Below are 117,190 nucleotides of genomic sequence, written 5' to 3' on the forward strand. Positions count from 1 at the left end.
GCAGAGCAGCAGTATCTTTCAGCATCAATAGCTGGGATTCTTTGGTGTGGTAAAGTATTGTTTTTTGTGTTGAACTGCAAGATAATTGTATTTCATTCAGAAATGCATTTTTAAAGGAGCACCCCATTGGCGACATTATTAACGGAGCCATATTCTCTATGGCGGTTTAGAGTCTGTGTTAGTAAAAAGTATACCACATTGGTGTTCATATAGTCCACAACAACGAGACTTTTAGCAGGAATCTGTGACATTAGTGGTGTGGTAACGTACTTTTCAAATGTTTTTAGCCAATTGGTTCCATTCAAAAATGCATTTTTGAACAATATTGGAGCATATTATCTGTGGCAGTCTAGACCTGAGACTTTCACTTCATTCAGCTTTAGGTTTTCGCTTCTCTACATGAAGACTATTACGCGTAGTCGCCAGTATTCTGACAGAGACACAGGCTAGTGTAGCCACAACCAAACTAACAAACAAAGGTATACTCTGTCAAAAGTTGCTTTTTTTTATACATAGTCTATGAATATCATGAGCTGCAACAGGTCTAAGCTGTGAACAAAGAAAAAGAAAAAAAACGTCATGGTCTCCCATTTTCCTGTCTACATGCGAGAGCCACAAACAGTCCGTACGTCTGATGCATGGAAGCCAGAATCCAAGCAATTTCATGCATTAGTCGAAAGAACGACTGCCCTTAAATACTGTTCCTATGTGGGTTGTTGTGTGGTCTGAGAGTGAGCACGGCTGCATCCTGAACAGTGCTTTCGGGCCCGAGTGATCCAATCCATCCCACTTCAGTGGGTGAATCAAATGGCTCTAGGCAGGAAACAAGTCTGGGTGCCAAAAAAGCAAATGTAATTATTGCCCGGTTGGTATTCTGGGTGAAAACTCTACTGTTTTCTGTATTTTTGTATAAATGTAAAGAAACATATATGAGATATGAATAAAGTACACGTATTCAACTGTTACTTATTGGTTGTGGGTTTTTTTTTTTGTGGCGAGGGGGAAGGGGATGGAGGGGGGGCACTAAACCTTTAGACATTTGCTTTGGGCTAAATAGCTAAGCTGCTGACATGATTAGTGACCGTAATTGCTTTGCAAATACCTGTGACAGGTGGCCGTGAAAATTCCCAAGTTTCAAAATGCAGGCTTGCAGCAATTTACAAAGACAACCCCAGTCCAACCAGCTTAACCTCTAACCTTTAACAGGTGGTGTGGTAGGTCTGGCGGGCGATCATCTTCTCAAATATGTTCATGAATGTATTCTGTCACATGCCATTGGAAATAAACCTTAAAAAAAAACACAGCAATGGAGCCAATTGTACGTCCATGTGGACCACCAATCAGTTCAATTCAATTCAGTTTACTTTATATAGCCCTAAATCAACAAATACAAATTTTACCCCAATGACAGGGGGGAAAAAGGGGAAGAAGTAGAGGCAGTAATGTGCATGGAAGACACAATAATTTATCCAGAAAGAAGAGGAGAGAGGAGCTCAGTGTATCCTAAGATGTCCTCCAGCAGTCTCGACCACTTGAGCCTCCTCTAACTACAGGCGCTATCAAAGAGGAGAGTCTTGAGTCTACTCTCAAATATGTTGACCGTGCCTTCCCCTCCGGACTGAAAACGGGACGATAAGCTTGATAACTGAAGGCTCTAACCCCCAACCTACTTCTTAAGACTCTGGAAACCAAAATGAAGCACTATAAGCTCCTTAAGATATGATGGTACATGACCAGTTAAGGCTATGGGGGTAAGGAGAAGGATTTTAAATGGGATCCTTTATCTTACAAGAAGCCAGCGGAGAGCGGCTCATACAGGGGGAATGTGATCTCTCGTCCGTGTCTTCGTTAGTACACGAGCTGCAGCATTCTGGATCAACTGGAGAGAACAAAAGGCCGTACCGGAGCAGCCGCATAATGAGGAGTTACAGCAATCCAGTCTTGAAGTAACGTTTCTGCATCGCTTTGAGACAAGAATGTGCAGGATTTTTTAAAATGTTACGTAGGTGAAAAAAGGCAGTCCTTGAGATTTGTTTTCAGTCGAGGAAGATTGCTTATGATTTCAAAATCAATCTAAACTATCCATCTGTTTCTGAGTAAATTATGCTTGAGGCTTCTTACTGTAGTTACCACGCTACCATGCTGCTTAATGGCCTCCTCATGTTAAAATATCCTTGGGCAAAGACCTTTTTGCCAGAAACTGTGCATGAGTGGGTCGTCACCTTGTATGGCGGCCTTTCCCTATCAATGTATGGATGTGTGTGTGAACATAAAGAGAAACAGGAAAAAAAAGAGGCACTTCATAAATGCAATTTCAATGCAAGTTGTTGTACCAGTCTGCAAATAGCTAATGGGCGTAATGATGGACCGAGAAAACCCCAGAGTAGTGCTGGTACACACATATTACCCTGAAGCGGCCCTTGAAGAGTTGGTGAACTTAAAGAACATTTAAATGTGTTGGCATCTCAAGAAAACGTGTGTTTCTCTTCTACATTATTGAAAAAGTGGTGTCCCACAAGGCACAAAACATGAACCCTTCTGTTTGAACACTGACAAGTCCACATTTTATTAGAGGCACGGAGGTGCTTTGGTCACAAATGTTCATTTTCATGTCCTTAAAAGCATGTGTCATAATATTTACACATGCAGTGCTGCAGGTTTTTGTGCAGAAATTACCATAGTAAGAAAAACATGAGAAAAAAGATACACGCAATTTATCAGTGGTTTGAAGAAACTGGCGACTGGGCTGAATATTCAGACTCCTGTGTTTGTTTTACTTGGCGGGCGCTTTTTGAATTTCCATAGATTTAGTGGTTTATCAGCTGTTTTTGTGGACGCCGAGGACATACATCAGACTCGCATATTGTCAGGATTGCGTCTCAGGAAACAACAGGAAAAGGCCATTGTTCACGGACGTGTCACCATGAATGTGCAATTGTGGCGCACCGCGGAGAATGAAACTTTAAACACTTTTAAAGTGCCGACGTGACACAAGCAGGCTGGCTGACCCCGAGCCGGTGGCGCGCACACACACACACACACACACACACACACACACACACACATACTCGGGGCATGTGGCTGAAATGTTTCCCAGGGTTCACACAGGTCGCCTCCATCACGCCGTTCCAGTTTAGAGAATCTCACAGAACAAATGATTGGTTCAAAGGGCACTCCCATGACCGTGAGTGATTCGATTGCTCTTTAATAATTATGTCCTGGCAGCGACCGCGGCTCCATGACTTTGTTTTTTTTTTCTCTTCTTCTCCTTCTTCTTCTTCCTTTTCTCCCCTCTTCCTCCTCGCTGCTTACGAGAGGAAGACGAGTACAGGATCCGAGGGGAGACGGGAAGGTCAAGATGGCCACCGAGCAGAAGAGGAGGGAAAAAAAAACGGAAAAGGACGAACGAGAAGAACTTCGGCCTTGAGCGATAAAATATTTTAGATTATGTCACCGGATTGATTCGAGAGAAAAATGGTTTTTTTTTGGCGAAATAAGGGAGTATCCAAGGCAACAGGTGTATGAACAAAAACCCCGAGCGTCGCTTCGTCCTGATGAAAATGCAAAAACACCGTCTCTCAAAAATTTCGGAGTTTGTGGGCTTTTTTTTTTTTCAAGCAAACCGGACCGGACCGATGTGGGAATCTACTCAGACAACTCCCAGCTGCTGAAATTGAAGAAGGAACATCATTTAGCAACCAGGCCTCTTTTCTTTTTTGTGTGTGTGTGTGTGTGTGTGTGTGTGTTTTCGTGACTGCAAGCCAGCTGACCTTGGACCGCAGTGTGTTGTCTCTTTGATGGATCTGTCCCTCATGTAACCGTGAATGCGACTTTTGATGCGAGTTCAAGAAAGGGGTTTTGTTTCTTTACTTTTTTTTGGGGGGGAGGGGGAATAAAAATATGTTTGTGGTTTGTTTCAGTCGAAGAGAAATGTGCCTCGTGTTTCTCCACCAGTTCAAGATAAAATAAGATAATCCTTTATTAGTCCCGGAGTGGGGAAATTGCAGGATTATGGCAGCAATAAGAATATATTCAGTAGAACAGTAATAAAAGAAACCACAACAGCATGTATTATACGTACAGACAGAATAAACAAGTATTTCAAATGTTGTATTCATGTTCTGGTTTAGATAAGAAGTTCTGAAAATAATTAAGAGCGAACGTCTCTATCTGACGGCAGTCCAAGTGGAGTCACCAGAACGGGATTGAACCGTCGGTCGCCTCCAGAAAAAAAAACAAAAAAAACAAGGAGCGGTGCAGAGAGGAAGCTGTAACCACATTAAGGTCGACACAATAAGACCTTGTGTCGACGTGGTCTTGTTTACGCTTCGGGGAGCAATTCTGGGTTAAGTGTCTTGCTCAAGGACACGTCGATGAGGGCGAGCAGAGCCGGGGCTCGAATACGAGTACCTGAGAATACCTCATTGATGGTTGCCCGGATGATTTATGTGATGGGTTTGACGTGAAGGTAGATTATAGAGGTAGGGGGAGAAGAAAAGATCATTTCCATCCCGGCCACCATTCTTCACAGAGATGTCAGACGGATCATCGTTTTAATACCAGTTGAAGAACAAGAACAAAATCGAAAAAACTGAAGGTCAACTTGCCTGAAGAGATGATGATGTGACCTCCTTGGGTTTAAAAAACCAGGAGGTCAAGTGGGAGTTGTTAAGTCAAAGTACAGAGCAACACACACAAGGACCACTGACCGTTGCACTCCAGGCCTGAAGGGGCAACAGCGAACACAATCTCCACCTGTGCTTCCACAGATTGGATTCACCTGTGCTTTCTCTAAACAGGGCTTAAAATGTTTGACAATCAGGTCAGTCACCCTTTTCACTTGAATAAAGACGCAGCTCCTGTGAACCCTGAGACGCAACTGGTAGGAACATGAGCGGGGGAAGAGGGGTTTATGCTGATTGTTGTACTGTGATGTAATGTTTAGATGGTTTAATTGTGTTTACATAGATGTTTGAGTTAAACCAAAGTAAATTAAAAAATGGAATAGTAATGCAAATGCAAATGCTTAAGTTAATTTGAAGGAAATTATTGGAAATGTTAATGGCCAAAGAAATGTTTGAGTTTAAATATTCTTATTCATAGTCGTCATAAATGTTTAAGTTGGTTGAAAGGATTTAAGTTTATTATTTTGAATAGGCCCGATAAGTGGAAATTTACTTTGTAAGGATAACTTTAAGGAAGCAGATTTGTTTGAAATATTAATGTGTTCTGTTTCTCTGTTTATGTTAAGGTTATATAAGCTTATAAGGTTATAAGCTATTCCATTCCCAAGCTATTCCATTCCCAAGCTATTCCATTCCCAAGCTATTCCATTCCCAAGCTATTCCATTCCCAAGCTATTCCATTCAAAACTATAATCTGCTTTTCAATTCAACGAGAGCAAAACAAATCCATCAATAAATCATAAAAGAAATCGAGTTGTCCCTTTTGTGTCCTTGGAGGTTGAACGGGTCCCTTTCAAGTTTGGGAAGCTGTGCACGAAAGAACACCTGCAGAACTTGACATTAGCCATGTTTTGATCCTTGATTTATGTTAGACAACATTGGCTGAGGCTGTTAAGCTCTTGAGAACTATACTTAAAGGAGGCTTTAAATGTTTTCTTGTGAGAGTCTCTCTGGTGAAACTGATATTTGCCACTTTGGGTTCATTATGTCGTACCGACGCTGTTGGCCTCCCGAAGCCTCTGCAGGCTCAGACGTGTCGTTGTGAATGAACTCACCTTTCAAGTTCACCGCTAAAACATTTTCACCTCTGGGAACACATTTTGGATTATTTCTGTCTCGTAAACTCCAACAATACAATTTCAACACGTAAGCTGGGTTTTTATTGCACATTAGAAGAGCTGCAAAGCTGAAACGCCTTAAAGCTGCATTCTCTCTCCTGACCACCAGGGGGAGACTCCTCTGGTTGTATAGAAGTCTATGCTTCATGTGTTAAAGCTGCATTCTCTCTCCTGACCACCAGGGGGCGACTCCTCTGGTTGTATAGAAGTCAATATCAGTGACTCTACTTCTCTCGATGTATTCCCTCAGTAAACATTGTAAACATGAGTTTGTCTCAATCTCTAGTTTCAAGTCTTCTTCTATACAGCATGATGTTCTTTTGGTAAATTATGCTCATTTAGAGTCAAACAGACCATAAAGCAGGGGACATTTAGGGGCGGGGCTACCAGGTTATTGACAGGCCGTTGACGATACAATACAGCATCTCTAAGTTTTTTTCCATTCACTGGCTGGACAGCCAAATTACCAAACACAAGGCCACTTTGTAGATAAAAACTAATCGCATTTCTCTTTTTTTTTTGCCAACATTTAAAAAAATTACTTAAAATTGGCTCGACAATTGATTGGAAACACCGTGATAGTTTTACAAATGAGTCCTCATTAACAGGGTTATTCAGCACAAGCTTCAGATACTACTAGTGAGGCATCAAGTCGTTGGACCCGTTCAACTGTTGTCGTGTAATTGTAACGCTTTGTTGTCATCAGCCTCCCACCGATGTGTGTGTGCCTTATTTGAATATTACGCCGCTTTGTTCGTGCTCATTTGTTTTTTTCTCACCTCGTAAATCACGCAGAGGTGTCATTATTATTTTTTTGTCCATCCAGGTATTCACGCTCACGAGCCAGTGGGCGTGTGTCCATGTGTATGTGTGTGTGTGTGTGTGGGCGTGTGTTATGTGCGAGTGTGGGCGTGTGCGTGGGACGGGCCGGCAACTCCAGAGTCCTCACAGGTGAATGCGGTGAAAGGGCGTCATTACGCTTTGCTCCCTGCTCTACTGTGTTGGCGCATACGTTGAACAACAACAACACACACACACACACGAACATACACAAGAACTATCCACTCTTGAATCAAGGCCCTCCATCGTCATGAACTGTATTTTTGTGTGCGTGTCCCCGCCCACTCTGGCCCGTGAGTGTGTGTGTGGGAATCAGCACAGGACCCTAGTCACAGGTCAGGGGAGCTAAGGTTACTAATAGCCCACACCAATAGACTTGTGATCCACGTCTTGCCCTTTATGGCGCTCTTCCCTGCGGCCAGGAGGAGAATGCCTTCCCCCCCAGGTGGGGAGCGCGGCCATTGCCAGCCCCGTCCCGGGAGGACGTAACAGGAGGCTTATCGGAGCGCCGGGCTGGGCTGTAATACTCCTGTGAAAGGTCTTTCGGGCCGCCTCCCAATATTGATTTTTCTGGGCAGGAGGGAAATCGAGAAGGCCTCCCTCAGAAGCAGCGGAGCTGGGGAGGAGGAGGAGAAGGAGGAGACATGTAGAGATAGAAGTTCAGGAGACTCGCTCAGGTGCCTACGAGGTGAAGGTCTGTTTAGCGTAAACAAAGCACTCGCGGACAGTTTCTAGCTAACGGACAACCCGCGGGTTGCAAAAATAGTGGAATCACTCTTTATCATTCGCAACAGATTTTTTATTAAATTATTTTTTTTTTTTTAAAAGCTGCGGGTGTGGTCTGAATTCCTCACTTAAGATGTTTTTCCTCCCCACTGGGCTTTGAACTTTTGCTTCACTGCTCGCTCCGAGCCTTTGGCACCATGAGCTTGAGTCTCTTTGTTACCATGAAAAAAAAGCAAGACGGCAGAGTATGTCTTGGTCAACTTTAGGAGACGTGCTCACTCAGCCGGTTGGTTCTTACGAGGTGAAGGTTTGAAGCTCTGTTTAGCGTAAACAAAGCACTTGCGTGACCCCCGCAGACTATTTCTAGCTAACGGACAACGCACAGGTTGCAAAAATAGTGTAATCACTCTTATCATTCGCAACAGGTTTTTATTTTTAAAAATAAGCTGCGGGTGTGGTTTGAATTTCTCACATAAGATGTTTTTCCTCCCCACTGGGCTTCGAACTTTTGCTTCACTGCTTTTGGCATCTTGAGCTTGAGTCTCTTTGTTGCCGTGAAAAAAAAAGCAAGACGGCAGAGTACGTCTTGACCACACCGGTCAACTTCGTTACCGTAAAAAAAAAGCAAGACGGCAGAGTACGTCTTGACCACACCGGTCAACTTCGTTACCGTAAAAAAAAAAGCAAGACGGCAGAGTACGTCTTGACCGCACCGGTCAACTTCGTTACCGTAAAAAAAAAAAGCAAGACGGCAGAGTACGTCTTGACCATACCATTCAACTTTGTTACTGTAAAAAAAAAGCAAGACGGCAGAGTACGTCTTGACCACACCGGTCAACTTTAGGAGACTTGCTCACTTAGTTGTTGATTCTTACGAGGTGAAGAGAAGATTTGAAGGTCTGTTTGCGTAAACAAAGCACTTTCGTGACCCCGGACACCCCCGCGGACTATTTCTAGCTAACGAACAACACGCAGTTTGCAAAAATAGAGTAATCACACTCATCATTCGCAACAGATTATTAATAGAAAATAGCTGCTGGTGTGGTCTGAATTCCTCACTTAAGATGTTTCCCTTCTCATTGGGCTTTTCTTATTAACCACGAGGGTTATTTTAATACTTTTGGTGTTACAATGAAAGATGTTCAGATATGTAAGTATCAGTCTATATGTTACTGGTTGAGAGTAAATGACACAGGGGCACATTAGGGAACTTTGTGGCATTGGAATTATCATGTACCAAACCATATATTTCACTTGTATATTACTTATGGTGTTCAATACATCCACATACAGCAGTTTTGGTTTTGTTGTTTAATATATTTGCTTATGATTTACAGTTTTACATAACAATCTTTAGGTCTTCAGCAGGATTACGGCTCAATTTAGTTGTCTTCATTAAGCGTCCTGAGCGTGGCTGAGTGGGTTCACAAGCAGGAAACCGCAAACATGCCGACTATTGAGGTGAGATGCACTTATGGATTTATTTTTAATAGTTTGTAAAAATGTACCTGTAACCTGCCAAAACATCTCGTAACAGCAGCACTGATAGAGAAACCACTGAAGTGTCTGCAAAGTGGCCTCAGGTGGTTTCAGGCCAAGTGAGGCCACAAGGACAAACCCTCCTTTCGCTTTTAGAGCTTTTTCTTTCAGTCTGCAACTAATGAACGGGACAACTCTGTGCTCGCGGGACCGCATTTGTTTTTGCTTTTTATACATACGCAGGTTTCGAGACTTTATTTCAAGTCTCAAGCTTTATTTTATGAAATGCACAGCTTTTGCAAATAAGCCAGAAGTTGGAATTGAGAATTGTTTAGTTTCTATTAAAGATAAAGGTCGCTGCTGTGGACTTGATTTCGACAAGAATATATTAGAGGTCATGGGTATCTGGAGCAGGAATCAAAGGCTGTTGGCAAACAGCAGCAGCACTTTCTCAAACTGACAGTTTGAGTTGTCTCACTACGTGTACTGCGACTTCTGCCTTTTAAATCCACCTGGTGATTAAAGTACAGCAGCATGATGTTGACTTTATTAAAGAAATTGTACTTGTAATTGTAACTTGAGCTCTCGTGACTTATTAATAACTATATACTCGTTAAATAATCTGTGTTCCAAGTCCACAAACTGGCTTTTCAGACCTTTTGCTTCTGAACCTCACAGCCCAAGACATAAAATAGTACAAGTTTTAAAATAGCGGGGTAAGATACAAATATAAAAATTAATATAATATGAAATACAGTTATATATATATATATATATATATATATATATATATATATATATATATATATATATATATATATATATATATATATATATATATATATATATATATACTGTGTTTATAATAGTATTTCAAATGGTTAAACCAAATGTAAATGGCAGTAAAAGAAAACAAATATATATATATGATATATGTAATAACCACATTGTTTTATATAGTCTTGTGTAAAAAGGTGCTGAGCGTTTTCTTTTTGGATTAAGAACTTCAGTGCAAAATTTTATTTAATAATTTTGGGTCATTGTGTACCACTATATCTCCACGTATGATTTCATCACTATGTAATCCCACTGAGAAAACCATGAATTATGATATTGAATTATCGCCCAGACCCTAACGTACTATTTTAAAGAAATACATTTCTGCTTTTTCCACATGTGGTTTACTTGGTTGGGTTTTGACAAAGAAAAGTATAGCACTTGGTTGGAAAAGTTTGTGGTTTGGGTTCAAATAAGTGTTTTTACTACACAAAATAAAAAACAGTTTTGTTTAAGAAGTGGGCGGTAAACGATCACGAAGTGTGGTTAAACACTTTGATTAAAAGCTAGATGTAGATGTTTAGTGGAGATTATTCTGTCAAGAAGGAACTTCTGTGCTCAAGGCAAAGAGTTTTCATCATGGTCGACTTTGAGTCTTATTGTGATAAGATTTTATCATAAAGGACCTTTTTATCTTTTCAGCTCACAGAAATAAGATTTTTTTTTAAATAATGAATTCCAAAACAGTGGGAAAGAGTTTGCAAGATTGAACAAACAACAAGAACTTTCTTTTTAATTTTGTTATAGTAATTTGAGACAGGAAGCATAAGCAATAATTTAATAAGGTGATTCAATTAAATCATGTCATATCATATCTTAAGATATCAATATACACAACTGCAACAACTGAATTATTAGAACAACTACATACAAACTCAAATTTCTCAGAATTATCAGATTTTTTGTATATTGTATTGAAACTAAATGAGAAAAGTATCAAATTTATTGAATTACCAGAAAACATGCTATATTGTGAAATATATCGTTATTGACAAAAACATATTTTGGCCATATCTTATCACCCAAACCATTTACACCACCAAATACATATAAAGTATAAAATATGAAATACTTTCGGCGCCACTAAATGCAAACAATTAACGAGAAACAGTTCAACGAAATCCCACAAAAGTGAATGAAATAGTTCGGTGAGAAAGTGGGAAGACTGAACAAAAGTATAAAATAAGTCTTTAATTCACAAAACCACGTATTTATTTCATAAACAGACCTAATGTATTGAATTACCAGAAAACATGCTATATCGTGATTATATCACAATATATATATATATATCGCGATATATACCGTGATATTATTGTCATCAACTAAAAATATTTGAAATATATCACCTGAGCCTTGATTAGCCCATAGTCCCTCACAAATAAATACATTTAAAAGTGTAAAATACAACACTAAATGCGAACAATTTACCAGAAACAGTTTGGCAGAGTAAGCGGGGAGAACAAAATACTGTGTGGAGTCGGACAGACAGTGACAGAGGAAGATGGATCACCTGTGTGGGAGGAGGCGACAGAGGGGAGGAGGGTTCGGGCGGCTGAATCGGCCAGACAAGAGGGGCCTTGAGAGCTCTTGTTCGGTGTCACCTCGGTGCAGAGTGAGAGTGCGCGACTATTCCATCCCCCGTCATCTGATCTAAGGTCGCCCCCTCCACGGTGTGACTCAGTGGCTCCTGAATGCCGCTTTCAGGCCTCGCTCGGCTCCGCTCGAGGATGAATCACTTAACTCCGGCCCTTTTATTTCTGGAGAGGATCCCGTTTCTATGCAGCCGCGTCTGCGCTCCGCAAGGGAACATTGGTCATCGCCTCGCCCCCACACGAGGCCTCGAACCGTATAGGTTTTGATCGGACCATCTGGCGAGCTGTTATTTCAGTAAGCGAGGGGCGTAATGAACCGCACAGAAGCTTCCACGCCGTTGCACAATATGCTTCCTTTTGGCTTTAATCTAGTGTTATTCCCCCCCTTTTTTTTAATGGAATTGCAGAGGCGTACGCTCACACTTAATATAAGTTTAACAAGTTAACCGAAAGTCACGGCCAGATCTCTTGAACAATGTTGAACAACCCCAAAACGCAAGATCGTCTTTTTGTACACTTTCCAAACTATGAAGTTGCTCTGCCAAACGCAAACGTCTCCCCCGACACAGTTCATCAGCAAATGCGTCAACAAAAGGAGTTGGATGGGTGTTGCCGTATTATCTAGACTTGAATAACGCGCCGCTTCCCTATTCAGTCTCGCTTTTGACTGATTTCAAAGGGGTAACGTGATAATACTGAAAGCTAACTGACAACAAAAAAAACGCAAACAAAAGCTATCTCCCTCTTTTAGTATTGTGACATGAAAGACACCTGTTCTTTCTCAGATGTGGCACACAAAATATGTAATGAACACCGCCGTAGATAAGCACATCATCTGGCAGATTGACTCCGAGATGCTAACGTCTGGCAAGTGTTAGACAGTATGTCCAGGCCGTGGACACAAAACAGGAGGAGAAGGGACGTTCCCATTCAAATCAATGTGGCTGGGTGGTCGGAACGGCGGCCATTTTCATGTGGAACGCTGCCTTTGTGACCGTTGTAAACGCCTAACTTCGATTGAAACTAAACAGATTCACGGTAAATTGCGAACTTACTGAAGTCAGGTTTTGCCTTGGAGACCTAAGCTAACAGTTGAGTAGTAAATAGCCAGAGAAAATTAGTAACAATTTACAAGTTAAGGCTTTAAACATTATTTGCTATCCCTTGCTATCCATTGCCAGATAATAAACAACTTTGTTCGGCTCAATTTACTTCTCAAATGTAATGTTAGCAAGCTTGCTAGCAAGCGAGTTAGTCGACACGGCTTGCTAGTTGGCTAGCATGCTAGCATCTATCTATAAAGTATTTATTCAATTACACAATACATGTAGATACGTACATGTATACAGCAAAGATGGCTTTGTGGGCGTCTATACAGTGTAAGTCCTTTATTCATCAGCAGGAGAAGAGGAAGCACATGCTACTATGGACATCTGTTGCTTGAACTATGCGTCTCACAATGCAGTCCTTCATAGTTTCCTCAATGGCAACGTATAAAACAGTTTTAACAGGTTTTAAATTATAACCTTCTGGGTGTGCATAAGGACTCCATCTGCTTTAGGATCTGTTAAAGCACGAAACTACAGCTTTCTGCTCAGTGATCCACTCCACTTCGACATAATACAATCTGTTGAATACATTTTATTTGACAAGCCTAGGTACAATAAATCCTTAAGGTAGAAGTTAACTACAATTTCCACATTTCAGCTAGAAGCATTTACCTGACTTGAAACGATGTTACTGTACATGCTCGGCTTCAAGCTAAAGACTAAGCAACCTTCACTGACTTTGGGGTACTTTTTTACGTCCCCAAGTATTTTGTTCACTATTTCACAAACAAAAGCATTTAGAATTTAAAACCACTTCCTCTCACTGGCTTCTTCTGCACGGCAACACAGGCAGAGGCTCATGGGTAATGTCTCTACACCAGTCTGCCCACCATTAAGTTGTTACGGTAGGATCGAAATTTAGTTTCCTCTGCAGACATTAGATGATCCTGTAAAAAAATCCTGGACTCTGTTCTGAGAAAAACCTTTTCACTCGGACATGGTCGTGGTTCGGGACAGCTCGCGGTTAAAGTAGCTCGGGTTTGGCAACTGGATTAAAACCCTGGATTAAAAACATCCAACATTCATGCAATACGCTGGTTTGTTTTATGTCTGTCATTTGTTTTATTTTTAATGATTTCATGATGTTTTGAACTGTTGCTGTTTTGCCATCAACAACATTGGAGCATAGCTATAGTTACGTGTCCCTGATTCTATCAGAGCCTTTGCTTTTCATGTCATAAGAGCAGAAGGCTATTCGCTCCTTGATCAAAATGCCCAAAATGATCAAAATGCCTCTCGGTCTCATGGGGCCTGGAAGCACATGATGGTCCTCTGGAGCGATTGGCACAATGTTCTATGGAGAGGGATAAATTACAAGCAGAAACTGGAGAAAATCCATCAGCGCGTTGGACAGAATAAACAAGCTGCTGGTCGGATCCCAGAGACAATGGTCGAAGTGAACTGATGTTCTGCTGCATCGCGGCGTCAGTGTCACTGGTTCAATGCCGAGCCGCTGAGCTGGCGCTGAAAGGGCTCCGGGCCACAAGACTCAAAGCTCCTTTCATTGTTAATCTGCTCGGTTTCGCTGCAATATATCTTTTTGGTATTGGCAGTTGCAGCACGTCGGTGACACTTTAACACAACAACATGCTGTGGAACAAATTGGGGAATTCACAAAATAATATGTGCCTTTTTGGTGAGCTTTGTAGCCGTTTTAGCCCTAAACCTAACAATAAACCCTAAACCTAGCCGTAAACCTAGCCCTAAACCCTAGCCTTAAACCTAGCCCTAAACCCTAGTCTTAAACCTTGAACCTAGCCCTAAACCCTAGTCTTAAACCTTAAACCTACCCTAAACCCTAGCCATAAACCTAGCCCTAAACCCTAGTCTTAAACCTTAAACCTAGCCCTAAACCCTAGTCTTAAACCTTGAACCTAGCCCTAAACCTTAGCCTTGAACCTTTCCCTAAACCCTAGGCTTAATCCTTAAACCTAGCCCTAAACCCTAGTCTTAAACCTTAAATCTAGCCCTAAACCCTAGCCTTTAACCTAGCCCTAAACCCTAGGCTTAAACTTTGCCCTAAACCCTAGCCTTGAACCTAGCCCTAAACCCTAGCCTTGAACCTAGCCCTAAACCCTAGCCTTGAACCTTGAACCTAGCCCTAAACCCTAGCCTTAAACCTTGAACCTAGCCCTAAACCTAGCCCTAATCCTAACCTCTAATCATATGTATTGTTTAAGTTGTGTTTAGAGGTTGGATACATATTGTAGCCCATATTTTAATGTTACATTTGATACCTAACAGGTTTTTATTTAAATTTATACCATATTTATTTCTTGATTTGTACCTTGTGACCTGATATAAAAGTCCCCAAAAGTCCCCATTTTAAAACTCCAGGTTAAACTCCTACTGGTGACTCTGGTGGATTTAGATTTAAAATCTGTTTGTGTTGTTGTTGTTGTTGTTGCCCTCAGCCTTCACCGGTGGTTAAAGAAAACACTGAAGCAAAAAAAAAAAAACGGTAAATCACTGAGTGGCAAACGAGGGAAGGTCAGATAACGAGATTAAAAGCCACTTATGTATTTTACAATCTGCTCACCAATTAGGAGATTGATGACTTCATCTCCCACCTATTAACTGTGCAAATGTGGAAAATAATGAAATATTATTAACATCAAGCGTCAAAAGTTCTGCTTCTTCACACTGGATTAAGATCATTGATAGATGAAAAAAGGCACTTTTTTCTTTTTGTTTTTTCAGACTCGCCCCTCTAACGAGTTCCCTCCTAAACGAATTCCTCTAACTTTTCTCAACATGTATTTTTAGACGCGCAGGACAAGACTCTCGCCGTTAGCATGGGAAGCTCGCTCGCATACTTTCAAGCCTGACAGACGGAGCGGACATGACAAACGAGAATGCTTTTTATCAAACAAAGTAGAAACAACCGACGCGGGGCAGATAGCGAGGATCTAAAATAATCCACAGCAGAGACTCCTCGGGGCAAAAGCGGCATTTTTCATGCACAGACAGATTTAGAGATTTTTTTGAGGGACATTTCTTCTGTCAGACTAATGAGGAAAAAACATTCAAACTACAAACCGTGTCCACTTGTGTTTAAAAGTGAACGTTGTATAATGCCTCATCTGCAAGTATCAGAGAACTTGTAATGATATTTCATAATGTATTCAGCTGTAATGTAATGCAAATGTATGTCCTTTTTCAATAAATATCTTTAAAGACCCGTTTTTTCTCAGACTCTGAGATGAAGCATCTCCACTTCAAGTTCGTCCACGAATCATTCACAGCCAGATTAACATTTTAATACATAACATATGGAGACAACGCATGTGTTTATGGCCGCTTTATGGAGTGATACAAAGTCCCTCCGTTAAAAACTTTGACTCTAACGTGTCAACATAACAAGCCAGGAATTTTTAACCCGGTTTTGTACCATGTCGAAATTCTGTTTTGCAAACGTTTGCAAGTTATTCCAGCTTTCGTAAGATAATGCCTCAGTTGCACGTTAAAACATACAAAATTCGAAAACTGGAAACACAAATTGAACTCAGACTGTGCATGTGTCTGCGGCCGCACAAAGCGCCTCTTTACAAGGCGCTCCGCCTTTTTTTGTGCCTTCAAGCTGAAAGTCTCCTCGTATGCTGCCAAGCGGCCCGCCGCTGGTGCTCATGGGAAAAAAATCAATGTCAAACGATTAGACGGTAGCCGAAATAGAAGAAAAATAGTATGTTGTCAAGATGTTTTACAGTAGTTCAATATACTTCACTGATAAACCATAACTACTACTAATTACACAGAGTCCATGTAAGTGACCCAATCTGTGCTCTTGCTTTAGAAACTTTGACAGTTAATGTTGTTTTTGTTGCATGTTTTTGTCTGCCTTGAGATAAATGTATCTTGTCGATGCTTTTATTTTGAAGGTGGCTCGTCGAGTTAAAAAGGAAGTCGCGTCGTGAGCAGATTTAATGCAAAAAGTACGGAAAATATGTTTGATTTTAATACAGATTAAAGATAGTAAAGGTATTGAGACTCTACCGAAGAAGCACTGGGTTAGTTGAAGTTGTAACAACTGTAATGCATGTGTATGTTTTAAGGAAGTTAGCAAATGTTTGTATGCTAAATTATTGCTAACAAGGATTAAGCTAATTTAGATTAGCTAAAGAGATTTAACGTCAAATGTATTGAAAATATGGTCGATTTAAATACAGATTGGAGATAGTAAAGGTATTGAGACTCTACCGAAGAGGCACTGGGTTAGTTTAAGTTGTAATAACTGTAATAAATGTGTATGTTTTATGAAAATTAGCGTATGTTTGTATGCTAAATTATTGCTAACTTACATTAGCTAAGCAGATTTAATGTCAAAGGTCTGGAAAATATGGTCGATTTAAATACATAAGAGAGATAGTAAAGGTATTAGCACTCTACCGAAGAGGCACTGGATTAGTTCAAGTTGTAATAACTGTAATAAATGTGTATGTTTTAAGGATATTAGTATATGTTTGTATACTAAATTAAGTAAGCTAACACACAGTTGTTGTTTTGTGCCTTTGTACACTGCTCTTACGTCGCTTTTTGGACTTCGTCAACACATTTAAATCACCAGTCAAGTGCAGCAACATGTTTCAGAGGGATAAGCTACAGAAGTAATAATCAAATAACCTCACAAAACACCCTTTTGGGCACAACTCAAGAATGCATGTTACTCATGACAGCTCCACACAAATGTCTCATCAGATGGAATCAAAAGCGATGACATGTTGGGACGTGGATGTAAACTGCAACATGACGGCTCTGTTTATTTTGTATTAGATCATCTGAGCGGTTAGGATTAATAGTACTGAGTTCTCAGGATTAATAGTACAACATGTACCTTTTGAATGTTCGCTGATCTTTTATCTTCTCCGGTTTCATTCGGCAGCTGTTAAACATTCAGCTTCGAGTGAAGGAACCGCAGTTTCACGTCAGCCCCCTGAGGCTACGAACATTGTTTTTATTAATTCTTTTAAGGCAGGTGTTTTTTAAGTGAGTCACTGGGTGAGTCAGAAGTAGCTGGCAATTACAATATAATACGTATGACACACACACTCACGATGTACAAGGACAGATGAGTAACCACAATAAATCCATCATCAGAAGATCAGAGCAGTTTAATCTGCAGAGGATTGCAGCGCAGGAGGTCAAATAAGCAATATGGCTCCTTGAGAAAGTGTTGTTGGAGACTACTCATGTGGCAAAAAAAACACACAAAGACACAAATCACTGACACGTACATGCACTCATCAAACTGTCAGTCTTCGATTAAAAGACGGGCATGCTAACCGTTGAGCCACAGTCTCCTCCTCCGGTTAATGATGCTAGATCCAAGTTTTAATGATTTAAATGAAAAACTCATGCCATATATTTTACACATTGCACCTTTAAGGTCTTAGCAAACAGGCTTCCTTATTTTAAAACGAATCCCCATGCAACCTTTCTTTGGAACAACCTCTTTTGCACACCTCCATGTTTTCCTCTACACTGCTGCTTTCCCTCCTGCAGGTCCACTCCACAGCTGGACCTCCTGCACCAACGTACACAAACTGACGTCATCTCTTCAACGAGCTCCCAGCTGCCTCGTTCAATTACAAGTAAGATGAAACAGTGTGAATGGCTGTCACAGGACCACATACCGGCCGCGTTTCATGATTCATGAGGTTTATAAAGCGTTTGTTATTTTATCATCTTCATCTGTGGGTCGTACAAAGCTCATTGAAAGCATGTCTCCATACGGCTCTCAACATGGCGGCGGCTGAGCGGGCGGCTCTCGGCTAATGTTGCTAACAGCAGCTGACGACGGCTGCAGGTTAGAGCTAAAACAGCAGAGATATTACCCCACTATGTCTTTTTTTATAGTAATTATGGTACAGATTGTTTTGCTGCTGTATTAATGCTTTGGATGTGTGCTGAAGAACATTTTCAATCGCTCTCTACACTCATCAGGTGACACTAAAGTCAATGACGCAAGTAAATATCGTAAAGAGTATCCACACAAAGTGGCTTGCCTGGTAATTTGGTAATTGTTTGATGAACTCTGCTGAAACACGGCTGCATTTTGTCAGTTTTTTTTAAACCTATGGATTGGAGGGAAATACCACTGTCATCTTCAAAGCGAGCGAGCTAGCTGATGTAAAATGAATGCGCTATAACCTCGCTGTTCTTTGAAGAATTAAACGTTCAAAGGAGCGGTCAATTAACAGTGCAAAGTGCTTCCCCCCCGTGGAGCAAATGAGTCTTTCCGATAACAGACCGACTTTTACAGCAACGACTAGTTGCCTGAGGCCTCGACGGATGGAGGAGATAAGTGAGGGGGTTCCCTCAGAGCCCAGCGATTGGGTTTGATCTGAGAGGGCCAGAGAGATTATAGTATGTGTGCCTCTGCCTCGGGCTCAAATCAACCAAAAGCTCCACATATGAGCTCCTTTCGCCCACGAGAGAAACACGGAGACGAGCTAAACAAGCCGCTACTACCTTTGGTGGGTGTCCCCGCTAGCTCCCCGCTGTTGCCGGCTAGCGCTTCCGCTAGCTCTCCTCTAGCTCCTCGGCAGTTTCCTGCTAGGAACAACCACCGAAGGTAAGCGAGACCAGCTCCGTCTCGGGTAGCGTGGATAATGGCAGTAGCAGCAGCTGCAGCTAGCGGGGAGCTAGCAGCAGCGTTAGCTTGCTGCAGCGTGGACACGGGAGCGGCTTGTGACCCGACTTTTACGGTAATTAGAGCCCAAGCACTGACGTCGTCAGAGCGGAGGACCAATTGTTATTCTAAACGTTTCTTATCGTACTTGTAGCGCGGCTTTGCACAGGGAAAAGAGGTCCTTGGGCTAAACCTTCATTTTTCAATCATCAATCTGAAGCCTTGAAAATTATCTGATTTGGGTGGCGGCAAGTTGTAAAAGCTATTTTGGCCACCTAAGACCGATTGACTCGTAGTTTGGCACACATGTTCGGTTGTGTCTGCTCTCCAAAAAAGTCAAGCAGACCATTAAGCTCGGCTACTTGGATTTTCCGCCATTTTGAATTTTGTGAAAAACTCATTTTTGTCAACTCCTCTTAAACACTGAGTCCATTTCTTACAAAATTTTCTGTGGATCATTATCGGTTCAATGTGATCAAACGATTGCGTTTAGAAGATATGAACCATTAAGTTTTTAGAGGCGTGGCATAATACGTCAATACACATAACTTCTAAATCACTTGTTATACTCATTATCTGATTTAGTTATCTATTAGATATTTTTTTTAAATTGTTAAGACAATTTATTTTGATTATTTTTTTTTAAAAATATTGGTTAAATATACGCGTGTAATCATTTGACTGATTAAAAAATAAATGATACTTTAAAACTAGTACCCAGGTCTGGTGGCGTTGGTGGGATTCCCCTGGTTTTAAGAAGTTGACAGTGAGCAGTTGAGTAAAACAAACACTCTGTGCAACATGCGCGGGACTTGACGCCTCCAGCGAACAAAACAGGAACATCGGCGTTGTGGTGCAACAAAGCCGCCTTCAGGCGAATGCCATTGCCGACTGTGAGCCGTCTTCACTTTGCTTCGTGAGGATGAGTGACTCGTCCACCTGATCGCCTCAGGAGGGAATGCGGGTGGCCGGCACTGTTTGACTTCCGTATTCCTCCAGTTTCTTTTTTAAGCACATGTCCTCGAGGCGCAACGCCTCAAACATGTTGGTGATTGACTCTTTGACATGGAGGAGAGTAAAGTACAGTACCTCCTTTTGAAAACAGGCCAGCCTGGTTACATTCCTAAATATTTTAGTTTTTTCGGGAAGGTCAAACCAGGAGCGACGTCAGTAACAGACTCCTGTTAAAGATCACTTCCAGAGCCGGGCGTCGTTATGTAACAGGGATTCAAGTATCTTTTGATGTTGTGCACAGGGCTTTGGGTAATAAGAGACTGATATAATTGTATTATTTGTTAAGGAACATCAGGGTTAAAAATGAAATATTTGCACAGCAAAAAACAGGATTATTTAATGGAAACCTTTCAAAAAACTATTTTATTTGTATAGATAGCTGCATTGCCATTGATACCCCTTCCAGCTTTTTGAGTTATATATCCGAGTTTAGGCGTCGCTTTATGTTTTGTTTTTTTAGAAATTAGCTTATTTTCAGCAGCCTGGTTTCTTTAAAAGAAGATACTGAAGCTTTTTTGTTTCAACCGTCACTGAACTTGTGACTCCTGTCATGCGAAGCGTTCAGCGGGCGAGGCAGACAGACGCCGCCGTGCTGCTTTTTATTTATTCATTTAGATCACAATCAAATGGAACTTGTCAACTGTATTTTACATCCTGACCGCACTGCACGTGCTACACGTGCTGCATGTGCTACACGTGCTGCATGTGCTACACGTGCTGCATGTGCTACACGTGCTGCATGTGCGCTGTTACCGGCTCTTTACTGGAGCACATGAACTTCTCCTGCAAAGCCTTCTCTGCTGGCCTGAACAGAATCATAAAGGTATAGCTTTGTGAAAGTTATAGCTATTTTATAATGTCATTGTTTTTCAGAAATACACTACATGTATTATAATACATTTTCCCTATTAGCTTATTTTTTCATTGCACAGCTTCCTTTGTTGCTCTGCCTTCAGCCTGCCGCTTCCAACCTGCCGCTTCCAACCTGCCGCTTGGCCGTTGGATCCGGTTAAGACCGCTCATTGAATCACATTTCACCGTTTCCCTGGTAGATTATCGTCTTAAACTACGCGGAGAGGCCTTGCGGCAGTAGGTGGCGGTAATGCATCTTTTGTTGGATGCCTGTCGCATTAAAAAAAAGAAGAAGAAGCTAGAAGCTCAAGCTAGATCGAAGCTAGATGAAACAGACTTAAGGAGGGTTGCGGTGGTGCGTGAATGCGCAGGTAGAAAATCCACAGCCCGCCACTGTCGATACCTTTTGCGTATCGTCCCGAAGAGAAGAGAAAGGTCTCAAAGACAGGATGGCTGAGATTTGTTTTGAGAAATGTGCAATTGATCAGGCCGAATCCATCCCAACAGAAACATCTGATGAGTCTCAGGAACGGATCGGGACTTGAAAGACACACATTTCCATTGAGAAAATTGGCTCTTTTCAACACATTTCGGATGGTACGTCCTCCCATTCATCACCGGAGGATGAAACAAGTTGCATCATTAGTTCCAGATCTATTAATACCAAACATGTGCTCCATTTTTTAAATGATCTTGCTTTTGTTATGTGTTCTGAGTAACTCAGAAACAAAAAATAATTGGGATGGAAAGAGAGATTTGAATCTTCTTTTTTTTTTACTGTTTCACAATATCCTATAGATTCAAGGCATGAACTCGTATGATCATTATGGCTGTACTAAAAGCAGGACCCAAGATGTTGCTGCAAAGAGAGTTTAAGAAAAAAATGTAGTATTCGGTTTTGAATAATGGGTTGATTCATAAAGTTGTCAGACTTGTGATCAAAAGGGTTTTATTTCTGTCCCCCTCGTGGGGCTCAGGGGATTTTAAAGTCACAGCAACAACAACAACAACAACAAAGGATTGAAAAAGCTTTGACTTCAAAACACCAGAGCCATTATACACTATTCACCGCCGTCAGCAGTCTATTTCAATTCAGCTCAGTTTATTTTGTGAACCCCAAAATTTCACAAATTTGCCTCACACCAGATCAGGAACGAGGAAGCAACAGAGGCTGCCGGGAAGAAGTAGCTAGTAATGTGCATTGAAGAGGCATTCATTCACCCAGAAGGAGACAGAGAAGAGGATAGAGGATCTCAGTGTATCCCAAGATGTCCTCCAGCAGTCGACCGTAGGATTTTGTAGGGCTCAAAGAGAGAAAAAGGAAAAATGTCTGGCCGTGTTTGTCAATGTTGAGTATGGATTAGAGTGCTGTGTTCGACTCCCACAGGGCCGGACGGGTGCAGGGATCCTGCAGGTTTTAGTGAATCGTTATAATGTTACGCAGTTTACGTGAACAATTAAACTTAAGATTATTTACACGTGTCCTCAGCTCACAAGAGTTGCTGTATTTTACGAATTTAAATTCATTTAATCGAGGTTTTCGGTTTGCGGAGATCCGCAAGGCTCCGCTTTGGAAACCCTTTTTTTTTTCTCGTAAAAAGAGGCGAAAAAGGGGCTTTAATGTTGAATTGTCAACATCTTTCTACCCTGTTGTGTTTACTGCATATTGCTATTTGACAGATGCACAAATCGCATGAAAGTAGAGTAATACAATTTTAAAGACGCCATAATGTTTTATTTGTATTTTATTATAATAACCGCGCCGATGAAGAGACTTTATGTATTTACACTACGTCTGCACTTCTCTTCCATGTTGTTGTTCGGCTTCCAGCTCTTCTGGGCCACAAACGCAGACTTGTTTAGATCAGCAGGTGGTGATTTTATGCCGGCTCCAATGTTCATATTTATGTGTGGGCCTGACCTCCAATTTATATGAAAGCCATAAAAAAACAACGAACAAAGGAGCCCAGAAGTTCTGCTCGCGTTGGACCGATCAGCACCTCGAGCCGAGCTGACGCTCAGCTTCATGAGCGAGGACCTGTTTTATTGCATTTGGCAAACTTCACTCCAGAAAGAACTTGAACTGTAAACAAGTTATTTTACTCCGGGTGAAAACTTGCAAACACACTTTCAGAGAGACAGACACACACAGACACTGCAGGAACTATACCTGCAAATTTTTTAATAAACTTATGGCAACATATGGAGGAAGAAGTACTCAGATCTCTACTTCATTAAAAGAAGTTATGCTACAGTGTAAAATACACTAAACGTCCTGCATGCTAATTATTGTGTATGTGTACAACACATAGTATAAGGCGAGCTACGCACAAGATAATACAATATCATATCATGTATTAGTTTATAATAGTTTGAAATATTATTGTGAATCTGCAAAGTAAAGTTATTATATAAATATAGTGGAGTAAAAAGTACAATATTTTCTTTGAGATGTCGTGGAGTAGAAGTCATAGTATGTACAAGTATAGTATGTATGTATAAGTACTAATAGGCTACTTAAAAGTTGTAGCGTACTTAATTGAAGTTCTTGAGTAAAAGTTATGTTGACATGAATACATTTAAGAGCTTTTAAAAGATTTGTTTCTTTAAAAAAAAAATTAGAAAAAAATTAATGAATAATAATTTAAGAAAAAAAAGGAATAAATAAAAAATTTAAGAAATGAATAAATTATTTTATTTTATTTTTTTTAAATATTTGTTTTAGCGAGAGGCGTCGCCGGTCCGAGTTCTAGGGGGCGGCAAAGAGACATTTTTGGGTACTTTTTTTTTATACGCCTGTGTCAGATGGATATTTTCAGCGTTTCAAATCTGGTGATTTTTGGAGAACGACAAGTCCCCCACAAAGCAGTCCAACGTTCTGAAATAAAAATCCCAAATAAGAAACAAAACAGTTTCGATCGTAGTAGTAAATAAGCACGAGCAGTGGTTATAAAAGCCAATAATATTTATAACATCTTAAATGATATTATATTACTTGTAATAAACTTTTTTTCAATTGGAATAAAGTAAAGTGCTTAAAAAAACACAGAAATTAAGCTTTTATTTCTCAAAAAGGACCCTTTCAATCTACTTAACCCTCTGCCGCACCGCAACCGTAATTTACTTACACGCAACCCTTCCCTCGCCTCGGCCGGGCCTCGGTGCCAGATCCGTGGTTCTCAAACTTTTTATGTCAAGACCCAACAAAAAAATGGTAAAAATAATAGTCCATGATGAATTTTAATTGCAATAACAACATTTCGTGACTCCTCCATCTGTGCTTTCATAAATAATAGAATAAAGAAGGCCGCAAACCCACTTTCAAGTAAACAAAATGGCTCCATGAGACACAAACAAATGCAACCACAATGAAGTTCTATCTGTACACAAAGAAACTAATATTATTTAGACAAAAAAAAGAGCTTTTTGGAGTTTTTTTGCTAAACAATTTGAATCATTCACCCGGCTGTTGACAGACTTTGTGTATTTACAGGCTTTGTGTATTCACACACTGTGTATTTACATATTTAGTGTATTTACACATCCCTGCTTGCAGCTCTTCTGGGGCTCAAACGCAGGTCTTAAATCAGCAGGTGGCGGTTGGATGCCGGCTCCAGAGCTCACATCCGTGTGCGGTCTTTGGGAACCGAATCAAGAAAACAACAAAAAAAAATAGATGTTTATTAATGTCAGCTGCTGTAAATGTCATAAGTGTTTATTTATTTTCCTCATTGAAATTCCGCGGGTGTATAATTGTGTGTGTGAATGTTGCTTTCTTCTCTCCAACATCAATAGAAATCTCCACAACGTTGAAAATCCTGACTGTTTGTTTGAATCCTTCTCGCTTATTTCGTCCGGAGGTTTTTTTGTGATCAATTTTTTTTAACTGTCCATCAGAAATAATGAATGTTTGAATACAGTTTTTCACTTAAAATCAACCAGACAAGTGCGCCTGGCATCGGTTCCCCTGCACAGCCGCCGCCGTGCCAGCGTCCTTCAATGCGGCCGCTTGATTCCCGTCATGTGAAACGTCTTCAATGGATATTTTATCAAAGCTTTAATGCAGTTAGGTCATGTGTCTCTGCAAATTATAATTATACCATTAAAGGTTTTTTTTTTTTTTCCGATTGATGGCTTCACTGGGCGGCATACCTTCCTAATCAGAGAAATCAAATGCTGGTCTGCTGATGAGCAGCCGGAGCACGCACACGGCGGGAATCGGTTGCCCGAGGCCTTTGGGCCTCATCTCCGACCTGAGCTCGAGACGCCTGTCCTGCAGTCGCCCCCTGGTGGTCAGGAGAGAGAATGCAGCTTTAACACATGAAGCGTAGACTTCTATACAACCAGAAGAGTCGCCCCCTGGTGGTCAGGAGAGAGAATGCAGCTTTAACACATGAAGCATAGACTTCTATACAACCGGAGGAGTCGCCCCCTGGTGGTCAGGAGAGAGAATGCAGCTTTAACACGTAAAGCATAGACTTCTATACAACCAGAGGAGTCGCCCCCTGGTGGTCAGGAGAGAGAATGCAGCTTTAACATGTAAAGCATAGACTTCTATACAACCGGAGGAGTCGCCCCCTGGTGGTCAGGAGAGAGAATGCAGCTTTAACACGTAAATCATAGACTTCTATACAACCAGAGGAGCCGCCCCCTGGTGGTCAGGAGAGAGAATGCAGCTTTAACACATGAAGCATGGACTTCTATACAACCCGAGGAATCACCCTCTAGTGGTCAGGAGAGAAAATGCAGCTTCAACACATGAAGCATAGACTTCTATACAACCAGAGGAGTCGCCCCCTGGTGGTCAGGAGAGAGAATGCAGGTCTAACACGTGAAGCCTGGACTTCTATACAACCAGAGGAGACGCCCCCTGGTGGTCAGGAGAGAGTATGAAGCTTTAACACAAGAAGCATAGACTTCTATACAACCAGAGGATTCACCCCCTGGTGGTCAGGAGAGAGAGTGCAGGTCTAACACATGAAGCATAGACTTCTATACAACCAGAGGAATCACCCTCTAGTGGTCAGGAGAGAAAATGCAGCTTCAAGACATGAAGCATAGACTTCTATACAACCATCATCTTGATTTGCTTTAGCTTCGTTTTGGCCTCCACCAACAGCTGATGGGTGGCAGCTGCACCACGTTAATCGGCTATTTGCTGGACGCGCGGTGGGAAATAATTTACTTTGGGTTTTAGATTTTTGTTGTCGGGGATAAAAAGCTCCCCGCTGCTCGGGAACACGTGGAAAATAAAACGGTGTAATTGTGATCCGTAAAAAACGAGAAACGAAACACTTTCAGCGCAGAGAAAAGAGAGAGCCGAGGAGATGAATCCTTCCACATTGTATGCAATCTGTCATGTGATTAATCAAAACAGCTCAAAGTACAAGCTCTATTAATCAAAAGCTTCCCAGTGGCCCACCGGAGATAACGAGCGCTTCAAAATAGTTTAATTTTAAATTGAGTGCGCATGGCTCACCTCGGCCTCCGGCGCAGCGCCGCTCTACGTCTGCAACAGATTACTGCATCTTGACAGCTGGTGTGCAAACAGTTTCACTCCACATAGCCGTGGAGTTACACGCAAAAAAAAGTACACCTGAAATACGAGGGCGCGGCTCCGTCTGCGTCAGCGCAACCCTCTCCATTCGGGATTGTTTAACCACCGATAAGGTAAAGCTTTTTTTTTATTCGATGTTCAACCATCTGATATGAATGACGAATTCCCCGAGAGGCCTCCTTCGCTCCCACATGTGCAATAAATCCGAACGGTCAACGTGTAAACTATTTGCACCCATTAAAATCAGAGCCCATCTGTTGTTCATTCATTTACTCAAATGATTCGGAACCGACGCTGCTTTCACATCCTGCAGCGACATTTAAATCCATCACATGGAAGAGTAAGAGGGGGCCGGATAGGCCGACGTTGCAACTTCCTGTTCAGATGACCCCTCCCCCCCTCCCACCACCACCACCACGACCACCACCACCAGCACCACCAGCAGCCTTGTGTCCTGTGAGAAAAGCTATATTTAGCCGGGCGCTCACTGGTCTCGTCAGATTCTTCTTTTAATAATCTCTGCGGGTCCAGAACAATGGTGGGAATGTTGTAAATACTGGAGCAGAGTTAGAGAGTTGTTGTTATGAAGTCTGCAAGGTCACGCGTGTAAATATGTTCTGGCTTCACAGTCATATGTTTATTACAAAAGCGAATCAGTTGAGTTCAGACCCGGTCCGGAGCGCAGAGGAGCGTGCATTAACATTCCCAGCTTCTCGCTTCCCGAAATGTCAGGATTTATGTGCATTTTTTTTTGGTTTCTTTCTCTCCCCATCCTGCAATATTTCACATTTAGATTCATCAACAATTCATCATCCGAATAAAACAAGATTAGGAATGAGCTGCCTGCATTCAGGGTCAACTGGCTGAATAACAAAGTGAACTCCTCGATATATTTGTTCTCAAGGAGACAGCGATTGAATGAGGTGTTGAAGCTCTCGGCTCCTCCGTGACCTCTCCAGTGTTCTCCTCCACTCCCTTTCTGCATCCATCATCTCCTCTCCTCCTTCCTCCTCCCTCACTCAGCTCCTTTCCCACACACATGCATCCCATACCGAACGCTCAACCCTTCAGACGCGTGTATTTATACAGCGTGAAATCACACCAGAAGTTACTTTGAGACACTTTTTCGTAGCGAGCACGTCCCAACTTCATACTCCAACTTCTTTTTTTTGGAGAGCCAACGTTCCCCAACATGAACGAGCGCTGGAACGACCCCCTTTTAACAGGCAGGACACCTCGGGGAGAACCGGCCTCCAGGTGGGCGTCCGTCTGTCATGACCTTCTGAAATAATAATAGAAATAGCACTGATAATAGCCGTGGTTGTCAGTAGGCCACGGCTAACCACGGCTAACCACGGCCCAGGTACACTAACGTTCAAAGGTTTGCAGTCAAATATGGACAGATTTTCAGGTTCTTCGCGAGTTCTGGCGTGGAACATCCTTCATTTCTAAAAGAACAAGAAGAGACTGGAGAGTTTCACATGAAAGTTGTCTCTTTCTGGCCATTTTGAGAGTTTAATGAACCCACAAATGTGAAGCTCCAGATCCTCAACCAGCTCAAAGGAGGGCCAGTTTTATAGCTTCTCTCTCCAGCAGAGCTGTTTTCAGCTGTGTGACATCACTGCTCAAGAGTTTCCGACGGTTTTCTACCCATCCATTAGTCTTCCAAGACGATTATCAAACACAATGTACCACCAGAACACTGGAGTGATGCTGCTGGAAATGGGCCTCTATACACTCTGTAGATATTTCATTAAGAACCAGATGTTTCCATCTAGAATAGTCATTTACCACATTAACAATGTAGAGAGTGTATTTCTGATTTATTTCATGTTATCTTCATTCAGAAAAAACAGTGCTTTTCTGTGAAAAATAAGGACATTTCTAAGTGACCCCAAACTTTTGAACGGAAGTGTACGCATGTGTACACTTAATGAATTTGGCCTGCGAGACGCACAAAGACTCCGGGGAAGAAGCCAAGTCGGGAACAAGCATTAGTGGGACATGAACACATACAGATGGGGATGTAGGGGGAGGAGAGAGTGTGTCACAGGAAAAGACCCAACGCACAGCTGTCACATGACATGATGTTTGAATACTCATTCATTTTCTTTGCGTTGACCACGACACCGTGTCCTAACTTGGCTTCCCTGGAAGCGGCGGAGCGCTTGTTTTGACAAACCCGGTTCTATTTAAACTCGTCGCTGGCTTTGAAAGGGCTTCGCTCTCGATACGATTGAGCTGTCAAGCGGCCGCAAACAACGGGGTGTGTAGGCGAGGGGGAAAAAGTGCCAGCAGACAATTCGTTTTGCCGTCTGTCGCACAAAATGCAGCTGGAGATCTGATAGCAGCACATTTTCCACACTTTGACGACGCTGACACGCAAAACTGATTCGAATCGCATTTCAAACCACCTTCAAATGTGGTTCGGATCAGATTTTCACAACTCACATTTCATGTGTTTTTTTTCTTTTTTTCTTTCCAGAAGCAATCTGGATGCAATCTAGATATGCTAAAGTATTGTATTGGAGCTGGCAGTCTGAGCACAGCCAAGGAACCAAAAGTAATCCTGCATTCTGGGAGCTCAGTGTTTTCGTAGAGTAATGGGGTGATTTCTATGGTATGATGGCGCCTGACTCGTCAGGGCTTTGGCAGTAAGGAGGAGGATTTTAAGTTTAGTTTCACAGGAGACGATTACAGAAAAGCGACTGAAGGAGGTATATCATCTCTTCTGCTGGTTCTTTTCGATATGCAGAATAAGTAACATGGACGCTTTTTGAGACGGGATGTGCCTGATTTTTACAATGTTAGGGAGAAGTTAAGTTTAATTCGTTCGATGGATATGATAGGGTATCGTCTGCATAGCGATGACGTTTCTGCAGTGTTTTATAACCACATGGCCTCATGGAAGCACCCACAAGGTGAATAGATTTGGTTTAAACAGGTTTAAGTAAGATTCCTCTCCTACAAATGATCGGTTGCAGTCCCAGTGAATGGGACTTGATGCTCGATGGTGTCGAATGCAGCACTGGGGATCTAACAAGATGAGTGCGAAGACAAGTCTTTTGTCTGATGCAATTAGGTCATTTAGCCTTGCACTTTTCCTCAGGGGCTGCCATCCATCTCTTTCCCCTCACTGAATCATATGACTGCTTCACTTCCTTAACGGAGCAGAGCGGCACATTGACTTTGCATTAGCGCTGGAATGGAAATCAGTCAAACGGCTGGCTGTGGTAAAAAGGATTCCTCCTATCTCGCTGAAGACAGCTCCCAACTGGGCTGCTCTGTGTTAAATTAGCTATGACCGAGAAAAATCTTTTATACTTGCAAGTCTTGAAGAGGCGCATTGAAAGACAGACGGCCTTGTTTGTTCCTTCCAAAAGACTCCTGTTAGTGAAACTGAACTGAACTGACCCTGTCAGTGAAACGACATAATGTACGTTAACGTTCAAGTCGACAACGGCAGATCCTGCAGCCAAAGGGACGAGCCTGGATTTAAACTTCGACCTGAACTGTTAGCGCCGTTGTCACGTTAGCTAACAACCGTCAGTGAAGAGGCCTAATGTATGCTACATTCAAGTCGACAATGGCGGGTCCTGCAGTCCGACGGGACGAGCCCGGCTATAAACTTCTACTTGAATTGTTAGCACCGTTGTCACCGTTAGCTAAGAACCGTCAGTGAAAAGTCGTACGTTAACGTTCAAGTCGACAACGGCGGATCTTGCGGTCCAACGGGACGAGCCTGGCTTTAAACTTCGACCTGAACTGTTAGCGCCGTTGTCACCGTTAGCTAAGAACCGTCAGTTGAAAGTCATAATGTACGTTAACGTTCGAGTCGACAACGGCGGATCCTGCAGTCCAACGGGACGAGCCTGGATTTAAACTTCTACTTGAACTGTTAGCGCCGTGGTCACCGTTAGCTAACAACCGTCAGTGAAGAGGCCTAATGTATGTTACGTTCGAGTCAACAATGGCGGATCCTGTGGTTCAACGGGACGAGCCTGGTTTAAACTTCAACCTGAACTCTTAGCGCCGTTGTCACGTTAGCTAAGAACCGTCAGTGAAAAGTCGTACGTTAACGTTCAAGTCGACAACGGCGGATCCTGCGGTCCAACGGGACGAGCCCGGCTTTAAACTTCTACTTGAACTGTTAGCGCCGTTGTCACCGTTAGCTAAGAACCGACCGGTTTGCATGCTGAGCGCCATCGGGAAGCAACGGAAATCCTCCCAATCTCGGATCACGAGGGCAACTCACCCGGTGGTCAGAGAGATTACAACATTCATTGTTGTTGTGAACAAAAAAAACTAAATAAGAAGAAGTTGCCTCAAAGACAGCATGTGAACTCTTGTCTATCCAACTCTTTGTGCAGCACAGAACGATACTCTTGTGATCCACAGAGTGAATGGAATAAAAAAGTCATATAGTTAGACCGCTCAAAAATAAGTGTTTACGCATGGTGCATTGAGTGGAATTTCCACAAGGGAACACTGGGAGAACTATTTAAGTGTGGCTTCAGCCGCATGGGGTCATAGACCCCATGCTGCAAGCACACTTCATGTTCTCCTGCGGGCTTATTAGTTGGAATGCTTCGAGCATTCCAACTATTGTTCTTCGAATCTTTAAAAAACTTATTATTATTATTATTCTTCTATTTCTTCCGTACGTATTTTGGACTTCTTCAACTCCTTCATATTTTCAGCTACAGAAAAAAGTTCAATTATTCAAATATTCAGCTTCTTAAGCACACGTGTGCAACTTCCTTTTCAAATTTCAGACTTTTCAAATTTTTAAATTATTAAACTTTTTATGATTTTTTTTAAAATGGGACCCAATGGGGAAATCTTCAAATCATCTTCAACTTCAAACGTTTACAGGTTCTTCATACGTTCAGCTAGAGACACAATTTCAAATTTCAAATGTTGACAAAACGTTCAGCTATTATTCTACGCTTTTACATTTTTCATATTTTTTCAAATATTTAAATTATTAAACTTTTTATGAAAATAAAAATGAATGGTTTCCAATGGAAAAACGTTTTAAAATCCGCTTAAACTTCTTCAACTCCAAAAGCCTAAGGCTCTGCCATGCTTTCAGCTAGAGACACCATTCCAAGTTTAAAATGTTGCCAAAACTTTCAGCTATTACCGTATATCTCCACTTATTGATATATTTTATACTGTCATAATTGTCAGCGTTTTAGTTTTATGTTTTTTTGCCGCCTTTTCTCTCTTTTGCATGAGTGTGTGTTGCGGAGCTCAGAGCACGTGATGTCATGTTAGAGGGCAGACCCACGTCAGATCTTGAAGATTTTTTTTTTTTAAATTTGCCGTAAACTCCGTACCGTGTACTCTTTGGGCATAATTTATAGCTCAAAACGTTGGAAATCTTGTCTTCTGTCATAAACTGCGGTCGATAGGAATCCAACACATTCAGACGTCTCGTAATCGGACTGAATGTGAGAGCAAGTCCACCTCGCTCTGCCATCCGCTTCAATGTTAAATCTCCCTCCAAAGCCACGTCTCCCCTGAAGCTCGTACCTGATTTGTAAATCGCCCGTACAGACACATGTTTTATCGTACAGACTCGCCAGTCACAGTATCTGTTCATCAAGTCTTCCTAACGCTTCATATGCGATATCTAAGCAATTGGGGCTTTTTAAGTATGTTTTTTTGGTGATTTTTGGATAGGTGTTTTCCAGCATTGACTCCATATAATCATCGGCAGTTAGTAATTGTAACTGCCGATGTTTGAATTCATCACCATGGCAACCTCTGACATGAGGGCAGTTCAACAGACACACAGACACTTACACACGCACACACACACAGGACTTCTCTCTCTGTCTCCCTCCCTCCCTTTCTCTATCTGTTCATATATATATTCCACTATTTTCATATATATTCAGCTGTTTTGTTATTTTCAAATATATTCAGCTTTTTTAAGCTTTATTCAACAATATTTCACTATGTTCAGTATTTAGATGATGCAGTTTTCCTTTCAACTTTTCCAATTATACATTTAAACAACAAGGATTTTCAACAGTTCAGTTTAATGCTTTTGGGCTTCAACACTTTTCATCAGGTAGTTTTCTTTACATGTTCATATATATTCCACTATTTTCATATATATTCAGTTGTTTTGTTATTTTCAAATATATTCAGCTTTTTTAAAGCTTTTTTAAGCTTTATTCAACAAAATTTCACTATGTTCAGTAATTAGACGATGCAGTTTTCCTTTCAACTTTTCCAATTATACATTTAAACAAGAAGGATTTTCAACAGTTCAGTTTAATGCTTTTGGGCTTCAACACTTTTCATCAGGTAGTTTTCTTTACATGTTCATATATATTCCTCTATTTTCATATAGATTCACCTGTTTTAATTGTAACTGCCGATGTTTGAATTCATCACCATGGCAACCCTTGGAATGAGGGCAGTTTAACAGACACTTAAGCTTTATTCAACTATATTTCACTATTTTCAGCTACATTCAGCAATTTCTTTCAAATATTTCAGCTTTATGCTTCAGCTTTTTGCATTCCAACGCATTTTCCACAGGAAATGCAATTTCTAGTTATTATTATTATTATTATTCTTCTTATAGTCAAACCACTACTCCTCCCAGAGCGTTGCCAGCACATGCGTAAAAAATACGTCGAAACGTGCGGTTTGCGCGGGAATCGTGAGGTATGACTTTTCTAAGAGATTCGCCCGTACGTTTTCCCGAAAAATGCAAAAAACATAAAAAAAATTTCACGAAACGTTCGTAGAGGGTGGCGCACCAATTAACAGAGTGAGAAGAAGCGACAGAAACTGTTAAAAAAATAAAACGTATTTTGTCATTACTCCCACAATGTTCACTCTTCATACACCATTGTTGGATAGAAACGTTGGAAATCTTGTCTTCTGTCATAAACTGTGGTCGATAGGAATCCAACGGACTCAGACGTCTTGAAATCGGACTGAATGTGAGAGCAAGTCCACCTCGCTCTGCCATCCGCCGCCATGTTAAATCTCCCTTCAAAACCACGTCTCCCCTGAAGCTCGTACCTGATTTGTAAATCGCCCGTACAGACACATGTTTTATCGTACAGACTCACCAGTCACAGTATCTGTTCATCAAGTCTTCCTAACGCTTCATATGCGATATCTAAGCAATCGGGGCTTTTTAAGTATGTTTTTTGGGTGATTTTTGGATAGGTGTTTCCCAGCATTGACTCTATGTAATCATCGGCAGTTAGTAATTGTAACTGCCGATATTTGAATTCATCACCATGGCAACCTCTGACATGAGGGCAGTTCAACAGACACACAGACACTTACACACGCACACACACACAGGACTTCTCTCTCTGTCTCCCTCCCTCCCTTTCTCTATCTGTTCATATATATATTCCACTATTTCCATATATATTCAGCTGTTTTGTTGTTTTCAAATATATTCAGCTTTTTTAAGCTTTATTCAACAATATTTCACTATGTTCGAAGCAATAGTGGCTTTTAAAGTACCATTTTTTTAAATAGTTTGAAAGGAGTTCCACAGTATTTAGGTCTGTTAAGCTCAGCGTAAGGAAGTCCCTTTGAAGTCATCACCATGGCAACCTTTGATCTAACGACCCACAGGTGTTCTCGTTAGGGCAGTTTAACAGACACGCAGACACTTACACACGCACACACAACACAGATGACTTCTGTCTCTCTGTCTGTTTGTCTCACAGACACACACACAGACACACACACAAACAAACAAACACATACACAAACACACACACACACACACAAACAGACACACACACACAAACAGACACACAAACACACACACACAAACAGACACATACACACACACACACACACAAAGACGTTTACGTGTGTTTTATATTGTGTAGTTGTCAACACTGTGATCATTAATAAGGTCATATGATATTTCATATACGTTTGTGTGTCTTCAGGACGTTCAGTAGTTTATTTCCTTAAGTCCACAGTCCAGTCTGCCTCTAATCAGTCTGCTGGCGCTCACTTGGTCACCATGACGACGGCAGCACACAGGTGCTTCATATCAGCCAATCAGTTTAACACACAAACCAACTCAAGTGCTTTGGAGGAGAGACGGGCGTCAGAAACAAAAGCTATATATTGCGACGTCTTACGGCAGTAGTAGCCACACTTTCAAAATTTCTTGCGAAATTTTCTATTTTCTGAATATGATTTCTTATAAAGGGTGTCTGTATGTGCAGGAACAACAAGTGGAGTTTGCATTGAAACAAAAGGGTTTCTTTCTGTGTTGGCAGGGAGTGAAGTGAGGACATGTTTGTTGTCAGCGGCCTCATTCCTGTCCCGGCTTAGTTGTTTTTCTAACCACGTGAAAAAAAAGGAGTTTTTCTAGGGCCGTCCATTTCAATGAAAAGTCGTCTTTGGCCTTTTTTTTCTCATATTTGCAATAAGCTTAGCAGCTTAGCAGCCCAGCTTTAAAGAGAGTCACATAGTTTTGAAGTAAACAACAGACCACTGGTTCCCTGACTCGCCCATCTTAACTCTGCAGGTTCAAACAAAACACAACACTAAATCAACCGAGTGCGAGGTCACTCGTGACAGCCTGTAACGGTAAAAAAAATTATTTAAAAAAAAAATCACATGTGGCTCAAATGTGACTTCTTCTTTTTTTTCTCGCACATATGTCACGGATCAGTTTTTTTTTGTCATGACAGAACAACACTAATCTGATTTTTTATTTTTTTGTGTTATTCTGATGTGGGCCACATTCATATGTGGTCCTGAATCAGATCCAGGTGGGATTCCAAGCTTTTTTTTTCTTCATTTTTTTTTGTGTGCAACAGTCTGAAACAGTTGTAGTGGAACTCGTGCGACGTTTACAACGCTCCAGTCGGACATTCATCACAGCGCTGCGCTGACGGGTGTCACTCTGTGAATGAGTGCCGCTGCACGTCTTCTGAGTGCAACGCCGTAAACGCTGACCTCACTCTGTGTTTACTTCCTTCGAGACGGCGGCACACTGTTTCTTTACTGCACATGCGAGTCGGCTCAAAACCAGTTCCCAGTTCGCACTGGGGTTGAGCTCTTGGCTCGATCTTCGGAACGACCGGACAAGAAAGTTAAATCAAAGCAATACATTCATTGTGGCGTGAACGTAACTCCGCGTGGAGCTTCTTGTAAACCGGCGGGATATCGCCACATTTCTGCTTTTTTATCCCTCCAGACTCCAAACTCCTCGCTGTTTTTACTTCATTTAGTTGCATAATCAGTCCAAAAACATGAATCCTACATTTGAGAATGAGGCAAAGACCTTTTGGCGGTTTGATGTGAGCTGCAGTGCAGAAGTATTTCCTTTTGTGCAGAGCTCCACGCCTGATGGCACTTCAACCAAGCATGTCTCGCCAGGCACAGTCACCGCAGTTTTGAACTAGTTATTTTTTTTTAATAGTTTGACATCCAAGCAGCAACAGATGCCGCGATGGCCGCCGATAAATGACAAGTGATGTCACCGTTCAGGGGAGAGAGACGTCTTGTCCCCGCACAATCTGTTCTTTCATCATCCGTCGTCCGCCCGCCACGTGACCCGAGCTTGACAATGCTTCAAGGAAATGATGCATCCATCCACTGTTCTGCAGAACTGTGGCTGGCTCTGAGGGCATAGAGGCTTAATTTATAGTTTTACAGGGAAATTCCTTGAAAATCACATGAATCTATGTGCGGAGCCCACACATTAGGCACGGGTGCCTGTTGCCACATAACAAATGATTTATAAACCGAAACAATCGTGAGTTCACACATATGAGTGAATGGTATGCTTCACATGGAAGGAGAGAAGGGGGGGGGATAGCTCTTTTTTTATGAGCTTTTCAAACCGGATCGGTTTGACAATTAATTGGAAGAAACCACATAAATTCAACCAAAAAGTGAGACTGATGTCCCTACAGAGAGCTGTTGTTCAGACGCGCTGGCAGAGGATCGTCTTTTCCTCCACGTGAAGTCGAACCAATCGTTCTATCTGCGTCTCCGCAGAAATACCTCGGAGGGAAAACCGAAACGACGCAACACACTCTGGCGGCGTTGCGTCGCATCACTTAGCCCTCATCGCGCTCTCTGTTTTCCTTCACTTATTACTTAGTAACGTTCCAAAACGTTGAAAAATTTCAGCCGGTGGCCGGACGCAGTTCGACACCGGTGAGTGGGTCGTTTTATGAATATAATCGGCAGCGAACGCACGGAGGTTTAACAATGCATCCCCGAACCTCTGACGGCCAACTGGCCAGCATTTCCACCGCTGGACGGGATCCACCTCAAAGAAAGTGCGAGAACACCCAGGAATAAACAGCCAGCGGTACACCAAACCACACAGTCCCTATAAAACAGATACATGTGTTTCGCTCACTGGAGAGTGACCGGACCACACTTTAAACGTTAACATTATACAACTGAATCCAATGTCTCTAAAAGACCCGTACAGTTGCTTTATCAGCACGTCTAAATAACGTAAAATCCCCTTTTGAGGGGAAATAACGCCATTCTTCATAAAAAGTCTGACTGCATGAATAATATTTAACACATTTGAGGCTCAATTTGTATTTCTTATGCATGATAATTCAATTGAATGGGTGTCCGCTACTGTCCAGCAGATGAATCTGCTCTATTAAGTGTCTCCTTTTTTCTTTAAGAAGGTGATACTTGCTGAAATATTCATAACCATCAGGCTCATCATGTCAGCGATGGCTCATGGTCCTCCATGCAGACCACGCTCACATTATTCGTGAGCTCCCTTCAGACTTTCGAGGCCCTGTTATCCGAAGAGACGACCGTCGAGTCCACGCGGCTTCAGGAAGGTCTTAAAATTCGATTTATTTCCCTTCCGTCATTCTGGCTCATCTCCTGGAGGCCGAGCCGCAGGAGGAGGTTTTACTGGGTGCAGGTGTAACTCTCCAACGTAACACACGGCTCCTTTTACAGTAGGAACTGATGTTTGTTTTGTGTGCTTTGTTTCTTTCGTCTCCAAGAAGCTCCCTGCAGCTCCCCCTCCTGCACCCCCGTTCCCTTTAAGAGAAGGCCAACACACAGGCATTCCTACAAATCAGACCAAGCCGGCGCAAACTTTTGATCCAATTCTGTGCAGGAAAAACTTGTAACCCTTTCCATCGACACTGTGCATCACCCTATTGATTCTTTTCTCTCGTACATATTCCCTGTAATTTAGTTGACGATGGAGCGATTAGGTGTTGCACGAGGTTGCGCCCTCAAAAACTGTCTAACGGTAATTTTGATGGCAATTCTTCTTTGCCCGTTGAAAACTGTGGAACCATCCAATACTTGTGTTTATTTTTATGTATTTGTTCAGCAAAGTCTTGGGAAAAAAATGTATATCTGCAAAAAAATCACTTTTAAAAGATATTTTGATTGTAACTATGAACATCCAGCATGATCTGAACAAGATTCCCTCAAAAACGTCTCCTGGAGCGTCAATAAGACACCTTTATGGAAAGATTAGGACCTAAAGAATCAGAATCTGGAACAAAAATCACAATAAAACAAAGTCTTGGTCTGTTAGGAAGGAGTTTCAGTTAAAAAACTGTGTCGATTGGTTCAAAAATGCGAATTACGTATTTTATGCCAAAAGATTGTCTGAATGGGGCATGCTGGGACTTAAAATGGGCGCTTGGAGGATTTTCGCGCACAGTTTCCAAAAGGTTCAAGACTATTCTGGATGGATGTATTGTCTCCCTAAGCCTGGATATGTTTAGGTATGTTTTATGTTTAAAGGAGACAAATGTATGAACTCATAAGTTCATTATTATTATTATTTTTACCATTTCAAGGCCTTTTACTTTACCGAACTCCTAAAATCGGAGTTAGAAGGTGATCGGTACGATCCGATCACCTTTGTGATGAAAACACGGTTTAAATGCTGAGATTTTATAGAACGGCGGTTCAGATTTTGCACATTTCCACATTAAAATCGGCATCAAATCCAAACCTGAAGACGTCGACGTGCCAGTTTCGATGTGTCTGAGGCTCAGGCGGATGGGAGTGCGGATCTTTTAATCGGGGTATTAAACTGTATGAGTGTGACAGTTACAATTAGGGTTGCGTTTAATTACCAATGGAATGTGTTTTCACCACGTCCTTAAAAACCTCAACCAAAAGATGGCTGCAAACGATGATGTGCGTCTCACAAGTGAACAGAAGTAATCGGCCTGTCGTGCTTCGTGTGGACATGAAATTGAGACCCAGATGTCTGACAGACTATTTTCAAAAAATCTGGCATTTTCTCAAAGATAATCTCACATTCTTCCGAAACATGTGGCCTCTGTTCTTTTTTTTATTTTTTCATATTGTTTTCATCCTCATCCAGTTCCAGTGTGATCAAGTCAACATGCACTGCGTCTGAGTCCGTCTCAGACCTGTGAAAGGAAAATCTAATTTTTATTTTAATTTAATCACCGGGAAAACCAAATTCAGACGCAGACCAAAACAAATTATTGTCTTGAAGTGAATGCAGCTGTTATGGGATAGGTTGTGATCTTCATTAGCAGTCATTTGTCAGGGGACGATTACGCAACATTAAACACAAAACAGCTGTTTCCCTCGGTTAGCTCGAGATTCATAGTGTTTTTGGGCATTTATTTATCCTCGCATCCAAAATGAGTAAAGTGGGACCAAAATCAAAAGCAGCAGGCCACGATAAAGTGTTGTGTTTTCTCTTAACTTGAAATAATCCCAAACAGACGTTTTTATTTATTTTTCCTTACATAAAAAGAAATCGAGGAAGCACTACTTGGACAAACGACACAAAGCAGTGCACTTCTTTCACAAGAGAGGGATTGTCTGCAGACGACACACACATATATCTTGTTTTTTTAATCATATAAGCAAGAATGTTATACTTGTCACTGGTTTAAATTATGTAATGGTAATTTTGCGGGAATTTGATGTTCTGACTGATAGAAATGATTTCTACTCAACCAAGAAGTTTTTTTTCTTCTGCAAACGATGGATCTATTTATTGTGTTTGTCAGAGCAAGCGACGTGAAATGTTCAGCAGCCATTATTGAAAGTTATAGAGTTTAATAACCAACAGGACTTTAAACCAAAGAGGCCGCTGTTTGTGTCCCACATTTACATTATTCCTTTCTAGGTTGTTTTAAGCTAGGTTGTTTTAAGCTAGGTTGTTTTAAGCTAGGTTGTTTTACGCTAGGTTGTTTTACGCTAGGTTGCTTTACGCTAGGTTGCTTTACGCTAGGTTGTTTTAAGCTAGGTTGTTTTACACTAGGTTGTTTTAAGCTAGGTTGTTTTACGCTAGATTGTTTTAAGCAGGTTGTTTTAAGCTAGGTTGCTTTACGCTAGGTTGTTTTAAGCTAGGTTGTTTTACGCTAGATTGTTTTAAGCTAGGTTGCTTTACGCTAGGTTGTTTTAAGCTAGGTTGTTTTACGCTAGATTGTTTTAAGCAGGTTGTTTTAAGCTAGGTTGTTTTAAGCTTGGTTGTTTTAAGCTTGGTTGTTTTAAGCTTGGTTGTTTGAAGCTAGGTTGTTTTACGCTAGGTTGTTTTAAGCAAGGTTGTTTTACACTAGATTGTTTTAAGCTAGGTTGTTTTACGCTAGGTTGTTTTAAGCTAGGTTGTTTTAAGCTAGGTTGTTTTACGCTAGGTTGTTTTACGCTAGATTGTTTTAAGCAGGTTGTTTTAAGCAGGTTGTTTTACGCTAGGTTGTTTTAAGCTAGGTTGTTTTAAGCTAGGTCGTTTTAAGCAGGTTGTTTTGCGCTACGTTGTTTTGCGCTACGTTGTTTTGCGCTACGTTGTTTTGCGCTACGTTGTTTTACGCTACGTTGTTTTACGCTACGTTGTTTTACGCTACGTTGTTTTAAGCTAGGTTGCTTTACACTAAGTTGTTTTGCACTGTGTTGTTTTACGCATCATTGTTTTACAGTACGTTGTTTTACAAGTTAGGACTGGTCCGCCGAGGTTATCGGGAGGATCAGAAGCATTCCTGATCTTATATTGTTTTGAGCTGATTACTGTCAGCTTCTTTAAATCAGACAAAGAAATCAGACAATTAAACTTTTGATCCAATTCTGTCAAATGAAAAAATCTTTCTACCGGCACAACACTATTGAATATCTTGTCTTCTAAATAAACCCCGTAGTTTAGTTGATGAACTAAGCATAAGGTGTTGCATGAGGTTCCTGCCTTCAAAAACACCTTTTGACAATTCGTGGTGGATGTCTTGCAACCCTAAATCAGTATGTTTTATGTTTAGAGGAGACTCATTTGTGACCTCATCGCATCGTGAAGCATGCAGCTCGAGGCTAGGAGGTTGAACCTGCTCCCTCCTGAGTATGAGTGATTCAGCTGTCATGTGCCTAAAATGTAGGTGCTGCAGAAAGACCGTACAGAAGTGGACGGGTGACATCAGCCATTGGTTTGTGGACTGCCGTCATGAACCGTGAGTTCTGTGATTTCGCTGCCGCCATCTTGAATACGTTGTTTTACGCAACATTTTCTCGCAACGCCGGCATTTTCTAACCAGAACGTAGTTTTGTTGCCTCGACCTCACCAATTGTTTCACGTCAGCCACGAGTCATTGTGAGTTTCTGCAGGCGTAATATGATCGCTGGTATGAAGCGTATTTATTGAAAAAAACATGTTTTCGGTTATGAAACATTGTCATTCTATGAATCACGGGGGTTTGCCGAAACGACGATTGAAAACATATTTTCTGGCGAATCGGTTGGTTTTGCAAATGGTCTCACGTCAAAATTGGGGACAGATCCTGCGATCAGGAGGATCAGAAGCATTCCTGATCTGACAATGTTTTGGTCCGATTACTGTCGGCTACAACAACAATATTGAGCAGATGGCGCTGTGTCAAATGCCGAAGTGTCTATTCAACCTAACAAAAAACAAAATAAACACAATTTCTCATTGTGCGTGTTGGTTTTTACCTACGCAGACGCTTCTGGTTTGGCTAGGTGAGCTTTTCAGATACCCAAGTCGGAGGTTTTTACCCGCAACCTCAAAACAGTGGAGGAGAATTTTGTTTTTGATTGCTTTAATTAAGAAATACAGATATTTAATGACTGTAAATGACGGTAAAAACAGTGTAATCTTCAGGCCTGACTGTGAGCCGTTTTCATTGGAAGGAACCACTTCTGAGAAAAACGTTCGCATATTTCGAAAAACCAAATAAGATGTTAAGACTCAAGATGGATTGGTCCAATATTGTTGTGGCGACTCATAACTACGCGATGACTTATCCTGTATTAAAAATGGCCATTGATCTTCGTCAAGGACTTCGCAGTCATTTCAAAGGTTCAGCATGTTGTTTTGGTTGACTTTCAATTGGTTGTCAGTGTGCGTTTGTCGGTGCGGAGCTGTGTCTCATTGTCAAACGCAGGGCCTTCAGTTGTTTATTTTCAACGGCAACATGGACTTCCCCCAATGTTCTTCCGACACCCACGGGGCTCACTGTGTGACTCTCCGGCTGGAAGTGAGTCTCATCCTGCTGCCGGGCTCGCTAAATAAAACCTGCCGGAGCTGCGAGAACGCTTCCTCTGAGGAAGAGAGCTGCCTTGTTGGAGCTCAATTAAAGTGGCTAAGAGGTCGGGGTTGATGTCAGAACCCTAAACAGGTCGTAAAGAAATAATAAAGGAAGAAACCCAAGAGTTAATCTCAACGTACTTGATCTACGCGACGTCTATGAGCTCCATGTGAACGTAATGGAAAAGAGGCGCCTGCTAGACAACTGACTAATTTGAGGACATTGTGTCCCTCGTACAGATGCGGTTGCCTTGATCTCCTGCCGAGATTTGCTCTAAAATCTGTTTGAACGTCTTTTTTTTGGTGTGTTTTTTAAAAAATGTGCCACAATCTGACAGAAGTTGACGTGTTTGAAATCGACCCTCGAGCAAAATTCTTTCTGTCATTCTCTAAAAGAACTCACTGTCACCCAAGACATCTTCTCAAAACGCGTTTCCACATGCAACGGTGGTTTGTTCATTGGTGCAAATCTGTTACAAAAAATGAGACGAAATGAAGCTTAAACCACCAATTACGTGTTATTAGAGTGTTGGAAAAGCACATATGAGCTCACAGAGGAGGGCACACTGTATTTATTGGTTTGCGGGTTCACGCCTCTCTACGGCTTCTCGTTGTTTTCATTCGCTGTCTCTGCTCGTTAAAGATATGTTTAGTTTATATGTTAACCGGCATTTTGCACACTCATAAAACATTACACTGACAAAGTCACGGCTGCCACATGAGTTGAATCAATCAGTGAGCAGTTTGTCGCGAGGATTTGCATTAAACTTCATCTGTTTTGGCCTTGAACAACAAGCCGGGACCGTGAAAATGTGTTTACTGCGAGGAACCAACGACTGTGACTGTTCAAGCTACTTTTCACTGTTATTTAAATGTTTAAAAAAGGCTTCGAAGGTTTGACTGGTTGTCCCTGGACGCCTGAGAGGACCTTTTTTCTTTCATGCTTTTCGCTTGTAAAAAGAAAGTCCTCTTACACAAATGGATGTTATTTAGCATGAAGGGTTCGCACACAGACGTAATGTGTTGCACGTGGAGAACACGACGCGGCACGACGACTCAGCCAGAGTGAAGATTGAAAAGGAGGAAAACAGGACGAAGCTCCTGCTGAGACACAGTCGGAAAAGAATAGAAGACATCACCAATCGTCAGACTTAAAGTGGTACCAGATTCCTGTTTCAGCGTTGAGAGCACAACTTTATAAACTGGATTATTAACAGGTGTGTTGCTCAAGCAAAGCTAATCTTCAAACATCGAGAGCTAGCTGGCTACAGCGGGCAGCTAGCAGAGACGCTCACCGACGGTAGTAGCGGCTTGTTTAATTCTAGTTGTTTGCTTATTTATCGTAAAAGTCGGGTTACAACTGCTACTACCTTCGATGGGTGTCCCTGCTGTAGCTAGCTAACGCTGTTGCTAGCTCCCCGCTAGTTCTCCACTAGCTCCCCGCTGCTGCTGCTGCTACTGCCTGTGTCCTCACGGGGAGCGAGCAGGTAGCTAGCGTAGGGCTAGTGGGGTACTAGCGGAGAGCTAGGTGGCTACAGCGGGCAGCTAGCAGAGACGCTCACCGAAGGTAGTAGCGCCGTGTTTAATTCTAGTTGTTTGCTTATTTATCGTAAAAATCGGGTTACAACTGCTAATACCTTTCAGTGAGTGTCCCTGCTGTAGCTAGCTAACGCTGTTGCTAGCTTCCCGCTGTTGCTGCTACTGCCCGCGTCCCGTAAAGCTAGTGGAGAACTAGCGGAGAGCTAGCTGGCAGCTAGCAGAGACACCCACCGAAGGTAGTAGCGGCTTGTAACCCGAATTTTACGGTAGGTTAGGTTGTTTTTTTTGTATTAGGGCGACTTTGAGTACTTTGAAAAGCGCTATATAAATAAAATGTATTATTAATATTATTAGGGCCGTTTTTTTCTTTTTTGATAGTTTTAATTTGAATTATTTGTAGTTGTTTACGTAGTCTCTAGATCGGTTATTGGTTTGTTAATTGCAATATCAGTAAAGAAAAAAGAGCGGACTCTCATTCTTTTCGCGGCGTACTTTACATCCCGACGGTGCAACGGTGGCTTTTTGATTTATTTTCTTTGATTTATGTTTATGGAGCGATGGAGTGACTCGCGCTGTCACCTCACAGGGGCCCGGGTTCGATTCCCGGCCTGAGCGCTCCTTCTGTGGAGAGTTTGCACCTTCTCCCCGTGGCAGCGTTGGGTTCCCCTCCAGGGTTTTTCTCCCACAGTCCAAAGTCAGCTCAAGTTAATTGGCGGCTCTAAATCTCCCTGAAGAGGTCAATGTGAGCGTGAACGGTCGATTGCCGCCGTAAATCCTCAAACGAAGACGGCGATGAATCTCGAGGCCCGACTGGTGAAGAAATGCCGGCTGTGGCTTTCTGATTTACTGGCGGTTTATTAACGTGTGCCGGGTCGTCTGTACGCCGAAGCTCGTCATCGCCTGAAGAGAATCCGCAGTCGGACGCTTACGCCATTTAGTTTTTTCTCAGTATGGTTTGGTTTCTGAGCCGGATTTTTTTATTTTTTTCTGCACATAATTGATTAAGCATGCATATTTTGCGATACTGAATACACACATATACACACACGCACATACACATATACACAGTGCAATATATTAATAGAAGCATACTTTATTAATCCCCGAGGGCAAATTTGTTGCATTGAAACATTTGCATTCATTTGTAGTAGTTTATGTACAATAAGCATATCATTTTGTTATAGTTTGCCACTGACCATCTTTCGATTGCATAATATAGCAAATGGCACAATATTTATATGTATGACGAGTAATTATTAAATTAATCAAGTGATGTAGAGATGCCCCACCCCCCAAAAAAAGAAAAGTGGTTCCAAATAGGAAATTTAAATTAATAAAAAAAAAACGAGTATTGCTGAGGTCTTGAGGCTGGAGTCACACACACACACACACACACACACACACACACACACACACCGGCTCAGCACAGCGTGGGACCGGCGTCATGGGGCCGGGAGATGAAAAAAAGATGAAAAAAAGGCGAGGGCCACGTTTCCAAGTCCAGCAGACGCTCAGAGCTGTCAACGCCATAAAGTCCTCACGAGTAGAGGAGGAAGCGGCGGCAGTTCATCAAAAAACTCTCACTGAACAAGCGGAACATAAATCACTTGAGGTTTTTTGGCGAGCAGCCGTGCGTCCTCCAGAAAAGATGATTTGTACACAAGATCGACAAGGAGCCGATGAGCAGCATCAGTGTCACGCTAACGAAACCCATCCCTCTTAATAATATGATTTTTTGTTGGTTCTCTGCTGAGCGCACGGCTGGAGGGGCCACCTCGACCTCCAGGGGCCCCGCGGTGCAGCGTCGTGCCCCATGGAAGAGTTATCACCCTGCGAGGGGCAAAAGGAAGCAGCAGACGCGCTCCAGCGTCACGGAGTTACAGCTGCATGCGATCCAGAGAGCGTTCGCCCTCTGTGACGGAGAGCGACGCTCTGCTGCGACCCTTTGAAAAGTACTTTGTGTTCACCTGCAGCTTCCCATGCAAAATACATTTTTCAAAAATAAAATAAAATACAAATAAAATTTAAAAAATAATAATATATATATTTTTTAATTTTCACTATATATATATATATATTGTTAATTTAAATATTGTTAATTTATATATTGTTAATTTAAATATATCAATAAAGACTAACACAAAACAGAAATTTAATACATTCAGTTTTTTTTACTATTTTTCTGTTTGTATCTATAATAAAAAATAATAATAAAAAAAAAAAATTTTTATATATATATATATATGTATATATATATATATATATAGAGAGAGAGAGAGAGAGAGAGAGAGAGAGAGTGAAAAACACAAACAGGAATGTAATACTTTAACACTTATTTGACTATTGTTCTGTTTGTATTTACTCTAAAAAAACTTTTAAAAATAAAAATAAATGTAATAATACAAAAGAAATACAAAAATACATAGTGAAAAACACAAACAGAAATGAAATACATTAACAATTGTTTGACTGTTTTTCTTTTTATTATGTGTTATAAAAAAGGAAATCCTTCCCTGGCGTCACACGCAGGATTTGTTAAACCATAATTCTGCCGTCGGTGTGCGTCCCGCTGCCTCGCAACGGCATGCTGGGAGATCTATTGCGTTGCGGTGCGAAGTCTCCCACCTCGGGTCCAAGGCGGAGCCGAAGCACCCGAGGTGGGAGACTCCTGCTTTTTTTTTTTTTCCCAGAGGGGTCGAGGTGAGAAGTCACGTTAGCTCAAAGGGACTTGAAAGCGCTCTCGGGCCTCGCCGACTTCACGGACTCACGAGCGATCAATCGACCCTAAAAATATACTCGCCGGCCCTTGTTTGCCGTGCGCCTCGTCAGTCGAGCTACAAAATCTAGCGGTTACGGGCGGGTCAAAGGTGACGGAGCCGAGTAAATAACCAGGGGCGGCCCGTCGCCACACAAACACAACCACTGTTTGATGGTTGCTGGGAAACTGATGCGGACCCTCTGACCCGCCGTGACCTCGAGATTCAATACAGCAATATTTGTACAAACTGAGAAAGCTTGTATTCTTTTTAGTCTGCGCATATTATCTTGATTAATCAAAATATAGGAGGGGCAACGGAAAAAATGTCCGTATATTTTTTTTTTCCCCAGTCTGCGGCCGGCGACTGCATTCTCCCGAAGTTAGTGTCGATGAAATAAATGATTTCGCTGATTGAAGTGCATCAAGGACCTGAACAACGGGCTCAATGTCTGCCGTTCACTCGCCTGCAGGCACTCCGCTGGTGGAGGGAAGAGGCTCTGGTTTGTCTCAGCCGGCAGCTGCTGCCTTTACAAGAATCCGTATGAGAAACGCTGACATATTTGGCACGAAAAAAGGAATTAGCGGACACCATACGTACGCGCACGGCTTTTTTTGTTTGAATCGACTCGCCGCTGTCGGACGAGAGACAGAGCGGATTGAAATGAGGCGTCTATTCGGGGTCAAAGTTGCTTTTCCACCTGGTTCTTCTCAGTGTCGCCGCTCGCTAACTGGCCGCCGATTTTTTTTGACCTCAAGAGTCAAGAGAGTTAAGCGCAAGATTGGCTTTGTTTCTCCACCCGGGCGCCTCCTCGAAAAAAAGGCCTCCGAAGGGGAAGAAACACTTGGAAAAGACGGCGCCGGCGGTCAGAGGTTCGAGGAAACCACAGAACTGGAACATCCGCTTTGCTCAGAAGCCGCCGGTGAGGCGACGCTTTCTCGTTAGCCGCGAAGTAAAAAAAAACAAACGTCTTTTAGGAGTCGCGGCGGGAGACTTAGGGGGTCGATCGCTTCGTGGGATCCGGACGCTACGAGTCCAGGTGAACCATCCGAGTTGTTCACGGCCGTCACCGATATCACGTCGGGGTCACCACCTGGATTTTTGTCATTACTGCCGCGCGGGGACGAGAGCAACCAAGCCGAGCTTCTCGCGGTCCTGGTATCTTTTTTTTAAATTTTACAACCCCCGGCGTGATGTTCTGTGCTGCTGTGGTGGAAAGATGTGGAAAACTTTCTTTTTCCTCCCAAGATATTCTTTATTGCCGAGATCCAGGTTGCTCAGCAATGCAGTAACAGCCTCTTAAAATAATAACTTTACTTTATCAATTTATTTTTTGGGGCAGGCTTTATTTTACTAAAATGTATTAATTAAATTAAATTATAAAATGTAAAATTATATTATAAAATTGTAAAATACAAATATATAAATTTAATTAATTAAATGTATTAATTAATTAAATTTATTTTTTGGGGCAAGCAAACACAAGCAGGTATAGCTCATTGTCATGCTTATATATTATACATATATAAATATTTCAATACAATTTAATTAATACTGTAAGTTTAGTTTGGTCGACAGATTGACTGACGGGTGAAATAAGTTTCTGTCTGAGTCCCTCCCACCAGTCTCAACTCCTCTTTGATATTTATTTACATTTATCGACTTTATTCATATATCCCACTGCTTTTGTGAACCAATTTCCAAGCACCAAAACAGTTCGTCCACATGAGTAAATTCCAGCTTTAATTTTTCATCTTTAGGGCCATTTTATCACTTTACACTTGGGGTAATAGTGCCTCATAACACATGAGTATGTATCATACGCAAGTGCCTTTAAAAAGGTGAATTTAAGAAGTTAAAATCAAGAACCTGACCTTGAATCCCAGAGGGTTAAAGAACATGTCAAATGATTTTCTCTGCGGCAGTGACCCAGGTAGAAGCTGCTCTTTCCACGTCTGCTTGCCAATGCTCCAGATGTGCCGGAGTAGTCAATGAAGAGTCTGAAGGAGTGTTTGTTTGCACCTTTTGACTCTCCGGCAAAGAGGAAGCCTTAATGGCCGAGGCCATTAAACACCGACCATTCCTGAATGCCGGCTGAAAGCCAAAGTTATCGCTGCGGCCTACTTTGTTTTCTCGCTCGGCAGCCAATGGGACGCGCTCGCGGGGGATTCATCACGCAGAGTTTGCGGAAGGCCACTTCCTGTGTCAACATGACAACGCCCTCCAGCACAAAGCCAGGGGTCCTTCAAGGAAGCGCTCTCACAGTTTTGGCGTCCCAACACCTTCTGGGATGAAGCGCAAAGACTTCAGCGCCCCGAAAACATCAGGGGTTCATCTCCCTGACGGAGGCGGAATGGGAGCAAATCTCCGCATCCAGGTTCAGAAATGCCGCTGCCAAGAATTCAACAAAGGGGAGAAGAAAAAAATGTGCACAAAGTCTCTTTTGGCCGGCTCCATCAAAAGCGCAGCATTGAGATTTTACAGCCAGGGGGAAGCCAATTGGAAACGGGCTGCGATGGCATTTATGTAACTCTCGCTCTGTCATCGGTTGTGGTGAATAGTTAGTCTGCGTTGTCGTATGTGATCAGATGTGTGCTGCTGGCACAAGTAAACAGAGACTGACATCAGTCAATTCCGGGAAAGATGAAAGCAAAAGGTCTTCCAAGTCAGAAGATTCTACTTTTTTTTAAACCATTCTGATTTGATAAAGACGTTGCTCAGCGTCATTGATTTATTCTGAAGCGCCGCTTGAGTTCTGCACATGTTTGTTTTCCTGCAGGAGAAGACAAACATGTGCCACGGTGATGATGATGCATGTGTTGTTGCTCACTCTCAAAGTGTTCCGCATCTTTTCATTAGCCGCCGGTTCCAAACCTGGTCGATTTTTAGCCAAAACTTAAATTAATTAGCCATTTATTTTGCACAACAAACGGGCCAAAACACGAAGCCGGTTGGAAATGTGAAAAAGGTTGATGCTGTTCCAGACATGTTTTGTTCTGAGGAAGTCTGAGGCTAAAATATGGCAGCTGGTTTAGCGTGCGCTATACGTGCAGCTGGTTTAGCGTGCGCTATGCGTGCAGCTAGTTTAGCGTGTGCTATACATGCAGCTGGTTTAGCGTACGCTATACATGCAGCTGGTTTAGCGTACGCTATACATGCAGCTGGTTTAGCGTACGCTATACATGCAGCTGGTTTAGCGTACGCTATACATGCAGCTGGTTTAGCATGCGCTATGCATGCAGCTGGTTTGGCGTGCGCTATACGTGCAGCTGGTTTAGCGTGTGCTATACATGCAGCTGGTTTAGCGTACGCTACGCATGCAGCTGGTTTAGCATGCGCTATGCATGCAGCTGGTTTAGCGTGCGCTATACGTGCAGCTGGTTTAGCGTACGCTATACAGGCAGCTGGTTTAGCGTGTGCTATACATGCAGCTGGTTTAGCATGCGCTATGCATGCAGCTGGTTTAGCGTGCGCTATACGTGCAGCTGGTTTAGCGTGTGCTATACATGCAGCTGGTTTAGCGTACGCTACGCATGCAGCTGGTTTAGCATGCGCTATGCATGCAGCTGGTTTAGCGTGCGCTATACGTGCAGCTGGTTTAGCGTACGCTATACAGGCAGCTGGTTTAGCGTGTGCTATACAGGCAGCTGGTTTAGCGTACGCTATGCATGCAGCTGGTTTAGCGTGCGCTATACATGCAGCTGGTTTAGCGTACGCTATATATGCAGCTGGTTTAGCGTACGCTATACATGCAGCTGGTTTAGCGTGTGCTATACATGCAGCAGGTTTAGCGTGTGCTATACATGCAGCTGGTTTAGCGTGTGCTATACATGCAGCTGGTTTAGCGTGTGCTATACATACAGCTGGTTTAGCGTGCGTTTTACAGGCAGTGCTAATGGGCTAATGTCTGGACCTTTACTTTGCAGGACTTAAGTGCTTTTGTGGCGCGGCCCTCCAACATTTGTTTGAAGCAATAATGTGTCAGGGTTCATCCCACACACACACACACACACAGACACACACACACACCTCTCGTTGTCTATTTTGAGACAAAGCAGAGACAGTGACTTTGAAAAGACGCCAGCAATTGTCTGTTCGTCGAGTAGCTCGAGGCTCAACGTTTGACGGGCGCATACTTAGAAGCATTCACCCATCTGTCAGTTTCACGGGGCGTTGGTTGAACGTTGCTTCGGGGTCGGACCCGTGCAGAAATGTCTCACAACGGAGCGTCCGCAGTTTTTCTTTTTGCTGGTCCCTGTTGGTCCTCAAATGTTGTGAAGCTTTAGTTGCTGTTCATAGTGACAGAGTTGTGTAGTGACAAATAGAAAAGGTTGTAGATCATAATTGCAATGAGCGAAGCAACACTTTGCTCACTGACGCTCTGTGAACCAGATGTTCACTTTTGTTTCCTGAAATTAATTGCAGTTCATTGTTTTTTTTTTATTGGTTTATTTTTTTTCTGATCTTGTTTTGTTTGTTTTTGTGTGATTTATTTAGTCAATCATACAACACAATGCGATATTATTCTATATAATATACAAAAAAAAGACTAAAAAGCTATACGTAGAAGCAAAATGCTTATATATTCCTATCCTATAATTTAAAATATATTATTAATTTTTTTTATTTAGTAAAAAATAATTTGCACATTTTTATTTTTTTGCACTTTATTTTTTATTTCGAAATATATATACATATATATTTTTGTTTATTTATTTTTTTATTAGAAAAAATATTTTTGATTAATTAAATGTAATAAAAAAAATCTTTCACATGAAGTGTATGTTTTATAAATAATTTATTTTGAAAACCAAAAATAAGTTGACCCTTCATACATTCATATTCACTCCTACAATAGAAATGCATCTTCTTTTAATGCCTTTTTAATTTTTTTTTAGCTTTTTGTACAGTAAACATACAAACATCAAACCATATTTACACTCAGAATCCACAACCGCCTTGTGGGCGGACATCTTTGGGTCTGGTCCTCAAGGAGGGGGGGGGGGGGGCTTTACCTATAACAATAATGACCGACATTTGATGCCTTTCAGCGTCTGCCGTCTGGATTAATGTCTGCAGACAAACTGACTTGAGACCAGCCACCGAGTCGTCTCCTCAAGCGCTTCGGACTGTAAACTCAAAACCGAGTTAAACCCATGAAACACATTGATCTCGTTACCGATTAATGTCCCTGCGTCTCGACAGACCTCGAGACTCTTTGTGGGGGATCAGAAATCTGCTCTCCAGGTTTTCTGTCCCAGCGAAGGTCTAGAAGACGTACAACATGTATAGATTAGGAGTAAACAGACCCAGATTACAGCTGTCTTCTCCGCTGAATGTTTGTCATTAATGAGAACTGGAACGTAAACGCTGTGAATGTCGTAATGGGGATGATTGGGATGTCAAAGAAAAACATAATCGTGTTGAGTTCACAGAAACAGAGAGGAATGTTCGAATATTTTAAATTGAATGTCACAGAATTCAAGGCCAGACTGTCAGACACGTGCCGACATGGAAAAGGAAACGCCCAATCCAGTGTCGTGGAGAAGAGGGAGGAGGAACATGTCGGAAAAGAAGGAGGAAATGATGCACGTTGTGTCACAACCAATTGTTCATTGCACACATCACAGAGGGGATACTTACGATCCCTCCAGGATCTGAAGGACTGTAATGTAATTTGTATCTTCCGTGCAGAGCCTTTGGACCCATGCGGGTCCTGCAGGATCACCTCCAGGTCACTTCCAGCAGACTCCATCAAACCCGGAGGTGGTTGTGTCGTTTGGCGGCTCCGCCGGAGACGAGCCGAATGAAAAACACCCCGATGGTGTTCCTGTTGTGCAGCTGTGAGACGAGGGAGCGATGAATTGTCCTGCTGTCGCTCTGCTCTTTGTTGGCTGTTACTTTTGTGTTATATTGTGTTGTTTTATAATAGAGGTGTGAATCTGCACTGGATTTCAACATCAGAGTTCTTCATGAGCAGTCAGAGACATGATGGATGGATGGATGGATGGATGGATGGGTGAATGGATGGATGGGTGGGTGAATGGGTGGATGGGTGAATGGGTGGATGGATGGATGGGTGATCATTGCACTTGATGCAACATCCTCCCTGGCGCGATGCCACACCTCCACAAGCCCCACCCAGAACATCTTGGCCCTTGCACTAGATGCCTCCTCCTCCTCCTCCTCCTCTTCCTCCTCCTCTTCCTCCATAAGAAAGCCTCAGATGATGAGCACGCAGCAGGTGTGTGTGGGCTGCGTTGTGACAGAAAGCTCGACAGCTTCTCTCTTCCTCCAGCCGGCTGACGGATCGGCATCCTGCCGGCTCGGCTCTCTCTCGCTTTCCTTCATCCCCACACTGCCTCCAAAAGCTAATCACCAGAGTCCATCGCTCAGCGCCGGCCACGCCCCGTCTTTCGTCTCCAACCCCCCTCCCCTCCGAACGCTCGCCAACGACTCGGTAGTGCCGAGCAAATCCATCGTAATAGACGAAAAGAACGGGGAGGTGTCGTTCAACTGGCAGATTTATGTTTGTCATCTGTTTCCTCATGAAAGACACCTGCTCACTGGGGCCTGATGGTTTTCTCTCATGAAGGCTTCATCCTTTGAACACACAGCAGTTTTGGGGTGTTTTCTGTTCAGTGACTGGTGGTCTCAAGGAATGGGGAGTTTTAGGCTTTTCGCAGAATCTGGTTTAAATAAAAAGTTTTTAGTGGACGAGATTTCAAAAGAGACGAGAAATAAAATGTTTCTTAACGATATATCTACATTTTTAAGCTTCGTTTTGGACCAAATGACCATCTGCTTTGAGGTTCAGAGAGTCATTTGGCCCACTTGACAAACCCTCTGATAGTTAGCCATGCAGGCAGCTTCATGTGTCCAGGTTTTAAAAACCCATCTCTGAGATTAAATTCATCCTAACCCAAAGAATGACATTTAATCTGTGGTAATCGCAGCATCATAGCTGCCGACTGTATACAGAAAAAGCTCAGGGTCTGTTGGGATCATCCAAAGGGCCGGAGATACGGATTCATCAAAGTCTGTGAAGTAGTTTCACGTGTTTTCAGTGCTTCATTGTGTCGCTGTTCCTGCTGGAAGGTGGTGAGACTGTTTGTTTGTCTGAATACTTTCAGATGAACGGACCCTTTTCTTGGATTTCCTCCCCTGAGAGCGACGCTTCCCTCAGTCTGCACCTTCCAGCTCGCCCTCGGGTTGCACACAGAGAACCCGTTGTTGGAAAAAACAAAACCTCTTCCTCGCCGTAACGTCTCCTCAAAAGACGCCGCGACGGAGCAGGAAGTCGGATGCAGCCGCGGGCCAGAGAAGCCGCGTCAGATGTCGTGCGTTTGTAAATTGCATTAAGAGAGACTAAACAACAAGCTTTTCGGGACATTGGATTTCAATTTGCAACTCAATTTGGGATCTCAAATTGAGTTGGCACAGGGATCCACATTCTGCAGGGTGCATGTGGCATCGAGTCCACGATGCCGAGAGATGCACCGACGCTGATACGGCCCGAAATAGCTGGACGGGGTATCGAATACCATCGTTTGACTGGATAACGGTTCAGCTAATGGTTTGATTTCTTACATTTTGTTCTACAAAGTTAGGAAAGGATTTTTTTTTAAGTGACGCATGATGTCGCTTTACACGTCAGAGAACGACCCCGGTCACTTCCACACCGTGAGCCATCGGACGATACCTGAAGTCCAGGAGCTGACGATAGCTCAAGTCTTAAGTCCAGGACTTCAGGTATCAGCCCATAGCTCTATTCTTAAGTCTAGGACTTCAGCTCGTGGCCGACAGCTCGTCTTAAGTCCAGGACTTCAGGTATCGGCTGATAGCTGAAGTCTTAAGTCCAGGACCTCGGGGTCTGATCGGGTCCCTAATGAAGCAAGTCAGCGTGACTCAGACACGGGAACAAAAGCAATGAGTTGTCATCTCACTTTATTTAATAACCTACACCCACCACCACCACCACCACCACCACCACCACCACGGGCTATTGCATTAAAAAAAAATATACAAAAATCAGCCACTCAGCAAAATGAGGAAAAGTTTCCTCATTCAAAGATACACCTTCTTTCTTTTTTAAGGACAGACAGTTCATTGATAACGCCACATGTTTAACACTGACATGGCTCTGTTGGTTAGAAGTGGAGGAAAAAAAGCCTCCGACGTGGCAGACAAGTGACAGTACACATAGCTGATAATTAGTGGAGGCAAAGTAACGCACCGTGAAGTCAAAGCATACTGCGAGTGGTAAACGACAGCTCCGGCGTCCGCAGTGCATGTAGAGATAATAAATAACACTGCATACGAGTCGGCTGTAAATATATATATGTACATAGAATTGCAGGGCTGGACGAGGCCGATGCGTAGCGAGGCTCCTCAGTACCGCCACGGTGCCGCTAGCTTACAGTAATCAAGTCTTCTCTCGTGTCCTTCCACTCGGTTGCTCTGAACGTAATTGTATTGCACTGTTAGGTAAAAAAAAACGAACTAAAAAAAGAAGCAGAACCCTCATGACGTTACCCAGCAGGAAGACTCGTCTGGACCGCATTGGCTTTGCGGCTACGATCACAAAGCTTTTCAGCAGTAAAGTAGTTAGAAAAGAGATTATGTCGCTTTTTTTGAGGGCGGATAGTCGGCTGAATCAGAGCGAAAAGTTTGAATCTGGATTTTAGGGTTTCTGTGCAGAGTAGCTATCTCCACCACACGCAAAAAACCTAACGTTTTTTCCATAATTCTGCCTTTTTTTGTATTATTATTATTGCTTTGTGGCGTAAATGGGCCTCCGTAGGTTTCGGCGCGATCACAAGTGTAAAAATGCCCCCGTTATAAACACGCGAAGACAAAAAGGCTCCTGTGAACACGTCGGGCATCAGAGAGCCGGCATGAATGCAGAGATCTGTTTTCTGCAGACGCGCTGTGAGAAGTTGAAAGCAACATGAAAAAAAAAGGAGGAACACGTGATGAAGCCTGACGCTGGAAGAAAAAAAGATGAACGTGCGTCATTGTGTGGAGACCCTTTGCCAGGTCGGCGTGATGTGTACGGGGGGGTTAACAAAACAAAAATACATGTTATAACGCGCCTGAGGGGATGGGAGGCGGCCGAGAGGATGCCAGCGCTGAAGGGAGGAGGTGGAAGGGCGTAATGGGACAAAAGGCGAGTGAGGTAATAGCCTTTAGATGAAGGGGGGGGGGCATCTATCTGGAGCACAGAGGCCGATGATGTAGTGGCAGGAAACGCTGCGCGGGATCAATAGCGATTAGCAGACCCGACGGGAACAGACGCCTGCAGAGTTATTTTAGAGCGGCGAGAACTATGCAGATATGATCCCGCCTCGAGGGAAATGTGGAGCATGTCATTTCCTTTAATTGTCCCCGATACAATCAATCTGTTTTTAAAGACAATAACACACACAGGAGTGAATAGCAAAAAAAGAATCCAGTGATAAACAATGAGTACATATAGAAAAACAACATATTTCTACGATTATGGGACGAGCTGTGAATAGGTAATCCCAAATTGGCCTTGTGCTTATTGTTAAGTGGTTTATTTTTGCATGAGCAGATCAAAACAAAATTTCCCTTTTGGCTTACATGATTAGTGTTGAATCGATGTGCGTGTGCGTGAAGGGTGTGTGTGTGTGTGTGGGAGGTGGGCGTGCCGAGCAGCCTGCGAAAAACAAGTGAATCAATCAAAAGTCATGAAAATGAATGAAAATTGATTTTAGAGTAGGCATTTTCTCAAAAAAAAAAAAAAAAAAAAAAAGGCGGAGGATTGTAGTCTTAACCCCGTCGGAGCTTAAAAGAAGCTCTAGAAAAGAAGTCCAGTTAGAAATTGACCACAGTGTCAATCACCACTCAATATGCGCTCGATCTCCTCGAGTCTCTTCAGGGCGGCGGCCCTCTTCTTCTCTATATCTGTGATCTCCTCGGTGGACTTACCCGTAGTCCGCTCGTCGGACTGGCTCCCGTCCAGAGGCTCCGATTGGTCCGCGGCCACGCCCCCGGGGCTCTCCGCGGAGGATTTCCTTTCATTCTTCTCGGCCCCGGTCGGCTTCCCGACGGCGTCGGCGCCCCTCCCTTCCCCCCCGACCTCGACCTCCTCCCCGACTACTCCCCCCGGCTCCCCCTCTCTCTCCTCCTCCGCCGCCGTCGGCGCGACCGGCTGCCCCGCCGCGCTCATGGCGGCCATCTTGCTCCGCACGATGCTCAGGTGACGCCGCACGTACTCCTCGTCGGGCGCCATGGCCAGCGTCTCCTCCAGGCAGCGCGCGGCGCGCGGCAGGTCGCGCTCCTCGAAGTAGACCACGCACAGGTTGTGCTTGCCCTGCACGTTGCCCGGGTCCATGCTCAGGATGCGCTCGAAGCAGGCCTTGGCGCCGCGCGTGTCCTTCTTGTGGTTCATGAGGATGTCGCCCTTCAGGATCAGGCCCTTGATGTGCTCCGGGTGGTGGCGCAGCAGCTCGTCCAGCGCCGGCAGGGCGTCCGCCTCGCGCCTGGACTGCGAGTAGAGCAGCGCCAGGTTGAACAGGGCGCTGCGGAAGCCCGCCTGCAGGCCGATGGCCTTGCGCATCCAGCGCTCGGCCGCCGCGTTCTCCTCGGCGTCCATGGCCAGCATGCCCAGGTTGAAGTAGCCGTTGGCGTCCTCGGGCTCCTCCTCCACGTAGGTCAGGAAGCGCCGGTTGGCCTCGGGCCAGAACTTTGGCTCGCCTGCCGCCGAAAAGAAAAGACACAGTGTAACAGCAGGGTTCATGCACATTGTGGCCAATGGATTTCCATGGCTATTTCCATGACTTTAAACTCAATTTCCATGACTTTAAACTCAATTCTCATGACTTTAAACTCAATTTCCATGACTTTAAACTCAATTTCCATGACTTTAAACTCAATTTCCATGACTCTAAACCAAATTTCCATGACTTTAAACTCAATTTCCATGACTTTAAACCAAATTTCCATGACTTTAAACCAAATTTCCATGACTTTAAACCAAATTTCCATGACTTTTCTATGACTTTTCCATGGCTTTACTAAATTTCCATGACTTTTCTAAGACTTTAAACCAAATTTCCAAGAGCAAACATGTAGTGAAATCTTCCTTTCAAAGCATATTAATTATTTCAAACTCAAACATGAACATCATGAACACATGAATATAACACATTTACATGACTCTGACTACACTTTGGGATTTTTATTTTTTTCAATGACTTTTCCAGGCCTGGAAATAACTATTTTCCAGGTTTTCCATGACCATAGGAACTGTCATTATTTTTTATATTCCACCTCTAACTGTCAATTGTTAGAAATTAAGGTTTCAAGGTTTGGGCTGTGAGAGGGTCTGACGAAGCGTCACCAACACATCAAATAAATATAATACTGTAGTCTCTCTCTCTCTCTCACACACACACACACACACACACACACACACACACACACACACACACACACACACACACACACACACACACACACACACACACACACACACACACACACACGCAAAGCGAGAGTTGGAGTTTAGCTATTTTCCTCCATCGCAGGTCAACAACTCCTCGATGCGACTCAGAAAAGTGAACACACATGAAGAATGTGAGGAATGAGTTTTGGTGCTCTGCCTTCCTTTTAAAAAAAAAAAACCACCCGCGTTCACCTGCTGGGAATCAAAAGTCACATGACCAACGAGAAGCGTCCAGAACGTCTGCAACGCATTTTGAGGGAGAGGTCGCTTGTGGTCGAGTGGCCCTTTGCTGAACTTTGTAATCTGAGCTCTTAACAATGGAAAACGCAAATAGAGCGACGAGGGAATGCTGCACACAACACGCATCATATCGCATGTGTACGTGATGTTTAGGTTATGTCCCCCATATAGGAATAATCTGTCATCTCAGGATTAAAAACTGCAAATTTAGGGGAACACTTCAGAGATTGGGATGCATCCATTTAGAAGAAGAGGAAGTCTGCAGAGTGGAGCTTGGCAGACACGCAGCTGGTTGCGCAACACTATTTGGCCATTTTGAAAGAAGAATAATGTTTATGAATCATTAAGAGTACAAAATGTCATAAACCGCCTTGATTGATGGCGCCGCAATGACGGATTGAAGGTTGACGGGGAAAAGGAAAACAAGCTCAACGTGAAGGATTTCCATCTGCGTGACTCACCCCTTTGTGAGATCTCAGCTTCAAGCACCCGGCGAGTGGTTCGAGATCAAATTACACTTCCTGATTATGTAAACGCTGCCGGTTTCACACTGGATTTAACCTGCAGCAGGAATGCGCTCGCACTGAAGATGCGCTCGCAGTGAAACGTGTGCGTGAACAAGAAAAAACGCCAGTCAAACTCGCCGAAAACAAAACGGCTCCTGCAAATTTCGCTGTAATTGTTGCAGAGTCCGTGAAGCGCGACGTGACAGAAACTTGGCCGCGGAGTCGCAGAGTTCATTGCAACATAAGAGAACCGGACTCCACCCTAGAAAGGTAACGACATCCCCTACGTTCATGCCAAAGGGCAAGAGTTGTGCTTTCTATTAGCAAGAGGAGGCCAACTTTCCCTCCAGCTAGAGATCGGCTTCGATTTATATCAGGGTTCATACACATGTTGCCCAATGGGTTTCCATGACTTTAAACCAAATGTCCAGGTCTTTTTCAGGACTAAACTACATTTTCAGGACTTTTCTATGACTTTAAACTAAATGTTCATGAGCAAACATTGTGTGAAATGTGTGTGAGAACAGTAAAAAGTGATAAAATGTAGTATTTAAACTAACAATATGGATTCAAAGCATACAGTAAACCTTAAATGACTCAAATGAATGAGAGACAATAGTTTGATTAACATAATAAACATTTATATAGATGCCTGTATGTATGCTGCTGATATGTTGAGCCTCTTTCTTTTAAAAGCAGATTCATTATTTATAACTAAATGAACGTCATTAAAACATGAATATAACACATTTACACCACTTTTACAAACTCGCCGCAAAGACGACGGCTCATTGTAAAAATGTTTTTATTGTTGCAGAGTCCGTGAAGCGCGACGTGACAGAAACTTGGCGGCGGAGTCGCAGAGTTTGTTGTTACATAAGAGTTCCTTCTTAAGAACTGAACTCCACCCTAAAAGATTCGGGTTATTTCATTTGTTCATACCAGTTTTTGTGGAAGGAAAGCCACAGAAAATAGTGCCAGAGTTACGCTTTCTCTCAGCGAGCGGAGTCCAACTTTCGATTTCATTTCAAAAGGCGCTCACTCACCAGACTCCTGCATGAGGAGCGCCGAGTTGAAGAGCGCCAGCTTGTGGCGCGGGTTGAGCTCCAGGGCGCGGTTGAAGTTCTTCAGGGCCTCCGCCGGGTCCTTCATCTCGATGTTGACGATGGCCAGGTTGTACCACAGGTCGGCGTTGGTGCGGTCCAGCTCCAGCGCTCGCAGGTAGGCGTCGCGGGCGTCCGTGAGCTTGTTCATCTTCAGAAGCAGCTCCCCTCTGACGCGGGGAAACGGGTCGAGAGCGTCGAGTTAATGCGCGGTAATTACATCTCTCACTAGATTGCTTGTTTGACTGTTAAATGTTAATCTCATGCACGTTGCGCCAGAACAAATTCCTTTTATGTATAAACATACTTTGCAATAAACGTTTTTCTCTGATTGATTACAATTACACTTTAAAACCTTCAAGCTGTATGATACCATAATTATAATGAATGCAATTACACCTCAATCATACATAATTAGTCCTATTTATGTCTTCTCAATCCTTCAGTCCCAGAAAGGCTCGTTGACAAGCGATAACTTGCAACGAGACTCCAGACGCACTGCGTTGCATTTCTTACAAGATTTCAGAGAAGAGGAAGATCAAAGATGGGATCTGAAGAGAGGACGTTGCATTTAAACAAGAATTTGTGCGCCATTTTCAAAGTTTTGAACTAATCAGTTGGTGTTTTGGAACCAACCTCCAAAACTGTAAATATGAGACTTAAAGGGATCGTATGGATGAAGCAGACCGAGCTGCGGCTTTTAAAAAATTTTTTTGGGGCTATTGTTTAGAATTTAGAGTTTATTCCAAAGACTTTGCAGAGAAAACTGTAAACAAGCCAAAATGAGAGATATGTACCGTGAAAGTGGGGTTACACGCCGCTACTACCGTCGGTGGGTATCCCCGCTGTAGCAAGCTAGTGCTGCTGCTAGCTCCCAGCTACTGCTGCTAGCTCCCAGCTGCTGCTGCTAGCTCCCAGCTGCTGCTGCTAGCTCCCAGCTGCTGCTGCTAGCTCCCAGCTGCTGCTGCTAGCTCCCAGTTGTTGCTAGCTTCTAGCTGCTGCTAGCTCTCCAATACTGCTAGCTCCTCGCTGCTGCTGCTACTACTGCTACCACCCGCGTCGGTTGTCAGGGAACTAGTGGTGAGCTAGCAGAGGAATAGCAGCAACGCTAGCTGGCAACAGCGGGGAGCTAGCGAGGACACCCACTGAAGGTAGTAGCGGCGTGTAACCTGACTTTTACGGTACTTATATATATATTTTTCCTTCTTTTTAATAAAATGTGTTTTGAAAACTGAACCATAACTGACTCAGTAATGCAGCATTTGTACAGGAGTCACACCTTCAATCCTGGAGTTCATCAAACAAAGATTACCACTGAAGTGGAACTTGATCAGATAAAGACAACAGCACTTTAAAGCTGCCCTGACTTAGAGAACAAATACTACAAACAAGGACGTGCGTGAGGTCGAATCCAGCGGACAAACAAAGGGCGAGTCCGAGCGGCAGTGCACACTCACGCTGATTGGAAAATGACATCCAGTGGGATGAAGATGAAAGACAACACAGATATAAACATGTCCCCGTCCATAGAATTACTCACGGCCTCATGTGTCATCTACAGGTGTTTCACACGCTCAGAGATTGACATCTTTCTGGGTGCTAGAGGCTAAACAAAGAGAAAGCTTGCCTGCTGATGTAGGCCTGTTTGAAGTCCGGCCGCATGCTGATGGCTTGTCGGTAGAGCTGGTCGGCTTCCTCCAGCCGCGACTCGTTGGCCCGGATCAGGTTGGCCAGGTTTATGTACACGTTCAGGTGGTTGGGAGCCACACGCGTCGCGTACTTCTTCCCCGGAATAACCTGCCGGGCGATCAGCAGAGGCGTCGTCGATTTAACGGAGGGTTCATACACATTGTGACCAATGGATTTCCATGACTTTCCACCAAATTTCAATGACCTTTAATCAAATTTTCAGGACTTTAAACCAAACTTCTATGACTTTTAATCCATTTTCCTTGACTTTTCACCAAATTTCTATGAATTTAAACCCAAATTTCATTACTTTTAACCAATTTTCCATGACTTTAAACCAAATGTTCATGATCAAACATTGTGTTAAATGTGTGTGTAAACAGTAAAAAGTGATAAAATGTCGTATTTAAACTAACAATGAGGATTCAAAGCATACAGTAAACCTTAAATGACACAAATGAATGAGAGACAATAGTTTGATTTTTTTTTCAAGGATTTTTCCAGGCATGTAAATAACCATCCTATGACTTTTCCAGGTTTCCCATGACTGGTAGAACCCTGTAATGGTAACTGGATCAAATCTAAAACACATTTGTAACGGAGTAAAAACAATTCAACCAAGACTGTGAACTGTTTTTACGGGTGCTGACGCCATCTTTGGCTCATTGTCTCGCTGTCGAGGCGGTTTTGTTGCTAATTTGGTAGATGGACTGACCTGTTGACTCTCAACTAAACTCATCCAGCTGGGGGACACGAACAAGGAAGGAACCGCTCGTTAGAGACACGGCAGCTTATTATCATGAAGTCTCGTTGCACAAAACGACGCGATGACGCACCTGTGGCATCAGCGACTTGGCAACCAAGTAGGCGTCTTCTGCCTCTCGGGACTTGTTCAGGTTCTTGTAGGTTCTGCCGACGTTCATGTGAGCGCCGATGTCGTCTGTGGGAACGTTGGGTGGAGGATAGGGGAAGGGAGAAAAGACGAATATTTTCATATTTCTGCCACTTTGCTTTAACGTTCTACAAATAGGCTAAACTACTGGTGAGTAAACATGAAGGGAAATGAAACATTGATGCTGTATTTTAAAGAAAAAACATGTAACTTTGTGTTTTAACCCGTTTAACTCGCCTTTAGGGGCTCTGGACCTCGTTTGAGTCGTCGTAGGAACCCCAAATTAATTCCAATACTTGTGTTTATTGCATGTATTTGTTCAGCAAAGTATTAAGGGAAAAATATATATCTTCAAAAAAAAAAAACACTTTTATACCATATTTTGATCATATCTCCAAAAATGCCTCCTCGAGCAACCTTAAAGTTTTGCAAACTGTGTGTTTTAGCACCTTAACAGCCCACATACTAATAATGCACCTTTTTTTGGAGAGGTTAGGACCTAAAGACTCATAATCTGCAACAACAATCCCACTAAAACAAAGCTTTGGGGTGTTACGAAGGATATTCAGTCAAAAAACTGTTTTTTTTTTTAAAGCAATGAAAAATGTGAGAATGTGCCACTTATAACCTGGACCTGTCAATCACAGTAAGCCCGCCCTGAAGCGCCGCTTCATGGCGTATTTGGACTAATGCACACAGAGCAAACAGCTCGTCCGGCTCGTCTCATGCTGGATGTTCAGAGTTATGATCATAAATATGGTATAAGAGATCCGTGTCTTACCCGGCTGGACGCGGGTGGCCTGGAGGAAATACTGCAGTGCCTTCACGTAGTCGTGCTGGTTCTCCAGGGCGTGGCCCACATTATTCCACAACTTGGCGTTGTTCTTGTTGACCTGAAACGTGACAATCAGCTGGTTTTGGTTTTGTAGAAAAACTGATCCACGAGGGGATTTCAAAGACATGTTCCAACGCTGTAACGTGAGCCAAGATCCACTGGCAGCTTGTGTCTCCAGCTCACCTTCAGGGCGGAGGTGAACAGAGTGTATTCAGACTCCCAGTCCCAATTCCTTTTGAACGTCTTCACGGCATGCGTCGTTAAAAGCACCCCAATTATCAACCAGGAGATCTTCTTCAAGTGTCTGCAGAGAGGGAGAGGGAAAAGTGAATAATTTGTTCCTTTTTTCACCCGTGTTTAAGTCGTCGTATGAACTCCAAATGAGTTCTAATACTTGTGTTATTTTATCGCATATTTTATAACATCCAGCATGATTCTGAGCGACATTTGCCAAAAATCCGTCCTCGAGCAACCCCTGCGTTGTTCGTCTAATAACACACCTTTCTGGAAAGGTTTGGACCTGATGAATCCAAATCCATAACGAGACGTGCTGCAAAACAAAGCTTTGACATTTTCGGAAGGTGTTGTAGTAAAAAAAACGTGTTCGGTTCAAAAATAGAAAAGTTACATTGTTGGATTTTTTTTTTTGCGCTCTACGGCTTTAAATCTTCAGGAGCTTCTGCTGGTGCTCTACGACCCGGAAGCAGAAACACCCGCCCTTAAGGGAAGCCTTTTGTGACTTTACAGGTAGAAACAGGAGGTTCACAAGGAGATGGATTACTTTGTTAGAGTCACACAAACCTGACGGTTACATGGATGTGTTTGTTAGTGAAATCCAACTTTGTTCAGGGAAACTTATCACAAGTTTAGTGAAACTTTACGGTCGCTGCAGCAAGTTAGGTACTTAAACATATGTATATTCTCACACGTGTTACAGTGTTGTAGCACTTTAAATGAAGGTAATACACATTGTGGTTGCGGAGATAATTAAGTTTACGTTTAGAAAAAAGAGCCTTCTAGACCGAGGCCTTCAGCGAGTGCCGTATAGTCCACATCGCTGGCGGTGCCGGTCGGACTCGTCAGCTCCGAGGCCGTGCAGCACTCACCCTTTGTGCGAGACGATCTTGAATCCGTGCGCGACGAGAACGCAGAAGCCCATGCTGGGCACGTAGAGGACCCGCTCCGCCACCACGAAGCCCACCGGGAAGAAGAGGTTGGACGCGGGAATGAAGGGCAGGACGATCAAAGACAGCGCCTGCAGGAGGAAAAGAAAGACACGACGACTTTTACTCCCGTCTTCAGCTGTAGCGCACTCGTAACAACGTCGTTAAGGAAAGTCAAAAAGTCAAAGAGACGGAGACGATGAAACGATGATTCATTTCACGGATCGGTTGTGGAATTCATCTGCAACTATTTTGTATATTTTCGGACCGAATGCACTCTCAAATGAGACGATCGCAGCTGTTTCCGTTGGACTTTTATGGACTTTAGACTGTTAAAAAATGATTCCTCGGGGCTCCAGAAAATCAAACGCATGAAGACAAAAGAGCTTCGTTATGACATTCCGCCATAATGAAGATAATCTTTTAGTCCTCTAAAAAATAAAAAAAAGATGACTCAGCGGTTAAATGAGATACGACAGTCGATATCCGTCCGTCTCAGCGTGTGCTGTGAAACGAGCCGATGCCGGGAACAGATAGAGGTCGTTGGTTCTCCGGGCTGGAGGTCGGCCGCTTGGTTTATATCTATAAGCCTCGGCGTAATCAAAAATAAAAATTGCAGTCTATATTTCATGTAGAGAGAGATATCTGGATATTAAATGTGTGTCTCCTGGGAGTTACATGGTCTGATGTATGGGGATGCCGGCAGGGGGAAAGTGGTGAGAACTGGAAAGTAATGACCTGTGTTTATAAAACTTAGAATATATGTGATCTGATAATGTATATCTGGGGCCAGTCGGCCTGAGAGATGCCGGAGGAATCAACTCAAATAAAACCTTTATAATAAGTACACACTGTTTAGCATTAGTAAAGCACGAATAAACACTGAATTCATCATTTATGAAGCATTATTTCATTAGTATGCAATTCAGTTATAAATGTTTTATTCTTGATTAATAAGCTTTGGTTTTTCATACTATATGAAAAAGATGGATCCCACATTTGTAAATGAAGTGTCACTAATAAGTGTTCATGTTGGATTAAAGCTTTAAAAATGATGAATTTGGTGTTTATTCATGCTTTACTAATGATGAATAGTGCTAGCAAACCAGCGAGGGTTTAGCTTCTTTACTCTTTGCCCTTGAAACTAATAAAATATCAATAACCTTGAAGCCAATAAAATATGTACTAAACCAAGATGATGATTTTTAAGAGTTTTCAGCTGTTTGTAGAGTAAAGCGGAAGTTTTGAAAATACGTTTTTCTGTAACTTTTAAGTCTCTGGGTCCAGATTTACAAATAGATTGAGCTGCTGGTTTTCTTAGTGACCAATACGATGTAAATGTGGAAAAGAGGGTTCAGACTAACATAAGAAACAAGCAGTACACAGACATTAAGCGAGTAGATAAGATCTGATATTGTTACGCAACACATTTCAAATGCTCTCGGCAAACCAGAACCAACAGTGCAAAAGGTTGTTGTATTTTGTGTTGATTTGTGCCCCTCCACACCCTCCTCCACCTCCTCTTTTCTCCACTCAAGCTCAGAGCAACACTGTGAGGAAGTTCACTGATCTTAAACTGAGGGAGCCAGGGGCCCTGTTGCACAACGGCCACTAATTTGTTTCCCACAATGCACAAGTGGGAGCTTGTTTTTTGTTTAAAATCGCTTCATTTGTGCTGACGGATGCTGCCGATGTTTGTCGTTACTTTCCTGGAGTTGGCTCAAGAAGACAAAAGCAAACCATTTATACATACATACATATGTATTTACGCTCGTGACGTGGACTATGTGGTACTCACTGAAGGCCTAGGTGTAAAACCACGGCTCGCCACTGGGATATATTTGTATATATATATCATTATTATATATAAATGTGTGAGTTTGGGCTCTGCAAAATAAACTGAATTGAACTGACAGCTGCCTTTTTAAAACACTCCGGTTCATAAACTACCATCTGAACGTTAATAAAACTTCAGATGGCATTGTAATCTATTGTTTGGAAACCCTGACGGATCCCAGAATCGTTAAGGGAAAATAGCGCAACGTTCTTCTTCCCACGACAGTAAATATTCACAAACCCAGCCTTTTTATTTGTGAACTATTCACATCCCATGACGCTATTTAACCAAGATCTTAGTTCAAAGTGAATGTGCCGACGTTATGAATGTAATGAAGGAGGGAGGAGAGGAACCTGACATGAGAAAAAAAAAACACAATAAAACAAAGAGGTTGAACGTGTGCTAAGCCCTATTTTGATTAAAATGGACGGGGCGTAGTTTTTACGGAAACAGTTTGTTCTTCAACCGTTGTTAGTCGATCGTTAAACCGTCGGGTTTAGTGCTTTGCATGCTGTGGAGGAAGTTTTTTTAACAAGCCGGTCCAGCTGCAAGCGACAACTGAGGCACAAACGAGATGAAGGATGGCGCTACGCCCCTATGTTTGTGTTTACCGAGCCCACATATTAAGAAAAGGGTTACGCTGGGTGACTCTGGTTGGAGGTTTTCGAGGATCTCTCACCATGATGACGGTCCTGGCGGAGCTGGTTCTGTGGCGCAGGCTGTGGACGGCCAGCAGGCCCAGGAGGGAGTAGAACACCAGCGTGGCCAGGTTGCGCAGGTCCAGGGGCGACTCCACCAGGGGGATGGTGCCCATGGTCCAGTCGCAGCAGAGCTCGGAGGGGTTCAGCAGCAGCCACGCGTTCACCGGCAGCAGGTAGTTGAAGGTCAGCTGTCTCGTGGGCGTCGGGCTGACCGCCGCCGGGTTATCGAACCTACGAGAGAGGGGAGAGGACGCGGAGGACAAAAGGGTCAAGAAAGCAAAAGGATGGGGTATAAAGATGTTTTACAGGCATGGTGTTTATGAGGGGAGGATAACCGACACTACAGAATAAAACTGACGCAAATCATTTATTTGACGATGAAGTAAATCTGAAGATTGATTTGGTTCGAGAGGCCCTTTATCTTCATGTACATATACTGTACATCTGTAGCCATCTTTCCTTTACATCGAATAAATCAGGAAGGCAACGAAGAGAAGAAAAGCAGGAAAGAACCCCGCCTGTGATTTACAGTTTATATCATCTAATATTGTTCACGTCCGGAGCAAAAAGATTGATGCATTTCATGATTTTTATGTTGGAGTTTTTGGGTCTTTAGGATTCCTTTGTAATCTCCGTCATCCTGGCCAAGACCCAAATCCCCCTCACTGCCAGCATAAATCCAACAACAGTGGTCGGAAGATGAGATCTCACTGCTTTCCCTTTTTTAAATAAGCCTGCAGCCGGGATCAGCGGCTGAAACAGTCCAGGTTTTCTCTTTAGCAACGCCAGAGGAAAAAGACAATAAGACCATCGAGACCTTTGCTCAATTGAGAATGCACTTTGCCAATATCGTTGACCTTTTTTCCTGTTGAGCAATGGACCGTGAGTGGAAAGTTAGATCGTCATTTGATCCCGAGGCGAAAACAAACAAACGGCTATGAAACGCAATTTTAATAATACAAAGTGTATTGATTGGAATATGTTGCCCATCTGGTGAAGGAAGTGAGTGAGAACGCGTTTGAGGAGAGACAGGCACTTTTAACACGGGTCTGCCATGTCCTCTGGCAGCCACACCCGACATGTTTTGTGGATAAAACTTGCCAGAACATTTCCCCTAAATCCTTAACTCGTGGATCTGCCCCCCGCCCCCTCATCCGCCCCCACAACCTCCTGTCTGCGTTTGCGTCTGAAAGCAGGTGGTCCCAACTGCGGGTGCTGACAACCTAAATATGCATTGTTATGTCTTGAACGGCAAATTTTCTTCCAGACAATCCGGAGACGTCTTCAGGGAGGATTAGCGCATCTCGGCTAATTGTCTGGAATCTTATCTTTTTTTGCGATCAAATGCCGAGTCTGAGAGGAATCCTGTACAGACCATTTGAAAAAAAAGACTTAATCCAATGAACCCGTTGGCATTTGCCCGCTGGCGTAGCGTTCTGGTCGCGTCATTAATTAGGAGTAAAATACACCGATTTATTTTATCCACAGCAGGAAAACTCTGATGGACACAGCGGAGTATAGAAAGATGCAGAAATGAATAATAGGAGGCACATAAACGAGAGTAAGAAAAGAATAAAGGACAAAGTAGGGCTGGGCGGTATGGAAGAAAAATTCACATAATATTTTGTAAGATTCTAGCGGTTTTACGGCATATCACAGTATTTCTTTTCATACGAGTAAACACATTAATTAATTGTGTTATGAAGCTAAACATGGAGGGACTTAGGACCCAGGGGAATCTAGTTGAAAAAAAGCAGGAAGTGATTAAACGGACTGGTCCGTCTGTTCCTGCGACGGAGTTTCTGTGATAGTGGGTGAGCTGTACCCAGCATGCAGTTCGGCTTTAGGAAGCTAAACATAGAGGGACTTAGGACCCAGGTGGAATCTAGGTGAAAAAAAAAACAGGAAGAGATTGAACGGACAGGTCCGTCTGTTCCTGCAACGGAGTGTCTGTGACAGTGGGCAAGCTGTACCCAGCATGCAGTTCGGCTGTGAAATTTTATAAATGTACAATTGTTAGTGTTACAATTTGTTTATGTGTCACAAACTGTTGTGTCCTGATGTTTTACCTCGTTACAGAGCGTTAGTTGTGGGTTATTAATTGTTATGAAGTTTTAACTTTATAAGTCAGAACATGACTAAAGTTAGAACCGTGACACAAGTTATAAGCGTGACGAGTAGCTTCGACCGCGGCGGTGAAAAATAAATGTTGCTGCTTTCCGCAGAGCGACAGTCCTTACATCAAAGCGTCAATGTGACGTATATGTAAAATTCATACAGTGTGGAAATTTGAAACACAGCCCTAGGACACGGTACAGCAACAGTGGTGGTATTGATGTAAACAGTGGTTATGTGATATGATTACATAACGGTACTCAGTGTTGCCTGTATTAATATAATAGACTAATGCAAGAGTAAATGTAACATTAACTTAATGAGTTAATAATGAGGGTCTGGTACATCGTGATGTCTTGGAAGGTAGAATTCACAGATTTTCAGCCTCGGATAGCGTGTGAAAAACACCTGCAGCTGATGTTCTCTGTCTGCCATCAAGTCGTGAGGAGAGAGAAACAACCACAGGCCTGTGCATAACATCCATCAGCCGAAGGAAGTCAGAGGGGAAGATGTTCTACTTTAATCAAATAAACTGTAAACTGTTACATAACCTGAAATAAAGAACCAAGTAGTTCTTGTATAATGTGTTTACGTAATCCTGAAATCCATTTACATTCAAATCACGACTCCTGACTGTGTTTCACGGCCTCTTTAAGTATCTACAAATGTCTTTTCCTTTTAGTGCAGATGAGACGCAGCAGCTGCAGAGAGAACTGGCCAAAAGCTTGAAGATTTAAGTACAAAGCACTAAAAGAAATGATGGTTATGCCGTAAAAATATTCACTTATTGCTCTATGATGTAGACTTTAAGTGTATTTGATATTTGTGAAATCACGATAAAACAGCCAATGCAGTCGACAGCTTCGAAGGCTGCAATATTAATTTAAGCGTTTTGCCGGCGCTGCTGAAGAGATGGTGATGTCACGGGCGACCGCGGTCAGCACACCTGTCTTTCAATCAGAGGATCGGTGGTTCAAGACCAGGCTCCGCTAGTCCATGTCGATGTGTCCTTGAGCATGACACCTTAAGTGTCTACGGCGTATAGAAAAAAAGTCAATAAATTGAATGTGACGTGATGTCGCGCACCTGGTGAAGACCGGGAGCTGGGACTGGATGACCTGCACCCTGACGATGACGAGCAGCAGGGTGCTGATGACGAGGACGATGAGCTTCAGCAGAGTTTGCAGGACGGCGTACGGGAACCCGTCTTTACCCTGCAGGACCTGACGCAGGGTGTTCAGCAGCATGGGGAGGGTGAACTGAGGGGAGACACAGGGAGGACGGGTCAACACACACACACACACACACACACACACACACACACACACACACACACACACACACACACACACACACACACACACACACACACACACATATATATATATTACACACACACACACAGTTATATTTATCAAAGCCAAAAACTGGAAAAACTAAACTTGTCACGGGTCTTAAACCAATTCTTTGTAGAATCCTTCAATCGGGAAAAAAACTAAAACAAATCCCTTCAAATCTGCATCATTTAAAGATTTCTACCAAAATAAAAGTTTTTGCACTAACCAGGTCCCGTAGAAGTGTAAATAAAGTAAATAAAGTATCAGTCTAAATATTGTCTGAGGGGTTTAAAGATTGGGCTCAGACAAATATCAAACGCCTAATAAATTCAACTTTTTTTCTTCTTCTTTTGTATAAATGATGTTATTGTAACTCCTTTACATTCTGCACAAAAGACAGTTTTATCGCCGTGTTGTCTAAGAGCAGGATGTGTATGTAGAGTAGAAACACGGCCACAGGGAGCAGAAAAAGGACAGAAAACGCAGTGAGAAGCTGCGTTGGGGTTCGCTCAGAGCTCCACGTGCTTAGCAGATATGCTAATGCTAATCCTCGTCCTGGCGGCAGCTGCTCGTTAACACGGAGGACCGCGTTTCGGGGGCGGAGCCTCACCCCTTGTGCCACGAACACTTCATGGACGCAGCAGATGCCGATGACGGTGATGCCTTGCTCCTTACACAACGTCGCTGCCGCCACGAGAACAACCGTCAGAGCGATGGGGGCCCAAACTAGAAGGAAAACAAAAACAAGAAAGAATCTGCAAAAACAACAAGACAGCCGATACACAACCTTCTACACTATGTACACAAAGAGGGGGAAAACGCTGTGGACAGATTTCTGTGAAGATGTCAAGTCGGGAAATATCACAGAACATTTTATTGTATCTTATTGTATTGTTATGTTATTGTATTGTTTTGTATTTTATAGTATCGTATTGTATCGCAATGTATCATAATGTATTGTATTTTATTATATCGTATTGTATTTTATTGACTCAAGGCTATATGGATATATATTTTTTGCAGCATGCAACGCACCATGAAACCCCAGTGCTATTTATACCACGTTGGCCAATTAAGAAGCGACAACCCGGCCACACAAACACACACACTGAAATGTTTGACTTTGTAAATTAATGAGCGCCTCCTGAAACTGACCCTGGGCTTCAGTCTCAGTGAGGCTCATTAAAAAGGAAGGAAGAGCATTTTCTGCCTTTCAAGTCTTTCACAGATTCGACCTCTGAATCGAGGGGTGGAGAGAAGGGGGGGGGGGGTTTGAAGCCAGAGCCCGACCGATTTCAGCTCGTCAAAAGATCTACGAGATGGTCCAGAGGTGCAAAAGATAACTTCTCTCTCTACTCGTCATTGCCATGTCATTGTTAGTAACAGAGAGCAATGACAAGTTATACTTAGATTCTCCAATAATCTCATTTAAGGGATCCTTAGCAATGTTGGTGTGACATTAAAAAAAACCAGTATTGATGGTGGTGCTGTAGTTAAAACTTAAGTAAATCTCAAAGCTTGTTCTTATGGGTTATTGGCTTGAAATTGTAAAAAAGGACCGACACAGAACGAGAGCAATAAGATGTGAATCCATTTAATGGTTCACGGGCTTTCATTAAACATTCTTACCGCATGTTGCGCGAGTAAAAAAGAAACTTTAAAAATAGGCATCAACGCAGCATGTGAGATTTTCCTCAGGGTGCAATTATAGGAATGAATCGTCGCAGGTGTTTTTAGAGCAGCTTTAGTGACCACACGTGCTATAAACAGGTGCGTCCGGATCAGACGTCTGAGCGGCGAGCGCCATCATCGTCACGGTCGACCTCAAACCACGGGCGCGCTTTTCAACAACACGTGGTATTTCACTTTTAAATCTCCCCTGAGCTCCTGGATCCTGACGCCGTCGCCACAAAACCTCCTTATTCACACAGACAGTCGTCCGACTGTTGACTTATTCCTGGTTATGAATGAATGAATGGAAGAGGAGGACCGCAGCGTCGCCATCGGCCGCTCCAGGTCACACTCGTTGTTTGTGCGGTTGAAAGAGGGAGAATTCTGGAGGGTTTCGGTGTCTGTTCAGTGTTTGTGATAATGTGTTAATGGAGGGAAGCAAATCCAGCACATCTTGTTCGTGAGAGTTAAAGGGGTCACGCGCATTTAGACCAATGGGTTTCCATGACTTTAAACCAAATTTCCATAAGCAAACATTTGGGGAAATCTGGGTGTAAACATGAAAAAGTGAGAATTAATATATACAGGGTTCATACACACTGTGACCTATGGATTTACATAACTTTTAACCAAATGTCCATGACTTTTAACCAAATTTTCTATGATTTTTAACCAAATTTCCATGACTTTTAACCAAATTATTTCAAACTCATTGTAAATAAGCGTCATGAACACATGAATTTAACACATTTACACGACTTTTACTACACTTTTGGGGATTTTTTTTGTTTTTCAAGGACATTTCCGGGCCTGGAAATAACCATTTCAACACCTCATGACTTTTCCAGGTGAGAGTCTGGTGAAAGACGAGAGACTTACCGATGGAGCGGTCTGCGCTGGTTGACTTTGTGTAGGCCAGGAAAGCAGCCAGGAGAAAGATTGAAGAAAGAAGTTCGGCTCTGCCGACCACACCTGTGACCTGACGATGAGGAGGCAAAGAATAAAAGAGTCAGTACGGCTGCAATCCCCACTGATTAAAGGTGAAATATTCAGTTAATAACAGCAGGGAGGATTGTGGGGACATCCGCACACCCTGGGTGATTTTTGAGCTGGCAGGAAAGACTTTACTCGTAGACGTGCAAAGCGAGTCGTGTTTGTAATTTGATGTACTACTGCGGGTATGTTTTGTGATTAATTCCCCCGAGCGGCTTCGTGACTAATCCGGCAGGCTGTTTTAATCTCCGGCTAACTCTTCACATGTGTTTTTATCGTCATGTTCCGTCTCAGATTCAAGACGATCGCTTTCATCGAAAAAAAAACAGATATCTCTCCTCGCTCTGGAGGGAGGGAGGGGGGGTTGAAGTATCCTCATTTCGCCCCCGAGCTCTCAGGGTGTCTGGTGTCGGCGCTTCTCTCCAGGGTTTACAACCTCGAGGAAAGAACAACAGAGGATTCCTCGCCGTTTCCACTCTCACGTGTTCCTGCGATTGGCAGGAACCAGAGTCCACATGTTCAAGACCCCGAATCCAGTTGTGAAAACAGGTTTGGTCGTAGAGGGAAAAGAGGAGGGCGGGGGCGGAGGGGGGAATCTTCTCAGCGGACGACCACACGTCCTTCTGTGAAGCGGCATCTCTCTGACATCGACGCCTGTCATTTTGTGTAAATGATGACTGCCCTCGTGTGGAAGAAACAACATTCACAGTTCCACTACCACCAAGAGTCTCCGAAATACACTCGACTCCACACCACACAGCCTATTGAGACGCTGTCCACACCACACAGACTAGATTCAAACAACGATGCGTTGTAGCAGGAAATAACGACTGCTATGCGCCGCGGTGTCCTTTTGAACGGCCCCGAACAGCGACCCGCTCTTTATCAGACGGACATTTTTTACACAAGGACAGCATTAAAAACATGAAGGCCTCTGCCTTACTTTGAAAAGCACAGTCATTGACAGAAGTTACAGCGCTACTTCATGCTAGCATTTTGTCACAGCGGCCTTCAGAACTTAACACGCTGATTCGCTCACATAACATTTTTTGTTTTTAAAAGGAAGTCTGATCCAATCTGTTTTGCTTTGTTGTGTGTGTGTGTGTGTGTGTGTGTGTGTGTGTCGTGGTGCAGTGTTTTCCAAGTACTGCCGGTTTACAGCCTTAATATACTGTGGAGCACACCAAGTGATTTGATTAGGTGGATCAATATAACATACTTATAAACATGAAGTCCTCATTCAAAGAGACTGATAAGCCGACCAAAATAAAAAAGCCCAGTGAGAAAGACACGGCGTCGCACACAGGGACCCTTTGTACGCACGTATCATGAAGGGACCTTCAGTGCTCGGAGCATAACTCCAAAAAAACAAATGATCCGTTCAGAGGGAGAGATTCCAGACGGCGATAACATGAAGGGCATTTCGCTGGACTAACTCTTAAGGGCTCATTTGTGAGGCAAATTGTTTCCATTCATGAAGTCTGAGAGAGACTCTGCGTGGACGAGGAGAACGCGGTGAGGAGGAGCGGCGCGGCGGAGCACGCCGTGTAACAGTAGCGCGCCGCCCCGAGAAGCAGAATGTTGTCTTTGTTGGTTTTTTTTTCCTTCTACTCTGGTCGAGGGGGGCTGTCTGGTCATCAGTTCAGCTGCGTTGAAGAGGATGAATTACACGCAACTAATTGGAGGAAGAGGTTATTTCAGACGTGGAGAGGAGGGGCCTTAGGGGGTCAATATCAAGTTCAAATGATAAACAATAAGCAAAAAGGTTTTTTTTTGTTGTGGTTTCCGATCGCGTTCAATGACCTCGATGATCACGATAACATTCAACCGACTAACTTTCCATTCTGCCGGAAGAAAACCACACCCGTGGTCAGAAGAAACGGGCTGCTAATCATTGCTGTAGTGGAAGGGGGGTTTAAAATGACAGCTAACGGTAACTTGAGTTGACTTAATCCTGTTATAACGCCGCGCACAGCGGGACGGGATGTCTCGGATGGCGGTATGTCCGAACCCCCGATCAGGTTGTAAAGGGGGCGGGATCTAACGACAAGCCACACGGGGAGCCGTACTACTGTCACGTTCTCTTTTTTACATCGTGAAAACATTGTGATCAGGATTTAGCTTCTTTGTGGGAGGGAAACCGAGGAAGAATGTTTCCGTTTAACCCAATTTAAAGGTCAGATTGAAGGTTAGAGTCAAACAGAAGTGGTTCAAGGCAAGACCATCCATCTGCTGTACTTATAACTCAATATACTTAGAGCTCAATATACTTAGAGCTCAATGTACTTAACTTAATGTACTTATAACTCAATGTACTTATAACTCAACGTACTACGGCCCCTCCGGTTTTGGTGGAAATAAAGTGCTACTACTGCGATACCTTCCTTATTCATACACCAGCTCGACCCAGTGTGTGTGTGTGTGTGTGTGTGTGTGTGTGTGTGTGTGTGTGTGTGTGTGTGTGTGTACTCACAGCTTCAGTGTGGATGGGGTGCACGGCAAACAGCAGCGCCGCCACCAGGCTGGAGGTCTTGTCCAGGAACAGTCGGCACACTCGAAGGAACAGCACGCACACGGCGGCGTGCAACACCACGTTGAGCAGGTGGTAGGACGCCGCGCTCAGCTCGCTGAACAGGTAGTTCAGCCGGAAGGTGAGGACGGTCAGCGGTCGGTACGACTTGTGGCTCCTCTCCTGGAAGTTAAGACACGCACACGATATCTCTCAGTGGACAGACAAATAATTTGTGAGGCTGCAAATGAACCTTTAGAGATAAATGCTTGAGACATGTGTGTTCTGATAAACCACAGAGGTCCATCATGAGCCGTTAGTTACCTCAGCCATGGGTGTTCCCCAGAAGTCGTTGAGGAACAGGTTGCGCAGAGAAGTCGCGGGCCGCAGGTCCTTGTTGTCGAGGATCGCCGAGACATCGTCAAACACGAAGCCGCACGACACGCTGTTCCAGTAACAGCCCACCACCAGTCCAGTCAAAAGTAACATCTCCTTCCACGACACGACAGCCATGGCCGACCAAAGCCCTCATTGATCACTGGAGACAGAGAGGTTGAGACGGACACCTGTAACCAGTCATTCAATCATACAGACGGTGCAGCTTTTCAGAGGTCAAACCTCATATGTAAGCATGTCACAGCGAGTAGTGACCATGTTTTTTTTTACTCGCTCTCTATTGATGTAGATTCCTTGTAAAAAAAACTCAATACTTTCCATTACGGCGACTTAAACCCTGTGGGGATATCACATTTTAGCACCCTTATAATCTGTCACCCTGTTTAGGTTTAAATTAGGGATAGGCATCTTTGTTAATCCAACTCATTTGCCACTAAAAACTTCTACTGACAACAATAAGCACAGTCCACAGTGCACAACAGTCAAGAGACACACATTACAGAGATTAAATAACAGCGGAAAATGCCATTTGAGACATGATTGACATCAGAAAGAGAAAGCTAAATCTAAAAACCACAGTGGATTTGAGATAGTTTTGTTCTAGTCTCTAATGCTGGAGTGTAATCTGACAGATTAATTACACTACAGCCCACATGCCACGATGACTTTACAGTAACAGCTGGCTGCAAAAAAAAAGAGGAAAAGCAGTGGAGGCTGGACCGTCACAGCTATCAAGAACCTTATACAAGTTATCGCTGTCCTCTCGTACAAAGCTGTCCAAGGGCAGGCATTGGGTCAAACGAATGAAATCCACCTCGCTATCGCGGTAATATAAAAGTAGAGAAACAGCACCCAAAATAGCCATTTCTGTCTGGCTGCTGCACCATACCGTTAGCTAGCGTTAAAGCAGCGAGCTAACGCTAACCAGGTTGATAGCGGACTTTGAGACGGATAAAATGGCGTTGAAGGACTTTTTTGTATGTTTATTTCCTACCTACCGTGTCTATAAAAAAGGGCGAACGGTGACTGCAGAGGTAGTATGAGACACTTTGAATGCTTTAACCGCTATCGTTACACATAATCCCGATAGAGGTGCTCCACTTGTCAAATGCTAACGGCTGCCCCCGACGCGTCATCACTATCACTTCCGGGGTCGGAGGTGAGCGCGCGAGTTAAAATGTCAGCCCGCGACGGACTCGTTTTGTTTACGTGACCGAGGAGAAGCTGTGAATAATGCGAGTAACGAGTGCTTTGTTGTGACGTTTCCTAATCCGCCGAAACTCTACAGTTTGTTAAAGAGTTCACTAGTCGTTTTTTTAATCGCGCCGTCTCCTGGTGGACTAGTTAATTATCAAGCTAACGCTAACGAAGTGACTGCTGTGTTTTTACGAATTAATTTTTTAAGCTTGTTTCAGTTTGTTTGTTTTTTCGGATTTTGCATTTATATATGTACATATATATTTTTTATTTAAAATAATATAAGTACTAGCTACTACTTCCGTATCCACACTCCATACCAGGTGGTGGCGATAATGCACCATTCAGCGTTAGTTGTTTGCCAACCGCCAATAAACCTCGAAGAAGAAGCAGCAGCAGCAAAAGAAGCAGAAGAAGAAGAAGCAGACTGCTGTAGTTGTCAGCGGTAACCTAGCAGCCGAAGCAGCGCGTTGCCATGGAACGAACCGTTAGCCTTCTATTTTCCTTCCGGGTCATTAAGCGACGTTCAAAAACCTACGTCACGCACATACATCTCAACGTTGACGTTTTTAGCTAGCGGTTTGGTTGACAAACGTTAGCTTAACGTAACGCCCCCCGCCCCCCCGTGACGTCGCCACAAATGCAGTTTCCACTTTAGTTTAGTTCAGCTAACGTCTTTACAAAGATGCCCGCTGCTCTCCAGTGGGATAAAGTGACCCGGATTGACCCGGCAAGCCTCTTTGAATATGACAAAACCGAGCTGGAAGAGGTCGTCGGCATGCTTGTTTTGGTAATTTTAACGCCAACTATCAATTGCATATCTGATACGAATTGCACGCCACTGGTTTAAAGTAAACTTTATAAGTTGTTGACCGCATGCACACAGCAGCACTCGTGTCCAGCTGGTCTGAGGTCTGTGTGTGTGTGTGTGTGCGTGTGTGGGGTATGTGTGTGTCACAGCTGCTCTGCTGTGGGGCTGTTAACCTGCTTAATGTGTTACATCTGCAATAATCCACCCTGAACTCAACGCACATCTGACGTGAGTGCTGTTATCTGGGGCTTTACTGAGTCCACAGGAAAGCCCTTTCATTGCATGTCTCTGTCATGCATATTTATATCTTTTAGGTCAAGATTTTTGTGCTGTTTTGGGAGTTCAAATGACTGTATTGTACCTTTCTTTTTCCTTCTCCACTTCAACCCATAAAGACAGAAGAGTGGCAGGTGAATGATAAAACTCCAGAGAACATTACTCAAGTCCTCCGGCTGCTTCAGGCCCTGTTGAAGGTATTCACTTTTATTATTGCTATATTCTGATATCTGACGACATTCCTACTGGTATCTATACGTATTTCAATAAGAAAGACTATTTACTTTAGTTGTTATTGTTTTGTTTATTGATTAGATTCTGTGAGCATGTGGCGTATTGCAAGCAAAACAAAATAGGTTTATTATTTTGGCCATGAGCAATCATATTCTCATATTTGTGTGCAATACTGTTGTATATTTTATATTTTGTGCCTTATTTTTTAAGTTAAATTTATTGTAATTCTTTGTTGGGACTGAGCAAAATATGCTTTTCATTGTACAGAATAACTTTCTGTTTTATCGAAGCCCATTTCCGTCATAATGACAAAAAAGGTCATAATTATGCCAAAAAAAGTCATTATGACAAAAAAGAAAAGAACAAAATCCTCTTTTTTTTGGTCATTATGAGTTTCTTTTTTTTAAAAAATTTTTTAGTCATAATTATGACTTTTTTTGTCATGACTTTTTAAAAAAAGAAATTTTAGTCACAATTACGATTTTTTTTTTTTCTTCTTTTTTCGTGGTGGAAATGTTCTTCCATAGATATCTGCGCATATGACAGTAAAAACACCTTGAGTCTTGACTCTTTGTCGTAATCGTCTTCTCTTCCTCCGGCCGTTAGATGAAAGACCGCGAAGCCACGTTCAGCGCCGTCATTCTGGAACAAGCCGGTGAAGAACACGGGAAAATCGGTAAACGCGCAGAGATGAAAGTTTGCGTCGAAATTGCTTTTTCAAAGATGACCGAGTTCACCATCATTTGCTCGTCTCGCCCCTTTTTTCTTTTCTTTAGAAAATGAACTCCTCACCAAGGTGTCGAGGCTGGAACGGGAGCTCAAGGTAAAAGCTCTCTTTGTGTGTGTGTGTGTGTGTGTGTGTGTGTGTGTGTGTGTGTGTGTGTGTGTGTGTGTGTGTGTGTCAAAAAACACACGTGCGTCTAACTGGGAGTCTTGTGTTTTTACTTCCGGCAACTGCGCTAAATCCATAAGCCAATCGTAGAGGGTGACCCCTTTGCTACGAGGGGATTGGTCCAGTGACCACGGCGCCTAAGAAGATTACAGCTAATTCCTTACATGCACACACACACACACACGGCGCATTGCTACGATTAGATGCAACTTGATTATTATTCCATTGTTTCTCCAGGTTTGTACGTCATCAGACTCCCGACAGTTGAGTGCGCTGAGAGACAATGAACCCTTGTGTTTATGGACTTGTTAAATGACATCAGCGCTGTCAACAGATGGCGGCGGTGACGGCAGACTAAGAGATTTTTTTCTCTCTCTCTCTGCGGGGGGTTTTGTTTGAGCTGTGTGTGTGTTTTTTGTCTCGTTTCCGGTTCAAGGCGACTCAGCAGCAGACCGGCAGAGGGCCAGACACCCGCTTTCTGCGCGATGAGATTCGGCAGCTCGAGAGCCAGCTGGAGCAGAGGGAGAAAGAGTTGACCCAGTCCAAGAGGGAAATGGGCAAAGACAAGCAAGCCAACGAGGAGGTACGAGCACCCAAACCTCGTGAACCCCCACGGGGAGCGCGGCACCGACGGGTTCAGGGTTCAGGGCCCCGACACGACCGCCGCGCGTCGAGCTCAGCTAGTCGAACATCAGCAAGTCGTGTGTTCTTCGGGAATTAACTTAATATTTAAGACTATTTAAGACTTGCTAATTCATTGTTTTTGGCCCTCGCATCACGGGGCAAGTGTGTTTTATTGAGCTGCACGTCGTCATCAATGAATACACGCAAGTACTGACTCATTTATATGGGGGCAAATGTACATTTTTTGGACTTTACTAATCTTGTGAGCTATTGATTGAGGCTCCATCCATACTCCAATTTATTAATTTAAAAAAAGATATACTTTATTAGAGAATATGCACAACGTGTGTGTGTGTGTGTGTGTGTGTGTGTGTGTGTGTGTGTGTGTGTGTGTGTGTGTGTGTGAGAGAATGTTTCTTCGAATGTGTCACACGTCTTAAGCAGACGTTTTTTGCAAATGTTAATACCCAGCATGCCTCAATCCGAACATATTCAGGCAGAAAGGTTCTAATTTTTCCATTTTGTGTGTGTGTGTGTGTGTGTTTGCAATAGTAGTGAAGGAAGTGACAGGAAAGTAGAGCAAACGCAACATAAAGTAAAATTAATTCCAATACTTGTGTTTATTGTATGTATTTGTTCAGCAAAGTCTTGGGAAAAAATGTTTATCTGCTAAAAAATCAGAAGATTGTCACGCACTGTTTTTAAAAGGTTAAACAAGCGTATTGGTGTGGACACGCGGCCTTAATGCTGTACAACACACAGGAGCAAAGCAGCTGCATTGTGCACATGTACTGCGTGTCTGTTGTGTGTCTGTTGTGCGTCTGGTGGCGGTGGAATTCCCAACCTGCGTTTTACACATTTCTCTCCCCGTTTTTTTCTTAATGTTTTTTTTTGTAGTTGGTTGTCCGAGCGGAGGAGGCGGAGGGCGAGGCCAGGAAGCTGAAGAGGGAGGTATGCGGCCCGCTGGCGCTACATCACACAGCTCGTGAAGAGTGATTCATGTTGTCAATCCAACATGTGTGCACATACATCCACACTTCATTTAAAAGCTTGTGTGCTCTGCCATCATTTCCCCCACAATTCATCCTGTCTCTCCTAATCTCTCTCCTTCTTTTATTGGCATAGCTTAAAAAGCTTAAGAAGAAGGTAAGACGTATAGATTGTGGAGCGATAGAAGGTTGGAGCTATTTGAAGTCGGTCCGACAGTGTTGTAGCCGTAGGAAGGGACGAGAGAGCCGACACATGGAGCTCACATTTAAATATCTGGTTATTTATTGCACATGTAGAATTGTTATTATGCTATCGCTCGACAAAGAGGTAAGAGAGGTCAGTGAGGAGCTTGGTAGTGTGTTGATGTGTGTGGTAAGAGAGGAAGGTACAAATACATCATCGATATGCAGACTACACACTGACGAGGCCTTGAGGTGCAGAGATGAAGTGCTCAGAGTGTGTGAAGCTCCATAGTTTAGTTTCCCTTTGTTCCAGTAGAAAGAAGTGATGAAGCTCCTCGTAGTAGAGGATAGTCAATATATATGAAATATAGATTCAATAATGTTGAAGATTGTCGTGCGAGGAAATCCAACGACGACACACATATATTTGTATGTGTGTATGTAAGTATGTGTATATATGTGTGTGTGTAGTCGTTGGATATGTGTGTGTATATAAGTATAGATATATGTGTGTGTGTATATATACATATTTCTTTTACTTGATTAATTAATTGTCCTGTAAAAAATGGCTGAAGGTCATGTCTTAAAGATGGCTTGTCATAAATATATATATATATATATATATATATATATATATATATATATATATATATATATATATATATATATATATATATATATATATATATATATATATATATATATATATATATAATTCACTAAGATATAAGACACAATCACAAGCTGGAATCAGATGTTTGTTTGTTTTTACATGACAAAGTGTTGACATTGTCCAAATTTTCTGTGAATGGAATAATTCATTAAACCCAACCAACGGGTTCAGATCCCACATTATTAAGTGTCCATTCAGGTGACTGTGTGACGGCGTGGCTCCGCCTCCAGACTCATTCTGCCCCCCCCCCCCCCCCCCCCCCCCCCCCCCGCTGCCCCACAACAGAACGAGCAGCTCCACCAGGATGTGGACTTCTTCCGCCACGAGCTGGACCAGAGGGAACCGGTTCCGTCCAGAGCCGAGAGCGCCGAGACCCAGATGAAGCTCACCTCGGCCAACCGGCAGCTCTACCAGTGTTTAGAGGACCTGCAGGTATCAGGGAGGGAGGGAGGGGAGGAAGGAGGGAGGGAGGTAGGGAAGGATTGATGGATGGATGAAAGGATTGATAGAAGGGTTGATGGAAGGATGGAAGAATGGATGGATGGATGATGTACCCATTTACTACAGGGTTCATACGCTCATGGAAAACCTGGAAAAGGATGGATCTTTTTCCAGGCCTTGAAATTTGGTTTGAAGTCACGAACATGTGGTTTAAGGTCCTGTGAAAGTCCTGGAAATTTGGTTTAAAGTCCTGGAAAAATGCTGGAAATTTGGTTTAGTCTTGGAAAAGCCCTGGATAATTGGTTTAAAGTCATGGAAAAGTCATGACATTTTAAAATGGGTATTTCCAGGCCTGAAAAAGTCCTTGAAATGTGGTTTAAAGTCATGAACATGTGGTTTAAAGTCCTGGAAAAGTCCCATGGTTTCATCAGTTTCCATGAACTGCGTTCTGCAGTGCGGATCTGCAGCGTGCGAAGGAGAAACTCTTGTTTTGCTTTCCATCAGAGAACCGAGGACGAGAACGCACACCTGAAGACGCAGAACGAGCAGATGCAGAAGAGCCTGGAGGAGTCGGTGAGGGAGATGGAGAAGATGACGGACGAGTACAACAAGATGAAGATCGTCGTGCAGCAGACGGACTCCATCATGGACCAGCTCCGGAAGGAGAGGGATCACGCCAAGCTGCAAGTAAAGAACCTCAAAGAACTTCTTTTCTGTATTGTGTGTGTAATGTGTCCTTCTGTACCTGATGTTCGTGGTCTGCAACATGTCCACCACCAGTTGTGTGTTTTTTAACGTGCAGGTCAGAGAGCTAACGGATAAGTTTCATAGCGTGACTGAAGAGGATGACACTATTATGGCAGCCGTCAACGCCAAAGTGGAGGAGTGGAAGGTGAGTGTTGGTCAAACGTCTCCAACTCTCAGCGAGGCACCGCTTCTTTATCTTTTTAAAGCCAGACTCACTTAAAGAGATCGGAGCAATAAAGGATGAGAGGAGAATTTTAAGCCTTTTGACCGCAGGACGATACTGGAGGGCGGGAGACTGGGAGAGGGAGGGGGAGGTCTACTTTCTGAACAAATATCACTCGGGGAAACTACTAAGACGAGGACTGTGGCTTTTTTTTTTAGTACCGAGTTAATTTTCCATCCTCTCACAGTTCTTATTCTGATCAAAACCAGCGTATTTTAAAGCCCTTTTACTATAAAATGTCTCTGCAACCACGAGGGCTGTTTGAATAATGTTGTTATAATAAAAGGAACACATGTGAGATGTTGTTCAGATGTGTAAATATCAGTCTACATGTTTCTGGTTAACAGGAAATGAAGATGACACACAGGAAGAAATGAAAAGGTTTCAGGTCCAACTATAAAAAAAAAGACTTTTAGGGTGATTCAACATGCAACATAGAGAGAGTTTAGAACAGACAACATTCAGACGAGGACCCAATGACCCCAATGACCCCAATGGGTCCATTGGGTCTATTTGAATTTCCTCATGTGCCAAACCATATATTTCACTTGTACATTACTTATGGTGTTCAATACATCCAACACACCAGTTTTGGGCTTTTTTTTTCTTTTTTTAATTCATAAAACAACCTGTGATTTAGAGTTTTACATATAAAAAAAATCAGTTTCCCGCTCTTTTGGTGACCGCAATGCATACGAAAAAATACTCATTCTCTGGATTCAGTTCCCGTGACTAACCCTCACGTAAATGTGAACGTCGCGGCTCCTTCTATATTGTCGCCTGATCTTTTCCCTCCGCACGTATATAGCGAGCGCTCTCCGGGAAGGACGACGAAATCTTGGTGTACCAGCAGATGATCCGCGACCAGAGGGGGAAGCTGCGCTCGGCCCAGCTGGACTTGGACAAAAGCAACATTATTGCCTTGCAGCAGGTCTGTCCTCAACACGGGAAGCAATTAAAACCCCTTTTTTTGATAGTGGGGCGAAGAAATCTAGTAAAACTGTATAATACGTGGGTCACAAAAGGCTTCAAACATATCAGAGCCACATGAAAATCCTTGTTCTTATGTCCTTTGGAGCCTTTAATAGGGGGATCCTGACCTCAAGTTGATTGACAGTTTGTTTTTCCATCTATCCGTCGTATCTTTCCCGCCTTCCACTTTCACCCGTTGCCTTGACATGCTTCATCAACCTGTCCTCCCTTCCATCTCTCTCTCTCTCTCGCTGCTCGGGTTGCCAGGTCATATTTGAGCTCTGCAGTGTAAGTTGCATCTGTGCAAATCCTCTCAGCCCTCCCACCACCTTTTATTGTGTGTTTTTCATTTCATAAATGTCCTTGTGTGAAAGTGCAGATGATTCATGGCTCGACGGCACATAAATTCTCCTAATTCCACGTTTCTGGTGAATGTCTTCAAGGCCGTCCAGGAGAGAGATAATCAAATCAAGATACTGAGTGAGCAGGTGGAGCAGTACACGGGGGAGATGGAGAAGCACACCATGCTCATCCAGGACCTGAAGACGACCGCCAAGAAAGACAAAGGTGGGGGTTGTTCGCCGTCTTTAAAGGATTCCCTCGAACAAAGACGGCTGTGATAAACTTCAAAGCGTCAGAATGTTCTGTCCAAAATCATCTCAGCGCACGCTGTTGGGATCTGAGATCTCCAAGATCAGGACCCGGGCCGATCGAGGCCTTTTATTAACCGATCGGTATCGGCGTCATTGAGCTATTGAGCGCCATCCTGATCCCTCGGTTCCACGCGATTTGTCACGCAGGTGTTTTTTACTCCTTAAGCGTAACGGTTATCTCTGCTATTGCTATTGTTTTCTGAGTGCTTTTTACATTTAAAATATCTAACATCTAAATATCTAAATATCTAATATACCTCATTAAGGTATGATCGGATAAGATAAGTTAAGCTTTTCCGTTGTCGCAGCAGCACGGGGTCGTGCACAAGAAACAAGCAGGAACACGTTTATAAAATATAGAAAGTGTTTTTTTCCTGTTAAGATGAGAGATTACATCTGAACATGCCAAAAAAGATGAGAGGCTTTGTTATTTCATACTTAAAACAGTCAGAAGCAGCTTGAATGGAGGCCTTCTTGATCTTAATACGATGCAGGACTGTCAGACCAACACATTGCTTTGGTTTTGATAACTTAAATAGACGTGAAGTGTGCAGCTGGTTTATATCTGAGGAAAGAACCAGAGCGTGACTCTCGATCGAGAGTCTACCGTACGACTCAGCGATGCGGATCCGGGGAGAAGAACCAGACATCCCTCAGAACACATCAGTTTACATATTGTTTTAGACTATTATTTCATCGGACACATAGTTCAAAGGGTAGAGACATTGTCAGGTCACCTTATGTAATGTGTGTCTGCACTTTGAAGACGGTCCAAGAGCGGAAAGTTGAGGCAAATAAACAATTTCTAGTGTCCCGTCTCAAAGAGGCGACTTTAAAGCGTCAGGAATCGGGTTTTCCTTCATAAACAACGGATCAAAAAAAAAAGATTGTGACGTGAAAGGGATGGTGAAAAGCTCGCGACTTCTCTGAATCCGGGTCGCCGTCTTCAGCGAGCGGAGCGGTCAGAAGCTGCAGCGCCAGATGTTTCCCTCAGGAGCTGCCTGCAGGCGGCTCCTCAATCACAAGATCTCATCTCTGGGTCGGGGAAGAAAAGGAAATATTCCCTCAAAAAAACACGACAACTCCAAGTGAATACTAATTCTCTTTTTTAGGGCAGAGTTTGGTTCGGCATGGCGGTTCAAGGTGGCATGACGTTCATTCACGCTGAGTTATAAATGATGAATCTGCTTTTAAAAGAAAGAGGCTCAACATATCAGCAGCATACATACAGGCATCTATATAAATGTTTATTCTTTTAATCAAACTATTGTCTCTCATTCATTTGAGTCATTTAAGGTTTACTGTATGCTTTGAATCCTCATTGTTAGTTTAAATACTACATTTTATCACTTTTTACTGTTCACACACACATTTCACACAATGTTTGCTCATGAACATTTGGTTTAAAGTCATGAAAATGTGGAAAAAAGTCACTTACGTTTGGGAAAAAGTCATTAAAGTCATGGATGTTTGGTTAAAAGTCACGAAAATTTAGTTGAAAGTCATGGAAATGTGGTTTAAAGTTATGAAAAAGTCATGGACAGTTGAAAAAAAAGTCAAAAGTCATGAACGTTTGGAAAAAAAAAGTCATAAACGTCATGGATAATTGGTTGAACTTCATGGAAATTTGATTTAAAGTTATAGAAAAGTCAAGAAAATTTGGTTTAAAGTTATGAAAAAGTCATGAAAATGGGTTTGAGGTCATAGGAATTTGGTGAGGTCATGAAAAAATCATGGAAGTCAGAATGTGTTTGAAGTCTGAAGTGCCGTGTGCTTGTTATGAGGTGAGCTAGAAGATAATGACGGCGACATCATTATTCATGCATTTCGTCCGCAGCTACAGAGCTTCGTCGTGTTCGTCTGCTTCCAAAAGATCAGATGAAAATCAGCCTGGCTAGCTTACAGGCTAGCTTACAGGCTAGCTTACAGGCTAGCTCACAGTGTTATCGCTGTGCTTTTTGTCCCCGTGAGAAGCACACACACTCATCCTCCACGTCTCCAGGCCTGCCGTCGTCCGTGCAGCAGAGGAAGACGGAGGAGCTGAAGTCCAGGCTGGAGGCGGCGGAGGCGAAAGCAGTGCAAGCGGCGCGCGTGGTGAAGCTCGCAGAAGCTCACGCTGAAGAAAAAGACAAAGCGCTCATTGAGGCCTCCAACCGCTTGAGCCAGTACGAGTCTGTAAGTCTGCGTCACAACCTCTTCTGCTCCTTTTTACACTTTTGGCTTACTTGAAGGATTTCTTTCTTCTTTTAAAAAAAAAAACCCAATCGAATGAATTAAGACTTCAATTCTCAGAATCAAAACAAACACTTATTTTGATTATGCTCTTCCTCCTTGTCCATTGTTTCCGTTGAAGCGGCTATGGCGTGATGAACATGTGTTTAGGGTCCACAAGCTAAACGTTTGTCTTCTCCCTTGTCGAATCCCATCCCCCGAATAAAGGGTTCTCGTTGGTTTAAAAAAAAAAAAGGGAGCCGGGGGATCGATCCTCGCTGTTTTTGATGGTTTTCAGTACTCGCGCCTCTCGTCCTCTGCACAACAGGGCACTTATGGCCTGGAAGCCGCCATCGCCGAGATCAAAGAGTGTAAGAATCAAATTAAAATGCGAGATCTCGAGGCCGAGGCCTTGACCAAAGAGATCAACCAGCTGGAGATGAGGATCAACGACCTCATGGATGAAAACGAGGACTTCCGAGAAAAGCTGGGTCGGTGTTTTCCTGTCTTGTAATTTCTTGTTCTTGTGTAGTTACGGACCGACCCGGGGCTGTGGGGGAATAAGTACAGCGTATTGTTTGACTATTTTGGGCTTTTTTTTTCTTGGTACATCTGAAGGTCTGGGGCCAAAGCAGGAAGTGGATCTCACACAGTTCAGGCGGGCGAAAGAGCTGCGACAGCGGCAGTACAAGGCGGAGAACCAAGTGCTCACCAAAGAGGTAAAAGACGACGGTGTGATACACGAGGGGGGGTTCGAACCGCCGCTCACTTCGCTTGATTTCATCTCCAGATCGAACGACTTGAAGAGGAGCGTCTGGAGCTGAAGAAGCACGTCAGACGCATGGTGAAGGAAAGAGGTGACGCCATGAGAACACCACCTGTGCTGTAACGTCTTTTGTCTTTTTGGCACTAAACCTGTCGGTTGAAGGTCAACGATCGGTTCACGAAGGTCAAACATTTCCCAATTAGCAGCCTGATTAATTACTAATGCAACAAATATATATATAAAAAGCATGTAGATCATTTTGAGCGGACACTTCTTGCCGTCTACTGTCTGCAGTTTGTACTTGTTAAGTGTTTGCCACAGAATTAGTGTGTGTGTGTGTGTGTGCATTGTTTCTTTGAAGCGTCACACGTCTTAACCAGCCAAATGTTAATACCCAGCATGCTCCAATCCTAGCATATTTAGGCATTAAGGTTCTAACTTTTTTCATTTTTTTAACCCAACGAAACAGTTTTTTTTCTGAACTCCTTGGTTACAGGCCGGGGCTTTGATTTATTGTGGTTGTTGCGGTCGTTATCTTTACAAACAACGTCGCGCGCTGAAGTTGTCGCGGTTCTCTGACGGTCCGCAGGGATGCCGCAGTCCAGCGCGCCGATGGAGGACGACGACGTGGACGTCGTCGGGTCCGGCCGGACCGCACGGACGAGACCCTGCGCCGCTCACGCAGACGCGGAGCTCCGACGCAAAGTAAGATTCCTTCCACCGCAACTTCAATCGAGGCCCAAAGAAACTCTGCCGGCGGCCTGGTTGCAGTTCCTCGTTGCATCACCGACAAAACGCTTTGTCTGTGCTTCGCGTCATCTGATCAGCATTCATCCGCTTCATCCGCTTCATCATTCATTCAGCAAGTGTTTGTTTTGAATCACATGAGATCATTTGCCCAAATACTTCTTGACTTGGTGATATTACTCATGTGAGGAGGACTATAATTGAATATTACTGAAAGGAAACGCCGTGTCGAGCAAAACAAACTGATTCATGATTTAGCGCTCATGATGCACACTTTCATGTGAGAGGACTTGACTATGAGACCTTTTGCTTTCGCAGAACGAGCGCCTGGAGAAAGAGCTGAGCGATAAGGAGAGAGAGCTGGACCTCCACAAGACCCAGTTCCACATCAAGCGTACGTACAGAAAGTGGCGCGTGGCCGTCTGTGATTGAGTTCAGTAGGAGATTATGTTTTTATTGAACGCATCCGAGTCCTCAGCTTCCCCGTTATCGTTTCCCTCTCGTCTCCTCGCAGTGGAGGAACTGACCCAAGTGAAGCGGGACCTGGAGGGCGCGCTGAAAGACGTCCTTCAGGCCGTGAGGGCCCATCAGGAGCTCACGCCGTCGGCCATCGACGTGCCCGGGCTGGAGAGGTTGGCCCACGTGAGTGTGTCTCTGGAGATTACAGGATGTTTTGTTCGCCACGGTGGTTATTTTAGCCGTGAATAGTAACTGGTTTCCTATCTTCCAGTTCAAAGAGGGATCTGTTAAACTTTAAAAAAAGTGCCTTTTCTTCAGAATCTATTGCTGATTTATATCAACAAATTATAATTGAAACAGCACTAATCTGTAGCTTTGAGGACTTTTATCAAGTTTGACTGGTTGTCGAACATGATTTGTTGTAATGTGTCAAGATGGATGCCTCGTTTTCTACTGTTTTCTACTGTTTTCTACTGCAAACCGTCTATCTACGGGCACTAATGAAGTGACCTTAGTGACAGCAGCGGCACAAAGAACATGACACACAGATGAACCCAGAAGAGAAAAGGTGTTAAATCACTTAAATATACAGAAGAAGTTCTTGCTTCATTTGACAGAAGTTAAAATACATCGTATTTGATTAGACTTATGACTCAATTTATTAAATAAACACTACATTTATGACTAAATCCAGATGAGTTTTTGCCCAATCTCCATCATGAGTTTGTATTTTGTACTGTATTGTCTTTCTTTAAATCACTTTATTATAAGTGTATGAAAGATGCACATTATCTCAAACTAGACAACAAAAAACAGCAAATAAATGAATAAATAAAAATACATAACAGCCAACTATACGAACAATCAGACACGGACGGAAAAACACGGGAAGAAATCAGACAGAAATTGTGGAAACTGTGGAAACTAAATGGAATATCTCGTAGTTTCAACATGTATGAAGGTTTAGAGTTAATATGTCTATCTAGTAAAGGCACATTTATCCAATCAAAACATGTTTTCAGGGGGTATAAATACCATGAGATAAATATTCCCATCACCAGAGCTCATGCAAAGGCACAGTGAAGCTCACGTAACCTCAAACATGTGCAGCGAACAATACACACACTGTCCTTCCTGCTGAGTATTATAAACTCTTCTGTCAGTCCACTTGTCACATGGCAACTTAACACACAACAAATGTGCTGAGGCCGAAAGAAAAAAGACTGAGAGGATCCGAGTGAGCCAAAGTGAAACCAGCTGAGGAGGACGTGTTAGTTCTTCCTTGACGTCTCAATGGGGGGCTCGCTGAGGACCAGGTGCGCGGCAGCTTAAGCGTGTAAGTGGCTGATGGAGGACCTCGTGGTTATGAAAGTGGTCCGGTGACGTCTGCTCAGCGGGCTGCAACGCAGACCTGCCACGAAGACAAACGAGCGCCTTTAGCGGGCGCACATCGACGGTGGGGAAATTGCCCCGAGCGACAACACAGTGGATATATTGAGATATTGGTGGGAAAGTTACACAGAACTTTATGTACAACAGGTGGTAAAAGTGATGGAGGCTGTCTCACCGATTGTGTTAAGTTACTAATCTCCCCCTATGTCCGCCCTCCATCGTCTCAGGCTTTGGACGCCAGCGGCGCCGGCGGTCCGTCCGAGTCTCACATGGTGGCCCAGCTCCATCAGCTGGTGGGGAGGAACGAAGAGCTGAGGCAGGAGCTGAAATCGGCCCGGGACGAAGCGACCGCCAGCTTCAGTCAGCTCGCCGGGGCCAAAGACAAGGTACCATGCATGTACTACTCGTTGTTTTAAATGAGGAGATAAAAGACCCGGCGCTGACGGACAACTCGCTCCTCGAGGTCTTCATCGCATCTTTAGGCTTCACACTTCATGCTTTCACATGTTCCGTTCGGGCTCTTTGACTTTGTTTTCTTCGCCCGGTTTCACTTCTGTTTATTCGCGTGCTGTCTGTGGTGGACCGTTTCGTTTCTCCTGAATGACATCAGATGATGTAATCCTCCTAAAATGCCTTTCTTTTGCTGGTCCTGCATGAAGGAGAAACAGACTTGTGCTTTTAGCATTGATGTCCCATTGTGTCAGCGTCCGGTGGTAAAAGTTAACTCAGGATGTGTTCTGATCCACAACTTAAGTCTTTTATTATTTTTTGGTTGTTTTCTGCTGTGGCGCTGAAAGGTTCCACCGCTCTGCTTTTGATTTGCTTGTCTCTGCGCTTGTCAGGCGAGCCACCTGGAAGGTGAATTGGAGTTGTTCAGGAGGTCCGGCGGGCAGGGCGTCGTCCTGCGACCTCCGACCCTCCCCGAGGGTCTGAGCCCCCGCAGCACCGAGGTCATCAGCTCTCTGAACGAGTACGCCGTCCAACTCCTTCAGGTCAGTTCCACCGTCTCGCTCGGACCCGGAAGGAAAAGATGTAAATGCACAAAACGCAGAGTTCCTACAGTCTCATGGAAAACCTGGAAAGGCCATTGAACTTTCAAATGGTTATTTGCAGGCCTTGAAAAAAAGTGTTAAAGTGTTATATTCATGTGTTCACGACGTTCATTCACGCTGAGTTTGACATAATGAATCTGCTTTTAAAAGAAAGAGGCTCAAAATATCAGCAGCATACATACAGGCATCTATATAAATGTTTATTCTTTTAATCAAACTATTGTCTCATTCATTTGAGTCATTTAAGGTTTACTGTATGCTTTGAATCCTCATTGTTAGTTTAAATACTACATTTTATCACTTTTTACTGTTTACACACACATTTCACACAATGTTTGCTCATGGACATTTGGTTTAAAGTCATGAAAATTTAGTATAAAGTCATTGAAATTTGATTAAAAGTCATGTAAATGTGGTTGAAAGTCATGTAAATTTGGTTTAAATTCATGGACATTTGATTAAAAGTCATAAAAATGTGGTTAAAGGTCATGGAAACCTATTGGTCAGAATGAGTAGGAACCCTTAAAACCTGTCTCAACTATTAATTCAACATTTTATATTGTTTTTTTATTAATTAGGAGCTCCATAACCAGGAGGAAAAAAGCAATAAACTCACAGGAATTCTGGAGGACTACAAGCAGAAGTTTTCTGTCCTCAGCCACCAACAGGGACTCCTCTACAAGGAATACCTCAGGTTGGTGGAGGGAGCGTCCCACCGCTTCTGCGGCCCTAAATGCAAAGTGAAAGTGATTTATTGTGTTTTTTGCTCAGTGACAAGACGGAGTGGCAAAAGGAGAAGGAGACGTTCACAAAGATGAAGATGAAGCTGGAGGAGCAGCAGCAAGTGGACGCCGTTAAAATCCAAGAGTTCAACGTGAGTCGGCCAAATAAAGGGTTGTAGAGTTTACACACACACACACACACACACACACACACACACTCTGTTGCCGTTGAAAGCAGCACATCGGTTCTAACCTTTGGAGCCTGCACAGCGTTTTGCTTTAGTTTTTTTAGAAGGAAAGACTCATTGCGTCACTGTACTTGACGTGACCTCTTCTTGGGTTTCCCCAAAAGATGAAATTTGGATAAAAGTCATGAAAAGGTGGTTAAAAGTCATGGTAATTGGTTAAAAGTCATGGTAATTGGTTAAAAGTTGTTTAATTTTGGTTAAAAGTTGTTTAATTTTGGTTAAAAGTTGTGGAAATTTGGATAAAAGTCGTGGAAATTTTGTTAAAAGTTGTTTAATTTTGGTTAAAAGTCGTGGAAATTTGGATAAAAGTCGTGAAAATTTTGTTAAAAGTTGTTGAATTTTGGTTCAAAGTCATAGAAATTTTGAAAAAAAGTCATGGAAATTTGGTTCAAAGGAAAGTTGAGGAAATTTTGCTTAAAAGTCATAGAATTTTTGAAAAAAAGTCATTGAAATTTTGAAAAAAAAGTAATGGAAATTTTGAAATAAAAAAAGTAATGGAAATTTTGAAAAAAAAAGTAATGGAAATTTTGAAAAAAAAAGTAATGGAAATTTTGAAAAAAAAAAAGTAATGGAAATTTTGAAAAAAAAAAAGTAATGGAAATTTTGAAAAAAAAAAAAGTAATGGAAATTTTGAAAAAAAAAGTTGTGGAAATTTGCTTAAAAGTCATAGAATTGTTTTTTTAAAAAGTCATGGAAATTTGAATAAAAGTCATGGAAATCTGGTTAAAAGTCTTGGCATTTTTAAATGAGAGCAACTTCTCCATCCTCCCCCTCAAAGGAGCTGCTGGACGCCCTGCAGAAGGACCCGCAGGAAGCCCGGAGGTCGCTGAGCGAGACGTCGCGCAGGTCCACGGTGCTGAAGGTGAACGAGGCGAGGCTGACGCGGCGCTACGCGGCGCTGCTGGAGCGAGAGCAGCGCCTCCGCAGGGACAACGACAAGCTGAGGGACGAGAGCGCCCTCATGCAGGCCGCCGTCACCCAGAGGACCGGCGCCCTGCAGAGAGACAAGGTAGAGGCGCTCCGTTCATTGCTGTACTCCCATTATGTTCTAAACGAGCCTACGCATCCGGTGCCGAGTAACCGAAAGCTGCAGCTCCTTCCACGGCTATTTGAGGCCGGCATCAACATGGAGCTTAACCACATAGATTCACCCGTTCATCCGTAGTCGTCGTAACGGTCTTACCGGTCTGTGTTTGCGTCTCAGGAGATGTCTGCGTATAAGATAGCGGCGTTGCAGAAGGCCCTGGATGACAGCGTGCCCTCCTCGGACCTGGAGAGGGCCAACAGGCAGTACACGGAGCTCACGGTCAAATACAGAGACGCGCTGCAGCGGGACGGCCAGCTGGTGCAGAGAACCAGCAACCTGCAACACCTGGAGGTCCTGCAACGCACCGACGCACCTTCATTAGATGTTTTACATGACTTTTACCCAAACAGCCATGACTTTTTTTCCAAATTTCCATGACTTTAATCCAGATTTCAATGACTTTTTTCCAAATTTCAATGACTTTTAAACAAATTTACACGACTTTTATCCAAATTTCAATGACTTTTTTTCCAAATTTACATGACTTTTATCCAAAGTTCCATTACTTTTAACCACATTTCCATGACTTTTATCCATGACTTTTAACCAAATTTCCATGAATTCTCTCTAAATTTTCATGACTTTTAACCAAATATCCATGACTTTTATGACTATTAACTAAATTTCCATGACTTTTATCCAGATTTACATGACGTTTAACCAAATGTCCATGACTTTAAACCAAATAGCCATGACTTCTAACTAAATATCCTTGACTTTTAAGACTTTTAACTAAATTTGTATGACTTTTAACCAAATTTCCATGACTTTTGTCGCCGTTGACTGAGCATACCGTGTATTTTTTTTCTTGTCTCTCAGAGGGAGAACGAGTCCTTTCGGGAGCAAATCTCGGCCACGAATAAAGAACTGGAGATCACAAAGGAGAAACTGAACACGTTGGAGCAAGCGTGGGCCAACATCAACGCCATCGGTAAACTAGTGACAGAGCCGATTATACGTGCGGTTGTATTGGTTTAGAGACATCAACTGAGGGATGTGTTGTAATCAAATAGTTCATCAATAAGGTCACGGACCGACTGGGTGGTTGGAGGCAAAGGGCAGCGGTCTGCGAGCAGAAGTTTGTCGTTATCGGCGTAACATTTGCATGGGTTTGGTCACGCGGGATGTTTATTGCATTGCGGGCTTTCGTCCCAATCGAGGCTTTAATTTTCACCGCGTAGCCCCGGGGTATTGCACCATCGCAAACTGTTAACTAATTCCTTGATTTTGAACGCTCCTTTTGATTTATGCCGTGTTTTGGGGTTGTGTCGTCACAGGCCTGTCTGAATAATAAGGAAAGCTATTGACCAAAAACTAATCATCGTGACTTATGAGACCAACAACCAACAGACCACTCGAACCACTTTTAGTTTGGTGCTGATCTTTTAAGCTTTTGATGTAAAAAGAAAAACCGTGATTTAACTTGAGAGTTGACCCTAGTTTGTGGAATCAAGTTTTATATTCAGGGTTCATACAGTCATGGAAAACCTGGAAAAGTCCTGGAATTATAACACTAGGGGATTTTTGTTGGGCTTTTTTATTGGATTTGTTGTCAAAAAAGCTAAAAGATAGCTCCAGATTCCTCTTTAAATTGTTAAAATCCCTCTTCCAGGGTTCTTACGGTCATTGACATTTTTTTAGAAGTTATTTTTTTCAGCCCTGGAAAAGTCCTTGAAAAAAAAAAATTCCAAAAAGTGTCCCTAATAATGAGGAATCCTCGTTATTAGTTTAAATACTACATTGTATTACCTTTTCATGTTTGAACCACATTTCAATGAGCAAACATGTAGTGAAATCTGGGTGTAAAACCATGGAAATTTGGTTTAAAGTCACAGAAATGTGGTTAAAGGTTTTGGAAATGTGGTTAAAGGTCATGGAAATGTGGTTAAAGGCCATAGAAATGTGGTTAAAAGTCATGGAGATGTGGTTAGAAGTCTTGGAAAATTCGTAGAAATTTTGTGAAGTCATGGAACTCCGTTGGTCAACATGTGTACGAACCTTGTGTATATCCTTTTTCCTCTCCTTCATGTCAGCTGGGGAGAACAGCATGGGTAAGGCGGACAAGGCGCTGGCCAACAAAGAGATGGCGTCAGCCGCCAGGCGCATCACCACCCTGGAGATGAAGGAGCTGAACGAGAGGCAGCGGGCGGAGCACGCCCACCGGATGTACGAGCATACGAGGAGCTCCCTGCGGCAGGCCAAGGAACGCAACGTCGAGCTGGAGGCCAAGTTCACGGAGGTACGAGCGCTCGCTCTGCGCGACTGAAGGCCATACCGGTCCACCTGGCAGGCCGAGCCGAATAGTAGTGTATATGTTCCATCTGGTTCTCCTCCAGCTGACCAAGATTAACTCGGAGGCCCAGCGGGTGGAGCACGAGCTGAGGGACGAGCTGGCGGACGGCGTCAGCAAAGCGGTGAGCGACGCCAACAGGGCCAGGATCGCGGAGTTGGAGAAGGCCGAGGCCGAACTGCGCTGGGAGGTCTCTAAGTAAGTTTTGGCAACGCGTAGCTGGCCGTGTGATTGATCATTGAGGCTCCTACCGTAAAATATGCGTTTTAAAATAGCATTTGAAATCCTCAAATTGCTTTGGAAATAGTTGTACCCGGAGCTGTACCCAGCATGCAGTTCTACAGTGTCGTGTCGTGATGTGTTGCCTTGTTTTAGGCTCAAAAGAAAAAGTGAATGTAATGTGTTTGTGTATTTGTTGTTGTTTTGTTCAGGCTCCAGGAGGTGTCTGATGTGGCCATGATGCAGGCGTCTGCTCTGCAGGCCAGACAACAGTCCAAAGAGCAGGAAGTAGAAGCTCTGAGGAGAGAAATACTGGACTACCAGGTAACTGGGTGTTTATCTTTTCACCTCAAAATATAAGCAGCATACATACAGGCATCTATATAAATGTTTATTCTTTTAATCAAACTATTGTCTCTCATTCATTTGTGTCATTTAAGGTTTACTGTATGCTTTGAATCCTCATTGTTAGTTTAAATACTACATTTTTATCACTTTTTACTGTTTACACACATTTCACACAATGTTTGCTCATCGACATTTTTTTAAAAGTCATGGAAATTTGGAAAAAACTCATAAAAGTCATGGATATTTGGTTAAAAGTCATAGAAATCTATTGGTCAACATGTGTATCAACCCTGTTTATGTGGTAATGTTTTTTCAAATTTCTCAATGCTTCATAGAAAATCAAAGAAAATCATGTCAAAACATTATCTCTGCCTCTCAATACTGGATGTTTAAAGTATACTGAAACGTATAAATCCAAATCCTGGTTGTGTAGCAGGCAAATGTAAAAAATAAATAAACGTCTTTAAGCACGTCCTCACAGTGTCGCCTTCTTCCCTCGCAGTCGCAATCGGACGAGAAGGCCCTGATCGCGAAGCTCCACCAGCAGGTCGTGGCGCTGCAGCTCAGCATGTCGGCGTCTCAGGCCCAGCAGGAGGCGTCGGCGTCCCGCGTCCAGCAGCTGGAGACGCACAAGCTGCGCGCCGAGCAGCGCCTGGACGCCAGCGAGCGCGCCCTGTTCCTCGCCCGCCAGGAGTCCGGGAGTCGCTGCAGGCACCTGCGGCAGACCATCCAGTCGCTGCGCAGGCAGTTCGCCGGCGCCCTGCCGCTCCCGCAGCAGGAGAAGTTCTCCGGGGCCATGGCGAGCCTCCAGGAGGACAGAGCGAGAGCCCGGGAGGAGAAGAGGAAGGCCGAGGAGGAGAGGAGGAGGGCGGAGGGCAGGGCGGAGGAACTGGAGCTGAGACTCCGGGGCCTGGAGGAGCTCATCTCGACGCTGAAGGATGCGAAAGGCGCCCAGAAGGTGAAGTCGGGCTGTGTGAATCATGGTTTCTAACTTTATGGGATGGAAGTTGAACTGCTATCCCCCCCCCTCCCTGTTAAAGCTCTGCCCCTTTCAGTTTATTTCTTTTTCGTATAGCTCAAAAAAAAATACAAAAAAGAGTATATACCTTTTGAGAGTATCAAACTTCCGTACAGTATAACAATAAATAACCCACAACTAACGCTCTTTAAAAAGGTAAAACATCAGGACACAAGAGTTTGTGACACATAAAAAAATTGTAAACATAATTGTACATTTATGAAAAATTACAGCGTCTAACTGCATGCTGGGTACAGCTCGCCCACTGTCGCAGAAACTCCGACGCAGGAACAGACAGACCTTTCTGTTCAGTCTTTTCCTGTTTTTTTTCACCTACGTTTCCCCCTAGGTCCTAAGCCCCTCCATGTTTAGCTTCCTAACGCTCTCTATGTACCAACACAAATACATTGCTCGCCACTCGCAACAGCTTTTCAGTCGGCCGGTGGTCCTTTTCGACGTTGATGAATGAATGTGTTTACTCGGGGAAAAAATACTGTGAAACCGCCAGAATCGTGATATGAATTTTTGGCCATTACCGCCCAGCCCTAATGTACAGCACGAGTAGAATAGCACAGCGTTAGTGTTGTAGGCGTGTTTGTTTCGCGGCACGTCTTGCCCACTCCGTCTGTCAACACTCGCCAAACAGGTGACCGAGTGGCACAAGAAGATGGAGGATGCTCGTCTGCAGGAGCTGAGGAAAGGCCGGGAGCTGGTGGTCCAGAAGGAGGAGATCCGGTACCTGAAGAACCTGGTGGAGGAGCAGGAGCGGACCATCCGCGTGCTGGAAGAGGAAACTGTGCAGCAAAACACGGTGAGCGAAAAAGAAGAAGATAAGTGTCGCTACTGTAACTGCATCGCAAGCTGCGTCGTCGTGTTCGAGATAGATTTTTTTTTATGGGAAAACTCTTCTCTTTGCCGCGTGAAGCTCCTGGAGGAACGCCAGCTGGCGTTCGATCAGCGGGAAGTGGAGCTGGAGCGTCAGCTGGACCATCACGAGAAGCACCAGAACGAAATCCTGAGCGGTTCAGAGAAGGTGAGCTGTTGCTTCCAGAGGAAACGGCTCAAGAGAAGCAGTCAAATGTAATTCTACAGCAAACTGTGGGGCGCGACCCTCTAGTGGGGCGCCGAGGTATAACAGATGGGGCCATGCAGATATTTTACATATAAAAATATATGTATATTTTTTTATTTATTTTATCTTTATATATATATATATATCTATAGATATATATATATATATACTTTTAATTTTTTTTTAAATACAACAAGTTTAATATAATATATAATATATATATATATATATATATATATATATATAAATTTATTTTTGTTTTATTATACATACATATATTTTTCTTAATATATTTTTTTGTTTTATGCTTTATTTATATATATATATATATATATATATGTATATATATATATAAAATTTAAAAATATTATAGAGAGATATTGATATCTCTCTCTCTCTCTCTCTCTCTCTCTCTCGCTCTCTTTACGAACTTTACATAGCACAAAAGTACAAAGTACTTAAATGCCTGTACTACAGACTAAACAAAAACAAAAACAGCAACACAAAAAACGTTTAAACAACGCCTACTTGAGAGACATCTGCTTTTCGTCATGCGGTGGGACATGAACATTTATCTTCCTCCAGTGGGGCAAGACAAAAAAAAAGTTAGAAAAACAACCGCTGTTGAAGCAGCTTTTGGACGTCACCGTGTGTGTCTGGTTGCTTTCAGTACGACGGCGGCGCAGGATCCCTCCCTGACCCCAATCTGCCTCTCGCTCACCAGCTGGACTTTGCTCTGGGTAAAATCAGGGAGCACGTCCGCACCATCTTGGACATGCAGGCCACATGCAAAAATGTGAACGAGGTAATGGCATCCAGTCCGCGCGGGGTTTCCAGACGCCGTATTTATTTCCCCCCAATGAATCCCAAACGCGTTGCACATTGTTTCAATTCAAATTCCTCCCCCCCGGTGCAGAAGTTGAAAGAGAAAGAAGCGGCGCTGTGGAAGGCGGACCAGAACATCGTGTCCAGGGATCGAGTGATAAACGAGCTGCGGCTGCGGCTGCCGGCCGCGGCCGACCGGGAGCGCCCGCCGGCCGACCTCGCTCAGCACGATGCCGCCGGCCAGCCGGCCCATCAGCCGGCCGTCAAGCTCGCTCACCAGACCATCAAAGACCTCCAGGGTCGCCTCGACAAGAAGGAGGAGGTGCTGAAGAAATACCGCGACCAGTTGGCTCAAGCCAGACAGGTACGAGGGAGGAGGGGGGGTGGAGGTGCTACAAATCCCTTCTGTTGATCCCACGTGCTTTCAGCTCGTTTGTGAGGAGCGTTTTTCACCCGCGATTAGCTGGACTTTGCTTAACTTTGTTTGTTTCTCTTCCGTCTTCCAGGATCAGGAGGGGATGATCAAGAGGCACCAGGGGGAGCTGAGGTCGCTGCATCAGAAGTTGGACTTGAACGCGGACACATCGCTGGACCGCTTCAAACAGACGGCCATGGTATACACGAGATCACATATTCAGGGATTAAACACTGACGTGTCAGTCAAACACAGATAAAACACGATATATAAGACATGCAGCGAGATGAAGAGTCCACCGGCAACGTCAAGACGGACGACCGATAACAGACAGACGGAGCGGAAGCACGACTCGTGCAGAAAGAGGACAGCGAGGAGCGGTGACGTTGTAGCTCAGAGTTAATAGCTGAAGCGTGAAAAGAAACGAGCCGTGAAGTTGTCTCGTGTTTTCCGTGAAACAATTCGCACTGAATTGCAGCGTTTCACGTGAAAAACATCGCGTCTGATTGGGATTTCGATATCCCGCCATGAGCCTCTTGAGCGTGATTTCTTTTTTCAAATGCGCGCCCCTCCTTTTCTTCTTCTTCTTCTTCTTCTTTTTCGTTCTAGGAACTGATGAAGAAGCCCGCCGTCCGGGTGCCGACCGGCAAGCATCTGGAGCGCCTGGCCGAGCTGGAGCAGACGGTGGAGGAGCAGGACGCCTCGCTCGCCTCCGTCGCGGAGAAGCTGAGGCTGGCCACCGCCGAGCTGGAGCGACAGAGGGCCGCCGCGGGGACGCTGGCCAGGAAGCACGCCGCCGAGACGACGAAGTATTACCCCTCGCTCTTTGTTTGACCCCGGTGCGACGGTAGTGTTTGACGCCAGAGAGAGAGCAGTAAAGATGCACTACGCCGTGTTTTCATAGTGGAAACTGCGCGTGGATATGTACATCATGTGGATCTTGAGGGCGAGGCCTTGTGGGTCCTCGGCTCAGCGTGGAGTCGTTTGGATGTGCAGAAAATCAAAGGGTTGACCTCCAAAACGGACGCAGCCATTCGTTTTTAGTTGCATTAGACTCAAGCCCAGATTAACAGACGTCACTTTAATCACAGTTGTAAGTGTAAAACTACACTCGGCTCGTCCAGGTTTACACCCAATTAGCAAAAACCCGTCAACGATGATGCAAAATTCGGTTTTAGACATTTATTTACGAATTTATTCATATATTCCACTGCTTTTGAGAACTTAAGACCTTTGGTTAAACTAATTTCAAGCATTAAAACAGTTGAGTTTAAAGACCACCTGAGTAAAGTTGTGTTTTCACAAGAGATTTGAAGTATTTTAAAAAAATTTCAGCTTTAGGGTCATATTATCTCTTTACGCTTTTGCCTCATGACAACGTTGCCTCGTTATTTAGAGAGCTGAGATTGTTCTGCAATGTTTGAAGTAACACATGGGTATGTATCTCATGCGCAAGTGGCCTTTTAGAAAAGGTGAAATTATGTAAAATCAAGAAGAATACCTATGACCCTGAAGGGTTAAAGAGACCTTCAACAGGATAAAAGTCAGATAAAACTCAGCTCAAGTTGATTAAACGAAGCTTTCAAGATTTCAGAAGCGCTTCGGGGCTTTTAAGCCACACGAGAAAATGCCGGATGACATTTTAAACACATGTTGAGTTTATTGCGGGGTAATTGTCTTAAATGGCATTAAGCGCTAACTTAGCGCGTAGCTCAGCAGGGCCCGCTGTTGTTCGGCCCCCCAAATTGAATCTCTTAAAAGCAAACAATGAATTAGTCACAGCTGCGTTGAGTCTACTTCCCTGGGGTCGAATCAACGCTGCATGTGTAAGGAAGTATCGGCCTTTGTGTGTCATATTGTGACTTTTTTATGGACCCTAATCCTGATCATACCACATAACGGGGTTCTTATGGTCGTGGAAAACCTGGAAAAGTCATGGAATTTTTAAAATGGTTATTTCCAGGCCTGAAAAGTCCTTGATTTTTTATTTTCAAATCCCAAAAGTGTAGTAAGTCATGTACTAACTCGTTCGTTTAAATATTACATTTCTATCACTTTTCCATGTTTACGTCCAGATTTCACTACATGTTTGCTCATGAAAAAGTGGTTTAAAGTCCTGGAAAAGTCCTGGAAATTTAGTTTAGTTCTGAAAATGTGGTTCAAGGTCACAGAAATGTGTTTTAAAGTCCTGGAAATGTGGTTTAAGATCATGGAAAAGTCCTGAAAATGTGTTTTAAAGTCATGGAAACGTCATGGAAATTTGGTAAAGTCATGAAAATGTATTTAAAAGGCATTGAAATTTGGTATAAAGTTACGAAAAAGTCCTAGAAATGTGGCTTAGTCCTTGAAAAATTATCAAATTTGGTTTAAAGTCCTGGAAACCCATCGGTCAGCATGTGTATGATCCCTGTCATAAGTTACAGAACATAACCAGTAGGAAATGAGCCCCAAAGTCCAGTTATTTGAAATGATGTAATAAAAAAAAACAAGTTAAAGAGCAAATTCAACACGGGGGGGTCTTCGTTGCAGGCTGGAGGAGTGTCATGCTGCCCGGGTGAAAGCTCTCACCGGCGAGATGGAGGACCAGACGGGCCGGGCGGCCCAGATGGAGAAGGAGGCGAGCGACCTCCGGGCGGAGCTGGCGGCCCAGAAGGAGGCCAACGTGCGCTCGCCCAGCAACACCATGAAGAACCTGGTGGAGCGGCTGAAGGCGCAGCTCGGACAGAAGGAGCAGCAGCTCAAGGTCCGCCCGTCACGCCGTGTGCAACTGCTCAAAAATACAGGGCGAGGAAAGGAGGTGTGACCTCGCCTCCTCTCCTCTCTTCCTTCCTTCGTGTCCTCAGGCGCTCAGCAAAGCTCTGCTGGAGCTGCGGGCCGAGATGACGGCGGCCGCCGAGCAGCAGGTCATCTCCGGCGCCGCCCAGAAGGAGGAGAGTCTGAACGTGCAGCAGCTGGTCGACCGACACACCAAAGAGCTGAAGGTGGGTCCTCATCACGACACACCGGCTGCATATAATCCACCGAAATATAATCTACTTTCATGCTCATTGCTAAAGGACTGCTAGTCTACACTGACATATTGTCACGAAACAGGATCATTCCATTCAGGCGATATGGGGGTGCTGATTTTCACATATAATTGCTTGGTTTCCTCCATTAAATCGTGACATGAAGCTTATTTTGGTATAAAAATCAGCCGATCCAGAGCGCTGTTACTACGTTAATACATTTCAATCAGCACGCAGACTAAGTTTCACTATTTTAAATGTATTTGTGGGGCCGTCACTCGCACACATCTGTATGGAAGTCTCTTCCCGCCACAAAAAGTCATAATTATGAGTTAATAAAGTCGAAATTATGAGATTAAAAGTGAAAATTATGAGATAAAAAGTCATAATTGTGAGATAAAGTTATAAATATGAGATAAAAAGTCAAAATTATGAGATAAAAAGTCATAATTGTGAGATAAAGTTATACATATGAGATAAAAAGTCAAAATTATGAGATAAAAAGTCATAATTGTGAGATAAAGTTATAAATATGAGATAAAAAGTCATAATTATGAGATAAAAAGCTATAGTTATGAGACGTCAAAATTATGAGATAATAAAGTCCTAATCATGAGGTAATACAGTCATAATTATGAGATAAAGTCATAATTATTGGATATGACATGGAAATTTGGTTTGAAGTCATGTAAATTTGGTTAAAGTCATATAAATGTGGTTAAACGTCTTGGGCGTCCATTGGTCAACATGTGTATGAACCCCGCCCCTCTGACAAAGGTGCGAGTGCAAGACCTTAATGAGGAACTTCAAGCGGCGAAGGAGTTTTCCAAGGCGGCCAGAGGCCGGGAGAGCGGCCTGAAAGAGGAAGTGGACGAGCTGAACCAGGACCTGCAGAGGAGCCTGAAGGCCCAGAGACGCCTGCAGGCCGAGAAGGAGGAGAAGGAGCGGGAGGTCCAGGAGCTCCGGCAGCAGGTCAAGAGGCTCAGCAGCGCCCTTCAGGTCAGCCGCTCTTTAATAAGGACGGCCGATGAGTGAGGAGGCGCGCGGCCTCATCTTTGGTCAGTCTGTTTCGAGCTCGAGCTTCATTCGTACGTCTCCGCCGTTGGAGAAAGGAACGTCCAAATTAGAATCAACGGTTAAGTGCAACAGCAGCCACGTGACGGCCAATGTCTGCATCCCGTCACGAGGACGAGACGTTCAGACAACTCAATTAGAATAAATTGAAGGGAATGCATCCAGAGCGGGATCTCGCGAGTCCCCCGGTGGATATCAGAATTTGATTACTCAGCTAATCTTTGAAGAGCAAAGGTAATCCTAATCCTAAACCTGGGTGTAGCTTCTCCTCTGAAAGATGGTCTTGGACTTTAACTGATGATTTTTAAATGTATTTTATTCATTACAAAAACCAACATATGAACTCGTTCCTCTTCAGGGGAGCGCTAAACCGTTTCTTTATACATTCAACGCAGATTTCACTCCATGTTTGCTCTGGAAATTTGGTAAAAAGTCATGAACATTTGGTTTAGAGTCCTGGAAATCCATTGGTCAAAAAGACGTTTCCATGATTTTGTGGTTAAAAGTCATGAAAATTTAGTTAAAAGTTTTGAAAATTTGGTTAAAAGCCATAAAAACTTGGTTAAAAGTCAATTACTGCTTTTATTTTTTCTTTATTAGTTTGATTCTATTTGTTTTAATGTTTATCTTTGAGTATTTAGAAAAGCATTATACAAAAAATGTGTTATTATTATGAAAATTTGGTTCAAAGTCATGGATAAATGTGTTGAACCCTGATGAAAGTGAAACCAAGGGATTTAGTGTCTAAAGTGTCTGCGTATAATAAAAAGCGCTATATAAATAAATAGCCTCATCATAATAATATAAAGGATAGCCGCCATTATGCTCCGGTTTAACATAATTCAGGTGCCTTGAACATCTTTTTTCTTTTGCACTGTTTTTTTGTCCAGGATCAACAACAACCAGATGCGAAGGGGTCGACCGTGGAGAACCTGCAGAGGAAGGTCCGGCGTCTGGAGTCCGACTTGGAGAAACGATCCCAACCGAAGAACGTCAAGGACGAGTCCGAAAAGGTCCGATTGGTCGATTCTGCCGGCGATGACGTCCGTCCTGGCGCCAGGGCGCTTCTAGACTTCTGACCTGCGACTTGTTTCGTCTTGCAGGCCAAAGGGGAAGTGGTGCGTTGGGAGGAGGGCAAGAAGTGGCAGGCCAAGATGGAGAAGGTGAGGACTTCCCTGAAGGAGAAGGAACGAGAGAACGAAGCCCTGTCGAAGCAGCTCAACACTCTGAAAGAGCTGTACGGCAGGTCAGTGTGGAGATTATTAGATCACGCTGAGAGGGCGAGAGTCCTCTCGACAGACTTCTTAAACCACGCACTTCAACGATTATTGTTTTATGGACTTCAGTCGTTTAAAAGCCAAAACTCTTTAAAATGATTGTTTTATAGACGAAGATCTTTCAAACGATTGTTTTATAGATGATTGTTTTATAGATGAAGATCTTTGAAACGATTGTTTGTCGACTATTGTTTTATAGACTAACATCTTTGAAACGATTATTTTATAGACATTGTTTCATAGACAAAGATCTTGGGAAACGATTGTTTAATAGACGATTGTTTTATAGACGATTGTTTTATAGACTGACGTCATTAAAAGGATTGTTTTGTAAACAATCGTTTCATAGACAAAGATCTTTAAATGATTATTTTACAGACTCTCACTTTTAAATGATTGTTTCATAGACGAAGATCTTTAAGACAATTGTTTTTGAGACAAATCTTCCTTTTTTTAGATCGTTTCATTGACTAACATCTTTAAAACAATCATAGTTAAAGTAAAGAAAGGGGTTTGGGGAAAGGCCACGATTATATCCGTACATACAACAAAGTAAATCACATTCAAGAAGTTGTAAATGCGACTGTAATAGTTTCAAATACATTCTCTGTTGAGCGACTAATTCATTTCTGTGTTTTCCAGGCTGGAGCAGGAGAAGAGCTCCCTGCAGAGGAAGCTGAAGAGTCGCGGCGTGACGGCCGATCAGGTGGTCGGCGTGCGGTCCAGCCAAATGGAGAAGCAGCTGGAGGAGCTGAGGGACAAGAACTCTGAGCTGGAGACGCAGATCCTCTCCATAAAGTACGTCACCGTCTTCAAGGCACTCGAATCGGGCTTTTTGATTGTATTTCGCATGGTGACGTACATCATTGAGTCTTTCTTTGTGCTGGTAAGAGACATAGATGAACAGATTTTATGTTGTGCTGGATTTAAATAACACCAACAATATGATTATTCACACATCTCATACAAAAAGATTCAGTATCAGCGGCTTTAAATTAAATCTAGTTTTTTACACACGAGGCTCAAATTATAAAATTTGTGAATCAAAACTTTGTTCCACGTGTTAAAGCCGAGTTTCATCGATCTCCGATGCAAAATACTTTATCATACTTTCATGGTGATGATGTTTTATTTGTATAGCGCTTTAAAAAAGGTGCTTAAGGCACTTTGCCTTGTACAAACAGAAAGAATAAAAAGCAATAGAAGGCTGTAAGAGTGACGGCTGCAAAGTTCGGATTGTTAATCTGTCTCTTATCAAAAGAAAATACGAATAAAATATTCTATAAGCGGTTCCTTTGATCCGATATCGCTCCCGACATCGTATGTTAGTTTTATCTCCTCTTATTGGACACACATGATCGTTTCGTGGACTGCGAAATAGCCGAATTATCGCCATAAACTCCCGACGTATTTTATCTATTTATTTTTTTTACCGCTGTCATGTCAAGATCACAGGACGATCGACCCGTTATGGAGGCAGACGGCCAATTAAAATGTCAGATCAAAGAATAGCTCCTTAAAATGCACATTAATGCCTCGATGTGAATAAACCCAGAAGGTCGTGCTCCTGGAGGATGAAATGTGATTTAAAACTCGTGATCTTGAGATATTAAAACACTGTACTCGTGTTTCCGGAGAAGAGAACGACTGAGGCTGGATTATTCATTTATTTTATCCTAGTATTTATGAAAAACATTAAAAAATAAGTCTTATTTTATGGTTTTTTTTGTACTTAACCCTTTAAAAAAGATGCACCGACCGATTGATACTCGATAAAAGAAAGACAACATGACTGGAAACGATAAAAAGACCATCATGAGAATATTATTTAAACAATTGGATGCTAAGATAATATGAATAAACTGTTATAGGAGCAGTGAAGAACAATACAGTAGCAATATTAAATATACAGACGGAATAAAAAAGTACTTTAGGTCAACGTGAGCTCAGCTTGTTATGCAGCCTGACAGCAGCGGGAAGGAAGGACTTTCAGTACCTCGATAGTATACGTGTGTGTGTGTACTATCGAGCGCTAATGTGCAGCAGTTTTGAAGCACACCAGTACAGGTAACCAGTTTGTGTGATCAGCCCACATTAGATTCTTCTCCAGAGTGTCTTTACAACAAATAAAAACCGCCAACCTCTCTCTTGCAGAGAGCAGCAGGCGTTACCCCGAGACGCCGCCGTGGAGACTCTGACCCTGAGGAACCGCTACCTGGAAGAGAGACTCCACTCCGCACAGAGCCACGCCTCCAAAGAGCTGGCGTCCAGACCCTCCGTGAGTGCCCGCCGACGGTTACCAACGTGCCCGGATCTCTCCGATGATTCACTCACCTGGGCTGAGCGAGAGATCCTTCATTCCTCTTTCTTCACTGTCTTTCTTTGTGTTTTCTCGTTTTTCGCTGGATTTAAAATCTTGATGCGTTGCCTGTGAAAAGGCGGGAAACGTCTCCTCTTGGGCGTCGCCGGCGATTCACTCTGTCACCTTTGATGTGGCGGCGGCGGCGGCGGCGGCTCCCCGTCCCGCCGAGTCCCGGCGCCGGCCCGAAGCGGCAGAAACCCAAACGGGCTTCGGCGGAGCGGAGGACGCCGATCGGGAACAACCGAGCCGCGACGATGCAGGAAACACGACCGAAGAAGAAGTAGAAGAAGGAGAGGGTGTTGGCACCTCTGCCAATCCTCCTTCTGTCATGGAAGAAGAAGAAGAAGAAGTAGAAGAAGAAACCCGGGGCACAAAAGGAAGCGAGTCCGACCCCGAGGACCCTTCAGGAAGACCGGGATCGGTTCTGTCGTCCTCTGAGCCGGCCGGCGCTGAAACCGCCAACGAAGAGGCCGCCGGGGGACCAGACGATCCCGCAGAGCCAGGAGAGGCCGAGATTAAGGAAGTGGCAGAGGCCGCGGGGGAGGGTAATCCAGAGCGGTGCCGCTCAGCGGACCCGGATGCGGACTCCGACTCCGCGCTGAGCAAACCCCCAGAGAGGCTCATGGGTAAAAGAAGGGGGGAGCGCAGATCTCTGAGAGACCCGAAGGTACCCGAGGCTTCCCGTAGACGCCCAGCTTGTCGTGATAGCGGTTTAGACGTTTCCCTTCAGGAGCTTTGTGTTTATGAACGCTCTCTCCCTCCACAGCAGCCTGGTGTTTTCATCCATTTTGTGAAGGAAGATTTTAAATGTTTTGTTGTTGTTGTTGTTGTTGTTGTTGTTTAGACTTCGGGGCGAGGCACCGGCACGCCGTCGCAGAGGGATCAGGACTTCCAGAAGGAAAACCTCAAGCTGGCCTCCAAGAACTTGGAGCTTCGCTTCCAGCTGGAGCAGAACGACAAAGACCTGCCGAGGCTCAAGGTAGCGCCGCCGCGGGGATGTCGCTAGCTTAGCTTAGCATCGAGTAGTTTACCCTATATGCAAAGTATATCCAGTGTATAATACATCACAAAGTCTTCAGTTTGGGTGCTAACCAGAAACAAGATGTTGAATGAATGTTTATTCGGGGTTGCTAGGCAGATTAGATCTTTGAAAATATACAAAATAAATCTCCCAAAATATCAAACTATTTCTTTAAAAACCTTTTAATGACAGCATTTGTCTTCAGTATTTTATATTTGATGAGATTTTTAGAGAACATTTTTGCCAACTCAAATGACTTGACAAAAGAAATGACAGCAGAATATGTATTTTGTTTCAAGTGTTTAATTTGATTTTCTTCCCCAGAATCAAGTAGCAGACCTGAGGGAGATGTGCAGCGCGCTGAAGAAGGAAAAAGCAGACGTGGAGAAGAAGCTGGCGCTGATACGAGGAGTACGTTACCCGAAGTCGCCTTAACGCTAGAACAGTCACGTCTGTAACCCGAGTCTTATGAAGGAGGGCGTGTCTTAATGGAGGAGGGCGTGTCTTAATGGAGGAGGGCGTGTCTTAATGGAGGAGGGCGTGTCTTAATGAAGGAGGGCGTGTCTTAATGAAGGAGGGCGTGTCTTATTGGAGGAGGGCATGTCTTAATGAAGGAGGGCGTGTCTTAATGAAGGAGGGCGTGTCTTAATGAAGGAGGGCGTGTCTTAATGGAGGAGGGCGTGTCTTAATGGAGGAGGGCGTGTCTTAATGAAGGAGGGCGTGTCTTATTGGAGGAGGGCGTGTCTTAATGGAGGAGGGCGTGTCTTATTGGAGGAGGGCGTGTCTTAATGAAGGAGGGCGTGTCTTATTGGAGGAGGGCGTGTCTTATTGGAGGAGGGCGTGTCTTATTGGAGGAGGGCGTGTCTTAATGGAGGAGGGCGTGTCTTAATGGAGGAGGGCGTGTCTTATTGGAGGAGGGCGTGTCTTATTGGAGGAGGGCGTGTCTTAATGAAGGAGGGCGTGTCTTAATGGAGGAGGGCGTGTCTTAATGGAGGAGGGCGTGTCTTATTGGAGGAGGGCGTGTCTTAATGGAGGAGGGCGTGTCTTAATGGAGGAGGGCGTGTCTTATTGGAGGAGTGCGTGTCTTATTGGAGGTGGGCGTGTCTTCATGGAGGTGGGCGTGTCTTATTAAAGATAGATAGCTCCCTCCCCCTTTTGACCTGTTTATTCAGCATCCCCCCCCCTCTCCCCTCCCCCTTGCTCCCTTCACGTCTCAAGTGTCGGTCATCACGGTGGTTTGTGGTGCGTTCCTCATCAGGCCGGTCAGAGCGGCAAAACGGTGCCTGAACTGGAGAAGACCATCGGGCTGATGAAGAAGGTGGTGGAGCGGGTGCAGCGCGAGAACGACGCGCTCAAGAAATCCGCCGCTCCTGCACACCACGACGCGGTCGCGGCGCTGGAGCAAGAAAACGCCAAACTGAAGGTCGTCCATCGCGTCTCGGTGAACGTCCTCGTTGCATCCTGGTTCCCCCGACGCTAAATACGAGCCTGCCGTTGTGTTTTCCTTCTAGAGCGACTACGAGAAGCTGAAGAGCCAAAGTGAAGCCGAGCTGAGCTCCAGACTGGAGTCCAAGACCAAAGGGCTGGAGAAGATCGTGATGGAGAACGAGCGTCTGCGCAGGGAGACCAAACGGGTGACCGCTCGCGTTACGATGGACATGTGGAAATTAAAAAGAAGAACTTTGAATTATAGATGACAAGTCGGCGGCTTAACCTTTTATTCAATCACCAGATTGAGAAATTAGAGAAACAAATGTTTCATGCAGCATCTTAACTATTTCAGTCCAAAAGAATAAAAACACAAACACTTTATAATAACTACACACTATTTAGACAGTGAATTCATCTTTTATAAAGCTTTGTTCCAACATGAACACTCAATAGTAACTAAGTATGCAATTAACAGTTTATAAATGCTTTATTCTTCATTGATAAGCTCAGGTTTTCATACTTTATAAATGGTGGATTCAGGACTTATAGATTAAAAAGATCATAAATGATGAATTCAGTGTTTATTCATGCTTTTACTAATGCTAAATAGTGTGTACTTATAAAGTGCAATACCTAGTAGTAGTTGTAGTACTAGTAGTATTCAGTCATCACATACATGAGTAAAGCCTGTCTACAATTTAAAAGATAAAGGCAGAAGCCTTAATGCTTATATATTCCTATTATGAATTAAGTAACCCTCAACATTAGATATAATATATATGCACATATATTTAATTTACACTTGTAACCTTCAAAAATAACTTTTATAAATACTTAAAACAGAGTTTTTACACTCATGTGAGCATTGTTCCATATTTTAACTCCTACAAGAGATGCATCTTCTTTTAATCTCTTTCTTATCCTACAAACATCTGTTAAAACCTGGAGGTACTTTGAGTACTTCATGTACAGATTTGCTATGACGCTAGTGTCTCACCTCCTGGTTGTGCTGGTTTCTCTTTCCTTTCTCTCTGTTCCAGGAGATTGAAGCGGCCAAGAGGCTGAAGGAGACCAAGGCCGGCCTGGAGGTGCTGAACGAGAAGCTGCTGGCCGAGCTGGAGGAGACGAAGCGGCGGCTGCAGGCGGCGCTCTCCAGACCCATCGCAGAGGGAGCGAGCAGTAAGACCTGGAAGGGATCCGTGGTGACGAGGTCAGCGCACAGTTTCTCTTATACGTTATCGACGCCAAAGGAAGTCAGACAGGGTTCATACGGGCCTGGAAAACCTGGAAAGTCCTTGAAAAATAAATAAAGTCCCCAAAAGTGTAGTAAAAGTTGTGTAAATGTGTTATGTTCATGTGTTCATGTCGTTCATTCACGCTGAGTTATAAACAATGAATCTGCTTTTAAAAGAAAGAGGCTCAAAATATCAGCAGCATACATACAGGCATCTATATAAATGTTTATTCTTTGAATCAAACTATTGTCTCTCATTCATTTGAGTCATTTAAGGTTTACTGTATGCTTTGAATCCTCATTGTTAGTTTAAATACTACATTTTATCACTTTTTACTGTTCACACACACATTTCACACAATGTTTGCTCATGGACATTTGATTTAAAGTCATGAAAGTCCTGGAAATGAATTGGTCAAGAAGACTTTTCCATGATTTTCCCCCAAATTTGGTTAAAAGTCTTTAACCATGTGGTTACAGGTCATGGAAATTTGGTGAAAAGTGGTTAAAAATTATGAAAATTTGGTTTTAAGTCATGTAAAAGTGTTTAAAAGTTATAGAAAAGTGGTTAAAGGTCATGGAAGTTTAGTGAAAAGTGGTTGAAAGTGATAGAAAATTGGTTTAAAGTCATAAAAATGAGGTTAAAAGTCAGGAGAAAGTGGTTAAAGGTCCTGGCAACCCATCGGTCAACATGTGTATGAACTCAGAGTCTAAACTGTGCGGTCGCTTCGATTCGCAGGATGTTTGAGAACAAGATGAAGGCGCTGGAGGAGGAGCTGGAGCAGAAGACCGGCGCTCTGTCCGACCTCCGGCGGCAGCTGAAGGAGCTGAAGGAGCGCGAGGAGAGCGAGAGGATGAGCGTCCAGCAGCTGGAAGATCAGGTAGAGAAAACCTTCTGAACGCCACTAAACTAAAAACTCTGCTAAACAGGCTCATAACACAAGCTCCCTGGCTCCGCCCCTTTTCCACAACGCTAGTGCAGCTCGTCTTAGTTGGACTCCTCGGCCTGCTTCATCTTTCAAACCCCTAATCTCCGGCTTCCTGTGGAGATGAGGTCACTCAGGAGACTTTGGGAAGCAGAAGAAGTTCACGTCAAGAAACAAAAGTTCTGCATGAACGTAAAAGATCAAAGTGTTTCTCATTCCTCAGGTTGACATGTTGAAGAAGTTCCCGGCCTCCTCGAAGGCGGCAGGAGGACTCAGCCAGGAGTTCCAGGCCATGAGGTGCGACGCTGAAATATAGAAAAGTCCTATTCTCTTTGTGACGGACTAAACTGTCCCAAAGAATTCAAAAAGACCAAAGAAACAGTATAGTATGGCATAAAGACATCACAGTGGAATATCACACAAATTATAGTCGTGAAGACGTAAATAAATGTGTATTTTGTCGAAAAAGGCCATAAAAACCTTCATAGTAATGTCATTAAGTCATAAAATTGTCATTGTACAGTGTGTTGTAACTTTTACTCTTGTGATTTAATAAACTGTCGCCAAAGAATCAAAAAGTCCAAATAAAGATAATTTAAAAAGTCAGAAAACATGTCATGAAAAGGTAAAAAAAAGAAAAATTGGGGTAAAAGTCCATAGAAACCTTCATAGTTATGCCATTAAGTCATAAGATTGTCATTGTATACGTGTCATAACAGTCAAGTATGGCATAAAAACATCACAGTATAATATCAAACTAATTATAGTTTAGTTAAAAGTAAAATAAGTCACAATATATAGTTTGCGTATACAAAAAATACAAAAAGTAACGGCCATAAAGTCATAAGATTGTACTGTTTACTGTGGGAATTCAGATTGTTGTGAAGCTGGATTCTTGTTGTGCGTCTCTAGATCGATGAACTTGGCGCTGGAGACGGAGAACGCGGAGCTGAAGCGGCGGCTGAGCGAGTGCAGCGAGGCGTCTCCTGGTCCAGGTGAAGCTCCAGATGTGCAACCCGACACCCAAACACTCGTCCTCCTCCATCCCCAAAACGTTGTCCTCTCTCTCTCTCCTCTCAGAACACGCCAAGCTCCGCCGCGTCCTGCTCGCCGCCGAGGCGGAGAACACCAGACTCCGGGCGGAGGCGGAGCGGCTGAAGAAGGAGCTGGAGAACTTCGACCCCACGTTCTTCGACGAGATCGAAGACCTGAAGTACAACTACAACGCGGAGCTGCGGAGGAACGTCCTGCTGGAGGAGCAGCTGAGGAAGGTCTGCGAGCGGTTCGGCGTGAAACTCCAACTGCCCGACGTGTCCGTGGGTTAAAAAAACTCCCGGTTACTGCGCCTTTAAGGGGACATCGGGGGTCCTTAAAGGCGCAGTAACAGAGTTTTTAACTCTGTTACTGCGCCTTTAAGGAACCTCGGGTTGTTGCCCCCCCGGTTGTTGCCGTTTTAGATCACAACCCAGACGCGATGTAGCGCGCATATTTCTTTATACATTTGTTTTTCTACGTGTGTCAATAAAGCCGACGGCTGAATAGAAACCAGATGTTTAGTGTTCACACGTTCTACTTTATTCTTCAGAGCCGTAACATACAGGGGATTAACACTTTGAACGTCTCGTGCTGCTTCAAGTGGTTGTTTTTTACACAAATGTGGAATTATTGTCCGTCGCTAAAGTGACTAATACTTGCAGGAGAGAGAGAGAGATAGAGAGACATTGTCCTGTGCTGGTGTCACTTGAGGTCCAGCAGGCGGCTGAAGTGCCGTCCGTTGAGCGCGGAGAAGAAGGAGAACAGGTCCGGGCCGTCGTCGCTCTCGTCCACGTGAACCTCCACCGCTCTGTCGGAGAGGGAGGCGCCGCCGTCTGGCCACCGCAGACCCAGGTGGTGCCGGTGGACCTGGAGGCACAGGGGGGGGGGGGAGGAGGATGAGGGGCAATTAAACAAACTGCTCACGGAGACACCGGACTCAACACTGCAGGAGCCTCTCTCTCTCTTTAACAAGTCTCTCTCTTTAATGAGTCTCTCGCTCGCCCTCCAACCTTTACAAGGCTCTCTCACCTTAACAAGTCTCTCTCTCTCTCACCTTAACAAGCCTCTCTCTCTCTCACCTTAACAAGCCCCTCCCTCCCTCTCACCTTAACAAGCCCCTCCCTCCCTCTCACCTTAACAAGCCCCTCCCTCCCTCTCACCAAGTCTCTCACCTTAACGAGCCTCTCTCTCACCTTAACAAGCCCCTCCCTCTCACCTTAACAAGCCCCTCCCTCTCACCTTAACGAGCGTGCCGTCGTCACAGTGCCAGACCACGCCCTCGATGCGTCCCTCCGGGCGCTCCTGGAACCAGGAGCTGAGCAGCTGGCGGTCCAGAGGGGGCGTGTCTCTGAGGGCGACGGCGCCGTGTGACACCAGACAGTGAACGGGCTGCTTCTTGCTCCCGAGGCCTGTCGGGACACAATGTTCACGACTCGCTGCGTCCAGACTCGGTGGAACGTTGTGTAATTCTGTGATGAAGAGACGAACGCCGCTTTACCGTACGGGTTTCCGTTGACGTTGGTGCCGATGAGCTCCAGCGTTTGCTCCAGGAGGTCGGCCAACGGGACGGCCGCGACTTCTAGCGCGTCTCCGTCTTGGGGCCGGAGGACGAGAGCCCGCCGGGCATTCGAGTCCACCACGGCGGCGTGCCAGCAGTACTGCTTGTTGTCCTCGTCCACCGGCACCCAGCCTGAGCGGGAACAACGGAGACCAAATGACGAAAACGAATGTCCAACTGTCCTGTTAGTCCTTCGTTTCAATTCTCAACTCCATTTGGATTCTTTTTGTTTCAACCATTGAGATGGCAAAGTAATAAATCTTCATAATATCGTAAAAGTCGGGTCATAATCCGCTAGCTCCCCGCTTTAGCCAGCTAGCGCTGCTGCTAACCACGCCCGCTAGTCTGTACCAACACTGTAATAATAATGGCAACGTGTAAATATATATCTGCAGTATTCAATACAATAATCAAAATATATGAAATAGTCTCACGTTTGGGGCAGCGTCGAGCCTGGCGGTGGTTGTCTGGCAGCTAGCAGGGAGCTAGCAACAGCGCTAGCTAGTTAGCTAGCAGAGACAATCACCGAAGGTAGTAGCGGCTTGTAACCCGACTTTTGCGCTAATCACTTTAGAGTGAAGTTATTAATGCACTTCAGTTCCCCCTCGCGGGAGATTTACAGGTCGTATCTTCGTTCCACAACGAGACGTAACGGGTGAACTTCAGGACCTGGAATGTGTCCGTGGTCGTCCGGCTGCGGCCGCCCGTCGTTCCGTTTGACTCTGTGAGCCGGGATCCACGTCTCCGGCACCGTCTTGAAGTCCTCCTCCACGTTCCACGAGAAACCTGCAAAACAAACAAAATTAATTCCAAAAAATAAACTAGTTCAACCTCCAAGAAGAAGAAGAAGAACCGACATGTAATGTTTACACCAAGATATTAAAACATGTTTTGACAATTATAACATGTTTTAATTAGTTGTGCAGAAAATACAAACGTGAGACCACCGTAAAGGTTGGGTTATAAGCCGCTACTAGGATCAGCGGTTGTCCCTGCTGTAGCCTGCTAGCGCTGCTAAACTCTACTTTGTGGCGTAGAGGGCAGCGAGGCTTCGGCTAGCAGGGAACCCTATGAACTAAAATGCTTCAGGAGCTGGGATACCTTTACAGCTGTGGTGAGCGTGCTGATGCTTTTTGAACCTCTTCTCTGCTTGTTTGTTGGGCTTTCTGTCCAGTCGAGCCCAGAGGTGAGGTCGCTCTGCAGGGAGAAGATGAACAAATCACAACATTATCCATGACGTCCCCTTCCCCCTTCACTGAGAACTATTGGATGTTCGTCAATAACACATTGTGTGTACCGTTTACAACATGCCGAATGTGACGCCGCTCCAGTGCCTTGCTCAAGGGAGGCGGTAGCCGTCACCGCTCACCTTTATAAAGCGTGACATAGCAGCAGGTGCCGTCTAGTTTTTCCGTGGCGAGCGCACAGTGGACGTTGGCCTCCAGAGCGACGGGGTTCACGGCTTCTGTGGCAATGACCTGATACTGCTGCAGAGAGACAGACACATACAGACCTGGATTCAAAGGGACCCCTCCATACAAACATCAGCGTCATGTTTTTTGTTTTAAAGAATACCCATACACACATTTTCTTTCAGTGAGTCGTCCCCCAACAACACTAATTCATCGCCTAATGTTACGACGCCGACTACGTGTTTACGTTAAACCCACCAACCGCTGCGTTGAAACGCCCGCTGCGTGTTTACGACGCCGACAACGTGTTTACGTCAAACCCACCAACCGCTGCGTTGAAACAACCGGTACGTCTTTACGACGCCGACAACATGTTTACGTTAAACCCACCAACCGCTGCGTTGAAACGCCCGCTGCGTGTTTACGACGCCGACAACGTGTTTACGTTAAACCCACCAACCGCTACGTTGAAACACCCGCTGCATGTTTACGACGCCGACAACATGTTTACGGTCACCTGGTTCTAGATAGATAGGTAGATAGATAATTACTTTATTGATCCCCGAAGGGAAATTCAGGGTCCAAGTAGCGCAAGACATCACAACATAATATACACATTCTTGAGCGTCTTACCTGACGGTCCCGTTTCCGCGACTGTTCCTCCTTCACCTCCGTCAGAAAGACACACGGTATCTTCTGCTGAACGGCGCCCAGGCGTCGCATCTTGTTGTTGTTGTTGTTGTTGTTGAACCCTCTGCCGGTAACGTGTACGTGTTTGTCGTAGACTCCACGGTGTGTCAGCAGCGGAGCAGCAGGCTGGGGATCTGTGTGTTTTGTTTCCGGTCACGTGACGCGCATTTGCTTTTTTTTCTTCTTCGCTCTTTTTTTGTTTGTAGATTCTTGAATCAAAAGGCTCGTTAGCGCCACTTTGTGGCAGGCTTATATCACTAATGCAGTATTTTAACTGAACGCTTATGTTTGTAATTTAAGGCTCAATGCTTTAAAAAAAAATCTTGTTAATAAACAATAAAGAATTATTTTATTGTATCCAGGTCAGGAGACAGTTAGCTTAGCATCAAGAATGGAAGCTACAAAAAATCATATTCTTAGCAATGATTTCACTCATATTCTTTTCTATTTGGTAAAGTCAGGAATTTCAGGGTAAAGTGTAAATGCATCATTACAAAAGTCGTGTTTGTCTTGTTTGTTGTGCTTCAGTTTTATTTAATATTCAAGTCTGAATATACTTCACTTCTGGTGAGAAAGAAAAAGTCCGCAAAAAATGATGAATATTATTTATTCAACATGTAAAGACATATTCATTAAATGG

At 43.6% G+C, this 117,190-nt stretch overlaps 3 protein-coding genes and 1 long non-coding RNA gene across 7 annotated transcripts; 1 reads left to right on the top strand and 3 right to left on the bottom strand.

Moving 5' to 3' along the window:
- Positions 1 to 54,265: 54,265 nt before the first annotated feature.
- tmtc3 (transmembrane O-mannosyltransferase targeting cadherins 3) lies at positions 54,266 to 76,853 on the bottom strand. The gene is made up of 14 exons (XM_068603814.1): positions 76,735 to 76,853; positions 75,665 to 75,878; positions 75,305 to 75,523; positions 72,718 to 72,817; positions 70,778 to 70,893; positions 69,917 to 70,089; positions 66,694 to 66,946; positions 64,121 to 64,269; positions 63,198 to 63,318; positions 62,961 to 63,072; positions 62,124 to 62,227; positions 61,226 to 61,395; positions 59,542 to 59,768; positions 54,266 to 56,998 (listed from the first exon to the last, which is right to left on the bottom strand). The coding sequence occupies exons 2-14, from the start codon at positions 75,851 to 75,853 to the stop codon at positions 56,136 to 56,138; spliced, it is 2,796 nt and encodes a 931-aa protein (XP_068459915.1). The 5' UTR covers positions 75,854 to 75,878; positions 76,735 to 76,853; the 3' UTR covers positions 54,266 to 56,135.
- A 102-nt stretch (positions 76,854 to 76,955) lies between these two features.
- cep290 (centrosomal protein 290) lies at positions 76,956 to 113,394 on the top strand. Of its 2 annotated transcripts, XM_068602615.1 has the most exons (52): positions 76,956 to 77,723; positions 78,140 to 78,217; positions 78,861 to 78,930; positions 79,031 to 79,077; positions 79,583 to 79,729; positions 80,668 to 80,721; positions 81,901 to 82,047; positions 82,561 to 82,743; positions 82,859 to 82,948; positions 83,835 to 83,957; positions 84,442 to 84,565; positions 86,654 to 86,826; positions 87,191 to 87,353; positions 87,481 to 87,581; positions 87,653 to 87,719; positions 88,218 to 88,333; positions 88,694 to 88,769; positions 88,890 to 89,017; positions 90,454 to 90,612; positions 91,069 to 91,218; positions 91,857 to 91,972; positions 92,050 to 92,152; positions 93,027 to 93,257; positions 93,453 to 93,626; positions 94,155 to 94,266; positions 95,369 to 95,574; positions 95,672 to 95,823; positions 96,057 to 96,168; positions 96,695 to 97,150; positions 97,857 to 98,021; positions 98,136 to 98,243; positions 98,953 to 99,087; positions 99,199 to 99,471; positions 99,614 to 99,721; positions 100,132 to 100,331; positions 102,052 to 102,265; positions 102,366 to 102,503; positions 103,308 to 103,529; positions 104,495 to 104,617; positions 104,708 to 104,850; positions 105,524 to 105,679; positions 107,036 to 107,159; positions 108,088 to 108,222; positions 108,589 to 108,675; positions 109,523 to 109,687; positions 109,776 to 109,898; positions 110,736 to 110,905; positions 111,669 to 111,810; positions 112,079 to 112,152; positions 112,768 to 112,850; positions 112,936 to 113,201; positions 113,266 to 113,394. In XM_068602615.1, the coding sequence occupies exons 1-51, from the start codon at positions 77,619 to 77,621 to the stop codon at positions 113,178 to 113,180; spliced, it is 7,296 nt and encodes a 2,431-aa protein (XP_068458716.1). In that variant the 5' UTR covers positions 76,956 to 77,618; the 3' UTR covers positions 113,181 to 113,201; positions 113,266 to 113,394. The 2 variants fall into 2 exon arrangements, with proteins under 2 accessions (XP_068458716.1, XP_068458715.1); XM_068602614.1 differs by having other exon boundaries at positions 112,936 to 113,394.
- LOC137803833 (uncharacterized) lies at positions 105,444 to 108,305 on the bottom strand. The gene is made up of 2 exons (XR_011080099.1): positions 107,216 to 108,305; positions 105,444 to 105,764 (listed from the first exon to the last, which is right to left on the bottom strand). It is a non-coding gene; the product is annotated as an uncharacterized lncRNA (long non-coding RNA).
- Positions 113,395 to 113,407: 13 nt separating the features above from the next.
- rlig1 (RNA 5'-phosphate and 3'-OH ligase 1) lies at positions 113,408 to 116,704 on the bottom strand. Of its 3 annotated transcripts, none has more exons than XM_068602617.1 (7): positions 116,494 to 116,704; positions 115,818 to 115,932; positions 115,550 to 115,645; positions 115,118 to 115,234; positions 114,389 to 114,580; positions 114,130 to 114,299; positions 113,408 to 113,757 (listed from the first exon to the last, which is right to left on the bottom strand). In XM_068602617.1, exons 1-7 carry the CDS (start codon positions 116,581 to 116,583, stop codon positions 113,593 to 113,595), a joined length of 945 nt encoding a protein of 314 aa, XP_068458718.1. In that variant the 5' UTR covers positions 116,584 to 116,704; the 3' UTR covers positions 113,408 to 113,592. The 3 variants fall into 3 exon arrangements, with proteins under 3 accessions (XP_068458718.1, XP_068458717.1, XP_068458719.1); XM_068602616.1 differs by having other exon boundaries at positions 115,818 to 115,935; XM_068602618.1 differs by having other exon boundaries at positions 113,622 to 113,757; positions 114,394 to 114,580; positions 115,818 to 115,935.
- Between the last annotated feature and the right edge of the window lie 486 nt (positions 116,705 to 117,190).

Source organism: Clinocottus analis, unplaced genomic scaffold (assembly GCF_023055335.1).
Source record: "Clinocottus analis isolate CAN_PGR_092001 unplaced genomic scaffold, fCliAna1.0.p SCAF_6, whole genome shotgun sequence".
Taxonomy (NCBI): Eukaryota; Metazoa; Chordata; class Actinopteri; order Perciformes; family Cottidae; genus Clinocottus; species Clinocottus analis.

Coding starts and splice junctions, on each gene's coding strand:
- tmtc3 (XM_068603814.1), bottom strand. CDS start 75,853: ATGGCTGTCGTGTCGTGGAAGGAGATGTTACTTTTGACTGGACTGGTG. Junction 63,319..64,120: donor AAGATCGTCTCGCACAAAGG/GTGAGTGCTGCA, acceptor CCCTCTCTGCAG/ACACTTGAAGAAGATCTCCT. Junction 63,073..63,197: donor TGTTCACCTCCGCCCTGAAG/GTGAGCTGGAGA, acceptor GTCACGTTTCAG/GTCAACAAGAACAACGCCAA.
- cep290 (XM_068602614.1), top strand. CDS start 77,619: ATGCCCGCTGCTCTCCAGTGGGATAAAGTGACCCGGATTGACCCGGCA. Junction 83,958..84,441: donor ACATTATTGCCTTGCAGCAG/GTCTGTCCTCAA, acceptor AATGTCTTCAAG/GCCGTCCAGGAGAGAGATAA. Junction 90,613..91,068: donor TCGCCGGGGCCAAAGACAAG/GTACCATGCATG, acceptor TGCGCTTGTCAG/GCGAGCCACCTGGAAGGTGA.
- rlig1 (XM_068602616.1), bottom strand. CDS start 116,583: ATGCGACGCCTGGGCGCCGTTCAGCAGAAGATACCGTGTGTCTTTCTG. Junction 114,581..115,117: donor CGACCACGGACACATTCCAG/GTCCTGAAGTTC, acceptor GTTCCCGCTCAG/GCTGGGTGCCGGTGGACGAG. Junction 113,758..114,129: donor ACGACGGCACGCTCGTTAAG/GTGAGAGGGAGG, acceptor CTGTGCCTCCAG/GTCCACCGGCACCACCTGGG.